The 143,634-nt window shown below is 44.2% G+C and overlaps 4 protein-coding genes across 4 annotated transcripts in view; all 4 read left to right on the top strand.

The window, feature by feature from the left end:
- RUNX1 (RUNX family transcription factor 1) overlaps nt 1–13,832 on the top strand; it is a 204,719-nt gene extending 190,887 nt beyond the window's left edge. The window contains exons 7-8 of the mRNA XM_059466285.1: nt 6,547–6,708; nt 11,198–13,832. Coding sequence (XP_059322268.1) covers nt 6,547–6,708; nt 11,198–11,691 — 656 coding nt within the window. The 3' untranslated portion in view covers nt 11,692–13,832. The remainder of the gene's footprint in view (nt 1–6,546; nt 6,709–11,197) is intronic.
- A 26,586-nt stretch (nt 13,833–40,418) lies between these two features.
- On the top strand, nt 40,419–102,799 carry DOP1B (DOP1 leucine zipper like protein B). The gene is made up of 37 exons (XM_059493517.1): nt 40,419–40,582; nt 44,036–44,202; nt 63,041–63,222; nt 63,356–63,526; nt 65,299–65,488; nt 67,402–67,500; nt 69,472–69,595; nt 70,082–70,182; nt 70,645–70,759; nt 72,600–72,720; nt 73,164–73,283; nt 73,831–73,936; nt 74,014–74,205; nt 76,623–77,322; nt 79,237–79,505; nt 79,677–79,829; nt 81,481–81,581; nt 83,654–83,844; nt 86,365–87,949; nt 88,775–88,886; nt 89,271–89,459; nt 89,726–89,851; nt 90,342–90,476; nt 90,575–90,630; nt 90,926–91,030; nt 91,110–91,176; nt 91,843–91,984; nt 92,193–92,275; nt 93,178–93,287; nt 93,914–94,060; nt 94,347–94,408; nt 96,299–96,427; nt 97,701–97,837; nt 98,194–98,249; nt 98,746–98,883; nt 99,352–99,481; nt 100,177–102,799. Exons 2-37 carry the CDS (start codon nt 44,065–44,067, stop codon nt 100,426–100,428), a joined length of 6,834 nt encoding a protein of 2,277 aa, XP_059349500.1. The 5' UTR covers nt 40,419–40,582; nt 44,036–44,064; the 3' UTR covers nt 100,429–102,799.
- A 5,581-nt stretch (nt 102,800–108,380) lies between these two features.
- MORC3 (MORC family CW-type zinc finger 3) lies at nt 108,381–140,629 on the top strand. The gene is made up of 17 exons (XM_059466023.1): nt 108,381–108,448; nt 114,457–114,529; nt 116,854–116,986; nt 120,688–120,902; nt 124,715–124,862; nt 128,828–128,975; nt 129,061–129,192; nt 129,461–129,580; nt 129,998–130,095; nt 132,045–132,149; nt 132,255–132,377; nt 132,473–132,547; nt 133,581–133,623; nt 134,563–134,747; nt 135,278–136,112; nt 136,236–136,399; nt 139,020–140,629. The coding sequence occupies exons 1-17, from the start codon at nt 108,410–108,412 to the stop codon at nt 139,171–139,173; spliced, it is 2,790 nt and encodes a 929-aa protein (XP_059322006.1). The 5' UTR covers nt 108,381–108,409; the 3' UTR covers nt 139,174–140,629.
- A 2,988-nt stretch (nt 140,630–143,617) lies between these two features.
- CHAF1B (chromatin assembly factor 1 subunit B) overlaps nt 143,618–143,634 on the top strand; it is a 13,190-nt gene continuing 13,173 nt past the window's right edge. The window contains exon 1 of the mRNA XM_059466091.1: nt 143,618–143,634. This exon is cut by the window's right edge and continues 11 nt beyond it. The gene's annotated coding sequence lies outside the window, so the exon portion shown is untranslated.

Genomic DNA, 143,634 nt, shown 5'->3' with positions numbered 1-143,634 from the left:
CTGGGACCCCCACAGTGCCCTGAGCAGCAGGGATGCGTTTTTGGCCAATTCCCAGTTGGGGACAAACAGGAGCCGTTCCCAGAGCGCTGTGACGGCTCGGGGGAGCTGCAGCTCAGGGGTTTGGGGGGTTCAGGGGGGTCTGAAGCTCAGGAGGGGCTCGGGGGGGAGGGTTTAGGGGGGGTTGAGGGAGCTCAGGGGAGTCCGGAGGGGTTCCGGAGGATCTGGAGGGTCTCAGGGGGGACTCAGGAGGGTCCGAGGGAGCTCAGGTGGCTCAGAAGGGTCTGGGGGGGCTCAGGAGGGTCCACGGGAGCTCAGGGGGGTCCGGGGAGGGCTCAGGAGGAGCTCAGGGGGGTCCAGGGGAGCTCACGGGTTCAGGGGGTTCTGAGGGTGTCCGGGAACTCAGGGGGTCCTGGGGGTTTAGGGGGGTTTTGGAGGGCTTAGGGGTGTCCAGGGGAGCTCAGGGGGTTTTGGGGAGCTCAAAGGGGTTTTGGGGGGTTCAGAGGGATCCGGGGGGTCCAGGGGAGCTCAGGGGGATTTTGGGGGACTCAGGGGGGCTCAGAGGCTTCAGGGGGTTTTTGGTAGGTTCAGGGGGGTCCGGGGGGGGCTTTGGGGGGGCTCAAGGGGGTCCGGGGGAGGTCAGGGGGTTTTGGGTTTTTGGGGGGCTCAGGAGGGTCCGGGGGCTCCGCGGGGCCGGCGCTGCCCGGAGCGCCAGCGCCACCCAGCGGCCACAGCGCGTAACTGCACCCGCGGGCACAGCTGGGCCAGAGAACATCTGGGGAAACATCTGGGGAAACAGCTGGGAAACAACCGGGAAACAGCCGGGAAAGCAGCCCGAGCACCCCGCCAAGGGGAGCCCCGCTCTCCTCGGTAGTTTTTTTTCACCCCAGTCCCTCCCCCCGGAGCGCGCTTGGTTAAATCGTTAAAGGTTGCGCAACATCTGCACGGGTTAATTACAGCTGTTAATTACAGCTGCTGAGCGCCCGCCCGCAGAACGCGGCGATTTCGGGGCAATAAAACAAGACGAGACACGAAAGATGATGGTTCAATAGTCGGTGCTTAATGGGGTGTGAGGCGGAGGGAAGGGGACCGGAGAGCTCGTGATTGTGGGGAGGTGTGAATTATTGCACCATAATTCTGGCCCTGCAGGGGCTGCCTGCCATTAATAACTGTTTGCATGTTTGAAATGCGTTTTCTCACACCATCAAAAGCAGAAATGGAAAGCAATCGCTAGTAGGAGGACTGGGCAGCAGCTTCCCTTGTTTTGTGTTGGTTTGAGCTGCTTTTCAGTGATTTGGGGGATCCTGTTTGGCTTGAAAACTGTGCGGACCCAAAACTCTTCGGGTTATTTGTGTTGAAGTAGCTCTGCCTGGAAATCTCTTCACAGATATTCCCAGTTGGGAAGCAACTCCCGTTTATTTGCAGCAGATTTTCACCAGATTAACTTCAACCACTTCAGTTCCCCATGCCAAGCTACCAGCTCCTGAGCCCTCTTTATTTGGAAAGCAGGAAAGACTTTGTTGCTTTTTTTATGGGTTCAATTCCAACCCATTCCAGTTTAATTTTGGGAAACCTGAAAACTGAAGGAAAGCAGATATCCTCAAAATAAAATATTGTTTGAGGCCCTTGATCCAGCAGCTGGAAATGAAAACTGTGCTGGGAGCTGGGTTTGCCTCTTGGTACTGAAATTGGGCCATAAAAATGCAATTCCAGGGATGCTTTTCTCCACTTTTTATTAAAAAGAACTGGGAGGGTGGTGCCTGAGGTTATCAGCACAACCTGCTTTCATGTGTGTACATCTATAATTCACTGTATTTCCATCCCTCAGTAGAGTGCAGGCCCTTAACCAGGCTGATGGCAAAAAGGGAATCTTTAAGAGCGAGTTCAGGGATTGGGAATGCAGGTACCAAGACAGAAAATTGATTGGTTGCTTGAACCTTCACTTAAGAGAGACTTAATGGGATGAGGAGATTAATAAAGGGGGTCTCTGGGGCTGCTGGCATTGCTTTAGGAACCCCAGAGGTGAAGGTAACAGGAAATGGATGGGGCAGGGACTTCCAGGATTTTTGTGGACATTCTCACATAGATTTCGGTTCCTGATTTGATTTTTAGTCAAGATGCAGCTTTTGTGCACTGCTCCTCAGCACAGCAGGGCCAGGAGATCCTGGAGCTGAGCAAGGGCCTGGAGCAGCTCCGTGCCCAGGAAAGGCTGAGGGAGCTGGGGCTGCTCAGCCTGGAGAGGAGCCCCAGGGAGAGAGAGGGGCTGAGCCCTGCCTGGGCCTGCCTGTCCCTGTGTCTGTCCCTGTGTCTGTCCCTGTGTCTGTCCCTGTGTCTGTCCCTGGTGTCCCTGTGTCTGTCCCTGTGTCTGTCCCTGGCTGTCCCTGTGTCTGTCCCTGTGTCTGTCCCTGTGTCTGTCCCTGTGGCTGTCCCTGTGTCTGTCCCTGTGTCTGTCCCTGTGTCTGTCCCTGTGGCTGTCCCTGGCTGTCCCTGTGTCTGTCCCTGTGTCTGTCCCTGTGTCTGTCCCTGTGGCTGTCCCTGGCTGTCCCTGTGTCTGTCCCTGTGTCTGTCCCTGGCTGTCCCAGGAGCAGGGAGCTCATTCTGTCCCTGCTCTGGGCACTGCTGAGGGCACACCTGGAGTCTGTGCCCAGCTCTGGCCCCTCAGTTTGGGAAGGGCCTTGGGACACTGAGCATATCCAGAGGGGACAACGAGGCTGGAGAGGGAACACAAACCCTGTGAGGAAGCCCTGAGGGAGCTGGGGGTGCTCAGCCTGCAGAAAAGGAGACTCAGGGCTGCCCCCATCACTCTGCACAGCTCCTGAAAGGTGCCTGTGCTCACCTGGGGCTGGGCTCTTGCTGCAGCAGCACTGACACACCCAGAGCACACAGCCTCGAGCTGCACCAGGGGAAATACAGGCTGGAGAGCAGGGAAAAGGTTTTTGCAGCAAGGGTGAGAAGGTTCTGGAATGGCTGCCCGGGGAGGTGGTGGAGTCCCCGTGCCTGGGTGTGTTTAACAAAGCCTGGATGTGGCACTGGGGGCCAGGGCTCAGTTGGGGCTGGGCTGGACTCGATGGTCTTGGAGGTCTCTTCCAGCCCAGGGATTCTGTGAATTCTGGGAATTCTGTCTGTCCCTGTGTCTGTCCCTGTGTCTGTCCCTGTGTCTGTCCCTGGCTGCCCCCGTGTCTGTCCCTGTGTCTGTCCCTGGCTGTCCCTGTGTCTGTCCCTGTGTCTGTCCCTGTGTGCAGAGCTCAGAGCAGGCCCAGGCTCTGCTCCAGGCCCAGCAATGGCCCCAGAGCCACGGGCAGGGCCTGAGCCCAGCAATTCCCCTCACACGAGGCACAACTTCTGCCCTGGGCAGTGCCCAGCCCTGAGCAGAGCCCAGAGAGGGGCTCTGGGGGCTCCTCCTGGAACATTCCAGAATATAATCCCACAATCCCTGGGCTCTGGGGTGACGCAGAGGTGGCCCCGGTGACCCCAGGGTCCCTCCAACCTCACCCACCCTGGGGTGCTCATTTCAGTGGCACTGAAAGAAAGAAACCAGGTTTCAATCCACTCTTCTCGCAGTGTTCTGTAAATGTGTGACAAGATCCTGCTTCCTCCGTCTTGTCCTGCACCTCCTTCCTGGTGTCCATGGGATTCTGGGACTCTGGGGTACTGGGGTTGTGGAATTCTGGGATTCTGGATTTTGGGGATTCTGGGGTACACAGAGTCTGAGAATCCAAGATTCTGGGATTGTGCAATTCTGGGATTCTGAGATTCCAGGATTCCGGAATACTGGGATTCTGAGAGTCCAGAATTCTGGGATTCCAGGATTCTGGGATTCTGAGATTCTCGGCTTCCAGGATTCCGGGGTTCTGGAATTCTGGGCTTCTAAGATTGTGGGATTCTGAAATTCTGGGATTCTGAAATTCTGGGATTCCATGATTCTGGAATTCTGGGATTCCAAGATTCCAGGATTCTAGAATTCCAGAATTCAGGGATTCTGAGACTCCAGGTTTCAGGGATTCTGGAATTCTGGGATCCCAGGATTCTGAGATTCCCTGGATTCTGGAATTCTGGTATTTGGGATTCTGAGATTCCAGGATTCTGAGATTCCAGGATTCTGGAACTGTGGTGTTCTGGGATTCCAGGATTCTGGAACTCTGGAACTCTGGGATTCTGGGGTGCAGCTGAGCAGAGCCCTCGAAAAGGAGCTGACAGGGGGACCCGTGGCAGAGCACAGCCAGGGCTCCTGGGCTGTGCAAAGCACTTTCCATGTCCTGCCTGGGATTCCCTATTGGAATTCTGCTCCTGGGAGTCCAGCACTTGGGAGAGATCCTGAAATCCATGGAGTGCCTGCTGAAATTCAGGAGCTGCGGCTGCATGAGCCCCATTGCAGAGCCCCAAGCTGCAGTGTCACCCCAGGCCTGGCTCACTCTGGGGATGCTTTGGGTGGTTTGTGTTAATGCCACCCCCGGAGCTTGGATTCCCTCCTGTCCCTCCCTGTGCTCCTGAATCAACTCTGACTATAAATTAACAACCAGGTGATGCTGCAATCCAGAACACAACAGCTTTTGTGCTCTTCTTGTTCCTCCTAAAGCCCATTTGATGCAGCTGGATGTTGCTTTTTTTACCAACATGAGACAACTGATTTTTTTTTTGAAGGATGGCTGCCTGAAAAAAAAAATTAAATATTAATAATATCTGAATTTGAACTTGTTACTCAGCAGAAAAATCCAACTTCAATCTGCAGCTTCAGCAGTGGCTTTTGAGAAGCTGGGTGTTTTGGATAAATCCTGCCTTGTAAACAGATGGAACAAACAAAATGTAAAACTCATCTCCTTAAAGAACAACAAAAGAATATTTTCCAGATGGGCTTTCTGATGGGAGATCAAAGTCTTCATCTCAGACTTGGGAAATTTCCCTTCCTTGCTGGTATCAGTTTTATCTGCATGCAGATCATCCAGCATTTGGTTTTCTTTCAACAAAGGCAATTGTCTTAAAGGAGCTGCAGGAAGATGCTCTTAAAGCTGAAGAAAATAGAAAAGATTTTACTAAAAATAGGAGGGGGAATTTGGGTGGGTAGAGGGGAGAGGAAACTGTTTGATTCCTTTCATTTATGCAAAAATGAGATCTTTCAAAATCTCAGCTTCACCTGCAAAATGAAACAAGCAGGGAAGAGTTGAGGCAACTGATTTGGACCAACTCCTTTTTGGGCTCCTCTGATTCCAAACCTCATCCCAAGGGTACCTGTGGGCAGAAAAGAATCCCTTGGTGGCTTTGTGGAGTCTGTGTCCCCCAGGAACTGCAGTGACAAGGGGGGGAATGGTCCCAGTGCCAGAGGGCAGGGCTGGGTGGGATCCTGGCAATGAGGAATTGTTCCCTGGCAGGGCTGGCATGGAATTCCACCCCTGCATCCCTGGCAGTGCCCAAGGCCAGGCTGGGCACTGGGGACAGTGGGAGGTGGCCCTGCCATGGCAGGGGTGGCACTGGGTGGGATCTGAGCTCTCCTTGATGCCCTGCATGACAATTTTTGGCTAAAAGAGCTGTGGACACACAGCCCCAAAGACTGAGGAGGAGTTTTCCCCTTGGAAATTTTAATCTGCTTTTCCTTTTCTTCTTCTCTGGTGTTGGGGCGTGGGTTGGACTCGGTGACCTTAAAGGTCTGTTCCAACCCAGTGATTCTGTGTGTAATTTTGTGTATAATTTTTCCTGCCTGTTATTAATGGGAAACAGCGAAAAAGACTTCACAAGGAAAAAAAAAATTGACATGAAATGAAATGAAATAATAAAATAAAACAAGATAAAATAAAATAATAAAAATAATAACATTTAAAATAATTAAATATTGAATAAATTTAAATAAATTTAATGTTGAATTAAATATTTTAAATATTGAAATAATAATAAAAAGATAAAATGATAAAATAATGAAATGAAGGGAAGGGAAGGGAAGGGAAGGGAAGGGAAGGGAAGGGAAGGGAAGGGAAGGGAAGGGAAGGGAAGGGAAGGGAAGGGAAGGGAAGGGAAGGGAAGGGAAGGGAAGGGAAGGGAAGGGAAGGGAAGGGAAGGGAAGGGAAGGGAAGGGAAGGGAAGGGAAGGGAAGGGAAGGGAAGGGAAGGAAAGGAAAGGAAAGGAAAGGAAAGGAAAGGAAAGGAAAGGAAAGGAAAGGAAAGGAAAGGAAAGGAAAGGAAAGGAAAGGAAAGGAAAGGAAAGGAAAGGAAAAAGGAAAAAGGAAAGGAAAAAAGGAAAAAGGAAAGGAAAAAGGAAAAAGGAAAGGAAAAAGGAAAAAGGAAAAAGGAAAGGAAAAAGGAAAAAGGAAAGGAAAAAGGAAAAAGGAAAGGAAAAAGGAAAAAGGAAAGGAAAAAGGAAAAAGGAAAGGAAAAAGGAAAAAGGAAAGGAAAAAGGAAAAAGGAAAGGAAAAAGGAAAAAGGAAATAAAATAAAATAAAATAAAATAAAATAAAATAAAATAAAATAAAATAAAATAAAATAAAATAAAATAAAATAAAATAAAATAAAATAAAATAAAATAATGTTATAGAAGCACTCATGGGTGTGTTTGTGCTTGCAGACTCCCGGCAGGTGCAGCCCTCGCCGCCCTGGTCCTATGACCAGTCCTACCAGTACCTGGGCTCCATGGCCACGCCCGCCGTGCACCCGGCCACGCCCATCTCACCTGGCCGGGCCGGCGGCATCACCTCGCTCACGGCCGAGCTCTCCAGCCGCCTCTCGGGTAAGGACCAGCCCCGGGACACAGGGACACAGGGACACAGGGACACAGGGACACTCCCCGGGGGAAAAATGCTGGCCCTGTGCCCACACTGCTGCCCCCAAGCCAAGGGAGTGCTTCCCTGGTGACAAACTGCTGTCCCAACCCCTGGACTCTCCATGCCAAGGGGACCTTCCCTGGTGACAATCTGCTGTCCCAACCCCTGGACTCTCCATGCCAAGGGGACCTTCCCTGGTGACAATCTGCTGTCCCAACCCCTGGACTCTCCATGCCAAGGGAACCTTCCCTGGTGGCAAATTGGTGGCCCTGTCCCCAACCCTTGGGCTCTCCATGAGAAAGGGACACTTCCCTGGTGACAAACTGGTGGCCCTGTCCCCACCCCTGCTGCCCCCAAGCCAAGGGAATGCTTCCCTGGTGACAAACTGGTGGCCCTGTCTCCACCCTTGTGCCTTCCATGACAAAGGGACATTCTCCAGTGGCAAACTTGTGGCTTTGTCCCCACCCCTGGGCTCTCCATGCCAAGGGAACCTTCCCTGATGGCAAATTTGTGACCCTGTCCCCACCCTGGGACTTTCCATGACAAAGGGACAGTTCCCCAGTGGCAAACGGGTGGCCTGTCCCCATCCTGGCTGCCCCTAAGCCAAGAGAACCTTCCCTGGTGGAAAACTGGTGGCCCTGGTCCCCACCCCTAGGTTCTCCACACCAAGGGGACCTTTCCTGGTGGCAAATTTGTGACCCTGTCCCCACCCTGGGGCCTTCCATGACAAAGGGACAGTTCCCCATTGGCAAACGGGTGGCCCTGTCCCCAAGCCTGGGTTCTCCACACCAAGGGGACCTTCCCTGGTGGCAAACTGGTGTCCCTGTCCCCATCCCTGCTGCCCCCAAGCCAAGGGACACTTCCCTGGTGACAAACTGGTGGCCCAGGTGCTGCCCCAGCCCTTCAGGGGCTGTCTGGCAAAGCTCGTTCCGAGGGTCTGGGGGATTTGTGGGAAGAGCAGAGAAACGGAGAATTTTAATAAACAGAGAATTTCCACAAATGAGCTGTGTTGTGATAAACCAATCCCAGACTGGGCTGGGAAAGATCTCAAAGGTCATCAAATCCCAGCTGTGCCCCGTCCCCACCTTGTCCCCAGCCCAGAGCACCGAGTGCCACCTCCAGCCCCTCCCTGGGCAGCTCTTCCCAAGGCCTGAGCACCTTTCCAGGAGGAAATTCCATCTGGTGTCCAACCTGAATCCCAAAATGGGATTTGGGGTTTGGGGTGGGAGGAATCTTAAAGCCCATCCCGTTCCCTGCCAGGGACAGGGACCCTTCCCACCATCCCAGGGTTGCTCCTGGGGTTGGGAGCCCAACAGAGCACTGTCAAAAAAGAAGGAAAAGGAGGAAAAGCAACACTTTGAAGGTGTAGGGAGTGATTAAAGCTATTCAGATTGCCAAGGAATGGATGGCATTCCAAGGTACTCCAAGATCTTGCAGCTCTGTTTCCTTCCCTCCCCCTAAATCCAGAGCAGAGCACGGCAGGTTTTGGGTGGACATTTGCTGCAGGATGGTGGCGTTGGACATTTTAGATGTTGCACTGGATTTTCTTGTTTCCCATGTGTTGCAGACCTCTTTTCATTAAAATCTTTTCTGAGAAGTTTCAGCAACAAATGTAAACAATTGTTATCTGCTGCTGTGGAATGCAACAGGTCCACCTGTGATTGGCCCGTGTTGGATGTTTAAAATTAATGGCCAATCAAAGACTGAGCTATCTCGGACAGAGTCAGGGAGAGCTGCTTAGTTATCATTCTTTCTATTCTATTCTTAGCTTAGCTACCCTTCTGAGAACTTTTCTTCCCATTTCTTTTTAGTATAGTTATAATGTAATATATATATCATAAAACAATAAATCAAGACTTCTGATCGTGGGGTCAACATTCTCATCTCTCTGTCATCCTGAAAACCCCTGGGAACACAGTCACACCCATGTCCATCAAATCGTCCTGCAGAGCTTTAGAAGCCACCAGGAAAACGGGAGTGAATTCCACCCCAATCCCACCCTGACCTGCACATCTTGAAGCAGTCTGTGCGTGCAGCAGCAGGAATTTTCTAGAAATGAGTGAGAGCCGTATCATTCTAATTTGCATACAGCTTTTGCAAAAGTCCCTCCTTTAACTCCACATCTTGCTCTCGTTTGAAGACTCAGGGTTTCTCCTGAGATCAGAGGGAACCACTTGAACGTGCTCCAGCCTGCTCTGCTGCTGTCCTGTAGAGCTTGCTTTGAAAGCCTCACACCAAATCTAAATTATTTGCTAGGTCTGGGTGATAAGTGCATTGTAAAGAGGACTGAAAACACAGAAAACTTTTCAGAAAAAGCCATTTCTTTTTTTTTAAAGCCTGTAAAATTTCTCATTCTTTATTTATACAGAATTAGAAATCAAAAATTTAAAAAAAAATAATTTAGAATTCCCCTTAGTTTTCCACCAGGTCCTTCTCCACAGAGCTGCTTTTTCTGCCCACGGCCACAGGGATTTTCCTTGGAGCTGGCAGAGTTTCTCCATGCCTTGTGAAGAAACCTGGAAAGGTTTTGTTCCCACATCAGCCTCCTTCTTTTCCTGTTCTAATTCCTTACATTAAATGTCATTCAGCATTCCTGGGAGAATCCGTCACAACCTTTTCTGTCACCCACACTTGACAAAAATCTTCTCTTTGGCAGAGCAAAGAGCAAATCTGAGGAGGATTTTAGGCCCTCCCAACTGAAGACGTGGTGTCTCCAAGGAAAAACAACAATGTGGGAGATATTTGAACCATCTTGACATAAAATGTCATTACTCTGCCTTTTGCCAGGGCAGAAGGAACCCTCCTCTGATGAACAATGTATCCAGACAGTTTTAGGAAGTTTCTTGAGGTGTGGAAGCAGCATTTAAAATTTGGCAGATGCCACCTTCCCCTTGCCTCCTGCAGAGCTCCTGCTGCTCCATTCCATCCTTTGTTTGCCCACGTTAGACCTAAAGGTGATGGGGTTTAGGGGAACGAAATGGGTTCCCATTAATTTTCCAGGGGAAAACAAAGGATGGTAAATTCTGAAGGAAGCAAAGAGCAAGTTCAGAGCTCTTCTGAGAAATTCAGGCTCCTCAAGGCAGGCTGATGTGTCCTGCTGAGCTTTCAGAGCTTGGCTCTGGAGTGTGTCTGCTCCAAGAATCCCAGACTCCGTCTGCTCCAGCTTGGAATCTGGGGAGCGCCAAGAGCTTTGTTTTCCCTCTGCTCCTCCTCAGGAGTATTTCCTTCAGCACACGGCTCCTCGGCTGCAGACTCCACGCCTTGGCTGCTGGGAGAAGTTGTCTTTCTTCTGGAAATAATTTTTTTCCGTAATTATTGTTGTTATCTTAACGAGGCAGAGCTGCCAGCTCTGGAGATGAGACCTTCCATTCACCTGAGTCACGATGAGGATCCTTCCTAAAGAGGATCTGCTGCTCTTGTTTAATCTGGGCATGGAAAGAGAGGATGGGACTGGACATAATTCCATGGATGTCAGAGAAAGCAGAGCAGGATTTGACTCTCCTGTGGAAAGAGTGAGAGGAAAGGAGCTGTGCCAGAGGAAGCTCAGCTTGGACCCCAGGAGCAATTTGCCCATGGAAAGGGAGCTCAGGCCTTGGCAGGGGCTGCCCAGGGAGCTTTGCAGTGCCCATCCCTGCAGGTGTGCCCTGGAGGTGGCACTGAGTGCTCTGGGCTGGGCACAAGGTGCCCATGGGGCACAGATGGCACTGCATGGGCTGGCAGGGCTGTGCCAGCCCTTCCAGGGATTCTGTAAGGAGCTGGGAAGGGGCTGGAGCCCCAGGAGGGGCTGAGGGGCTGGAAGGGGCTGCAGAATCCCTGAGGAGCTGGAAGGGGCTGCAGAATCCCTGAGGAGCTGGAAGGGGCTGAGGCTGGAGCAAAGGAGGCTCAGGGGCCCTTGTGGCTCTGCACAAGTCCCTGCCAGGAGGGCACAGCCGGGGGGGTCGGGCTCTGCTCCAGGGAACAGGGACAGGAGCAGAGGAAGAAACACAGAATCACAGAATAATGAGGTTGGAAGAGACCTCTAAGATCATCCAGTCCAAGCTATGCCCAAACACCTCAAGTAGACTACAGCACCAAGTTCCATGTTCAGTCTTTTAAACACATCCAGAGATGGTGATTCTACCACCTCCCTGGGAAGAGCATTCCAGTACTTTATTATTCTTTCGGTGAAATTTTTTTCCTAATATCCAACCTATACCTTCCTTGACGTAGCTTCAGACAGCCTCAGGCTGGGCCAGGGCAGGCCCAGCTTGGACAGCAGCAGGAATTTGCCTATGGAAAGGGTGCTCAGGCCTTGGCAGTGCCCATCCCTAGCGGTGCCCAAGGCCTGGACATGGCACTCAGTTCAACAAGCTGGGCACAGGGCACAGCTGGGCCTGGATGATCTCCGAGGTTCCTCCTTTCCTCATTCATTCTGGCGATCCCATAACATTCCTCTCCCTCCGTTCCCTTGCCCAGGAGCGTCCGAGCTGACGGCGTTCAGCGACCCCCGGGTGGGCATCGAGCGCTCCTTCCCGGCGCTGCCGTCCATCTCCGACCCGCGCATGCACTACCCGGGCGCCTTCACCTACACGCCCACGCCCGTCAGCTCCGCCATCGGCATCGGCATGTCGGCCATGTCCACGGCCTCCAGGTACCACACGTACCTCCCGCCGCCCTACCCCGGCTCCTCGCAGGCCCAGGGCGGCCCCTTCCAGACCGGCTCCCCCTCGTACCACCTGTACTACGGCACCTCGGCCGGCTCCTACCAGTTCTCCATGATCTCGGGTGGGGAGCGCTCGCCGCCGCGCATCCACCCGCCCTGCACCAACGCCTCCACGGGCTCCGCGCTGCTCAACCCCAGCCTGCCCAACCAGAGCGACGTGGTGGAGGCCGAAGGCAGCCACAGCAACTCGCCCACCAACATGGCCAGCACGGCCAGGCTGGAGGAGGCCGTGTGGAGGCCCTACTGAGGATGAGGAGGTCAGGAAGGAGCTCGAGGGTCAGGACTTCACGCGCTTCCCGTTGCCCGGCGCCCGGAGGGATCCCAGAAACTTCCCCGCGGGCCCTGCCGCGTTCATCCACGAGTTTCAGGAGCAAACCCTTGGGAAGTCAGCGCTCCCAGGGGTGGTGGCTCTCGTTGCCAGGCCCTGGCAAAGGATTCCCGGCAGGAGAACGAGCTCCTGGGAAGGAGGAGGCCCCAGTTGGTGGTGCAGAGGTAGCGAGGGTGGATAGAAGGGTATCCAGCCTGATTCCAGGCCTGTGGCTTCCCAACGTGCCTGGGCTTGAAGGTCTCCACAGCCCTAAAAGAGAATTTTGGTTCACTTCTATTTTTAAGACTTAAAACCTTAAAAAAAAAATCCAAAAAACAAAGATAAATCTTAGTGAGTTTACTGCATCTTAGGGACATCTTAAGTGTAAGGACGTATAGGAAGATTCCCAGAGGGAAACTGTGAACGCTTCTGTTTTCGCAATGCTGTGAATGAGAGGTTTTATATGTTGGACTTCATTCTTTCTTTTCTTTGTTTTGTTTGTATATTCCAAAGAATATGGAGGTTTTTTATTGCTGTTTTTTTTTTTGTTTGTTTTATTTTGTTTTGGGTTTAGGTTTTTTGGTGTTTTTTGGTTTTGTTTTGTTTTCTTTTTTTAGGATGCAGCTCATCCTGCTTTGCATCTGATTTGTTTTATTTCTCTTGGCACCTTATAAATTGCAAAAAAAAAAAAGATTTTGCTCTTTTTTTGTTTTAATCATGCTTGCTTCTTTCTTGCTTTGTCAACTGAAAGAATCAGCCCCTTTTTCAATTAGTTAATTTAACTTTTTATCTCTTGGACTTTTTTTTTTTAACACAATGGCTACAGCCTTGGGTCATTTTCAACTACTGTATTTCTTTGATGAGTTGATTGATATTTATGCCTGATATTTAGATTTTTCTTATTTGTTGATACTATTATTATTTAAATATGCCTATATTAAAAAAAATATCAGCAATTGCCTTTTTTTGGTAGCAGCCAAAGTCAAATTTCTCACATTGAAAAACGCTGGAATAACGATGGGCAAAAGTGACCTCTGAATTCCCTAAAAATATTGTTTACAATTACCTTGCTCTCATTTTACTCAGCTTAGGTCCTCGAAGGCATTGAGGTGTCCAGTTCCTGCTGGAAGGCACCAAAATCCCTGGGAATTTCTGTCCCTTTCCAAGTGGTGGAGTCATCTCTCCCTCCTCCTCCTTTGTCACCAGTGGTGACCCTCAGGATCAAGAATCAGGACATAGATACTTCCTAAGGCAAATTCAATATTCCCTAATTAAATACCTGCCCACTGCAGGGCCAGGACACAGGGAATGGCTCCCAGTGCCAGAGGGCAGGGCTGGATGGGAACTGGGAATTAGGAATTGTTCCCTGGCAGGGTAGGAGGCCCTGGAATAGAATTCCCAGAGCAGCCGTGGCCGCCCCTGGATCCTGGCAGTGTCCAAGGCCAGGTTGGAGCACTCTGGGACAGTGGAAGGGGTCCCTGTCCATGGCAATTTTGGTGGATGAGCTTTAAGATCCCTCCCAAGCCAAAGCATTCCCTGGTTCTGGGATTCCCAGGGCAAGGGGGAAGTCCTGGCTCTGATGGAATCGGGGTGAGATTTGCTGCCAGGATTTCTGTGCGGCACGAAAGCCACGTTCCGCTCTGCTGGCAAACACGTCCCTTCCTGGAAAGCTCCAGAAAAGCCAGGGCCAGGACAACCCTCCCATTTGCATCTTCTGGGAGAAGAGCAGGGGTATTTAAAGCTGGTGTAGCCAATGTTGTGCCCTGTAGTAAATCTACAAGGGTTTTACTAGGAGCAGGTTCAGGAGCCGTCACGGCCGCCCATCGCCCCAGCACAAACATATCAGATGTCACTGTAACGTTTTTGGCACTATTTTATTGAGGGTTTGCTCTGAATGCAGCTCTTGTACTACTCCTGAACTCCAAACTGCTGATGTTGACACGTGTGAGTCCCAAATGAGCTGATTATTATTTAATGTACCTCTCAAACCAGAGAAACAATTGCAGGTCAACTCAAGAGAGTATTTGAAAGCAGGACTTCAGATCAGTGTTTGATGTTTAAAAAAAAAAAAAAAGTTAAAAGGATTCAAATTAAAAAGATCCTTGGCTGCAGGCAGCAAAACAGCTGGACTTATTTAAAACCATTTGTTTTTCAAGTTTTCTCTTTTTTTATATATATATATGATTTTGCTTCTTTGTTTGAGTTGGATGCAGTAGCACTTTGGTACTGAAAAGAATCGAAGAATTTTCACTGTCCATGAGGTTGTTTTTGTGCAGAAAATAGGGAGTGTTTCAAGAGATCTCAGCAAAAGCCCAGAATGTTTCTGTTAAAAACATGGTCTTGTGCTTTTAATGAAATATCCTTTCTATTTCCAGAGTTTGCTCTGAAAAAAAGACAGAAAACATCCAAATTTTATCAGAAATAAATATTGAAAGTTTGGAAACCCTGCTGAATACAGAAATACAGAGACCCCCACAGCTGTAGCATTTCTATAGTTGGACTCTCACCTCTTCAGTACCCTAAAAAAAAGTCCCCCAGCACTGAGCAGTAGCTCTGTTGCAGAATCCATTCGGCACATTCTGTGCAATTCAAACCCTAATTTCTTACAGCTCTCAATTAAAATGGTAATTGATTACAGCTCTCACATCTGCCTTGTGACTGGACCACCAAAGTTCACAGAGCTGGGAGTGAAACACAGCAGGGAGGGAGAGGAGAGGAGCTTGGAGGAGCCAGGAAGGGCCAGGTGACCTGGAGAGGGAATTTTAACAAAAGCAGGGAGTGACAGGAGGAGGGGGATGGTACTAAGATGAAGGAGGGCAGGGTTAGATGGGATATGTGGAATAAATTAATTCCTGTGAAATTTTTGAGGCCCTGTCACAGAGTGCCCAGAGAGGTTGTGGCTTCTCCATCCCTGGCAGTGCCCAAGGCCAGGTTGGACACTGGGGCTTGGAGCACCTGGGACAGTGGGAGGTGTCCCTGCCATGGCAGGGGTGGCGCTGGGTGGCTTTAAGGTCCCTTCCAACCCAAACCATTCCATGATTTGATGATTCCATGAGTTCAGCCCAGTGGTAGAAGTGAGGTTAGTGTGGCCACCAAGGTGAGCCCAATGTGGCCACCAAGGTGAGCTCAATGTGGTCACCAAGGTGAGCCCAATGTGGCCACCAAGGTGAGCCCAATGTGGCCACCAAGGTGAGCTCAGTGTGGCCACCAAGGTGAGCCCAATGTGGCCACCAAGGTGAGCTCAATGTGGCCACCAAGGTGAGGTTGTTGTGGCCACCAAGGTGAGGTTGTTGTGGCCACCAAGGTGAGCTCAATGTGGCCACCAAGGTGAGCCCAATGTGGCCACCAAGGTGAGCTCAATGTGGTCACCAAGGTGAGCTCAATGTGGTCACCAAGGTGAGGTTGTTGTGGCCACCAAGGTGAGGTTGTTGTGGCCACCAAGGTGAGCTCAATGTGGCCACCAAGGTGAGCTCAATGTGGTCACCAAGGTGAGGTTGTTGTGGCCACCAAGGTGAGCTCAATGTGGCCACCAAGGTGAGCTCAATGTGGCCACCAAGGTGAGGTTGTTGTGGCCACCAAGGTGAGGTTGTTGTGGTCACCACATTGCCAGGCCTGTGGGACACCACAACCTCCTTTCTGCCCCAGCCCTTTCAGCCCCCAGGACTGAAACCCACCCACCCTGGAAGCTCAAAAACCAGGGATTCACAGGAACAGGGAGCTGGCAACTCTGAGACCCTAAATCAAACATTTCTTATGTCTGTGCCTCTCCTTTGTCTCCACTCATGCTAAAGGTGAGAATTTGGCTCTCCCTGGTGTGAACAGGATGAGGAAATGCAGAACTGGCCACCACCACTTTTCCCTGTGTCCTTACTGACACTTTTCTGGAATTTCTCAGTGTTTCCCATGTTTTTATTGCCAGCAACCAAATTTTGGAGTCCAACCTCTCTGGATATGTCCAGCACTGCAAAGGAAAGGAAAAGCCAAGTTCGTTATCCCTGGCAATTAATCTGTTTAATTAATCACTGTGGGTTTCAGTGTATTCACTCACCAGAAACCACACTTTACTCAAATATTTGGTTTTGTAGCCATCACTAAGGATGGCAAAGTTTTTCAAGGCTGTGAAAATGCTCTCATGTCTTTCCTCTTATATTTTAAGAGCACATAGCAGGCAGAAAAAAAGATATTTGGATAAAACATTTCCCCCATGCCCATCTCCAAATTAGAGTGCAAAAATATCTATTTTTATATGGCTATAATATATACATTTATAAAATTTTGTCATCCTGGGTGCTGTATGGAATCAGAAAATTAGAATTCTTGTGCTTCTGCTCTGGAGCTGCAGTAAGCAGAGTGCTTTAGGTACCTCACCCTCCCAAAATTCAGCTCCTGGCTGTCCTTACTCTCAGCTTGGGTGCTCCTTTCACAAGACACAGCTCAAACATCTTCAACATAAATTTTGCTGGCTCTGAGGACAAATATTTCCCTCTCCAACAACATTTAAAGTCATTTAAGAGTTCCTGCTGGCTCCCAGGGCATTGAGAGGAGCTGTAATGCAGGGAGAAGAGGGTGCAGAGAGCATCCCTGCTGGGAAGGGTTTGATTTGTACAAATTCTCCACCGGGAATGGAGAGAAATCCTCTCCTCCAAACAGCCTTTGCCAAAACATCCCCAATTTCCTGAGCTCTTCAGACATTCGCTGCTGCTTCCTGGGTGCCCTTTTCCGTGGCTGTGGCTGAAATTCAGGGAGGAGTGGATCCGTTTTCTGTCCTCAGAGCAAATCTCTGCCCTGTTTTCCTGCCTTGTTCCATTTCCCGTTGGGTTTTTGTTCTCCTCACTGGGTCAGTCCCAACCACTGGGCTTTTTTCTCCTTGTCCTTCCAGGGTTGCATCCCCACAGTTACTTGTATTTATGTCTGTAAATAGATTTCCAAAGCTTCCTAGCCAAAATATTTAGTGCTTGTAATTACTCTGCATTTTTCTGGTTTTTGTTTTTTTTTTTCTGTGTTTTTAATGAACTTACCTTTGTGTTTGCTGAAATACTGTAGTGAGACTTATTTCTTTTCCAAATTAGTTATTTTTAGGCTTCAAGAGGAACTACATTTTATTCACTTTTGTAAACAGTTATAGCATGGTCTCTATCCAACATCCTTCACTTTTTTGTGGTAGGGGAGAAACAAACGTGCAAAAAAAAAAAAAATCTGTGGGTTATTTGTGGTATTTGGGGTTGGACAATCCCGGCTCTTTTTAAAACCAAAATTTCAGTGTGAGGTGGTGAGGCTGAGGGGGGACACAGCCCCACCAGAGTGGCACCAAAGGGAATTTATTCAGCATTTTCTGGCCATGTTTACAAAACATTTTCCCTTTCACACTGAACTTTTCCTGAAGGGGAAACCATCAGCTTGGGGATTTTTCAGAGGGATTGATTACCAGGGACTTTTCTTCCTGGGGAGGGAGGGAGGGAGGGCAGGGGGTGGCTGCTGATTTTTGGAACCAGATAGGAAAAGAGAATAGAGTAGGTTTTATTTTTCCCCCACTCCAGGAATCTCTAGAGAGCACCCCAGGGTAAATTCTTGCTGTCCACAGGGATGGCTGTGTCCAGCACCACAGGAGAATTCATTACAACTACCCAGGGCAGCTGGACTGCTGCAGTAGTTCTAATGAACACTTTTCTTCCTTTTCTTTCTTTTCCTTCTTTATTTCTTTCTTTGTACCACAGTTTCCTCTGTAAATTCAATATTATAATTAGTGTGAATGACAAATAAAATGTTTGACAAGTATGCACGTGGGCCTGGTGCATTTTTTTTATCTGGGAGGAAAAAAAACATCTCGGGGAAAAAGGAGCCATCAGGAGGAGGGTGCTGAGCACGTGGCACTCACAACATCAAAATTAGTTTTCCTTACTTTTAATTCTTTTAAAATTCTTTCTTTTTTTCTCAAAATAGTATTTTCCTGCTGTGGATTAAGCTGGTGAAAGGCCTGAAATCCAACAGGACACCAAACCAGGAGGGAAACTTTACAGAGAGGTTGTGGATTCCCCATCCCTGGCAGTGCCCAAGGCCAGGCTGGGCACTGGCACAGTGGGAGGTGTCCCTGCCATGGCAGGGCTGGCACTGGGTGGGCTCTGAGGTCCCTCCCAATCCAAAGCATTGCAGGATTCCATGAAATGAGATTTTGCATCTATACAAGTCCAATAACTGCATTTTATCCCTGGCTTCTCAATTAAATTTCAGTATTTCAGATTCATCCACAGCTCTCATTTTTCTTCATCTTTTCCTTCTTGGATTGGATCTTTTCCACTGCTGATGGTTTGACGCTTCCTTGAGGAGCACCAAAACAGATTTTAAGGTCATGTTACTTAAAAGATTTGTGCTTTTTTCTCTTTAAATAAATAATGAAACAAAAGTGGTAATGAAACATTACCATGGGTGTACCAAGCTTTCAAAATCAGCAAAATATATTGAAAGTTCATTTTTAAAGACTCTGTATCCAGGCATCTGTAAATATAGCCAAAATACCTTCTAATATTGGCCCTGCACAACATATGGCATGATATCAAAGAAGTTTTCAGTAATATCCTTCTCCACAATAATCAGGGAGTCACAGAATGGTTTGGGATTGCAAGGGACATTAAAGATCACCCAGTTCTAAGTCCCCTGCTGTGGGCAGGGACACCTTCCAAACCAGGTTGTTATATATGTTATCTATATTATTTATATATATATATATATATAAAATTTATATATTTTAATATAATTTATATATTTTTTAATATATACAATGACTGTTTTTCAGCTGCTCCTCTCAGTGAAGTGAAAAACCAGCTACAAAGCAAAGTATCAAAGGTGCATTTTTCTCCTGCCAGCTCTAGAGCAACCCCCATCTCTCAAACCATAATCCACATTGTCTATTTAAAATTAAGGCAAAAACACTGAGAGAAAACAGTGACTGGATCCCAGGTGCCTCTTTAGAGGTAGAAATTCGGGACCCCCATCTATGATGTGGATTTTGTTTTTCCTGCTCAGCGTGGGCCCTCACATTTCTTTCCAGCATGACCCTAAAATACTGCATTTGTATTTTGAAGAGCCTCCCCTGCAGATTCCTGCCCTGACCCCGTGAAACCCAAGAGCCTTTCCCTCGAGGTGCACGGGAGGCAGAGCACGTGTTTTATTTTGTCACTGGTTTTGACACGCAGGAAAAGAAGCCACAAATAGCAATAGTCAAAACAAACCCAAAAATATGACAGCCAAGGGCATCTCAGCAGGAATATTTGCTGCTGGGTTTTGAAGGCTGCTCAAAAGAGCTTTCTGCTCTTTTGATCAGAGCAGGCTGCTGGAATTGAGAGATTTTGTAGAGAACAGAGCAGCAGAGCTCTGGTTGTGGAGAGGAAGGGAAGGCAGATCCATGGATCCAACTCTGAGCAGATTCACAAATCCCACTCTGAGCTGATCCATGGATCCAACTCTGAGCTGATCCATGGATCCCACTCTGAGCAGATCCATGGATCCCACTCTGAGCAGCTCCATGGATCCCACTCTGAGCTGATCCATGGATCCCCCTCTGAGCTGATCCATGGATCCCCCTCTGAGCAGATCCATGGATCCAACTCTGAGCAGCTCCATGGATCCCACTCTCAGCAGATCCACAAATCCCACATTGAGCAGATCCATGGATCCCACTCTGAGCAGATCCATGGATCCCACTCTGAGCAGACCCATGGAACCCCACTAGCAAATCCATGGATCCCACTCTCAGCAGATCCACAAATCCCACATTGAGCAGATCCATGGATCCCACTCTGAGCAGATCCATGGATCCCACTCTGAGCAGACCCATGGAACCCCACTAGCAAATCCATGGATCCCACTCTGAGCAGATCCATAGATCCCACTCTGAGCAGATCCATGGATCCCACCCCGAACAGATCCATGGATCCCACTCCCTGTCCTTGTGGAAAGGCCATGTCCTCCTCCTTGCCAGGCAGCTGGACTGAGGAGAATCCCTCCTATGCCCAAATTCCCCAGTTTCCAGCGTGGTTGTGCCACTCCAGAGCAGTGGCACTGCTGGATGCTGGCTGAGGGGAGGCAGCAGGAGCAGTTCCCTCTCCTGCCCTCTGCCTTCCTCCCTGCCCAGGAAAACAGGGAGCTCACAGCCCACGGGAAGCCAGGGCAGCCCTTGGGACCAGAGGTGACCCCAGCACACCAGTTTGGACAACTGGGAACGTCCAGCTCAACCCCTCCTCCCTGTGAGAGGGGGGAGGAGGAGGAGGAAAGGGCAGGGAAGGTGATGAAGATCAAGGCTGGAGGCTGCAGGTGGTGAGAGGAGGGGCTGCCAAGGGTGAATGCAAACGTTGTTGACTTCTTGTGGCACTTCACACCCAGCTTTTAATGAGCTGTAATTACAGAGCCTCCCACACCCGGCCTGCCTGCGAGGGCTCATTCAGCACCATCAGCCTTCAAGGCACCGTCCAGCTCCACACAGGAGTCCTGGAAAACTGACCCAGGTGAGTGTCCAGCCCCACAGGGATGTCCTGGAAAAATAACCCAGCTGTGTGTCCACCTCCATAGGGATTTTTTGGATCAATAACCCAGCTGTGTGTCCAGTCCCAGAGGGATTTTCTGGATCAATAACCCAGCTGTGTGTCCACCTCCACAGGGATTTTCTGGATCAATAACCCAGCTGTGTGTCCAGTCCAAGAGGGATTTTCTGGGTCAATAAATCAGGTGTGTGTCCAGTCCCAGAGGGATTTTCTGGATCAATAACCCAGCTGTGTGTCCACCTCCACAGGGATTTTCTGGGTCAATAAATCAGGTGTGTGTCCAATCCCACAGGGATTTTCTGGATAAATAAATCAGGTGTGTGTCCAGTCCCAGAGGGATTTTCTGGGTCAATAAATCAGGTGTGTGTCCAGCCCCTCAGGGATTTTCTGGACCAATAACCGGCTGTGTTCCCTTGGGTGCACACAGCTGCTCCCCTTCCCAGTGGCTCCAGGACCGTCCTGGGCTGTGGGGCAGGAGTGGGATCCCTTTCCCTGGAATGCTGCTGCCTGGCTCAGCGTGTGTGGCCACAGAGCAGACAATAAACTGCATTATCTGCTCCCAGACAGAGCCTGTTCACAACCTCCCGAGCTCAGAAACCTGTCACTGCTGCCACTGTAATGGCCCTGTGCCTTCCAGACATGACTAAAACCTGACTCAGCCCAGCTCTGTAAAAGGGCCAAAAATAGGATTTTTCCCTGTCCCCACATCTTTTTGCAACACTGAGTTTCTTCCAGGGCTGTGGGATAATTTGGGAATATCTCAATTATTACTCCACGTGATGCCTCAGGTTTGAGCTTTTATATTTTCAGATTCTGTGCTGCTTTAGTCTGTATTTCTAAGCTTCATATTATGGGGTGGTGAGCTCTGTGCACAGAGCAGGGAGACAAAACAATTCCTTCTCTAGCTGGACACCAAGGAAAAATTATCCAAATCTCAGCCCAGGAGCACAAACCCCGTGGGCTGCAGAGAGAAAAACAAGCAGGGTGGGACTGCAGGGCTAAAGCTGGAATGGGACAATGAACTGCAAGGTGCAAATGTGGAAAATGAATTTGTAGAGAATTTTTCAAGTTTGACAGGAGGCTCACACAGTTTGTGCATCTGTGTGCAAACCTTGAGACAAGAAATGCTGACTGAGAAATGCCCTGGAACGGGACAGACATTGCTGAGAGAGAAATGGAGCTGGAAACAAGTTTCAAAGGATGGTTTTGTAAAAAAGACTGGACAGCTTGGGGAAATAGAACTGTGAAAGGTGAATTGTGGGACCCATGAAGGGTAATTTTAGATGTTTGGTTTTAAGGCATTTACAGCAAGGTGTGGCAAAAGCTGACAGGCCCAGAAACACTTCTAGTGCATTGTAATTAGGAAATAATTAGCTTCTGATTGTGAATTATAACATCTGTATTGTCTCACCCTTCACATGAGACTGGAAATAGAATAAAAGTTTTTAAAACCCTCTCAGTTGCCCCATCTGTGGGTCAGGAAAGGGCCTAATCCAACAAACCAGAACTGATCCCAGGGACAGAGCCCGTGCCCGGCCGTGCATTTTGGGGCCATTTTGGTTCATCCTGGGTGCAGCCCTGGCTGGGCTCTGGTGCTGCCCAAGGTGCATCCATGGAGGAGATGCTGTGAATAAATCCCTGCTTTATTCTGTAAATAAATACAGAATTTATTCTGTAACTCTGCCCTGGGTCAGCCTCTGCTCTGGGTCAGCCTTCCCAAGGCACCACAGGCACCCCCTGTTCTCCTGGCACAGCCCCACCTGTTTTCCCCTTGTGGAGCACTCCCAATAACTCTGCACCCCATATTCTCCTGGCACAGCCCCACCTGTTTTCCCTTTTGGAGCACTCCCAATAACTCTGTACCCCATATTCTCTGGCACAGCCCCACCTCTGCTCCCTGTTTTCTCTTGTGGAGCATTCCCAATAACTCTGCACCCCATATTCTCCTGGCACAGCCCCACCTGTTTTCCCTTGTGGAGCACTCCCAATAACTCTGTACCCCACATTCTCCTGGCACAGCCCCACCTCTGCTCCCTGTTTTCCCCTTGAGGAGCACTCCCAATAACTCTGCACCCCATATTCTCCTGGCACAGCCCCATCTCTGCTCCCTGTTTTCCCTTTTGGAGCACTCCCAATAACTCTGCACCCCATATTCTCCTGGCACAGCCCCATCTCTGCTCCCTGTTTTCCCTTTTGGAGCACTCCCAATAACTCTGCCACAGGGATGCCCTGTGGAGCAGCACTTTGAAGTGTAGGCAGGAAAGGAATGTCCAAATTCCAGCTCATCCCAAGTCCTGCCTGCCGGGGGAGGGAGGCACAGCTCAGATAAAAGCGTGTTTAACCCTGAGGAGAAGGAAAATAAAAGGCCAGAAGCTCCAGGTCCCCATTGGAATGTCTAGCTCCTGAATTAGGAAGCTTGTTTGCTGGTTTTAGGTTACAGGGACACCTCGAAGTCTCCCAGACTGGATTAGTCAGCACGAGTCACTGTCTGGGAATTGTTTGGGTTTTTTCGACAGGAGGATAAAACAATTTAAGGAGAAAATCTAATCCACAGATTTCAAACCCAGCCTGCTTGCAGAGCAGGGAGGGGGCAATGCTGCGCTGAGGGCTTTGGAAAAACCTCCTTTTCCTGAGGAAGTGTGAAAAATGGAGTAGAAGATAAAGAATTTTTGTAAAGTTTCATAGGGATAAAATAAGAGACCAAAAACAAAAATTTAAAAAATAATCTAGAGCTGGGGTGCTCCTGGCCAACAGTGAGAGAGGGAAGCTGCTCCCTGCTGATCCAGAATTGTTTCTTGGAGCACCAAAAAGTGCCTCAAACACAAACACAACACATCAGTACAGCTCCACAGCAACTCTAAATTAGCAGTGCCTGCATTTGCATTAATCTGAACTTGTTAGAGTAACAACTGCCCACCATCTATCACAAATTCTTAAAAAAAGATAATAAGGAAAAAAAAAACCTCACACAAACTTTGATGAGCTTGCTTTGATGAGGATTAATAATGCATAAACAAAACAAGAAAACATGGAGCCACCTGATAAGGAAAAGGTAACCCATCCTGTAAAATATTTCTTCCACACAGATGTGTTTGAAGCCATCATTTCAGCAGGAATTTACTAGAAAAGCTAAATTTACTAAAGAATTTCCTGTAGCTTTCCTGGGGAAGGTTTAGTGGCAGATTTCCACTGGACACATCCCCTGAGCAGAGGAGACCCAGGCGTGGCTCCTGAGGAGCTCTGACCACTGAAACTGCTTCTCAACACCACCAGGTTTATCCCTGCTGCAGTTTGTTTCCCTGTTTCCTCACACCAGAATCCCTCAGGACTGAGACCTCCCAGTTCACAGAATCACAGAATGGTTTGGGTTGGAAGGGACCTGAAATTCCTTGAAAATCAGTGTATTTTCACTGAAACAGCAAAATCCCTACATGAATCCCTCTATGGCAAACTTCACCCTTCCCCTCTGAAATGAGTTGTTCTGAGTCAAGGTTATTTCACACAGGAATGTTTCCAGTTTCATTTTTGCCCCATAAAACTGTGGTTAAATCTGAATTCTAATCCCTTGTCTCTGATATTTCCCCAGCTTCCTGCAGGCCAGGCCAGAGGTGTCAGCCCAGCACAGGTGATTTTGAGGGATGTGTGACCCCAGCCAGTGTTTCCATCCCATGGGAATTATGATTTTGGGGCTGGATGAGTGGAAGTTGTTCTATTTTAGAACAGAAAATCAAAACTTTCTGCACCAAAACTCAAAACATTCTGCAGATGGCAAAAATCTGTCAGTGTGGTCCTGAAAAATGGTTCAGTGGCATCCTTTAGAAAATGATGAAATGATTTTTGTTGCCAAAGGCTGGAGCCTGCCTGCCCTGGGAATGCTGGCCCTTCCAGGACTGTCCCTTTGTGGGAAGCAGGGCTGGTTCAGCAGCTTGTACCACAGCCCAGCCCAAATATTGCCAAGGTGTGAGAGGCCAAAATCCAGGGATTCTGGTGGATTTTCAGTGCTGTCCAGACCGTGGTTGTGACCCCACATGGTTACCTGGATGATTTTGCATCTCAAAGGTGTTAAAGGTGCTGTTTTACCTCTTAGTCCTGCCTTTCCCAATGTGATCCCATTAATCTGAGCTGATTTTTAGGATCCCTTTTTGTACTGCCCAACTTTCTGGGTCTTCAGCCATATCACCTGCTGGAAAATATCCATCTCCTTTCACAGTGTCCCATGGCCAAGCTGGACATTTTCAACTTCCTAAAATCTTCCATGCTGTCGCAGACATTTCTCCACAGAAATCCTTTCTTTCAGATTTCTGTGTCTTCTGGAAGGCAGAGGCCTCAGAAGGGAAGGTAAACAATTGTTATCAGCTGCTGTGGAATGCAATAGGATTCACCTTGATTGGCTCATTTTCTATGTTTATAATTAAGGGCCAATCATCAGTGCAAGCCAGGGGACTGAGTCCCTGGACACAACTTTGTTGTAGATTCTTTTCTATCTATTCTTAGCTTAGCTAGCAGCTCTGCAAAACCTCTCTCTGTATTCTATTAGTATAGTCATAATGTATTATATATAATATCTTAATAAATATGCCTTCTGATCAAGATACAAGATTCACCGTCTCTCTCTCACCAGCTGCGACCCACTCAGGCGCAGTAATACCATGCACCTTAATTCTCATTAAGGCACCACATAAAACATTCCAGAAGTTTCCAAGTGTGGTTCCATTAGACATGAAAAATGGGTGTCCCACGGAGTCCCCCCTTTGTGGGTGGTGAATTTTGCCACTTCTCAAGGCTTTTAGGACACAGAACACTCAGAGAAGAGTGGGGGAAGAGAGAAACCCCTCCAGACACTTCTGTGAGGGATATTTTTGTGCCTGTTTGCAGTAATATCAACAGGGATATTGAGAGGTGCCTCCCACACAAAGACAGTTTTGGTGGCACAGGAGGGAAGAGGGAGTTGGGAGACAAGAGGTCAAATTTATTTCAAATCTTTAAATAAGCAAAATTCTATTTCCAATGTCTTATCCCTCCCAGGTGGATATTGCAATTAGGAAACAGAAAAAAGCTCTAGGAGTCAAACCCCAGCTCTGTTAAGAGAATGAGGATTTTCATTGTCTGTTTCTCCAGTTGTAAGAAGCTGGGAGGGGGAAACAAACCAAACCAAAACCTCCTGAATGTTTTTTTTTTTTTTCTATCCTTGATAAAACAAATATGTCATAGCTGACCCACCCTAGGAATTAGGTTCTCTTCTGTGCTGCTGATGAAGGCAAATACCCCAAGGAGGAGAACAACCTCATTTCCCCCCAGTGTGATTTTCCCCCTCATTTTCCCCCAAACCTCATTTTCCCTGAGTGATGCATCTCAGCACAGACTGTGCCTAACTCAGGGTTTATCCCTGCCTTCACCTCTGGCTGGAGCAAAATCCCTCCCTCCCCGTGCCTCAGTTTCCTCCTTGCACAAGTGACACAGATCTTTGAGAAGCCCTTTGAGCTCCCTGGATGAAAAGGGTCACAGTTGTTGTTGTTGTTGTCTCCACTAGAAAAACACGTCCATAAATCATCTTTCAGGGATAGTGAAGCAGGTTTCATTGGCTCCAGAGCTGAGTGACTGAACAGAGAAGAATTTCCTTCTTTGGCATTTTTCCCCTAGTTTTAATAACTTTGAACTCTTGCTTTAGATCTTGTTTACATTAGGCTGGTTCAGTAACTGTGTGTCTCCCTCCAGCAATTGTCTCCCTCTTCCCCACCTTCCTCAGGTATTTGGTTTAGGTACCAAACATCTGACTCAGGTCTTCCTGCAGAATGGCTGAGCTGGGGTGGATGGAAGAAGAAATCATTTTTCCCTGTCAGAGAGGAGAGGAACTTAACAGGGGAAACAGGGAGAGGCCACAACTGTCATGGACACAGGCCCTGGGGACAAAACCCCCTTGGCTGTTTCCACACCCCCTGGAAGTGTTAAACACAAACTGTACAGGTGGAATTGCTGAGACCACCTGGGTCAGAGGATGGCAGTGGGTCCCTCTAAGCTGAACAAGCTCTGGGGCTGCAAAGGTCACAGCTGTGCTCTGGGATGGGGTGGCCTCACCTCGAGTCCCGGGAGCAGCTTTGGGCAGCACAAGGTGAAAAGGACATTAATGCTCTCAGAGAGTGTCCAGAGCAGGGTTACAGAGGGGGTGAAGGGGCTGGAGGGGCCACAGGAGGAGCAGCTGAAGGATCTCAGCTTGTCCAGCTGGAGAAAAGGAGACTGAGAGGGGATTCATTGGGGTCTACAGCTCCTACCAAGGGACAGCTCTGAACTCTGCTCCCTGTGACCTGACAGGACCCAGGGAGCAGCTGGAGCTGGGTCAGGAGGGATTTAGGTTGGGTTTCAGGGCAAGGTTCTTGCCCAGAGGGTGCTGGCACTGCCCAGGCTGCCCAGGGAATGGGCACGGCCCCGAGGCTGCCACAGCTCCAGGAGCCTTTGGCCAGCGCTGCCAGGGATGCCCAGGCTGGGCTTGGTGGGCTCTGGGCAGGGCAGGGCTGGCACTGGGGGATCCTGGTGGGTGCCCAACTCAGGGAATTCTCAGGATCCTTTAACTTGGGATATTGTCTCCCTCTGCACATTCCACCTGTGCAATTCTGCAGCACAGAAATAGAACCCCAGACACAAGGTTGTGGAAACCCAGGGCACACAGGGAATATTTCTGTGTCTGCTCTGGGGTGCCCTGCTCCCCAGGGCAGCACTGACTCTGACCCTCATCCATGGAGAAAGTTTCCCAGACTTCAACATAGACTGGAATCCACCAAACTATGAAATAGATTATAGAGAGCAGTGTAGGTGTATCACTCGGTGAGAAATTGAGGTTTTGGGGTTTTTAGTGTGTTGTGGATGGAAGCAAGATGGAGGGCACAGGGTGTTGTCCTGGGTTTCTTCTTCATGCTGATTCTTCCTTCTCCTTCTCCACGGGTTTGGGTGGCATTTTGTAACTGGGCAGAAAAGTCCCCATTGCAGCTCTTCGGGATCAGTTATTGGGTTAAAAGGGAAAATAATCCAGGTGTCAGTTCTTCATTGGATAGTTTAGCCTTAAAAGCCCTTGGAACCAGAGATTGTTTGGCCATTTTGTGCCTTCTGATGAAAAGCTGCAGAACTCACAGCAGTGAGACTGTTTTACTGATAACAAATAATAAACACCTGAGTGTGAACATGAAACACCATCTCAAGTGCCTTCAATCCAGACCCAGAAAAACCAACAACTGGCACTGCCACACCGTGTGGCCGCTCCTGCTTCACTTTGGCTCTGCCAGGCTGTGCCAGGGGAGGGATGAGGCCGCTCAGAGCCCGGCCTGGCCAGTCCTGCCTGCTCAGAGCTGGCCAGTTCTGCTCTGCCCCATGGAACCGAGGGCAGCATCCCCTGCGGAGCTGAGGCAGGAGGGGACAGGGCACGGCGGCCGGGAAGGCGCTCCCGGTGTGCCGTGGCCGCTGCGGCTCGCTGGAACTCTCGGCAGATGGAGCTCGACTCCAGGCGATGCTGCCTCAGCCGGCCTCGCTCTGCGCGCTGGGGAAACAACTCCATCATACCCTGCACTGGGGAAACAGCTCCATCATACCCTGCACTGGGGAAACAGCTCCATCATACCCTGCACTGGGGAAACAGCTCCGTCAAACTGGGGAAACAGCTCCGTCAAACTGGGGAAACAGCTCCATCAAACCCTGCACTGGGGAAACAGCTCCATCAAACTGGGGAAACAGCTCCATCATACCCTGCACTGGAGAAACAGCTCCATCAAACTGGGGAAACAGCTCCATCATACCCTGCACTGGGGAAACAGCTCCGTCAAACTGGGGAAACAGCTCCGTCAAACTGGGGAAACAGCTCCATCAAACTGGGGAAACAGCTCCGTCAAACCCTGCACTGGGGAAACAGCTCCGTCAAACTGGGGAAACAGCTCCATCATACCCAGCACTGGGGAAACAACTCAGTCAAACCCAGTGCTGGGGAAACAGCTCCATCATACCCAGCACTGGGGAAACAACTCAGTCAAACCCAGTGCTGGGGAAACAGCTCCATCATACCCAGCACTGGGGAAACAACTCAGTCAAACCCAGTGCTGGGGAAACAGCTCCATCAAGACCAGGCTGGTGCTCAAGTGCCACAGCAGTCACAGAATCACTGAACTAGCAGGGTTGGAAGAGACCTTTGTGAAAACCACGTTCATTCTCCTGTGAAAACGTAAAAAGTTTAATAAAAGATGTTTAGACAAGGAGCACAGAGCAAAGGCTGTTACAGCCAATGCACAGGCACTTCAGCCAGCACCACCCTGTTATCTTTGGGGATAGCTCTTAAATATCTTTTCATTCCACCATCCCTTTGCATATTTATAGACCCTTATGCACAGAAAACCTTTCCCCAAACCAATTTACATATTCCAAGAACTATTTAGCATATCTTCTTCTTGGGTCGACTTTTTTAGAGCATGCACATTCTTGGGTTGTGCTTTTACTCCCTTTTGTAGCATCATCTTCAGTTTTGGCCTTGGCCCACACTGCCTTCAGAGGGTGAGCGCTGATAGCTGGCAGATGTGTACAGGTGTGCTCATCCTGTGTGCATTGGGTGTTATCCCACCCAAGCAAGGAGTTTAACACAAGCACGCTGGTATCAGCTATTTCACTGAGTTTAATTAACAACAGAAATAAAAACTCTATAACAAAGTTACTTTAACATTACCCACATAAAATCCATTTCAATAAGTGCAAAAAGCTAATGATATAATATCTATCTATAAAATCTTCAAGGTCATCCTGTAGCACCTCCAGCATCACCCCAATCCCTGTCCCCAAGGCCACATCCAGACTCCTCCTGAGCACTCCCACACACAGGGACTCCAAACCTCCCTGGGCAGCTCAGCCCAAGGCCTGACCACTCTGTGAGAGCAATTTTTTTCAAATCTCCAATCTGGATCTCCTGTGGAACAACTTGAGGCCATTTCCTCTCCTCCTTTCCCTTGGGACACGGCAGCAGAGCCCCATCCTCCTTCACCATCAGGGAGTTGTGCAGAGCAATGAGGCCTCCTCTGAGCCTCTTCCAGGCTGAACAACCAAATTGGTGGAGAATTTCCCTGGTAACCACTCACTTCCCTGATATTTCCCTCACTCTCAGTTGGGCTGGAAGAAACAGGTATTTATTCTCAGGCTGCCCTTTCAAAGGGTTATCACTCTCCATGCAGAGTGACGGCCCCTCAGATCAACAAAAAACTGGTATTAAATAGAAAAAATTATCATAACAATGCTAAAATCAAACTTTGGCCTAGAACACATCCCATAACCCATTCTACAAGCTCAATCACAGAGGCTGGGTTGTAATTCTTAAGAAAAAAGGTAAAGACACAGTGATATATAAAAAAATATATATTATTCCTGAGGAGCATTCCTAAATGAAGAGCAGATTATCTGGCTCTGCTGTTTCTCTGAACAACAAAAATCACAACAAATAAATAAACGTCATGAAAAGCCCAAAAACCATCTTATGCCAAGATGGGGCCTTTGTTTCCAAGCCCAGTTCTCATTCCTGGGATGAATCTGCGAGGGTGGCACAGGAGGGCCACCAAGGCCACGTGTCCCCAAGCTACTGGGGGTCCCCTCAGTGGCTTCTGCTGGGAACGGGGACACAGCAACCAGCGCGGCCACCAGCAAACCCCGGCAGCGAGTGCCCAGAGCTCAGGGCCCTGCGGGGCTGCAGGGACACGGCCCCGAGCCCAGGGACAGAGCAGGGCCCTGCAGGGACACGGCCCCGAGCCCAGGGACAGAGCAGGGCCCTGCAGGGACACGGCCCCGAGCCCAGGGACAGAGCAGGGCCCTGCAGGGACACGGCCCCGAGCCCAGGGACAGAGCAGGGCCCGGCAGCGCCGCGGGGCCGCTCCGAGCGCGGCCTCACCGGGACGGCAGCGGCGCCACCCGGGGCTGGGCAGGACCCGGCCCTGCTGTCCCACACGGAGCTGCTGCAGGGGCTGAGCAGGAGCTCCCGGCCCTGGAGCTGTGATCCTGGGACTCTGTGAAAGTTATTGTCAACCAAGGAAAAACGGGGATGGGGCTGGGAGCCACCTGGGATAGTGGAAGGTGTCCCTGCCCACGTGTCACCATGCGATGAGGGGGAGATGGCTCTGCCCCAAGGAAGGGGCAAATGGGACCATAGGAGCGCAACTAAGGGATTTTATTCAACAGGACGGATTTGACTGCACAAGAAGTGTGAGGAAGGGAGAGAAAAAGAAAGAGAAAATTCCTGTTAGATAGACAGACCCATAACAGGAGATAAACAGCTGGAAGTCCATGAGCTGTAAGGTCCCTGCCAGCCCCAAGCGCTGCATCCTGTAGGAGCTGTACGGACTCCAGAAGTGACTCCACAGCTGCTTTCTGCTGAGCAGGCCCTGGGCAGGGACATGGGAGCAGAGGGGGCAAAGCTTCAGCCACAGGCTCAGCCGCAAGTTCCTTCTGCTGCGTGTTCTGGGTGCAAACTAGAAGGGAAAATGGGGAGAAGAGCCTTTGCAGCACCTTCTCAGGCACAGCAAGCCCGGCCAGGAGCAGCCCTTGCTCCTGGCCCACGCCCAACCGGCGCTGCCCTTCTGAGGCAGCCGGGCTGCCGGGCCACGGGCAGCGTCCCAGCGGGGCTGTGCTGGCTCCGCTCTGGCGGCTGCACAGCCCCGCTGCCAAGGGCTCTCTCCCAGCACAGCTCTCTCTCAGCCGGCCCCAACGGGCGCCTTCAGTTCAGCTGCAGAGAGCAGCGCCAGCCCTGCCCTGCCCGCCCGGCCGGCAACTCTCCCGCTGCGCTGGGGCTGAGCACTCCCTGCTCACAGGGGACTCCGTGCCACTGCCTGGGAAAATGCATCGGCACCGCCGAGAGACAGAAATGAAACCTGGGCACTCTGTTCTTGTGCCTTTTCGAAACTTTATTACAAAACACACAAATTCATCAAGAACGGGAACAGTGTTGGGACATTAGAATATATGGTAATTTGATTATATGTTCTATTACTTTTTTTATATCCTAGACTATAATATAAATATACAATATTAAATAAAATGATAATTTTTCTAGTTTTATTTATTCATTCTTTTTTCTATTCTTATCCTTCTTAATATTATTCTTCGTCTTCATACTGCTCTATCTTATAGTCTTCTTCTTTACTACTTCTTTGTATTTTTAAACTTGTACTCCTATTCCTATTCCTATCCCTATTCCTATTCCTATTCTTCTTTTTCTTCTTCTTCTACATATTTTAAATTCTTATTCCTATTCCTAGTACTCTTCTTTTTCTAAGGATTTCTAAGTTCTTATTCCTATTCTTCTTCTAAGGATCCTTAAATAAGCCTTCTCCGTCTTTGTCTTCTTCCTCTTTGTCGTCTTCATCTTCTTGGTCTTCTTTGAGTTTGTCTTCTTTGCCGTTGTCTTGCAGTGGTTTGTGCTGAGAGTCCGTTCCAGGAGCCTCTGCTTTGTGCCCCAGAAATGGTTGCTGCACCTTCCAGGCCGGGGCCGGGTGTGCGTGGGGCGGGCAAGGGGGGAGCTTTGGGCTCTTTGGCTGCCCATTTTCCAAGCCTCACTGCCCAGCTGTTCCTGGCTCTGCCTGCTGCAGTTTTGCTTGGCTTGCTTGGCTTTGCCGGCCCATACAAAAGCTTTTCCCTTGCCTGCCTTGGAGGAGCTGCAGCAGCAATCTTTCAGCCCCTCCAGCTGAACCCAACAGCTGCTGCTCCCACACCAGAGCAGCGGCAGCGGCGGCAGCGGGGCCGTCCCGTTCCGGCCCCAAGCATCAAGGAGCCCCAGCGGGCACAGAAAGCACAGCCAGAGACTCCGGCCCAGCTGCTTTGGCTGCCCTGGACAGGAGGTGCAGGAGCCCAGAGAGCCGCCAGGGCTGTGCCTGCTGCTGCATGGAACTCCTCTGGGGCAGCTCCACTGCCCTCAGCGGGAAAGCCGCTGCCACTCGCACCCCAAGCTGGGAAGGGGAAATTCTCCAACGTTTGCCCCATTTTCGAGGAATTTTGGGTCTTTGTTCCTGTGCCTGTGTGGGCCAGGGGAGAGAGTTCTGTGAGCATTCTGTTGGAATTAACTGTCGCGTCTGGGTTTTCCCACTTTCCTCTCTTGGTATGCATTTTCAGCATGCGGAGGGCAATTTCTGAAAGCCTTGAGAGGAGATATTGCATTAGGGACTATACTCTCTTCAATTTGTCTCAAAACTGAGACAGTCGTCTTCTTCTTCAAAATCTTTTTCCACTTGGTCTTCATGGTCTTGTTGGTCTCCATCATCTTCATGTTCACTTCATTGTCTTCTTTTCTCCTCTTTTTCTTCTTTGTCTTCTTTGTCTTCATCTTCATCTTCTTCATCTTCTTCTTCATCTTCTAATAATTTGTTTTACTCCTCGGGCCGTGGCCTCAGGCAGGGACAGCGGAACAGCCCCCGCAGCGCCCGCAGCGCCCGCCTGAAGCGGGAGGGACGTTTCCTGGCCTTGGCTACACCAGGCAACACCTCCTGAGCAGCCCCGCACGGGGCAGCAGCTGCCGGCTCGGCCTCCGTGGGACAGCCCGGGGCAGGAGAGGCGCTGGCCAGGGCAGGGGCTGCCAGCTGGGACACCTCTTCCAGAGAAGAGTCTGCCCAGAGCAGTGACGGCAGGGACTTCACTTCACCTTCCTCCTCCTCTCTCTCGCTGTAGGCGTCCCTCTCACTGCAGGGCTCACTGGAAAAAGGCGATGTCTCCTGGCTGCCCTCCAGGAACAGCCGTGGCCCCGTCAGCTCTGACCCTGCCACTGCCCACTCCTCTTCCCAACCCACACTGTAGATGTCCCACTCAGGGCAGGGCTCACTGTCCCAAGCCGAGGTCTCCTGGCTGCCTTCCAGGGACAGCTCTGACCCTGCCAGCTCTGACTCTGCCCCTGCCCACTGCGGCTGCTCCCCGGGGGCCGGGAATGCCAGCGGGGCAGGGCAGGGCCCGGGGGGGCTGTGCGGGGCAGGCGCCGCCCCCGCTGCCGCCTCCTCAGCAGCTCCGCCCCGGGCAGCGGCTGCCGGCTCGGCCTCCGTGGCACGGCCCGGGGCAGGAGAGGAGCTGGGCAGGGCAGGGGCTGCCTCTGCTGCCACCTCTGTGCCCACGGGGCTGCCACAGCGGGGCCCCTCTGCGGGACAAGCCTGGCTGCCCTCCTCCTTCACTGGGCCCACACTGGCTCGCAAGAAGTCCCAAGAGCTGGAGCTCGCATCATCCTCCAGCTCGGACACTTCTTCCAGAGAAGAGTCTGTCCCTTGGGACAGCTCTGACTCTGTTTCCCCTTCCTCACTGGAGGCGTCCCAGTCACTGTCCCAATGCAAGGTCTCCTGGCTGCCTTCCTGTGCCAGCTCTGACTCTGCCCCTGCCCACTGCGGCTGCTCCCCGGGGGCCGGGAATGCCAGCGGGGCAGGGCAGGGCCCGGGGGCGCTGTGCGGGGCAGGCGCCGGCCCTTGGCTGCACGGCTCCTGTGCTGGGCCCTCAGCCCAGGCCTCCTGAGGGAAAGGCACTGGGAGCCCGTCTGCCCCGAAAACTTTCCCTTTTAGGTCTTCATCCTCTTCTGGGGGCAGCTCCATGACGCTCACCTCGTCCCACTCATCCTCCTCTGGGGCCAAGGGCTTGGTCCCGGTGCCATGCTTGATGTGGGGCAGATCTTCCCCCATGCATCGTTCACAGTCACACACCTCCTGGGACAGCTCTGGGTCTCCAACGAGGAAAGGCTCCAGGTCATCCAAGAACTGCCAAAATTTCATTTCCTCATTGGAGTCGTTCATCCTCTGGGGCACTGCCAGCACTGACCCCACTGCCGCCTCCTCAGCAGCTCCACACCAGGCAGCAGCTGCCAGCTCGGCCTCCGTGGCACGGGCCAGGGCAGGAGAGGAGCTGGGCAGGGCAGGGGCTGCCTCTGCTGCCTCCTCTGTGCCCACGGGGCTGGCAGAGCTGGGCCTCTCTGGGGGAAGAGCCGTGCTGTCCTCTGGACCAAGCTCAATGGCCTCTTCCACTTTGGGCAGCTCCTCATCAGTCGGGTTGTCCCTTGATACCACCACAATGTTCTCTTCCAGAGGGGACAGCTTCTCCTCACGTGTTCTGTCCCCTGGAGAGACCTCGATGTCCTCCTCCACTGAGGACAGCTCCTGGTCACTCATGCTGTCCTCTGGAATATCCTCGAGGTCCTCCTCCACTGAGGACAGCTCCTGGTCACTCATGCTGTCCTCTGGAGTGTCCTCAATGTCCTCTTCCACAGAGGACAGCTCCTGGTCACTGACGCTGTCCTCTGGAGTGTCCTCAATGTCCTCCTCCACTGAGGACAGCTCCTGGTCACTGATGCTGTCCTCTGGAGTGTCCTCAAAGTCCTCCTCCACTGAGGACAGCTCCTGGTCACCGGTGCTGTCCTCTGGAGTGTCCTCAATGTCCTTTTCCACAGAGGACAGCTCCTGGTCACTCATGCTGTCCTCTGGAATGTCCACAAGGTCCTCTTTCACTGAGGACAGCTCCTGGTCACTCATGCTGTCCTCTGGAATGTCGTCGATGTCCTCTTCCAATGAGGACAGCTCCTCGTCACTCGTGTTGTCCCCTGGAACAACCTCGATGACCGCATCCACTTCAGAATGTTCCTGGTCACTCACACTGTCCTCTGGAATGACCTCGATGTCCTCTTCCAATGAGGACAGCTCCTGGTCACTTGTGCTGTCCTCTGGGATGTCCTTGATTGCCTCTTCCTCTTTGGACAGCTCTGACTCGGTGTTGCTCTCACCTGGAGAGAGCTCCATGGCCTCTTCTACCTGGGACAGCTCCTCATCACAGGATGAAGGACACAGCTGGGAGTCCTCCTCATCCTTCCATGAGCCCACAGGCTCCTCCCCAGAGCAGGAGCTCACATCATCCTCCCCCGGCAGCAGCTCTTGGTCTCCCAAATCTTCCCCTTGGGACAGGAGAAGCTCGAGGGGCTCCTCCTGCTCAGCAGCTCCCGCTGGGGCAGCAGCTGCCGGCTCGGCCTCCGTGGGGCTCTGTAGGGAAGGAGAGGCGCTGGTTGGGGCAGGCACTGCCTCTGCTGCCACCTCTGTGCCCACGGGGCTGCCACAGCTGGGCCCCCTGCGGGACAAGGCTCAGGCTCCTCCTCACTCACTGCGAGCAAGGATCTGTCCCACATCTCAGAGCTGATGGCATTTCTCCACTGGGACAGCTCCTGCCTGCTCACATCTCCCTCCCACAGGGACAGCTTTCCCTCACTGCCATCGTCCCACCAGGGCAGCTCTGGGGCTGTAGCATCTGCTCCTTGGCACAGCTCCTTGTCACTGCTGGCTCTCACCTGGGACAATTCCAGCTCTCTCCTGTCTTCCCATTGGGACATGTGACAGTGCACATCCTGTCCCCATGGTCAGAGGTGTTGGTACCTTTCCCCTTCCCTCTGGGAAAGCTCTTGGGCATTGTCCCATTGGGAATCCTCTGGGACACTCACATCTCTCTGCAGGGACAGCTCGTGGGATCTTTTGTCTTTTCCCCATCCCAACTCCTGCTGCCCTCTCATGTCTATTTCCCACTGGGTTACCTCTTGGGTTGTGAAACATTTTTCCCCCTCTCACACCTCTTGGTCCATCTCACTGAGGACTCTCCCCACTGCTACAGCTCCCACACTGTGACAGTTTCTTTCCCTTCCTAGAGCTCTTGGTGTGTCCCACCTCTGCACTGGGAAACTTCCCCAGCTCTCACATGTACCTGGCATTGGTACAGCTCTTGGCTGCTCCTGGATCTCTGCTGGGACATTTTTTGGACTCTCAGCACTTCTCTCTTGCACACCTTCCCACAGGGAAAGCTCCTCTTCAGTGTCACCTTCCCACTGGGAAAGCTCGCGGTCCGCTCGGGCAAAGGGCCTCTCCTCCTCCTCAGTCTGTGACAGGGGCAGCACTGACCTGCCCACTGCCCCCGACCACTGCCCACTGGGGGCCTCCAGCCAGCTGGGCAAGGGGCTGGCGACCGGGAGTTGGAGTTGCCTTTGTCCTCCTCGCTGTCCTCGTCTGTCGCTGTCGGCCTCTGTCGCTGTGGGCGTCCAGCGCAGACAGACACAGGGAGCTGCTTCCTGCACAGAGAGCGGCTCTCCTGCGACTGGGCACCGCAGGGCTCTGCGCCCCTTAGACACCCTCAGCCAGGCCGGGGCTCCCTGATGTCACAAGGCTCTCTGGCCACCACCACGTCCCACATCACAAAGGGCCCCGACACCGTGTGCCTGTGTCACCAAGGGCCACCCGGGGCAGCCCAACATCAGTGCAGCAGCCAGGAAGTGGCTGGAGCAGACCCGCACTTGTGGCCTTTGGCCCTGCTGTGCCCAGAGCCCTGAGAGGCTTTGGCCACGCTGCCCCAGGACAGCCCCAGCCCCACAGTGCAGAGCCCTGGCTTTGCCGCCTGCGCTGCCCAGGGCACCAGGAATTGGCCGCACGGACGGGCCGGGCACTCGTGGGCAGCGGCTCCAGGAGCCGTGGGAGCCCGGGCAGCAGGGGCGTCCCTCAGGGCTCTGCCGGGCACCGGGGCTCGGCCCTGCCTTCAGCAGCGACAGCCGGGGGCACCGAGCGCGGCCTGGGCGCCTTTGCCGGGCACGGGAAGCCGAGCGGGGCAGGGGCAGCGCGCAAGGCCACTCTGCCCACATGGGCCAAACAAACACAGAGCGTGTGAGAAAATTTACATAGCTAAACCCAATTTCATTTTTAGATCTTTATTTGTAAAGAAAGCAAGCAAGCAGCACTGCGTGTCCATGGAGTCACTGCTCTACTCACAGCACACACCACTTACAGCTTCGGCAAAGTATATCTGCTGGTTTTAGGCCTACCAAGCATTTTCCACTGGGGTTATTTAGTCCCAATCTGCAAATATCCATAAGATGAGATCAGCAATTTCATCATCTTTCCCAGTGCTCCTTGGCTTCCTCTCCTCTATGAACCATACAGTACCTCCTTAAGCTGATGGATATGACATGATATTATATTTACAATCACCTAAAAAAAGTTATAATTTATACCACATCTAAATACTTCTGATCAATAACAACATGCAAAAGCTAATACATAATTGCATAAGTTATTTATGGGTTTTTTCTTTATTATTTATGACCATTATCTGGTAATTTATACCAACTTCCAATGGGATGAAGAAAAGGAAGGACAGGACAGATGTTTTTCAGATATGGAGGGGGATTCAGGGAAGGAGGAGCAGCAGTTGCTGCCCCTGGAAGAGGGAATGTGCTCTGAGAAGGGGCACAGTGCCAGGGCAGGGCTCTGCACAGAATTTGCAATGTCCAACTGAAATTTATCAATTCTTTATGTCCTGTCTCTCTCTTGTTTTTCTTTTCTTTTTTTTTTTTTATTAACTGCCTCCCCTACTTCTCTCCCAGGTCTGTTGTGTGGGGATTGTTTTGTGGCTCTCAGATTGTAGTGCCCTTGCTCTGTGTGAAGTTTAAGGGTTAATAATAACAATAATGAAATAATCATTAAACAATCATGGGCTGTTGTCCTGTACAACACTTCTAGATGTGATTTACTGGTCTTTCCATGGCATGTCACTACCACAGAATCACAGAATCTCTGGCTTGGAAGGAAGCTTAAAAACCATCCAGCTCTCCCTCCTGAGAAAGAAATTGGAAAACATAATAAGAAATACACCATATTTTAGGAGATAAATGTTATGTCTTAAGGAAATCATAAAAAATACAAATTCTTTGCTCAGTTAAGCACCTGCTTAGAAGCTCTGAGCAGCATTTCCAAGAAGAATTCTAAAATTTAGAAATTGAAATTTGAATTGGTGGCATTGCAATTTGGAATGGTTAAATTCCTAAATTCTAGCAAGGAAGGGGAGAGGCAGGTGGTGCCAAGAAAGGAAAACAGTACATTAATGTAACACTAAATATATTTATTTTATTTAATGTAATGTAACTTAATGTTTAATGTGTTACTTAATACTTAATGTAACTTATCAGGGGTCATTAGTGAAACAGCATCATGCAAATCTGAACAGTTTCTCTTCTCTCACCTTGAAAAAGTGAATTCATGCATTTCCCTTGATTTTTAATTTTTTTTCCAGCTGCTTTGAGCAACCAGGATTTTCTGTCTGCATGTTTCAAAACAAAAACAAACAAACAAACAAAACCACAAAAAAACCAAAAACCAAACAAAAAAAAAAAAGAAAAAAAACCCAAGAAAAACAAAAATAAAGAGAGAAGTGAAAGAGGGAAGAACAAAAGGAGGAAGAGGGGAAGAAGAGGGGAAGGGATGGCAAAGGGAAAAACAAGAAGGAAAGGGGAATATATCAATATTCCGCAATATATCAATATAATAATATGTCAGTAATATATATCAATATTTGAATCCATTTCAGGCACAACCCTGTATTTTACTTCCCATGGGTATTTTGATTTTCTTTGGTTGGTTTGTTCCTTTGGTTTGCTGTCACTGGACTAAAATTCCTCCAGCACAATCACCTTTTTCCAAGCAAACTGACAGCTCCTTACATGGAACTCAAACTCTATAAATGTGACATCCAGTCTCTCATAAAAACCAAAAAAGTTTCCAAAAACTTGGAAATCCAAATTCCAAAATCCCTAAATCCACATAGTAGTGTAATATCTCTATATTGTAATAATGTAATATCTGTATATCTAATATACTGTCTTAGACTGTATCATAATTGAGATTGTAAGATGTTGAAATGCTTTTACATGTCACTAACTCAGTGTAATAATATATTATTTTATATAATATATATAATATATATAAATAATTATATAATTAGATATATTTTATGTATATATAAATAAAATATTTAGGCGACTTCTCAGACAGATTTGGGAATGATCTTACCTGAAAGACAAGATAACAGAAACAGAGACCAAAGCACTGAAAAAATAAGAATTTATTGATCCCCGTTATCAGGGAGCGAAAATACAACAGGACGGAAGAAGAAATAAAATATATTAGTTTAATCTATGAGATGGCATGAAGACAAGTCAAAGGTTAAAACCAAGCAAAAGAACATCTAAACTCACAGGGATGTTTGAATATGTATGAACTCTTATGAATATGCATGTAATGTAACAGTAAATATAATATAATATATATATAATATATAAAAATATAAATATATATAAATATATTAAAATATAAATATATATACAATAAAATATATAAAAATATAAAATATATGAAAATGAAAATATTTTAAAAATAAAACATAGTTTAAGTTAACCGTGTGCTTTTGGCAAATAGCCAAGTACCTAGCGCTGGATTTTATCCCTTTTATCCCTTAAGAAACTTTGATAAAAATTTAAAACAGTGAGCCGTAAGTTTCTCACATCCCCGTGCATCCCGGGGCTCTCCCGGTGCATTCCGGGTTCTCCCGATGTTTCCCGGACCTCTCCCCGTTCATCCCGAGGCTCTCCCTGTGTTTCCCGGGGCTCTCCCGGTACATCCTCGAGCTCTCCCGGTGCTTCCTGGAGCTCTCCCGGTGTTTCCCGGGGCTGTCCCGGTGCATCCTGAGGTTCTCCCGGTGCTTCCCGGGGCGCTCTCGGAGCTCTCCTGGTACATCCTGGGGCTCTCCCGGTGCATGCCGGAGCTCTCCCGGTGTTTCCCGGGGCTCTCCCAGGGTTTTCCGGGGCTCCCCTGGTGTTTCCTAGAGCTGTCCCGGTTCATCCCGGGTTCTCCCGGTGCTTTCCGGAGCTGTCCCGGTTCATCCCGGGTTCTCCCTGAGCATCCCGGGGCTCTCCCGATGCGGAGCCGCCGTCCCCGCCCGCGCCGCCAGAGGGCGCAGAGCGCCCCTGGCTGCCCGCCGGGCTGTACCATCTTCCTCCGGGGGGGGAAAAGCAGGTGACGCGCTGCGGGCTGTGGCACGACACGACAGAGGATGACACCGGGAGAAAGGTGACAGCGACAGCGCGTGACAACGACACAGGGTGACAAAGCCAGAGCCCTCGGCGTATCGGCACAGCTGGAGCCCTCCCGCACCGCGATGGCGCTCCCTGCGCGGCGCTCGGTGGTGCGGCCCCGCTGCGGGCCTGGCGGCGCGGGCGGGGGCGGCGGCGTTCCATAGGGCCGGGCTTCCATAGGGCGCATTTCCATAGGGCCGGGCTTCCATAGGCCGGGCTCCCATAGCGTCGGCTCTCCATAGGGCACATTTCCATAGGGCCGGGCTTCCATAGGGCGCATTTCCATAGGGCCGGCTCTCCATAGGGCGCGTTTCCATAGGGACTGCGGAGCCGCTCCCGCCGCGCCGCCGCCCGGTTCCCCTCTCGTCGCCGCCGGCCCCGGGAGGAGCGGGGCCCTGCGCAGGTAGGCGACGGTGGCGGGGAGGGGACGGGAAGGGACGGGAGGGGACCCGGCTGAGGGGGCAGCGCTGGCCAGGCCGGAGTGCCGGGATCGCGGAACGGGCGGGGCTGGAAGGGGATCGCCGTCCCCACCCGGCCGTGCCACGGCGCTCACCTGGAGCCGGTGACACGGGCGGGCTCGGAACGGCCCCAGCCAGGGACACCCGCGGCATTCCCGGGAACGGGCACGGGCCGAGAGCCCCGGGAGCCTCTGGCCAGCGCTGCCCGGGGTGCCCGGCGTGGGATTTGGGGCTCTGGGTGATCCTGATGGAGCTCCCCCAGCTCGGCACGTTCCATGGTTCTCCGCCGCCTCCATGGAAGGAGCTCTTCCTCAGGCTGGGGTGGGATTTCCTGGGTTAATTTCTGGCCGTCGCTCCTCGCCCTGACCGCTGAAAAGAGCCTGGCAGCATCAGTGGGGGAGGTGATAAATGATTATTTACATCGGAGTTTGCTGGGGAAGTTTGTGACCTGGGTTTGGGTTGTGCGCCTAAAGGTCACTAACCAAAAAGCAAGTGGGTTTTGTATGGGTTTTTAATTATTTTATGTTATTACTTACTTTCCTGCCTTTGTGTCCAAGCACAAACATGATCTATTTACCTTATTTCAATTCCTGGCTTTTATCCAACCTTGCTGACATCTGGCAGCTGAGGTGCAGGAATACCAACCCGCACTAAATCATCCCTGCTGTCCTGTGTGGAAATCAACCCTTCACCTGTCTTTTCACTGCAGAAATCCTGATTAAATAAATACCTTGAGAGCTGTTGTGTCCTGTCAGCAGAGCAGCTGCCTGATTGTGAGTGACCCACACAAATCTCCTCTCCATGGAAGTGGCAGCAGCCCTGACTTGGCAGAGAGCTGCTGGAAAAACTTCCCACTCCTGCTTTGTCCTCAGCCGTGGAAACAATCCGCGATTAAGATCCTTAGATGAGATGAGGCAAATAGAGTTCCATTTCTTGCCCAGTGTTTGTATCAAATTACTCCTAATTTTTGCTGACAGTATCTTGCAGCTTTTCCACTTTGTTGGGTTTTATGGGAGGATTGACTTTAATTTCTTTTTTTTTTTTTTTTTTGGAACAAGCAGAGCTGCATCCCAGATAAATGAAATGTTATTCCCTGATTTCACTCTCTCTGCTGTGAGCAGCACTGCAAACATCCTGATAAAGACAAAATTAAATCCTCTTTGTAGCCAAACAAACCAAGCCAATCTGGCCCCGATGACATCGTGTGTGATAATTTTATTTTTCCATGGAGGTGGGTCTGGCTTGGCTGGCACAGAGTGGTTTTATTGGCAATGCCTCAATCCTGCTCAGGGGAGTGCAAAAGTGCCTTAAACCTGCACTTAAAATCCTTTCTGGTTTTTAATTTCATCCAGCACTTTTCTGCTTTTGAGGGTTTCTTACCAAACCTTTTCTATTGATGGAGTTAAAGTTGTTTATTACAACAAATCTAATGCTCTAAAGGACATGGAGGATGGCTTGGGTTTGTTTTTGTGTCCTAACAGCAGGAGACTGAATGCAGATGTCCTTCAGAAATATAAAATATTTTATTGCAGAGCTGTGGTTTCATTTCTGTATCAGTGATGCAGCAGGGATTGACCTAAACCTAAACCTCAACCTAATCATATTTAAACTATTCTAGAAAAATATTTTGATGCTTTCTAACACAACTGGGGTCAGAGGCAGCAAAGGAGAGAAGGAAGGATTTTTGAAGTAGGGAAGGAAGATTTTTAAGTAGGGAAAATCCAACCATGCTTGGATTCCATTGTTCTAAACCAGGCATATTTTAATTTTTAACCTAAATACTTTGCAAAACACAGGAAAATCAGGTCTGAACAGCTGATCTTTAAATATAAAAATATTTTTAATTGTTTATTGAACTAGAGGTAGATTATAATGCATGGCTTGGCATTTTGGCACAACACCTTGGACTTGCCCTTGAGCATCTGCTGCTGCCAAGTGGAGCTGCAGAGCTCTGAGAGCTCCTTGTGCTGAGGGCTGAGAGCCCTTGAGCAGGGTTTGTCTGGGGAGTTGTGTTTGCCCAGGGAATATTCCCCATTCCAACCACAGGGGATGAGTTCTGAAGGCAATTCCCAGCTCCTTGGAGGGAAACTTTGGGATCCTCCCTTTTGTTACTGTGTGTGGAATGGGAAAACACCTTCCAGAAATAGGAAAAAGTGACTGAAAATCTTTTGGGAGAGGCAGTGGGAAGTCAAAATTAATTTGGGAATTATTTTTAAATTTTTGTTGAAATTTTGACCTGTTACTGACCTGTTTACTGTGCTCTGAGAGCTCCTTGAGCAGGATTCCCCATGGAAATTGTGTTTGCACAGGGAATATTCCCCATTCCATGTTCCAGGAATATTCCCCATTCCAGGCTCCCCATTCCAACCACAGGGGATGAGTTCTGAAGGCAATTCCCAAGTCCTTGGAGGGAGATTTTGGAATCCCCCCCTTTGTTATTGTGTGTGGAATGAGAAAACACCTTCCCAAAAGGAAAGAGGAAAAAGTGACTGAAAAAATTCCAGATTTTCTCTTGGAAAAGTCAGTGGGGAGTCAAAATTAATTTGAGAATTATTTTTAACTTTGTGTTGAAATTTTGACCTGGAGCTCCTTGTGCTGAGGGCTGAGAGCCCTTGAGCAGGATTCCCATGGAAATTGTGTTTGCACAGGGAATATTCCCCATTCCAGGCTCCAGGAATATTCCCCATTCCAGAGCTCAGGGGATGAGTTCTCAATTCTCAATTTACAACTTGAGAATTGGCAATTCCCAAGTCCTTGGAGGGAGATTTTGGAATCCCCCCTTTGTTATTGTGTGTGGAATGAGAAAACACCTTCCCAAAAGGAAATAGGAAAAAGTGACTGAAAAAATTCCAAATTTTCACTTGGAAAAGTCAGTGGGGAGTCAAAATAATTTGGGAATTATTTTTAACTTTGTGTTGAAATTTTGACCTGGAGCTCCTTGTGCTGAGGGCTGAGAGCCCTTGAGCAGGAATCCCCATGGAAATTGTGTTTGCACAGGGAATATTCCCCAATTCCATGTTCCAGGAATATTCCCCGTTCCAGGCTCCCCATTCCCGAGCACAAGGGATGAGTTCTAAATTCTCAATTTACAACTTGAGAATTGGCAATTCCCAACTCCTTGGAGGGAGATTTTGGAATCCTCCCCTTTGTTATCGTGTGTGGAATGAGAAAACACCTTCCCAAAAGGAAAGAGGAAAAAGTGACTGAAAATATTCCAGTTTTTCTCTTGAAAAAATCAGTGGGGAATCAAAATTATTTTGAGAATTATTTTCAACTTTGTATTGAAATTTTACCTTGTTTATTGTGCTGCCAGTGCTTGTCCATATTTATGATTTCAGCTGTGGCAGAGCTGAAATTTGGGTGATTTTTGTAACTCTTTGCCTGTCTGAGTTTTCCAGGAGGCTCCAGCTTGCTATGAGCAGCCAGGATGGATCCAGAAGAGCAGGATTTGCTTGGGGATTACAGATACAGGAATTATTCTTCAGCAATTGAGAAAGCTTTGAGGAACTTTGAATCATCCAGTGAATGGGCAGACCTGATCTCTTCCCTTGGCAAGCTCAACAAGGTACAGTGTGAGGGGAATTTTTATCATTTATTTGTGATATTTGTATTGCTATGAACTTTTCTGGCACTTCCAGCACTTGAAAAAACTAAAAATTCACTCAAGAAAAATAATGGAAGGAGCTAAGTCAGTATTTCTTCATATAAATGTGAGAAATTCTGGTGAATTGCTCACATTTATATAAAAATAAATGTGAGCAATTTATATTTAAAAAGTGAGCAAATCTGGTGAAAGAGCTTTCCTGCAAATGGTATTTGCTGTCTTCATGCTGCTAAGTTAATTTAATTTAATTAATTTAATTTTAATTAATTCAATTTTTGCATCAAAGAAACCCTCACTCTAGAGCAGCTAAAAAGCTTTTCTAGAAAAGAGTTAATGCCAAGTTTTAGAATATTTTCTGAGTCAAAGCTTTTATTTCAAGGTCACATTTCCCTTGGATTTGGGGAAATTTGGTGCTTTTTGTATGACCATGGAGAGACACAGAAATGTTGTTTTGGAACACATTTCCACATTTCTGCCTTCAGTTTTTCACCATGATTCTGGCTCTCATCAAGAGCCAGATGCCTTCAAAAAGCTTTTCTCCAAAGGGAAAATACGAAATAATTAATGAGAGGAAAGCTTTGATCTTTTGTTTGGACCCAGATGAGCACTGAGCACCCACCTGAGCTTTTACCCAGGGTCAGAACTGCCCAAATCTGTGGCAGCAGAGCAGAAACCAAGGAAAAGCTCTCAGCTGATCCAGGGCCCATCTGCTGGGGGGTTTTAGGGATTTCATCTTTTTAGGAGCTTAAAAATTCCTGCAGCAAATCCTCCCCAGTGCTCATCCCTGGGCGTTGTCTGAAAACCAGGAGGGATGTGGAGGAGAAGGGAAATAAGATGTCAGTGGCTCTGGGGGTTTCTGGAGGATTTATGGGGATTTTTGGAGGAGTTTTGAATGATCAGAGATGGGAGTTTTTGAGTTGGTTTGGATGATGAGGTTTATTTCTTTATTTTCTATATAGGTGAGCTTGGCTCACATTGTTCAGTGTGGTTTAGAAGGTCACAAGACCCTTAATTTTTAAGATTTTTAAGGAGTTATTGACTAATAAAACACTGTTAATGAGGATATTTATATTTTTGACTCAAATATTTAAATATTTTGTCTGATGGACTTGTGCTACAGTGTAAGCTGTAGCTAATTATTCTTTGCTAATTATGTTCTGACACAAACCTGCAGTGCTGCATTCTAATTTCTCTGTTTACCTTTGTAGTTACTTTTAATTTTTTCATATCTTAAACTTTAAAACTTCAAACTTTCTTTTACTTAGCTTAACTTTTCTCTGCTTGAAATATAAATTCACATTTTTGCTTCCAGCACCTCAGTTTGGGAGACTTTCCAAAGGTCTCAGATCAAATCCTGAGTTTAATTCTGAGCTTTGGCTTCCAGACCCAAAATTCTGAGTTTTTTATATTTGGGATTCCAACAATTCCCTGAACTCCTGGTGGTCTCTGACAGCCTCAAATAGAAATATTATTATAAATATTACTATAAACATTATTATAAATATTATTATAAATATTATTATAAATATTATTATAAATATTATTATAAATATTACTGTAAATATTATTGTTGATTTTTATCAGGGAGGAGGTGTTACTGCCAGGAAAACCTCAGTGCTGGAGGTGCATGAGCAGGAAGGAGATGAGTTTATAAAATAAAATTATTTTTACAATTTCCACGTGGTTTTATTAAAGATCCTGGGGGTCACTTGTGTGCAGGGATAACTGAGATTCATCCCCATGAAAATGCTGAGAAAGGCAAGGACAAAACACCAGAAATGAAGAAGTTCAGAAGTTCTTTTCCAGAGCAGTGAGAAATCAGCATTACACCACAATTTTGTCATATTTTCTGAGACTTTTTCTCCTGCAGGCACCGTTGAGACACAAACATTGTTTTATTTCCATAAAGCTCCGGGGTAAAAGCTCAGGATTACCTCCAGCTAATCCAGGGGCTGGGAAAAGCAAAATGCAGATGTGCTTCAGAAATGTAAAATATTTTATTGCAGAGCTGTGCTTTCCTTTCTGTATCAGTGATGCAGCAGGGATTGACCTAAACCTAAACCAAAAACATTTTTAAACTGTTCTGGAAGAATATTTTGGTGTTTTCCAACAGAACTGGGGTCAGAGGCAGCAAAGGAGAGAAGGAAGGATTTCTTAAGTAGGGAAAATCCAACCAAGCTTGGATTCCATTGTTCTAAACCAGGTAGATTTGAATTTTTAACCTAAATTCTTTGCAAATCACAGGGAAATCAGGTCTGAACAGCTGATCTTTAAATATAAATATTAAATATAATATTTTTAAACTGGTTTGTTGAAATAGAGGAAGATTATAATGTATGGCTTGGCATCCAACACCTTGGATTTGAATAGCAAGGATTGACCTAAACCTATACCCAAAACATTTTTAAACTGTTCTAGAAGAATATTTTGGTGTTTTCCAACAGAACTGGGGTCAGAGGTAGAAAAGGAGAGAGGAAAGGATTTTGTAAGTAGGGAAAATCCAACCCAGCTTGGATTCCATTGTTCTAAACCAGGTATATTTGAATTTTTAACCTAAATACTTTGCAAATCACAGGGAAATCAGGTCTGAACAGCTGACCTTTAAATATAGTTTTATATAAAAGTGGTTTGTTGAACTAGAGGGAAATTATAATGCATGGCTTGGCATTTTGGCACAACACCTTGGACTTGAGCAGCAGGGATTGACCTAAACCTAAGCATATTTAAACAATTCTAGAAGAATATAAGAATATTTTGATGTTTTCTAACAGAAATGGGGTCAGAGGTGGCAAAGGAAAGAATGAATGATCCCTTAAAATATCTTATCCCTTAAAAATGAGGTAAAAGATTGAGTTTGGTGAAGAGAAACAACTCTGCTGCCTCTCTGTTGTTCCTTCATGATCTTAAAATTTATTCCAACCTTAATGATTTTACTGAGGATAAACTGGAGTTTGATTTGGAGTTCCTCTGTTGCTTCTACAGCTCAAAATAATATTTTCTGGTGATGTGTAGAACCAGGAAAGCAACATCTGAATGCTCAGTTGGCAGATCTGCAGAGATTAATTTTATATATTATATATTATGTATTATGTATTATATATTATATATTAGATATTATATATCATATATTATATATTATACATTATATATTAGATATTAGATATTATATATCATATATTATATATTATACATTATGTATTACGTATTATATATTATGTATTACATATTATATATTATGTATTATATATTATATATTATATATTACATATTATATATTATGTATTGTATATTATATATTACATGTTATATATTATACATTATATATTATGTATGATATATGATATATTACATATTATATATTACATATTATGTATTATATATTATATATTACATATTATATATTATGTATTGTATATTGTATGTTATATATTACATGTTATATATTATACATTATATATTATGTATGATATATGATATATAACATATTATATATTATATTATATATTATATTATATTATATATATTATATTATATATTATATTATATATTATTTTTATTTTATATAATTATTTTATTTTATTTTATTTTATTTTATTTTATTTTATTTTATTTTATTTTATTTTATTTTATTTTATTTTATTTTATTTTATTTTATTTTATTTTATTTTATTTTATTTTATTTTATCCTTGAAGGCAGGTGAGCTTTATGTGACATGACATTTCATTTCACCTGGCATTGCTTTGAGGCAGGCAGAGGAATATTTGGTTTATTTTGGTTTATTTTTTGTTCTGTGACTCATCCCTTGCCCAAAGTAGGTCAGAGGAATGTTGTCCTAAGTCTGTTTGTTCCTTGTTGGTGTTATGGGGAGCCTGAGCAGTGGCTGCAGTTTCACCCCTTTTTTACCCCTTTTTTTGGGCTGATTTTGGGGTTTCTGAGGTCAGGAGAGATGAATTTCCCCTTCAGAGTTAAAACCTGCAGGTGTGAGCATGAGAGAATTGACAGAATTTGCTCAATTATTTCAAACCCCAAACTTAGAAGGGAAGGATTTTGGGGGTTATTTTGAATAATGTGAGTAATAGATCATGATGGGAAATGATAAACAGTGGAAAATAATATTTCTAATAAGAATGTAAATGGGCAAGTGCAAAAATAGAAATATTATAGAAATCTAAAGAATTAAAATATTATAATATAAATATTATTTATATATTTGTGGCTAATATTTATACAAATATTATATTCTACTATTACAATATGGATATTATATTATAATAATAATACAAATGGGCAGATGTAAATATAGAAATATTATATAAATTGGAAGAATCAAAATATATAAATATTATATTTTACTATTTATAAAATTAACATTTATATTTAACATTTATATAAAGATATTATACTATTAGACTATAAATATTATATTCTAATAAGAATATAAATGGGCAGATGCAAATATAAAGATATTATATCAATATAAAGAATTAAAATATTACTATATCAATATTATTTAGATAATATTTATTAAAATATTATTTATAGCTAATATTTACATAAATATTATATTCTACTATTAGAATATAAATATTATATTCTAATAAGAATATAAATGTGCAGATGTAAACATATAAATATTATATAAATATAAAGAATTACAATAATACAATATACATATTATTCCTATAATATGCATTTAAATAATATTTATAGCTAATATTTATATAAATATTCTATATTAGAATATAAATATAATTTAACAGACATATAAATGGGCAGATGCAAATATAAAATATTATATAAACATAAAGAATTAAAATATTATAAATATGTTCTAATATTTATAGAATTAATATTTATATCTAACATTTATATGAATATTATATTCTACTATTAGAATATAGATACTATATTCCAGTAAGAATATAAACGGGCAGATGTGAATATAGAAACGTTATATAGATATGAATGATTAAAATATGAAATATAAATATTCTGTTTTAATATATATAATTAATGTTTATATGTGCCATTTATATAAATATTATATTCTACTATTAAAATAAAAATATTCTAAATGAATATAAATGTGCAGATGCAAATATATAGATATTATATAAATATAAATAATTAAAATAATATAAATATTCTAATGTTTATACAATGTTTATAGCAAATATCTAAACAAATATTATATTCTACTATTAGAATATAAATATTATATTCTAATAAGAATATAAATGGGCAGGTGGATGAAACAGGCGGTAAATATGGATGTCAGTGTTTTAAAGATGTTTCAGCTTCATTTTTTAGTAAGAAATAATTTCAGACTTTGCTAAAAAAGCTGCTGGGGTGGAGGGTTATTTAAATTTTAAAATTAAGTTAAAACTTTTAAACTTAAAAATAACTGCTGATTCAGTACAGGTGGGTTTGTCAATGCAATAGCTGCTTTTAACATTATTTTTATATCCAAATATTATTATTTTTATATCCAAAATGCCTGGCACTGTATTCAGAGTATAAACAAATAGTAAATCTATATAAAATGTTCAGGGCTGGGGAATTTCAGGCAGTTGGAGGATAAAAATGTGTGAGTTTGGATAAAAACCCAAATGCTCAGTTTGGGGATGTGTGCTCCAGAAATATCAACTGTGGGTGGGGGCAGCAAGTGGGGAAATGGCTCCGTTGGCAACGTGAAGAACTAAAATTAGATATACTGGAATATAGTAGATATATTGGATATAATATTAGATATATAATATTAGATATATAATATAATACATAATATATATAACATATAATATATAGCATAATATATACTATATACTATATATACTATATACTATATACTATATACTATATACCATATACTATATAATATATAATGTGTAATGTATAATAGATAATATATAATACATTATATATTATATAGTATATATTATATATATTATTTATAATATATTATACATTATATATATTAGAATATATATTATATAATAGATAATATATATTATGTTAGTATTGTATATTGTATATTATATATTATATATAACATTACATATTTTCTATATTATATATTACATATTATTAGATATCTTGGATATAATATTAGATACAATATAGAAAATAACTATATATAATAATATATAATATATAATATATAAATATATAATATATAATATATAATATATAATATATAATATATTGGAGTAAAAAATACTGGATTTTGGTTCTGTAAGGATATATATATATATATTATATTATTATATATAGTAATAATATTATTACTATATATAATAATATATTATATTTAATATAATTAATACTATATTATATATTATTATATATAGTATATATATAGTATATATAATATATAATATATTAATATATAATATATAATATATAATATATTGGAGTAAAAAATACTGGATTTTGGTTCTGTGAGGAAACAAGGAAAGGGGTGGTTTTTGAAAATCCCTGAAATTTGGGGCGCTGAGGATTCCCAGGGAATTCCCAGAGCAGCTGGGGCTGCCCCTGGATCCCTGGCAGTGCCCAAGGCCAGCTGGGGACAGTGGGAGGTGTCCCTGCCATGGCAAAGGCTGATCTGTAATAAATAAATAAATAAATTAGCAAATAAAGAAATAATTTTAACCTAAAAATAAACTTATAAATAAGTGAAATATAAAAATAGAATAAATAAAATAAAAAAATAAATTAAATGTATAAATGAAAAATATTTAAAATAAATAAAATAAAAATACAAAAATTTAAAATAAATAAATAAATTTTAAAAATTATTTTAATGTCCCTTCCAAGCCAATCCATTCAGGCATTTCAGTATTATTTGGTCTAAAACTGTGCTTCCAAACTGCTTTGTATCTTTGGATAAAAATTTCTAAATTTATGATATATATATATATAATTTAAATTTTAATATATATAAATTATTTAACATTAATTATAAATTATTTTTAGATATTCATTATATAAATTTCACATTTTTCAAACTTTTTATCCTTGCATTAAAATTTCTATATTTGATATAAATTTTTATATATATATATAAAAATTATTTAAACTTTCTAAATGTAAATTATTTAATATTCAATTATAAGTTATTTTTTAATTTATTATATAAATTTCAAACTTTCAAACAGCTTTTTATGCTTGGATTAAAACAATATACTTATATAAATGTATTACATATTATAAATATATATATTAGAAATGTTTAAAATTTAATAAACAAATTACTTAATATTAAACTACAATTTATTTTTATTTATTATATAAATGAAAAACTTTCAAAGTGCTTTTTATCCTTGGATAAAAATTTTATATTTATTACATAGATTTTTATATATTATAAATAAATTTTTATCCAGTTCCTACTTTCCTTACAACCAAATTTAAAATTCATTCTCCTATTTTAAAATTAATTCTATTTATGGTATTTCTATAGAAGGTGGAGTTATGTTTGGAATTTTGGAATTTTTGGATGTTTGGAATTTTTTTTAACTTGGAAAATGAATCAGTGGAAAAAAGGATCACAGTTCCTTCTTCTCCCCCTCTCCTCACAGCCACTGTTGTTTAAACAAGAATTATTTATTATATTATTATATTAATTACTATATTTTAGCAAGAATTATGAATTCTATTATCAGGTATTTCCTATTTGAAGATAATCTTAGAAATTGATGCTGCCTTTTCCTGGAACTCTAGTGATGGAAATAAAAATATTGCCTTGATTTGATGGAGTTTTTATCATTATTTTTAACAGATTTCTAGTGCAGAAGGAAGTAAACCAGGAACTGAAGAAATGCAAATGTTCCTCTCTGCTTGTGGTTTAATTTTAGGGCACAGGTGCAAAAAATAGCAAGTTTTCCTTTTGTAGATAATTCTGTATTTTTGTAGCCCAATTTCAGAGAAATTCTGAGCATCTTTGGGTGTTAATGTTGGAGAAAAAGGTGTGGGATGGGATCTGGAGTTTATTCACCTCTGCCAGCCAAAGCTGTAATCCCAGCATTCCTGGGTCCTGATGCTTTGTTCTTTTCTGTCTTGTGGAAGCTCAGGATATTTAAAAATCCAACTTCTCCTGTCAGGTGGAGGAGTTTAATTATAATTGAAAATCTCTCTATTATCACCTCACTCTTATCTCAGTGAACATTTGAGATCCCTCTGCCAATGAATGTTTTTAAAACCTCTTAAAATCCTGTGAGCTGCAGTTCTGGGCAGGCTGGGAAGAACCCAGCCAAAGTTAAAATTCCAGCATTCCTGAGACCTAATTCTTAATTCTTTTTCCTCTTGTGGAAGCTCAGGATATTTAAAAATCCAATTTCTCAACTTTGCCTAATCCAACTTTTCCACTTTGCCTGTCAGCTGGAGGAGCTTAATTATCATTTAAAACTCTCTCTATTATCACCTCACTCTTATCTCAGTGAACATTTGAGATCCCTCTGCCAATGAATTCCTTTCAAACCTCTTAAAATCCTGTGAGCTGCAGTTCTGGGCAGGCTGGGAAGAACCCAGCCAAAGTTAAAATTCCACCATTCCTGGGTCCTGCTTTTTCCTTTTTCCTCTTGTGGAAGCTCAGGATACTTAAAAATCCAACTGCTCAACTTTGCCTGTCAGCTGGAGGAGATTAATTATAATTTAAAACTCTGTCCGTCATCACCTCACTCTTATCTCAGTGAACATCTGAGATCCCTCTGCCAATGAATGTCTTTAAAACCTTCTAAAATCCTGGGAGCTGCAGTTCTGGGCAGGCTGGGAAGAACCCAGCCAAAGTTAAAATTCCACCATTCTTGATTCTTTGTTCTTTTTCCTCTTGTGGAAGCTCAGGATATTTAAAAATCCAATTTCTCAACCTTGCTAATCCAACTTTTCCACTTTGCCTGTCAGCTGGAGGAGCTTAATTATCATTTAAAACTCTGTCTGTTATCACCTCACTCTTATCTCAGTGAACATTTGAGATCCCTCTGCCAATGAATTCCTTTCAAAACTTTTAAAATCATTGGAGCTGCAATTCTGGGCAGGCTGGGAAGAACCTGAACCTTCCAGCAAAGCAGCAGGGAGGGTTCTTGGGACAACCACAGCCTTTAAAAATGTTGGAATGGGGTTTCAAATCCCTGAACCTGCTGGAGATAGGTGTAGTGGGGTTTGGGTATAAAACCTTCTGTGATTTTCTCAGAATCTGCAAATGAGGTCAATTCCTTCAGCAGCCACATCAACTCAGGTGTTTTCATTTCTGTGTTACATAAAGAGAACCTGAAAGGCCAGGAACTGGCAACAGGAGGAAAACTCTCCTAAAACCAGGCCCACTAAAGAAAAGCTGCTCTTTGGTTTGCTCTTCCCTTCGAGGCAGCAAATCCAGCATCCCATTCCTGCCCATGCCATTCCTGCCCATGCCATTCCTGCCCATGCCATTCCCGCCCATGCCATTCCTGCCCATGCCATGGCACACTCCAAATAAAGGGAATGTGTGGGAGCACAGAGCCCTCAGCAGAAATAGGAGCCTCCTCAAGCCAGGTCCCATCAGCTCTTAGAGGTCTATTTCACACCCAAGGTAGCTCAGCTACCTTTGGAGGCATAAAATCACCAGGATGGCTTCTGTGGCAGTGTTGGAAGCAGAAAAGTTTTAATAAAAGGCAAAATAACAAAACTCTTTGCAGAGAAAAACCCATCCAGGTGCAAGAGGCCCTCCTGCCCCTGGTAAGACGCCTCACAAAAGCCATTGGTTTCTTTGTTCTCTTCTTTTTCTAGCAAATTGCTCAGGTGGGACTGTTTGGTTCCTGTCCTTAAGTTTGAGGTGAAGTCCCCCAGGCCTATGAGATGCCTTTTTCACCTAATCAAAATGAGAAACTTCTGGGCTTATTTCCTTTTTAAGGGGACAAAAATTAGTTTTGTCACTCCCTCAACAACGAGCACATTCCTACCCTCAGCCTGTGGTGTTGTCCTGCTCAGGCCACAAAATCCTTTTCCTTTTCCATTTCCCTTTCTTTTCACAACATCCAAGGGATTATTTTGGGAGGAGATGACCCCTGCTGCAAGAAAGATGGAGAGACACCATTTCCAGGGGCTGGAGGGACACTCTGTTGGGTTTTAGTTTGAAGTTTTTGCTGCTGCTGTGGTTTTAGGTGTAGCAGCGCCACACCACACTCCCCATGGCAGAATGGGTTTTTGTTTAGATAAATATTTAGATAAATGAAGGTTTATTCCAGCAATCCCAAGGGAAATCAGGGACAAAACACAAACCATGGGGTGTGCACAAGGTTAAGAATGGGGTGGCACAAAGGGCACTACCCTACAGCGAAGATGGGGTGGCCACCAGGGATACCACAAACAATGAGGGAACAGGGAAAAGAGAAACCAGGAGAATTTGGGACATTTGGGGACAGGAACTGGGGGGGAGGATGGTGTTGAGAGGCTCCATGGGGAACTCTTCTCTCTCAGCCCAGGTGGAGACTGTGGTTTATTCTTCCAAGGCAAAGTCCTGGGGGTTTCTCTGAGGGTTCCAAAGGATTCCACAACTCCCCTGTTTTTTCTTACTATGAAGACTTCAATGAGGGAACAGGGAAAGGAGAAACCAGGAGAATTTGGGACATTTGGGGACAGGAACTGGGGAGGATGATGGTGTTGTGAGGCTCCATGGGGAACTCTTCTCTTTCAGCCCAGGTGGAGACTCTGTGGTTTGTCCTGAAGGTTCCAAAGGATTCCACAACTCCCCAGTTTTTTCTTCCTATGAAGCCTTCCCCAATGGACCTCTGCAGACACTTTAACTAAACAGGGAAACATGAGCAAAACAATAAAAACAATGATTACAACCAAAAAAAATTCCTTTAACAAAAGGTGAAACCCATCCTGTAAACCCCCATTGTCCAAAAATTCATTGATCCAATTTGAATTCTCAACTTTTATTCTTCTACTTGCTCCCTCAAGTAGAGGGAGCAAGTAGAAGTTCCTCTACTTGATCCCAGCTTGTGATGCTTGTGGGGATGATTCTGAATGTGAGGAAAGGTTGAGGCAGCACATTCCTTCAAAGTCTTGGCAGCCATGTGTGGGAAATGGATTTGTAGGGAATTTTTCAAGTTTGACAGGAGGCTCACACAGTTTGTGCATCTGTGTGCAAACCCTGAGACAAGAAATGCTGACTGAGAAATGCCCTGGAACGGGACAGACATTGCTGAGAGAGAAATGGAGCTGGAAACAAGTTTCAAAGGATGGTTTTGTAAAAAAGACTGGACAGTTTGGGGAAATAGAACTGTGAAAGGTGAATTGTGGGACCCATGAGGGGAAATTTTAGATGTTTGGTTTTAAGGCATTTACAGCAAGGTGTGGCTAAAGCTGATAGGCCAAGAAACACTTCTAGTGCATTGTAATTAGGAAATAATTAGCTTCTGATTGTGAATTATAACATCTGTATTGTCTCACCCTTCTCATGAGACAGAAAATGGAATAAAGGTTTTTAACACCCTCTCAGTTGCCCCATCTGTGGGTCAGGAAAGGGGCATTGCCCAACACCAATGCCATGGGCAAGCAATAAAAAGTTACAGCAATAAAAAATCTGTGGCTCCTCAGTTTTGCAATGTTGTGTGCCTGGCAGTCCCAGTGTCACCAAGCAGGGCCCTGGGTCAGAGCAGGTGACATTTGCCAGTGCCACCAAGCAGGGCCCTCAGTCAGAGCAGGTGACATTTGCCAGTGTCACCAGGCAGGTCTCTGGGTCAGAGCAGGTGACATTTGCCAGTGTCACCAAGCAGGTCTCTGGGTCAGAGCAGGTGACATTTGCCAGTGTCACCAAGCAGGGCCCTCAGTCAGAGCAGGTGACATTTGCCAGTGTCACCAAGTAGGTCTCTGGGTCACAGCAGGTGACATTTGCCAGTGTCACCAAGCAGGTCCCTGGGTCAGAGCAGGTGACATTTGCCAGTGCCACCAAGCAGGGCCCTCAGTCAGAGCAGGTGACATTTGTCAGTGTCACCAAGCAGGGCCCTGGGTCAGAGCAGGTGACATTTGCCAGTGTCACCAAGCAGGCCCCTCGGTCAGAGCAGGTGACATTTGCCAGTGTCACCAGGCAGGCCCCTCAGTCAGAGCAGGTGACATTTGCCAGTGTCACCAGGCAGGCCCCTCAGTCAGAGCAGGTGACATTTGCCAGTGTCACCAAGCAGGGCCCTGGGTCAGAGCAGGTGACATTTGCCCTCGTGCTAAGCCAACATTCCAAGTGACACAGCTCGCCCAGACCCTCAGCTCTGCCAGCCAAGGTAAAATAGTGAGACCACAACTCTCTCTTCTTTGTTCTAATTTTGAAAGTATTCCTGTGCCCCCATGATTAGTTAATTAATTAATTAATTAAGACAACTGGTTTTTTTTTCCTCTTGTGGAGAAGTCTCCATAACATTAACAAGAAAAACTTCCCTTCCTTAATAAACTAAATAAAGACTATTTTAAAAGTGGTAAACTAACTGAAAATTTTAAATTTTGTTTCTTTATGTTAGCAGTGAAAAAAAGAAAGATTGCAGGCGAAAAAGAAGTGTTCTAAAAGGTTTATTTTAATTCTTACTACTTTTTTATTCCTTTAGCTACTATTAATAAAATTTTCTTTATACCCGTTTAAAGTTTTAAACCTACTTTACCTTTCTCCTAATCCTATCTTCCTACCTCACAACAAAAAATAAGAACTAATTGTTAATTACTATAAGAACTAATTGCTAATTATATAATAAGAATAATGGCTAATTAACCAACACCAAAACACACCACACTCTTTAATACCTTAAACCAAAAAATCTTAAAATTAAAGAAATCTTAAATTAACAAACCAAAACCACTATGCAAAATTATTTCCACCCAGTTTCAAACTAAAACCACCACATTGGCTGTCACAATTTCCCTCAGATTCAGTGTATGATCTCTTTTGGTGTGCCAGTTATCAGGGATAAGTGGAAATTTTTAATAGGATGGGATTGGGAAGGAATTCCTGGCTGGGAGGGTGCCCAGAGAATCTGGGGATCCCTGGAAGTGCCCAAGGGGATTTGGGATGGGATTTCGAGCACCCTGGGATAGGGGAAGGTTCCCTTCCAAATAATTCCCTGATTCTAAATATTCAGTTTGTCATTAAATATCGTTATCCCTGATGTTTGGAGAAGGGAGTTCTTATTTCCTTCAAATCCTTAGGAAATGTTGGAGCCAAAGCTGAGGTGCCATTATTGCTGATGCTCTGTGGAATAAGCAGTGAATATTTCCATTTTCTGCCTGGTTGATATTTCAGTATTGGAATATTAAGATGGTATTTGTTCAGTCTGAACACTGAGAGGGCAAAATATTTACTGTTAGAATCCAGAATAAAAAAAAACTTTCAGAATTTTGAGCCTGTAAACCAAAACTTAGAATTAAACACAAGATTTAATCTGAAACCTTGGAAAAGGCTTCCAAACTTAGGTGCTAAAAGTGAAAATGTAAATTTATAATTTAGAACAAAAACATGTTAAACTAAGTAAAAAAAAGTTTAGAGTTTTAAAGTTTAAAATGTAGAAAAAATAACTACAAAAGTAGATACAGAATTTGAAATACAATACTATGAGTTGATGTGTTATAGATAACTAAGAAAACTTATACTGTAGCATAAGTCCATAAAGCAAAATATTTCAAAATTAGGTCAAAAACATAAATATCCTTGTTAACAGTGTTTTAACTCCTAAAAAGTCTTATAACTAAAAGTCTAAACCATAAACTAACTAAACCTTCTAAACCATACTATAACAATCTTAAACCAAACTCACTCTTCCTACCTATGTAAAAAATAAAAAAACCCAAACACATCATCAAAAACAATTTTAAAATCCCATCTTAAATTCCTTCCAAAACTCCCCACAAATAAATGATCACAATTTACCACTGGCCTGCTTTTTTGTAATTATCTCCTTTTCTATCTCTAAATATGCAGAGAGGGTGTGGGCAAATAGAAGCCAAGCAATATAAATAGAAAGTTTCAAAGTCCAGCTTTCCAGAAATCTTCACAGTTAAGGAAGGAATCCTTAACTCTTAAGGATTTCAATGTTGAAATAATATTCTTCATGTGCCACATGAGTAAAAGCCCCAAATATAAATATAAATATACAAATATAAAAGGTATCAAAAAAGTAACTCCAGAAATATGTGAAGTAATGGTTTATTGTTGGATTCTGGTTTTTATCATCCATTAAATGCAGCTGTGCTGTGGGGAGAGGAGGAGGGGATGGAGTGGCTCTGAGTGACATCTGTGTGTCTGCCAGGATTTTCTGTTTGCTGTTGTTGTAAATTCCCGACCTTTTTTTCTTTTTGGGTAAATTTCCTGCCAGCTGCTCTCTCCAAAAGGGTTTTATCTCCTCCCCTTCCTGCTGAGGAGTGCTCAGGGTAAAGTCACCTGCTGTAGGTTCATGCCAGGAATGGTTATTCCACTTCCTGCTGCTTTTCCAAGCAAAACAGAACCACCTCAAGTTGAAAAGGATTCCATAGGATAAAACCATGGGATTCCATAGGATAAAACCATGATTTCATTTGGGAAGAGACAAGAATTTGCCTGATCCTGAAAATATCCCAGATGTCCACAGGCTCTGGAACATCAGTGCTGGTTTTCAGCTTCCTTTTTCTGCCTCTGTCGAGGTCAGGGTTGAAGGAACTTCAGACCACAGGTCATATTCAGGCTCAAATGTTTATTTCTTATTTATGTTACAGTCTCACAGCAGTGAGTTCTGCAATATGTCCTTAGCAAGGCGCAAAATGGCTCACTATCTTTCTCTCCAAGGCCTTTTAAAGATAAACTGTCCAATTAAGAAATGACACCTCAATTATTTTTACTTTTAATTCAATACCCAACCACCGTGCCCGCAATGGGGACTTTTTTATCCAATGACACAAAACCACCCAAACCCACGGAGAAGGAGGGGAAGGAGGAGGAGAAGGAGAAGGAGAAGGAGAAGGAGAAGGAGAAGGAGAAGGAGAAGGAGAAGGAGAAGGAGAAGGAGAAGGAGAAGGAGAAGGAGAAGGAGGAGGAGGAGGAGGAGGAGGAGGAGGAGGAGGAGGAGGAGGAGGAGGAGGAGGAGAAGGAGAAGGAGAAGGAGGAGGAGGAGGAGAAGGAGAAGGAGGAGGAGGAGGAGGAGGAGGAGGAGGAGGAGGAGGAGAAGGAGAAGGAGAAGGAGAAGGAGAAGGAGAAGGAGAAGGAGAAGGAGGAGAAGGAGAAGAAGGAGAAGGAGCAGCCTCCACCCTAAAACCTCCATCTTGCTTTCTGTCTATCCCTGTATTCTAAACCCTTGAACTCTGAGTTTCCCACCCTGTGATATCACACACTTCTGTTCAAACTCCACACTCACAATCCCAGCTCTGTCATTCCATTCTGGAAGCTTCTCCAGGCCCTCAGGTCAGGGCAGTGTTCTCCGGGGGTCAGTGCCTGGCAGCACAGAAAGTCTGGAATTCTCAGCACCCAGAACTCCAACAGATCTGTTTGTGTTTGCCCGTTGAGCAAAGCCTGCCGTGCCCTTGACTTCCAAATTTTCTTTTTGATTGTCTGTGACTTGAAGAGAAAACTGATTTATTTCTCTGCTGAAACGCTCTGGTGGCTCAAGGAAAGGAATTCCCTTTCCCAATAAGGGCTTTTTCCTAAAACCTCTCCCAGCATCAAAACTTATTTAAATATTTCCTGTCCTAAACATCTTTTACTTGCATATGAATGCAGTGAGTTATCCAGCCCGGTGAATGCAGCCACAGAGAATTCCAGAGCAGAGGCTTTTATCCCATTTCATCATCTCTGCTTTGGTTGGAAAGTTCGTTATTTTTTGTTTCAGATATTGTTTACTAGAAAAATTTATTGGAAAAAAATTATTAAAGAATTATTTATTGGCAAAATTTATTCCCTGTGAGGGAGGGGAGGCCCTGGCCCAGGTTTCCCAGGGAAGCTGTGAGCTCCTCATCCCTGGAAGTGCCCAAGGCCAGGTTGGCCAGGGCTGGGAGCAGCCTGGGAACGTGGAAGGTGCTGGAACAAGATGATCTTTGAGGTCCCTTCCAACCCGTTCCACGATTCCATCCATGAATGGAGAACTTAGGAGGAAAGAGAAATCTTAAATTCTTTCTTTATTCCCTAAAAGCTGAGGTGCTCTTGTCACTTCCCTTTTCCCATGGAGAGGGAATCATGTGGGATGATGGGACACCCTGTCCCAATCCTGGTTCTTTCCCTCCTCTAAGCAGACTCGCACCAGGCATTTCCAATTTTCCCATGGCTGATCCCAAATAAAAACTCAGCTTCAGAGTTCTGCTGTAACAAAATGCAATTAGGAGTTCAAACTCTTCCCAATATTCTCCTCAAGCTTTAATAAACAGCCATTAGATATTTTATATTCCACATTATAACTATTTGTTCTCCTTTCTCCTCACCTTTAATAAACAACTATTAGATATTTTATATTTCACTTTATAACTCTTCTCCTTTCTCCTCAAGCTTTAATAAACAGCCATTTGATATTTTATATTGCATATTATAACTATTTGTTCTCCTTTCTCCTCAAGCTTCAATAAACAGCCATTAGATATTTTATATTTCATTTTTTCAATTTTTTTTTTCACTTTTTTCCCCACTCTTTCTTCTCCTCTCCTTTCTCCTAAACCTTTAATAAACAGCCATTAGACATTTTATATTTCTCATTACAACTCTTCTCCTCTCCTTTCTCCTCAGCTTTTAATAAACAGCCATTAGATATTTTATATTTCTCATTATAACTCTTTCTTCTCTTCTCTTCTCCTTTCTCCTCAAGCTTTAATAAACAGCCATTAGATATTTTATATTTCACTTTATAACTCTTTCTTCTCCTCTCCTTTTTTCTCAACACTTAATAAACAGCTATTAGATATTTTATATTTCACTTTTTCACTCTATTTTCCACTTTTTTTTTTACTCTTTTCTTTTCCTCTCCTTTCTCCTCAACAGTTAATAAACAGCCATTTGATATTTTATATTTCACTTTATAACTTCTCCTCTCCTTTCTCCTCAGCCTTTAATAAACAGCCATTAGATATTTTATATTTAATTTACAATTATTTCTTCTTCTCTCATTTCTCCTCAACCTTTAATAAAAAGCTATTAGATATTTTATATTTCACATTATAACTATTTCTTCTCCTCAAGCTTTATTAAATAGCCATTAGATATTTTATATTTCATTTTTTCAAAATTTTTTCACTTTTTTTTCACTCTTTCTTCTCCTCTCCTTTCTCCTCAACCTTTAATAAACAGCTCCTAGACATTTTATATTTCACTTTATAACTCTTTCTTCTCCTCTCCCTTCTCTTTAACCTTTAATAAACAGCCATTAGATATTTTATATTTCACTTTATAACCCTTCTCTTCTCTTTTCTCCCCAAGCTGTAATAAACAGCCATTTGATATTTTATATTTTACTTTATAACTCTTCTCTTCCCCTTTCTCTTCAACATTTAATAAAAAGCTATTAGATAGTTTATATTTCACATTATAACTTTCTTTTCCTCAGCCTTTAATAAACAACCATTAGATATTTTATATTCCACATTATAACTATTTGTTCTCCTTTCTCCTCAACCTATAATAAACAGCCATTTGATATTTTATTTTTTCTTTATAACTCTTTCTTCTCCTCTCTCAAGCTTTAATAAACATCCATTAGATATTTTATATTTCACCTTTTCACTTTTTTTCGCTTTTTTTTCACTCTTTCTTCTCCTTTCTCCTCAACCTTTAATAAAAAGCTATTAGATATTTTATATTTCACAATATAACTATTTCTTCTCCTCAAGCTTTAATAAACAACCATTAGATATTTTATATTTCACTTTCTAACTTTTTCTTCTCCTTTCTCCTCAGGCTTTAATAAACAGCCATTTGATATTTTATATTTCACTTTTTCACTCTTTTTTCCACTTTTTTTCACTCTTTCTTCTCCTTTCTCCTCAACATTTAATAAAAAGCTATTAGATATTTTATATTTCACAATATAACTATTTCTTCTCCTCAGGCTTTAATAAACAGCCATTTGATATTTTATATTTCACTTTTTCACTCTTTTTCCCACTTTTTTTCACTCTTTCTTCTCCTTTCTCCTCAGCTTTTAATACACAGCCATTAGATATTTTATATTTCTCATTATAACTCTTTCTTCTCTTCTCCTTTCTCCTCAAGCTTTAATAAACAGCCATTAGGTATTTTATATTTCACTTTTTCACTCAATTTTTCACTTTGTTTTTACTCTTTCTTTTCCTCTCCTTTCTCCTCAACCTTTAATAAACAGCTACTAGGCATTTTATATTTCACTTTATAACTCTTTCTTCTCCTCTCCTTTTTTCTCAACATTTAATAAACAACCATTTGATATTTTATATTTCTCATTATAACTCTTTGTTCTCCTTTCTCCTCAAGCTTTAATAAACAGCCATTTGATATTTTATTTTTTACTTTATAACTCTTTCTTCTCCTCTCTCAAGTTGTAATAAACATCCATTAGATATTTTATATTTCACTTTTTCACTTTTTTTTTAACTTTTTTTCCCACTTTTTCTTCTCCTCTCCTTTCTCCTCAGCCTTTAATAAACAGCCATTAGACATTTTATATTTCACTTTATAACTATTTCTTCTCCTCAGGCTTTAATAAACAGCCATTTGATATTTTATATTTCACTTTTTCACTCTTTTTTCCCTTTTTTTTTTTTCACTTTTTCCTCTCCTATCTCCTCAACATTTAATAAACAGCCATTGGATATTTTCTATTTCACTTTATAACTCTTTCTCCTCCTCTCCTCTCTCCCCAGGCTCTGCAGAGTAACCTGAAGTATTCTCTGCTGCCCAGAAGATTGATCATCAGTAAAAGATTGTCCCAGTGCTTGCACCCAGCCCTGCCCAGTGGGGTGCACTTAAAGGCTTTAGAAACCTATGAAATAATCTTTAAAATCATTGGCACAAAATGGCTTGCCAAGGATTTATTCCTGTACAGGTAATTTGAATTTTTTTTTCCTACGGCACAAAAGGGCTCACTGAGAATCCTTTTTGTACATGTCATTTTAATTTATTTTTTTTAAGGTATAACCACCAATTAACTCTCATTTTGTCTTTTTTTTTAATTAAAGCTCTGGTCTGTTCCCTCTGCTGGCAAATGCAGCCATGTCAGTGAGACCTGTTCTCCTGGGCTTGTATGAGAAATATTTTCTCCCTCTCCAAAAATCCCTCCTGCCTGGTCTCCAGGCCTTTGTCATTGGGCTGCTGCCTGGCCTGGAAGAAGGATCAGAAATTTATGACAGGTAATATTAATTATTCCATATTCATTGAAGCAATATCCACTGTTTGATTTTCTAGGGAGTTCTCAAAAAAATTCTATCAGATTTCTATACACAAAAGAGCTTCTAAAAGGGGATGAAGGGTGGGACCTGGAAAAATGCTGAAATAAAAAATCCCTTTCCTCTCTGTTTTCATCCCAGGAGGAGGAGAAAAGAGGAAAAGGAGGGTTAAAAATAGAAATGCTCAGAAAAAAATAAAAAAATTCTTAAAGCTCCTCTGACTCCTAAATAATTCACCTGTCTCCCAAACCACTGCTCTGGAGATAAATTCTGTTTGAATTCTGTAACATGAGGGAGCAGCTGAATTCTGTCCAATATTTCTGTATAATCTGGCAAAAATATGGAGCAGGGAATTAATGGGAATTAAAAATTAAATTCCAAGATCTGACCTCTGGTTTTACACCTTTCCCCCCATTTTTCATGGCATTATTTTCCTCTTTGAACAAACAGGATCTGACATGTATTTCATAAATCTTGGAATATATTTATGTTAAAATTAATTTAATGGGGTTTTTTTGTGAAATACCAATTTACATGAGGGACTTTTGTTTACTCATTGCAATGATTCTGTGCAAGAATATCTTGTCAGAAGCTGTGTTAGGTTAATTTTCAATTCTTTTTCATGAGAGGTTCTCCGCTGAGTGTTTTCAGAACATTCAATATTGAGAACTAAAATTAATCCATCTCCTGCTGTTCCTGAAAGAGAACAAAGTGCTGAGGTTGTGCTTCAGCCCAGACACCATTTCCAGCTCCAAATTTCCCTGACTTTGTGCACTCACACAGAAAATGGCAGAGGAAAACTGCTTTGAGGGATTTTTTATAAAGAAATGGGAAAAAATCCATCACACTGGGAGGTGTTTCCTCTTCTGAGCTGGGATTTTCCTCTTTTGTCAACCTTGCATTCCTCATGTGAGGTTTTAATTCCTCCTTTATGGTAAAATACCAAAGTGCTCCAGAGCAGGGACTGTGCTGCAGCCCCAGGATTTTCTGTGGGATGGTCTGGAATTCATTCCAGGGTGTCCTGTGTGCAATTTGTTGTTTTATCTCATGGAACCCTGGAATGGTTTGGGTTGGAGGGACCTCAAATCCCATCCAGTGCCACCCCTGCCATGGCAGGGACACCTCCCACTGTCCCAGGCTGCTCCAGGTCCTCTCCAGCCTGGCCTTGGGCACTGCCAGGGATCCAGGGAATTTCACATCTCTTGTTTTTCTTCATCCAGTGCCTTAAAAATTGACCCTGTTGGTTTCAAAGTAGGAATTTTTAGGATTTTTTAGGATAACCTCCAGCTCCCAGACTGATAAAATTGCCTTTCAGATTTTAATACCTGCTTAAATGACTTCCAATTTAGCTTTTCACACCTCTGGCAATCAAAATTCTGCAATCACAGGTGCTGCAGTTGTTTGGTCAGAGCTGAATATTTGCAGATATTTCCTGGAGAACTTTCCAGTGTGTGAACAGCGACTTTGTTTTAATGATAAAGAATTCAGTGGGTTTGATTTTTTTGTACAATGAGATTCATCCATCACCACCTGGGATAGGGGAAGGTTCCCTGCCTGTGATAGGGGGTGGAATGAGATAATTTTTGGGTCCCTTCCAACCCAAAGATTCTGCGATAAAGGGAAATATTGACAACACAAAGCTGCAAAACATCAAATAAATGATATAAACTCTATATAATTCCATTTCTGTGTATAAAATCAGCTAACAAAGGGGTTTTTTCTCTGCCTGGGTACAGAACAGATGCTCTGCTGGTGAAGCTGTCCCTGCTGATGGGCCAGGAGGTGTTTTATGGGGCCCTCTGGGGCAGTGTCCTGGGCAGCCCCTCCATCAGGCTCCCTGCTTCCCTCTTCATTGTCAGCCACATCAACAGGGAGCTCTCTGGCAAACAGCAGAAATTCATGCTTGGCACTGATTATAAACTCACTGTAAGTTCATTTTACACCCTTGTGTGGGTTTGGAAAGCCAGGGGTCTGCTAAGGAAGGCAGGAGTCTCATTTGAAATGGAAAATGTAAACCCTCTCCTCCAAATTATTGTAATTTTGAAATTAAGGGGCTCTCAGGTAAAGATATGGGAATAGGAATAACAGTTTTTTATTAGGGAAAAAATTAAAAGAAAACAGAAAAATGCAGTAATGCAAAGCAGCAATGCCAGAGTGAGAACAGGCCCTGACGCGCTGTGGGTCAGGGTGGTGGCAGCAGTGCCATTAAATTATTATAATTTTGAAATTAAGGGGCTCTCAGGCAAAAATATGGGAATGGGAATAACAGTTCTTTACTAGGAATAAAAAAACAAATAAAGATAAAAATAAGAATGCAGCAATACACAACAAACCACTGCCAGAGGGAGAGCAGTCCCTGCCCCCTGTGTGCCAGGGCGGTGTCCCAGCCCCATGCCAGGGGGGCTCAGCCCTCCTGCAGTGCCAGCTGTGGCTCTGCTGCAGCAGGGATCCTGCACAAGGGGGGAGTTTTCCTCTGCAGCTCCAGGGGAAGAGGCAGCTGCTCCTCTGGCAATGCAGGGGGCAAAGGCTGCTCTGCTGTCCCAGCACCTCAGATTGGATCCAGGCAGGAATGCTTGGCTCCTCCCCTGGGCGGAGCATCTCCCCATGGGATGCTGGGATTGGATCAGCCCTGCAGGGACACTCAGTGGCCGTGGACAGCAGAGATCTCCTGCAGGGAGGGTTGGCTGTGGGAGGGAGAAAGGAAAAACTGCCCCAGGAACAGCAGAGAACTGCCCCAGCTCTGACAGATGGGGACAGAGCACACACCTCCAGCCACATCTTGTAACCTAAGACAACCCCATAACCCCAGCCTTGTCTGGATTAAATTAGGATGCCATGCAATTAAAAATACTTTGAGACTGAAAGGTCCATGCTCTGAAATTGCTCCATCCATTTCATTTGAAGAGCAGCTTTTCTGGTTTTCAGTGTTTAATGTGCAGTTCTCAAAGTGTTTGCTGTTCTGAGGTTTTCTCTTTTTATTTTTCCAGTGAAATGGAAATCTTCTGTAGGGAGTAATTTGTGTTGAGTGATGGAATAAGTGTAAGGCTAATTAGAGTAATATCTGCATTTTGGGAGGTTTCGCATCTTGTAACTTTGGGACATTCTGTACTCTTACAAACCCAATATTAACAATTCTCTTAAAAGCCACAAAAATTTGTTTTAACTCACTTTGGGTGCAGGAGTTAAATTGTAATTATCCTCTGACTTAAACAAGATATTGTTCATAGGTAGCCAAATTTCCTTCCTTCCTTCCTTCCTTCCTTCCTTCCTTCCTTCCTTCCTTCCTTCCGCCACTTCCGCCACTTCCGCCACTTCCGCCACTTCCGCCACTTCCTTCCGCCACTTCCTTCCGCCACTTCCTTCCTTCCTTCCTTCCTTCCTTCCTTCCTTCCTTCCTTCCTTCCTTCCTTCCTTCCGCCACTTCCTTCCTTCCGCCACTTCCTTCCTTCCGCCACTTCCTTCCTTCCGCCACTTCCTTCCTTCCTTCCGCCACTTCCTTCCTTCCTTCCTTCCTTCCGCCACTTCCTTCCGCCACTTCCTTCCTTCCGCCACTTCCTTCCTTCCGCCACTTCCTTCCTTCCTTCCTTCCTTCCTTCCGCCACTTCCTTCCTTCCTTCCGCCACTTCCTTCCGCCACTTCCTTCCTTCCGCCACTTCCTTCCTTCCGCCACTTCCTTCCGCCACTTCCTTCCGCCACTTCCTTTCTTCCGCCACTTCCTTTCTTCCGCCACTTCCTTCCTTCCTTCCGCCACTTCCTTCCTTCCTTCCTTCCCTCCTTCCTTTGAAATTTCCTTAATTTGATGGTAAAATCAAATTAAACGTTGTGTTTTCCTTTTCCAGATAAAGTCTTTGTGTGTGTCAGTGCTGGATTCCAATGTCCTGGTGCAGAGGAACACTCTGGAAGCAATCCTCTTCTTTTTCCCATTTTATACAGCTTTGGTAAGGGATTTTGGGATTTTTGGGATTTTCCCATGGAAGGCGTGTTCTGTGCAAGCAGCCCAGGTCCCACCTCTGCTATTGCCAAATGGCTGAATTTTGAACCTTCAAAATCCCTGAATTTTGAGATTTCTAGTGCCCCATCAATTTAAGGAGTGGAGGAGCCTCTGCTGCTTCTCAGAGTCTTCCAGGTTCCAAGGCTGAAGCAATGATTTCACAGGGGCTTTTGGGGGATGTTTAGGATGTGCTTGAACTATTCAGGCCTGAATGGTTCATGTGGAAAACATTTGGAGTTTATTCAAGTAGGATTTTAGAATTTAGAATTGTCCACATTAAGTTATTTCTGGTAAAGATCAGGAGAGAAAATCTTACTTAAAACCAAAGTTATTCCCACTGTTTCCTCACCTCGCTGTAGGACAGGCAGTGTTTGGGATGGAGAGGAGAAGCTTTGGGCTGAGCTCAGGGTGGCCTTGCAGGGCCTGGAGGAGCCCCAGGAAAGCTGGAGAGAGACAATTGCCAGGGGATGCAGGGACAGCACACAGGGAATGGCTTCAAACTGAAAGATTGTAGGGTTAGGTGGGATATTGGGGGAAAAAATTCATCTCTGAGAGGGTGGGGAGAGGCTGGGATGGAATTCCCAGAGCAGCTGTGGCTGCCCCTGGATCCCTGGCAGTGCCAAGGCCAGGCTGGACACTGGGGCTGGAGCAGCCTGGGACAGTGGGAGGTGTCCCTGCCATGGCAGGGGTGGCGCTGGGTGGGATTTAAGGTCCCTCTCATTCTGTGACTCCATGAACCCACTTTGAGATTGTGTCACATTTCTTTATTGATGACAAGGACGAGGGTGTTGAGCCTTTCATTAGTAAATCTGCTGACCACACTAAGCTGGGAGCTGTGTCCATCTGTTGGAGGGTAGGAGGGCTCTGCAGAGAGACCTGGAATGGTTGGATGGATAGACAGAATCAAACAGGATGAAGTTTAATAAGTCCAAGTGTTGAGTCCTGCATTCTGGCCACAAGAACCCCCTGCAATGCCAGAGTCTGGGGATGGTGTGGCTGGGCAGTGCCCGGGCATAAAGGGACCTGGGGGCACTGACTGACCATGAGCCAGCAGTGAGCCCTGGGGGCCAAGGAGGGATGGCTCCTGGCCTGGATCAGGAATGGAGTGGCAGCAGGAGCAGGGAGGCCATTCTGTCCCTGGCTGTCCCTGTGTCTGTCCCTGTGTCTGTCCCTGTGTCTGTCCCTGCCTGTCCCTGTGTCTGTCCCTGTGTCTGTCTCTGGCTGTCCCAGGAGCAGGGAGCTCATTCTGCCCCTGCACTGCTGAGGGCACACCTGGAGTCTGTGCCCAGCTCTGGCCCCTCAGTTTGGGAAGGACCTTGGGACACTGAGCACATCCAGAGGGGCCAACGAGGCTGGAGAGGGGCTGGGAACACAAACGCTGTGAGGAAGCCCTGAGGGAGCTGGGGGTGCTCAGCCTGCAGAAAAGGAGACTCAGGGCTGCCCCCATCACTCTGCACAGCTCCTGAAAGGTGCCTGTGCTCACCTGGGGCTGGGCTCTTGCTCCAGCAGCACTGACACACCCAGAGCACACAGCCTCGAGCTGCACCAGGGGAAATACAGGGTGGAGAGCAGGGAAAAGGTTTTTGCAGCCAGGGTGAGAAGGTTCTGGAATGGCTGCCCGGGGAGGTGGTGGAGTCCCCGTGCCTGGGTGTGTTTAACAAAGCCTGGATGTGGCACTGGGGGCCAGGGTTCAGTTGGGGCTGGGCTGGACTCGATGGTCTTGGAGGTCTCTTCCAACCTGGTCATTCTGTGATCCTGTGAATTCTTGATATTTTTAGCTCACAAACCATTTTTCTGTTGATGCTTTGTTCCCTTTTCCCCAAAACATTTTTATTCCCAGTTCAAAACCCAGCCCATCACCACTTTAACTCCTTTCAGTGCTCACCAACAGCTGAACAATCTTTCTTTTCCACCCCAGGACTGCAAGGAAAGCACCATCCTGCTCAGAAGGGCTGATCTGGTTTATATCCTGTCTGCAGCCACTCAGACCCTGCTGAGGAGAGACATGTCCCTCAACAGGAGATTGTATGCCTGGCTGCTAGGTACTGTGCCAAATCCAGAGATTTTCAATATTCTGCATACTTTGGAGCAAAAATAAATCAGTGTTTAAAATTTAAATACACTTCTTTAGCTGTTAATGAATTATGATAAAGTGGTGTTTATTTGCCATTTATTAAGTGCCTTAATACAATTAAATATTTGATGAACAGGGCTTTTCTTTAGGGGTGAATTTATTTCTCTCTGAATCTCAGGGCATCTGATAAATTCTGGTCCATCCTCAGCTTGTTCAGTGAACTAAAAGGACTAAAAGTTACTATTTTAACCTTTTTTTTCTGGAAGAAATAGTGATTCCCAGTCTATTTGGCCTTGGTTTTGATTTATGTGTTGTGTTCAACATCTGGATGCCCTCAAATTGGGACTGTGGGCTGTTGAAATGCCAAAGATTGAAAACACAGAGTAAATTCAATATAAACCCCTCAGTGCTCTGTGCTGCTTTCTGAGCTCCTCCTGCCTCTGTTTTCTTGTAGGTTCTGATATTAAAGGTGGCACTTTTGCTCCAGACTCCACCACTTCTGAAGACCATGCTGTTTATTTCTTTGGAAAATACTCTAAAGATCTTTTGGTTGAGGTTGGTGTTCATTTAATACAGATATATTCCAAATAAATTCATGATCCTTGCAATTTTAGCTCAAACTGTGTCCAGAATTATTCTCAATTTTTGGTTTGTCCTCCCCTCTCTGTCCCTGTGGTTACATTTCCATCTGTGCTGTTTTTATCCCAATATTGATTGGATTGCTTATGGAATTTAAGGAAACCAAAGGGAAGAATCTTGGCTGAATTACCTGAATTGTTTACAATAATTTTAAACTACCTGAATTATTTAAAAATGTTTCTCTGGCTAAGATCAGCCTTTGAGTAGAGATGATAGGAAGTTGGAATTGATTTGTTTACCCTGGATGGAAAATTAGAGTTCATTTGTAGTCAGTCCTAAACAAAATCAAATTTAGCAACACTTCAGCCCTTATTAAGATGACAATCTGTCTCTGATGGATAACATTGTGATAACATTGTGATGTTTTCCTTTTCCTAGAGTTTGATTGTGATTCTGCATCAGAAATTCCCAGAGGCTGACCCAGAGGAGCAGCACCAGGCTTATCTCAAACCCTTCCGGATCCTTATCAGCCTTCTGGACAAACCTGAAATAGGTGAAGTGTTCATCCCAAACCTGAGCAGGACTTAACAAAACCCTGCCCAACCCCAATCCTGTGGGTGTGGGAGTGTTCAGGAGGCTGTTCCTTGCCTTGGCCTTGCTCTGGAACAAATTCCCAGGTTTGGGAATTCCCACAGAGCCCTGCAGAGCATGGATGGGTCCCAGGGAGGGAAATGCAAATCTGTGCCCTCCTGTAGGGTCAGCACAGCCCAGGCTGAGGGTTCTGCCAAGCCCAACCCTACAGGCTGGGACAGAGAGTCCTGAGAGCTGCTCAGGCAGGAAAAGGCCCTGGGGGTGCTGTGACAGGGGCTGGACACGAGCCCAGGGGTGCCCAGGGGGGCAGGAAGCCCCTGGCAGCTGGGCTGGATGGGGAATTGTGTGTGCAGCAGGAGCAGGGCAGGGATTGTCCCTCTGTGCTGGGGTCCCTCCAGGGCTGGGCCCAGTTCTGCTCCTGCAGGAGAGCCCTGGAGGGGCTGGAGCGTGTCCAGGGCAGGGTTTGGAAAACTCCTGAGGGAGCTGGAAGGGGCTGCAGAATCCCTGAGGAGCTGGGCAGGGGCTGCAGAATCCCTGAGGAGCTGGAAGGGGCTGCAGAATCCCTGAGGAGCTGGGCAGGGGCTGGAGAATCCCTGAGGAGCTGGGAAGGGGCTGCAGAATCCCTGAGGAGCTGGAAGGGGCTGCAGAATCCCTGAGGGAGCTGGAAGGGGCTGCAGAATCCCTGAGGAGCTGGAAGGGGCTGCAGAATCCCTGAGGAGCTGGAAGGGGCTGGGGCTGGAGCAAAGGAGGCTCAGGGGCCCTTGTGGCTCTGCACAAGTCCCTGCCAGGAGGGCACAGCCAGGGGGGTCGGGCTCTGCTGCCTGTCCCAAGGGAAAGGAGGAGAGGAAATGGCCTCAGATGGCACCAGGGCAGGCTCAGGTTGGAGATTGGCACAGAAAATTTCCCTGGCAGAGTGGTCAGGCCTTGGGCTGAGCTGCCCAGGGAGGTTTGGAGTCACTGAATTGTCCCAGAGCAGTCTGGATGTGGCCCTGGGGACAGGGATTGGGGTGAGGGCACTGGGTGATCCTGAAGGGCTCCTCCAGCCTTGATAATTCTGGGGTTCTGAGCCTTGAGCTGGCATCTGAGGGCACTTTAAAGTAGCATTTCCACCCTTGTGTCAGTATTGAGCTCCATTTGTTCCTTGGCTGGATCTGCCCTTCCCTCTCTATGTCTGTCCATGCAGCACCAGCAGGATCAGACTCTGCCCTTCCTTATTTCAAGGGCAAATTCACTTTTCTGCGCTAAAGAATCAAACCAAAGTGACTTGACAAATTTTTTAAAATATTTTGGGTGGGGAGTGATGTCACCAAAGAGATTGTTTCTGTTAGAAATGTATTGATTAATCTAATTCAGAAAATAAATGAGGGACATTGCCCTGCTGGATGTGTTGCTTGGCTGCCTGACAATGTGCATTAATCCAAAGTACAAATAAAGGGATCATAAATCCCTTTTAAACCAGGGATATTCAGCTAAACTGCATTATCCTCTTTAATCTTCCCAGTCAGAACATAAAGTTTGACTTCTTGAGCCTTAAGCCATTAAGACTTCCACTCTCTTTAGAAATGGATTTAACAATGTAAAAATTATTTAAAGGTATCAAATCAAACATAACAAACTTTGACCTTTTCTGCTATTCTTAGTCACTTTAACTTTTATATTTTCATTTTTAAAAGCATTCATTGCAATGTTTTATGCACTACTTTTATTTTTTTTTTCATTATTCCAAGTTTAGGGCACTGAAATTATTATTTCTTCCCCTCCTCTGTGGACAATTCCTGGATTTTTTCCCCCTTTCCTTGCAGGGCCACAGGTTGTTGGGGATCTGTTCCTGGAAGTTCTTAGAGCTTTTTATTCCTACTGCAAAGACACCCTGGGTTCTGATCTCAAACTCAGCTACAACCAAAGTGGCAACACCCTGGCAAGGTATGACAAATTCCCAGCTCTGAGCTGAAACTGCATCATTTTGTTTAAGTTTAATGGTTAAAATGAAGGAGTTTAATGAAGTTTTGGGTTGTAACAAAGGGACTTTCTGGCCAGAGGATGAAATTTTTTCTCTGGCTTCCCCTTTTCTCTACACACAATGAATTTCTCTTGGATTAGCAGAGAAAAAATGAAGTTTGCTGCATGTGATGGGTGTGGAGTAACCACAGTGACATCAGGCTGCTGACAGAGCTCAGCTTTGTGACTCCCATCATCTGAAAGATGCTCCAGCTCCAGAATGATTTAGCCTTTGATTAAAAAAAAATTAAAAATCAACATCTTTTAGCTTGTAGAGAAAGGGGAAATGAGATTTTTGAGTCCATCAGCTCATGTGATGTGAATCCTCACTGACATCTCCTTTTCCTTTCCTTTTCTCTCCTTTTCAGTGCAATCAAAGAGAACAAAAATGCTTCAGAAATTGTCAAAACGGTGAATTTGTTGATCACATCCTTGAGCACTGATTTCCTCTGGGATTACCTGACCAAATGCTTTGAAGATTGTTTCAGGTGTTTATGTTGTGCTCTCAAAAATGCCATTTCAGAGCTGTCTGTACAGGATAATAATATTTACTGCAGCTTTTAAGGGCCATCACACATGGTAGAAGCAGCCAGGTCTGTAAGTTGTGTCCACAAATAATTCAGGAGTGCAGCCAGGTTAGATGGGAATTTCAATCTGGGAACAAAAAAAATTCCTTTCAAATCAACAGAAGAAGGAAAAAGGGTTGGGAGGGGAGATGGAGAGGTCTTTATAGAAGAAAAATTAAGATACTAAAGGGGCTTTAGGGTCTCTTCCAACCCTCTGATTAGATAATATCTCTCTTTTTGTCATTTTCTAACTCTAAGAAAAAAGATTCTGCAATCTGAAAATTAGCAGTTCATCATACCACAAAGAGCTGAGGTTGTTTTGACAGAATATTTTCCCCTGGCCTGTTAGAAACCCTTTGCCTCCGAGCTGTTCAGTATTTTGTGCTGACTTTAACAAAGCTTTTTGCTTGTAACCAGAATTTTACCACAATAAAAAAACCCTTCCATAAGAGTGTTTCTTTCACTCCAGAAACAAATCCACGGGGATGAGGTATCCTCTGGAAAATGTGAGCGCTCCTCCCACCATTTCAGAGCTGTGCACTCTGCTGGTGTTCCTGCTGGATGTGATTCCTCTGGTAAGGCTGGGTTTGACAATCCCTCCCAGTGATGGATGAGATGGGATAACTCTTTAAACATTCCTTTTTTATTGCAGGAGCTCTACTCAGAAGTGCAGACTCAGTACCTGCCCCAGATGCTCAGTTACATGGTGCAGTCTCTCCTGGAAAACATGGAGGTCTTGGGGCTGCCAGAACTCACTCATGCCTTAAAAACCTGTTTCAAGGTGCTCAGCAAGGTGCAAATGCCTCCTTCCTACCTGGACACTGAGACTGGCAGTGGCAATGGGGTAGGTGACTTTCAACCCCTCCGAGAGGGGTAAAACCCTTTAAAAGTCTTGGTTTCAATGATTTTGGGACAGAATTTAAAATAATAAATCTCCTTCAGCTTTAATTACAATTGCACACGAAGGGAGCCACAGGAAAGGTGGAGAGAGACAATTTCAAAAAAATCCAATTTCAGAATTGGATGGAGAGAGACAATTTCCAAAAGATGGAGGGACGGGACACAGGGAATGGCTTCAAACTAAAAAGGAGTAGGGTTGGATGGGATACTGGGAATTATTAATTGTTCCCTGGGAGGGTGGAGAGGGCTGGGATGGAATTCCCAGAGAAACTGTGGCTGCTCATCCCTGGAAGTGTCCAAAGCCAGCTTGGAGCAGCTTTGGAGCAGCCTGGGACAGTGGGAGGTGTCCCTGCCATGGCAGGGGTGCCACTGGATCATTTTTTCCAACCCAAACCTATAATTCTATCAAATTCTTAAGTACAACAATAAAGATTTTTTGAAACTTCCCTTCTTTGGCTCCTTCCAGAGCACTCTGCTGCCTTGTTTCTCTCACTGGATGTTCAGTCCTGGCCTGTTTGAATTATTTATGGCACTGAAGGAGTTTATTCTTGTCAGCCCCTGAGAAGGATGGATCTAAATGGTTTTGGAAGCAGAATGCAATAGCTAAAAACTGGAGTGAGCAAATGCAGCCCAGCTTCACGGCTGGTTGGGTCTGCAGGGCTGGCAGTGAACGTTTCAGTGGAGCACAAAGGGGCATTGTTGGTGTGCAAAGGAGCACGAGCAAAAAATGGGGTACAGCAAAGCCAGGAGCACGGCCTGCCAAATGTGTATATTTATAATAAATAAATAAATAAATAAATAAATAAATAAATAAATAAATAAAAATATAATATTTTATATAATACATTTATATATAATATAAAAATTACTTATATATATATAATATAAAAAAATACATTTTTATATAATACATTTATACAGATATTGGGTTTTAAAGGAAAATAATGGAGCTGCTCTGGGGGGAATGGGTTTAAGGGAGCACATCCCTCTGTTTCATCAGTTATACAGATATTTATATATAATAAATATATATATGTATATATATTATATTTTATATAATACATTTATATATAATATAAAAATTACATATATATATATATAATATAAAAATATACATTTTTATATAATACATTTATACAGATACTGGATTTTAAAGGAAAATAATGGAGCTGCTCTGGGGGAAATGGGTTTAAGGGAGCACATCCCTCTGATCAGTCAGTTATACAGATATTTATATATAATAAATATATATATAATATATTTTATATATTTATACAGATATTGGGTTTTAAAGGAAAATAATGGAGCTGCTCTGGGGGAAATGGGTTTAAGGGAGCACATCCCTCTGATCAGTCAGTTATACAGATATTTATATATAATAAATATGTATATAATATATTTTATATTTATACAGATACTGGATTTTAAAGGAAAATAATGGAGCTGCTCTGGGGAAATGGGTTTAAGGGAGCACATCCCTCTGATCAGTCAGTTATACAGATATTTATATATAATAAATATGTATATAATATATTTTATATTTATACAGATATTGGGTTTTAAAGGAAAATAATGGAGCTGCTCTGGGGGAAGTGGGTTTAAGGGAGCACATCCCTCTGTTTGATCAGTCAGTTATACAGATATTTATATATAATAAATATATATATTATATATTTTATATAATATATTTATACAGATATTGGGTTTTAAAGGAAAATAATGGAGCTGCTCTGGGGGAAATGGGTTTAAGGGAGCACATCCCTCTGTTTGATCAATCAGTTATACAAATATTTATATATAATAAATATATATATGTATTATATTTTATATGATATATTTATACAGATACTGGGTTTTAAAGGAAAATAATGGAGCTGCTCTGGGGGAAATGGGTTTAAGGGAGCACATCCCTCTGTTTGATCTGTCAGTTATACAGATATTTATATATAATAAATATATATATAATATATTTTATATAATATATTTATACATATACTGGGTTTTAAAGGAAAATAATGGAGCTGCTCTGGGGGAAATGGGTTTAAGGGAGCACATCCCTCTGTTTGATGAGTCAATCGTGAGCTTTATAGAGACATTTATATATGATAAATATATATAATAGAAAAAAAGAAATATATATAATATAATTATTTATAAATAATAAAATATATATAATTATATATAATATATTTATACAGACAGTTGGCTTTAAAAGGCAATGAATGGAGCTGTTTATAAACAGCCGTGATCCTGCAACTGGGAATCACAAATATCAGTTTTTCCTTTTTCTGTCCCTGCTGTTCCCCAAGCGAGTCCTCTGTTGGCAGTGCCCCATTAACCACGTCCCTGCTGCTGTTGCAGAGCCCGGTGCCAAAGGAAGAGGTGGGCACAGCCCTGGAGAGCAGAGCTGGGCTGCAGGAGGAGGAGGAGGAGCAGATACCAGCGGGGACATCGTCTCCCTTCGCCACGCTCAAGTCAGAGGACAGCGGCATCGGCCTGAGCGCCTCCTCCCCAGAGCTGTGCCAGCACCTGGGGCTGCCCGCGGTCACCCTGGACAGAGATGACGTCTGGAAAAAAGGAGGGAGCATCCAGAAAACTCTGCACTGCATCCAGGAGCTGGTGGCCAAGTTTGCCAGCAAATACATTTTTGGGATGCAGCTCCAAGAAATGAGTCCTGAAGGGATTGCAGCGATAAATCTGAGTGGGAAGGAGAAAAAGGAGAATGGCTACAGGTTACCCGAGAGTGGCAACAAGAAGAAGAGTCCCTGGGATGGCAAACAAATCACTGTGCCCCAGGTGAAGCAAATGCTCTCAGAGCTGTTCTCAGCCAGGGGCTCACCCTTCAGGAGCAAGAATTCCACTGCTCTCCTCTCTGAACACAAAAAGGAGAAGGAGGAGGAGGAGGAGTGGGACCTGGAGCTGGTGCTGGGGCCCCTCAGAGGGGACTGCAAGGAAGCTTTCTCTGCAGCTTGTCACCTGCTGCTGGACTGCACCACATTCCCAGTGTACCTGTCTGAGGACGAGATGGAACACTTGTACCTCTCTCTGTTCCAGGGGCCTGGTAAGAACTTTCCTCTCCTGAGCATTTTTAGGATGCAAACAGTGAGAGCTTGGCTATTTTCAAGACTAGATCCAGTAAAATACCCTTGGGCAAATTGGGAATTAAAGCCTCACCCACCTCAGCATCTGGGGTGTGTCTGGTAGCTGAGTTTTACCAAGCTTCTTCAATTCAAATACTTTTTGGAAAAATTCCACTAGAAAATTTGGAACTGAAGAGAGACAAAGACCTCCTGGCCTGTACAGCCCTGCATGGTTCAGGAATTTCAGGATATCCATCCCTGTTGTCCATGGGTTGTATCCCTTAAAAGGATGTTTTAGAGGAAGATGGGTGTAGGTGGAAAATTTGACCTCTAAACCATAACAGAGGCAAAATCATCTCTTATCCCAAACCCTCAGCATTCAAAGGAGTTCAGTGTAACAAATAAGAATAATTCTGTACAGCTGGAGGGACTGTTTGTTCTTGGATTTCCAGTTCATTCCTTGGCTTTAGCAGGAGCTGGTATTGACCTGAAGGTTAACTCACAAACAGGTTTGTGGGGAATGGAGAGGTGGGAAAGTGGAAAATTGGGGTCTGTTCCTCACCTCACTCCACATTCCTGCTGTCTGATGATATTCCCATATCTCCATGGCTGAGCATGGGAATTAAAGAAGAGTTAAAGAGAGTTAAAGAATAATTCCACTGCTCCCTCAGGAAAAGATGGCTTGGATTGATGTCAGCCACTCCAGTTATAATTTATAAATCCTGAAAGGAGGGGCCTCAGTGCTACTAGAGGAGCATCCATGGATCCTGAGCATTCTGGAGCTCTTTGTGACAATGGCAGCTGGAAAACAAACCAGCAGCTCTAAATAATCAACGTATTAATTGGGAATATTTATTGGGAATATTATATATTATTGAGTTGGGAATAAACATAAAGGGTAAAACAGAAATCCTGGAGGTTTTGGGGTCCTGCAAGAGCTTTCTGCTGGGAGAAGTAGGGAAAACATGGAGAGGTTGTGGCTGCCTTATCCCTGGAAGTGTTCCAGGCCAGACTCGGAACCCTCTGGAACAGTGGAAGGTGTCCCTGCTATCTCCAAGGTCCCTTCCAATCCAAACCTGCTGTGATTCCATGAGCTGTTGGTGACAGGATCTGGGCAGTCATTTTGGTCCTGTCACCTTGCTGAAAGGATTTTGGGAGTATGGCCACAACCCTGAGGTTGTTTCATGTGCATTCTTTTGCTTCTTTTTTCTGCCAGGGTCAAGATTAAATGTGTGGGAGGGTATTTCTTGTTGGGATTCAGATGTTTATCAGTTCTTATCTCTGTCACAGTCTCACAAACCCTGAGCCCTGCAGCGCTTCACTCCAACAAACTAAAAATGGAGCCCTGTCTCTCTCTCCAAGGCCTTTGAAGGATAAACTGTCCAATTGAGAAATGACACCTCAATTATTTTCACTTTTAACCCAATACCCAACCACCTGTGCCCACAATGGGGACTTTTTTATCCAATGACACAAAACCACCCAAGCTGCAGATGGTCACCCTTCCTCCCATTGCTCCTGTAGTCCTGAAGATGATCTCAAAGAAAACAGATTTCTACCAGGTGTCCATTTTCTTTTCCTTTTTTTTTCCATGGACAAGAAGGTGGAGAAGAAGGAGCAGCCTCCACCCCAAAACCTCCCTCTTGCTTTCTATCTATTCCTGTATTCTAAACCCTTCAACTCTGAGTTTCCCACCCTGTGATATCACACACTTCTGTTCAAACTCCACACCTTTAATCTCAGTTTTATTACTGAATTTTGGAAGCTTCTCCAGGGCCTCAGGTCAATGCAGTGTTCTCTTGGGCTCAGTGCCTGGCAGCACAGAAAATCTAAAATTCTCAGCATCCAGGGTTCTAATAGTTCCAAACCCTTTCTGTCCCTTCCCCTGTGAGCAGGAGGTGACCCCAGCTTCCCCCTGTGGCTGAAGTCCCTGATGACAATCTGCTGCTGTGTCAATGACTGCTACGTGCAGAACGTGTCCATCTTCACCCTCCTGGAGGTCATCAACCACTCCCAGTCCCTGGCCCTGGTGATTGAGGACAGGATGAAGAGGTACAAAGTGTCTGGCCACAACCCTTTCCTTGGCAAGCTGCAGATGGTCACCCTTCCTCCCATTGCTCCTGCAGTGCTGAAGATGATCTCAGAGAAAACAGATTTCTACCAGGTGTCCGTTTTCTTTTCCTTTTTTTTACTGCCCAGCTAATTCATTGAATCCTGGGATTCTGAGGCAGTTTGGGAATTCTTTCTGGTAACAGGAAGCCAGGAAGGAAATGGCTGTTTTTAGGAATACAATTATTAATATATTTATATTCAGTTGTTTGCTCTTTTTCCCTAGAGAGTTGCCTGTGTGCTGTGGAATCAGCTGAACAAGGAGACTCGGGAGCACCACATTGCCTGTGTGGAATTGTTCTACAGACTGCACTGCCTGGCTCCCTCAGCCAACATCTGTGAGGACATCATCTGCCAGGCCCTGCTGCACCGCGACAAAGTAGGTGCTGAGCAGCTGCAGCTCGTTCAGGGAGAGCAGGCACAACAGCCCTGGGGTGTTTCTGGGCAATGGCAGGGAGAGAAAGAGAAAGAGAAAAAAATGTTCTCAGAGAAAGAGAAAAAAAATTTTTAGAGAAAAATATAATATAATATAATATAATATAATATAATATAATATAATATAATATAATATAATATGATATGATATGATATGATATGATATGATATGATATGATATGATATGATATGATATGATATATTATATAATGTGATATAATATGGTATGATATAATATAATGTGATATAATGTAATATAATGTAATATAATGTAATATAATGTAATATAATATAATGCAATGTAATGTAATATAATGTAATATAATGTAATGTAATATAATATAATATAATATAATATAATATAACATAATATAACATAACATAACATAATATGATATATTATATAATGTGATATAATATGGTATGATATAATATAATGTGATATAATGGAATGTGATATAATATAATATAATGCAATGTAATGTAATGTAATATAATATAACGTAATATAATATAATATAATATAATATAATAATAATATAATATAAAACATTATATATATAACATAAGATAATATGATATGATATAATTAAAATAATATAATATGATATCATATCATATCACATAATATAATATAACATAACATAACATAACATAATATGTAACATAACATTATATGATATTATGTGCTATAATATAATATAATGTAATGTAATATGAGATAATGTGATATAATGTGATATGTGCTATAATATTATATAATATATAATAATATATAATATAATATAATACAATATAATATAATATACAATATTACATTTTAATTGCTTAAATATTTATATATTTATTTATATTATTATATTTATTTACTTTATATCTTTATTTTGTATTTATATTATAGATTTTTATAATATATGTTTATATTTTAAGTATAAAAATGTTGAATTTGATCTAAACATTTATTTTTATAGAGCTAAGGATTTTTTCATTTTTGGTGTTTAAAGGATGTTTAGGAAGGAATGTGGATTAAATGCTTTATTTATTCAAGGGATTTAGAATGAATTGTTAGCAATGTGGAGGAATGGTTTTTTATAGTTGTTATGTTTTCCAAGAGTCTGACAGGTTCTGTCCATGCTTTTACAATTCCCTGGGATTTGTTCAGCGTGGGATTAGTGCTGGGCTTAATCCCTGGATACAAAATCTAGCCCTAGATATTAGCTGGGGTTTTTAGTTCAAGCACAAATCCTGTAGTTTTTGTCACCATTTCCCACTGCCCCAGCTCTACCAATATCTGTAAAATCACTTTATTTTAGCTTGATTTTATAGTATTTGATCTCACAATAAGCTGTATTCTAAGTGAGCTAGTTATTAATTATTTTCCTTCCCTAATACAATGACAGCACATTTCTTTAACAGCTGACAGAACGTTTTGCACAATAAAACTTTAACCAGTCTTTGCTATTGTTCTCCTGTCCTTGCAATTTTGCAACATAGAAGTTTGCAAACATTTTTAAAGCTTCCCACCAATAACCAATGTATTCCAATTTTGTTTCAACTTGGAAACCTCCCTAAATCTCCTTTTTTTCCTTGCCAAGGGGACAAGGCTGGAAGCTCTGTTCAGATTCTCTGTCATGTGGCACCTGACCAGGGAGATCCAGGGCAGCAGAGTGACCTCCCACAATCGCTCCTTTGATAGGTATTTCCACTTCCATTTGCGTTTTTTATATTTATTTATATCATGCTTTATTCTCTTTTCTGAGGTGGGGAGGAGTTCTCTCTAGGGAGCATAAAAAAAATGAACAAAAAGAACATTTTCCACTTCCTTGGAGTTTATCTTTGCAGGACACTCTGCATATACTCTGTGGTTTTTCTGGGTGAAGGAAGTTGCTGTAAAAATAGAAAGAGCTTCATAAAGGAGAAGGAGCTTTTCTGGAGAGCACTTTTTTTTTAAATCTTGGAGTGAATTAAATTTGCCTTCCAAAGAAAATAACACCAGCTCCTTGTAAAAATAAAAATCTTAGTTTAGCTTTACTTCCTATGGGATAAAATGAGATAAAAGCAAATAAATATGGGAAAGAACTTGAAAAGTGGGAGGATTTGTGTGGCCTTGCTTGTACAATTCCTGAACTCAGTCCAGGAAAAGCTGCTTGGCCAAAGCTGTTGGAGCAGACCTCAGCCATTGAGCACGCTCTGGGTGTGTTCCCTGCCAGGATTTTATTGCTTGATTTAACTTATTTTAGGGATTTCAGCTGTCCTTGGTGCTGGTGATGCCTGGGAGTGGCTCCCTAGAGCAGAGGCTAGCCAAGATGAAGAGAATTAGAGCAGGTATTCATTAAAGGCTCCCCAGATACACCTGGGGCACTCAGAAGCCCCCAGAGGCCTCACCCAAGCTGGACAATGCTCACCAGAGTTTCACACAATTATCAGTTTGGTCATTTACATACCAGGGGTTAATTCTCCAGTTACAGCTTCAGGTAATGAAGTCCTTCACCCCCAGTTTGCTCCCCCCAATTCACTTTTGTTTGTATTTTCAGGGCCTGAGGCTGTGGGGTGTCCCTGGATCTCAGGCCTGGGGGGATTGTTTGGTCTGACCAAAATGTGGAGACAGTGATGCCTTAAAGGCTGCCTGGAACAGAGGCAGGGCAGTGTTAAAGGAATAAAGTAGGGATTTATTTAAAAGGCCTTTAAAAGATACACCTTGGGCAGTGCAAGAGCCCAGCTGAGGCTACACCCAAGATGGACCCAAGATGGGCCTGGGGTCAGGAGTTTTCTCACTTTTATAGGGTTTGGTCCATTTCCATGTTGGGGTTAATTGTCCAATTACAGCTCCAGGTTATGCAGTCCCACCCTTCCAGTTTGCTCTCCTCAATTTGCTGCTGTTTGTGTCTTTTTGGGCCTGGAAAAGGATTGTTTTGTGTGACTGAACTCTGAGGAGAACTTGCTAACACTTCATATGAAGTTCAGAGTTATATAAGCAGTACAAAATCTGAAATAAATGAAAGCTAAACCTTAAGGCATCAACAGTAACTAACACTTTATAAGGAGTTCAGAGTTATGCACTAATGTGTGAGAAATGGATTTGTAAGAATGCATTGTAAGATTTGTAAGAATGGATTTGTAAGAATCCACCCACTGATCTATAAAATAATGTGTAAGAATCCATGCACTAAAGTGTGAGAAATCCATTCCTCACATCAAGGCAGTATGGGATTTAAAAACCAGAACAGCTGCTGATGTGGGGAAACAAACAAACTCCACAACTTTTGTGAAAGTTGTAAAGCTGGTGTATTTATTACATGAATATTATTATTGTGTTTGTGTTTATGTTTATGTTTATTCTTCTTAATAGGACATGCTGCCTCTGGGAACTCCAGATCCTTTTTTATCTCCCTCTCAAATCCATATGCATGCAATTTCACAATAGGTTCATGCATATTCAATAGGTTCATGCATATTCATTCCACTGATTTCATGTGACATTTGCTAATAATTTTTTCGTATCAGAAAGAACTCGTGGGTGATCCTGCCCTGTTTCCCACAGCAGCCTCTGTCTGTTTCAGAGTTCAAGTGCCCTCCCTTATCTCTGTCCTCGGGCTGTAGCAGTTTCTCCGAGCGTAGGCTTTTTGTGAGAACAGGCAGTCAGACCAAACAGCAGCGTGTGCAAACTAGACACTTAACTCAAAGACGTCCGTTTCACCTAAATCAGAATTTCTGGGAGATTTCCGCAGCGGCTCCCAGCAGTGCTGAGGCATCCCCCCGTACCCACAGGTCCCTGTTCGTGGTGCTGGACAGCCTGACGTGCTCAGACGGGGCCATCGGGGCGGCGGCGCAGGGCTGGCTGCTGCGGGCGCTGTCCCTGAGCGACGTGGCGCGGATCCTGGAGCCCGTGCTGCTGCTGCTGCTGCACCCGCGCACCCAGCGCACCGCCCTGGGCTGCCTCGGCCGCGGCGCCTCCACAGGTACCAAAGCGGATCCCTGTGGAAGGGAGAGGTGATGAGGAGGACTCCATGGATACCAGAAGGCTAAGGATATACTTTATTATGCTACATTATTTATTATACTGTATTATAGTACTTGTGTAGAGAGAGTATAAATAGTATATAGCATATATATATTATATATATATAATATTATGCAATTTATTATACTATGTTATATTTATTATACTATATTCTTTATTATACTATAGACCTATATATACACTATATATACTATATAGTATATACTATATAGCATATATATACTGTATAGCACATATATAATATATATTATATATGTACTCTATATATACACACACACATATATATGCACACGCTATATACTATATAGTATATATACTCTATATATATACTTATACTATAGACCTATATATACACTATATATACTATATAGCATATATATACTGTATAGCATATATATAATTATATTATATATGTACTCTATATATACACACACTCACACATATATACATGCACACGCTATATACTATATAGTATATATACTCTATATATATACTTATACTATAGACCTATATATACACTATATATTCTATATAGCATATATATACTGTATAGCATATATATAATATATATTATATATGTACTCTATATATACACACACTCACACATATATATATGCACACGCTATATACTATATAGTATATATACTCTATATATATACTTATACTATAGACCTATATATACACTATATATTCTATATAGCATATATATACTGTATAGCATATATATAATATATATTATATATGTACTCTATATATACACACACACACTCACACATATATATATGCACACGCTATATACTATATTATATATATACTCTATATATATACATATATAATATACATATATATTACATATATATACATACATATATATATACATACATATATATATATACATACATATATTTATTTATTTATTTATTTATTTATTTATTTATATATAAATAAATAAAAAATACTATATTACTACATACCTCCCCAGGTCCTGCTGGGCCTGGTGGAAAAGTAGTCCAACCCCAGGGCAGGGAGAAATGATGAGGAGGACTCCATTGGTATCAGAAGGCTAATTAATTAGTTTATTATACTAGATTATATATTATATTATATTATATTATATTATATTATATTATATTATATTATATTATATTATATTATATTATATTATTACTATATAAATAGTATATGTAGTAGATAGTACATATAGTATAAATAGTATATAGTATATATATTATATAATACTATTTATTATACTATATTATTTATGCTACTATATACCTATATATACTATATACATAATATATAGTATATTATAATATGTATAAATTATTATATATATACACTATATACTATATAGTATATATATATACTATATACTATATATACTGTGTGTATATATATATATATATATATATATATATATATATATATATATATATACTATATATATATGTGTGTGCGTATATATATATATAAAATACTATATTACTGCATACCTCCTGAGGTTCCACTGGGCCTGTTGTAAAAGCAGGTGACCCCCATGGCAGGGAGAAATGATGAGGCAGACTCCATTGATATCAGAAGGCTAATTAATTACTTAATTATACTATATCTATATCTATATCTATCTATCTATCTATCTAGATATAGATATAATATATAAAATATAAAATATATAATATTTATATATATATATATATATAATACTATATTACTATATACGTCCCCAGGAACCACTGGGCCTGTTGGAAAAGCAGGCACTCCCGTGGCAGGGAGAAATGATGGGGAGGGCTCCATGGATATCAAAAGGCTAATTAATTTCTTTATTATACTATATTATTGTCACTCTTGCACTATCACTGTCACATTTTCTGTCTCCTGTCCCCCGTCCTGTGCCTGTCACCAGGCTGTGCTTTCAGCATCATTTCTTGGTGTCAGTTGACAAATAAATGTCACACAATTAAAGCATCCACAGGGCTGCTATAGAACCACAGACCTCATCTATTCCTTCCTTGTTCCACAGCATTTAATCAAGGAAAACATTAGCCCTTTAATTAATTAATTAATCAATCCCTCTGTTGCGATCCTTTTCATTGCCCTCCTGATCTCCTCAAATATTTAATATTCAGGAAGCATAAAAAAAGGCAACTGTTTCTCTTAGGGTGTCTCAGCCTAAAAGTGCTTAATGTTTTGATCCTGTTCTTTTTGCAGGAGGTTAGCACTGCTCTTAAACCACTTTAATATTGCCTTAAGTATAATTCTTGTCCATTTTTTTAGCCTCACTCATCACAATTAATACTGGAGTGGAGCAAAGTAGCTTTATAAACTTTTAAAAAAATTATTTATTGAATATAAAGCATGATGTGTTGACTAAATGACTCTTAAAGATAACTGCTAAGCCAAACTGTGATATAATTTTATGTGTGAAATAGAAATCAAATGAAAAAAATCTTTTTTTCAGACTATGTTCGTGATTGGCTTTGCAAGAAAAAGGCCCCTCTGAAAGAGTCTGGCATCTCTGAGAGCAATTCTGAGGAAAACCTTCCCTTGAGCCAGTTCACTGCTGTGGACAGAGAAGCGATTTGGGCAGAAGTGGAAACTGATCCAGAGAAAGCAGAGCTGAAAGCCGAGCAGCCTGACAACGATGGCTCTTCCCAGGACACCGAGGGCGACCAGGACAACAGCGAGCACACGGAGTCTGCAGACACCAGCACGGGCCACGACAGTGACAACACCTCCTCCTTGTCCCCTTCCCTGGAGCTGCAGGAGGTGAGCAGCGAGGACAGGGAGGCTGCAGCCGATGGCAGAGAGGCCCCAGGGCACGGGAACTCCCTCAGCGCCTCCGAGAGCTCCAGGTCCGGCGCGGGGCTCGACCTCGTCAGGGCCGACTCCGAGAGGACTCAGGCCTCGGAGTCTCTGTCCAGTGACGAGGAGATGGAGCTGGAGCTGCAGGAGATGGCCCAGAGCAGGCTGCTGAGGCAGCAGAAGGAGAAGCAGGAGATGGCAGAGGCCCTGTTCAAGCACACCCTGCTGTACCTGCAGCCCTACGACTCCCGGCGGGTGCTCTACGCCTTCTCCGTGCTGGAGGCCGTGCTCAAAACCAACCCCAAGGAGTTCATGGAGGCTGTGGCCACCACCAGCGTGGACACCAGCTCCACAGCACACCTGAACCTCATCTACAACCTCTTGGCTCGCCACCAGGAAGCTCTGGTAGGGCAGAGTTTCTACGGGAAGCTGCAGCCTCAGTCTCCCGCGGCGTGCCCGCACTCGCTGCTGATCGAGCTGCTCACCTCGCTGTGCCTGCGCTTCCTGCGCTCCTACTACCCCTGCTGCCTGCCCCTGAGCCACAGGGACCTGCTGGCCAACAGGGACGTGCAGGTCAAGAGCGTGGAGGTGCTCATCAGGATGATGGCCCAGCTGGCCAGCACGGCCAAGGCGGGCGAGCCCAGGAGCGTGGAGCTGATCCGGGAGCTGCTGGGCCGGTGCCAGGTGCAGGAGCTGGTGCTGCTCTCGCTCTCGGCCTCCATGTACGTCAGCCACAAGCGCTACCAGCTGCTGGCTGGTGGCACCAACCCCCAGGAGCAGGAGATCTTCCAGGAGAGCCTCATCAATTTTGGCCACGATCAGATCTGGAGCGAGCACCCTCTACAGATTGAGCTGCTGAAGCTGCTGCAGGTGTTGATTGTCCTGGAGCACCACCTTGGCCAGAGGCCTGAGGAGCAGGAGAACCAGCCAGACCTGTCCAAGGAGTGGCAGCAGGCTCTGAACTTCCAGCAGGCCATTGGGGCCATGCAGTACGTGTACCCACACCCCATCACCTCGCAGGGCTTGTTTGTCTCCGCCGTGGTGAGGGGGCTCCAGCCCGAGTACGGCCATGGGATGCACCCCACGTGGGTGGCCTTGGTCACCAGCTCCCTGCCCTACTTTGGGAAGTCCTTGGGCTGGACCGTGGCCCCATTTGTGGTGCAGATCTGTAAAAACCTGGATGAGCTTGTCAAGCAGTATGAGAATGAAGCTGTGAAGACTTCTGCCAAAACATCAGCCAGGTAAGAGCCACCAGGGGCTGTGACCGTGTTCACAGGGGTCTGAGGAAGAGGGAAGAGATGAGGATCTGACTCCATGTTTCAGAAAGCTTGATTTATTATGATATATATTTATCATATATATTTTTATTTATCATATATATTTATATTTATTTATATATTTATATATTTTTATGATATATATATTTATTATGATATATAAACTATACTAAAAGAATAGAAGAAAGGATTTCATCAGAAGGCTGGCTAAGAATAGAAAAAGAATGGAATCAGTAACAAAGGCTTGTGTTTCAGAGAGTCTGAGCCAGCTGGCTGTGATTGGCCATTAATCAGAAACAACCACGTGAGGCCAGTCCCAGATGCACCTGTTGCATTCCACAGCAGCAGATAATCATTGTTTACATTTTATTCCTGAGGCCTCCAGCTTCTCAGGAGGAAAAAATCCTAAGGAAAGGATTTTTCAAAAAATGTGTCTATGACAAGGGGGGATTTGTTATTCCTTTAATTCTCCTTTCCACGGAGCTGGGAATGTGTAGGAACTCCCTGGGTCAGCACTGTGGCTCCCAGAGTTTGATCCTTAATTCTTGCTGCACCTGGAGGAAGAGAGGAGAGAGGAGCAGCAGCAGCTCTGATATTTCCTGGCTCCCTCTGCCTTCCATCCAAGTATAAAAGCTCCCAGATTTATGGATCCCTTCATTTTCATATTCCTGACCTAATATTCCTAATACTCCCTCCAGTTTTAGCTGTGGAATAGAAACAGGAATTTTTAATCAAGAAAATGCCACTTGCCTTATGAACATGTTTGGGTTTTTTTCTTCCCTCCCAAAGCTTCACTTCTAAAAGAGAAAATGTGACTCCTGATTACCCCCTGACCCTTCTGGAAGGGCTGACAACCATCGGGCACTTCTGCCTTCTGGATCATCCCCATCCAACAAAAAAGGTACATGGGAACCCCCTGACAGCAGAGCCACATCCCCTTCCCTGCCAGGTGAACAGAAACGGGGAATTGTACGAGGAAATAACCTTGGAGAGGCCTCAGAGCACTCCCAAAGATCTGAACTGACTCAAAGGGAAAGGACTGAGCTCAGTTTTTCTGAATTTGCAGCCTGCAAAGTGAATTTTAAGTCATTGTTCTCAAAGATCTTGGTGATGCAAATATCAGTCCTCTATCCTTTACAAACTGGTTTATTTCCTTTTGGGTTTATAATGTTTTGTGTTTACAATGTTTGGGTTTATAATGTTTTGATGTTTTCCCTACAATTTTTAGGCTCTTGTGCATAGGACATTATTTTAAATTGATATTTTGGGGTTTTTTTCCTCCCAGTCATCCTGTTCAGCTGAACCTGCCAACCTGAGGAATGCCAGGAATGCCATCCTGGAGGAGCTGCCCAGGATTATGAACACCATGAGCCTGCTCTGGGGGGTCATCAAGAGGGAAGACTCCCAAAAAAGACCAACTGACTTCTTTGGGACAACTAAAGGCTCCTCTTCAGTCTACTTCAAAGCAACCAAGGCAGGAGCTCTTTTAAAATCCTGATTTTTTTTTTTTAGCTCCTCATCCCCCTCGGTGCATTTTACATTGAGTTCTTTTATTGTTCTCTTATTTTTACTGGTTTTAAACTTTTATTTTTACATGGGATTTGGTTTCACTGCAGCTCCTTATTTCCCTGGGAATTGAACATACCATATTTTCTGTATATCCTAGAAAAAGAAATAATATTTTATAAACCAGGAGCTGATCTTTGCCTGACATTAATAACTCTTTTCCTCCTTTTACAGACATTAAGAACAAAAATATTGGATTTCCTGAATCCCTTGACAGCACACCTTGGAATCCAGCTGATGGCAGCAACTGCAGCAGTGTGGAACAGCAAAAAACCTCACAGGAGTCACAGTAAAACCAAGGTGAAGCTAAAGAAAAGCACCTTTTTCTTTCCTATATAAGGGCAAATGTTACATTTATGTGGTCAGTTCTCAGCTCTGTTTGTAGATTCTTTGGGGTTTTTTAAATAGGACTGAAAAACCTGAAATCCTCTTAGTTAGAAAAAGCATCAGGACTGCAATTGAACCTCAATAAATAATCAAATAAAACCCACATTGTGGGTTTAAATCTGAGAGTAAAAGCCATTTTTTATTCAATACTGGATTGCAATTGGCCAATTATATTTTAAAGCATTAATCAGCTCAATTTCCAGAGAAAATGAGAGCTGTGTTCTCTGGAAATCATTATTTATTCTGGGGAGAACTTTTCCTTTCCTGCTCTCACTGGGGCAGAACCCAGTTTGTTTCATGAGGTGTTGGGAGATCTTTAATGGCAAGGGCTGGGTTTTATTTTCCTCTGTAATTTACATTTCATTGTGAAATGTGTGTGTTGTGCTTTGTTTTCTCTTGTCAGATTCTCCCCGTGGCCAGTGCATCCCAGCTCATTCTGGTGGATTTAATTTGTGCCCTGAGCACACTAAAAATCGACACCATCTTGTGTCTGGTCAAAGAGGTGGTGAAGAAACCAGCACAGATCAAGGGGGAGGAGGTATGACATGTTCTACATTTTTAAACAGCTCTTTTACACGACCAAAGGAAGAAGAAAAGAAGATAACAAATAAGTGTGAGTTTGCTTTTGTTTTTCAGAAACCCTCTCTGGTGGATATCCCAGTGCTGCAGTTCAGTTTTGCTTTCATTCAGAGGTAACTCAGTTCTTCTAAAAGAGAATTTTCTGTTTGACTGCAAGGAGGGAACAGCCAGCATTGCCATTTTCTGTCCTTTGATCTCCATGTCCCAGAACGTTTCTCTGCAGGAATTGTGTTGTCCCTTGGTTGTTGACACACACACAGAGTGCCAGGGCTGTCACACTGACACTCAGGAAGGGCACCACTGATCCTAAAGCTTTCAGGCCACCAAGTTCCTCTTATTTGTTGGTTTTTGTCCTTTCCTTAACTCCACCTTCACTCAGGTGTGCTTTGGTTTTATTTTTTTTGGCAGACTGCCCGTCCCAGCCCTGCAGGAGAATTTCCAGCCCTTGTTGGGGCTCCTCAGAGAGTCAGTGCAGCTGAACTTGGCTCCTCCTGGCCACTTCCTTCTCCTCAGGTACTGTGGGAGAGAGCAGAGGTTCCTCTGGGGCTTCACACTTGTAATTCCTAACTGAGGGTGCTCTGCTCTCCCCCAGCATCCTGAATGACTTTGTGACAAGGACACCCACCCTGGAGAACAAAAAGGACCAGAAAGACCTGCAGGTACAGAGGGTTCAAATTCTCCTTGTAGTTCTAAACAAGTGGAGATGATCTGATCTGTGCTTGGATCTGAATTCCTGTGTTTGGGGAGTGCCTGGATGTGCATCCACACATTTTGGCTGAGGCCTGGTGAACAGGGCAGACTCAAACACGAGAATCAAACAGAATTTTGTCCCAAATGCTTGAAATCTTTTCAAATCTGGATTGGTTTGTTTTTTTTTTTTTTTTTTTTTTTTTCTCAGAACTGAGCTGGTAACACAAGTGGGATGTCATGAGTTCAAGTTGTGTGTGTGGACATTGAAATCTCCAAGCTGTCTAGGAAAATTAATGAACCCTTGGAGCTCCCAGTTGGGCTTGGCAGTGGGAATGACTCTGAGCTCAGCTGTGTAAAGAAAGGAGCAGAGCAGGATCCTCCTCCTGTTCTGCCTTATTTCACCAGCACAGTTTGAACACTGGGTGGGTTTTACCTGGCTGGGTTTGGGTTTCATGTGCCAACAAAGAAATTCAATCTCCCCTTCTGCTTCAGAGTCTTCCCAACAAAATGACAGAAAATGTAATTTTACAGCCTCTGCCTTGCTTTGTTTGAATTTGGTTTCATTGCAGCTCCTCATTTCCCTGGGAATTAATCATGCCTATTAAATATCTGATGCCACTTTGGTTACATTACAGGAGGTGACCCAGAAGATCCTGGAGGCTGTGGGGACCATTGCTGGTTCTTCCCTGGAGCAGACCAGTTGGCTGAGCAGGAATTTGGAAGTGAAAGCTCAGCCTCAGATTTTACCAGATGAGTTCAACACGGAGGATGTCAATGGTGACTTGACTTTCCCTGACTCTGCTGCTCCCTGTCCTCTGCTGAAGGCAGTGAGGAGCATGAGGGGTTTGATGATGTGTGGTTTGCATGATTTCATATTTCATGTAACACCAATTTGCACATAAATGCTCTGTTTGGGCAGCAGATTAACAAACAGCAGCATTTAAACCTGTCTGAAGAGAAAACACGATTATTTTGCTTTTTTTAGATACATCAGTGGCACCATCTTCAATGGTTTCTGCCTCTGCTCCTTCAATCTACAGTGTCCAAGCCCTTTCTCTGCTGGCAGAGGTCAGTGGGGCCCTCTCATCTGTGGGGGTTTTAAGCTGAGGATTTTATCACTCTGCACAGCTCCTGAAAGGTGCCTTGACAAAGCCTGGATGTGGCACTGAGGGCCAGGGCTCAGTTGGGGCTGGGTGGGACTCGATGGTCTTGGAGGTCTCTCCCAACCTGGTCATTCTGGGATTCTGGGAAGTTTGTGAATTCTGGGAATTGCTCTGCACAACTCCCTGACATGAGGGCACTGAGGGGGGGTCGGGCTCTGCTGCCGTGTCCAAAGGAAAGGAGGAGAGGAAATGGCCTCAAATTTAGGAAGGACCTTGGGATGTTTGAGTGCATCCAGAGGGGCCAACGAGGCTGGAGAGGGGCTGGGAACACAAACGCTGTGAGGAAGCCCTGAGGGAGCTGGGGGTGCTCAGCCTGCAGAAAAGGAGACTCAGGGCTGCCCCCATCACTCTGCACAGCTCCTGAAAGGTGCCTGTGCTCACCTGGGGCTGGGCTCTTGCTCCAGCAGCACTGACACACCCAGAGCACACAGCCTCGAGCTGCACCAGGGGAAATACAGGGTGGAGAGCAGGGAAAAGGTTTTTGCAGCCAGGGTGAGAAAGTTCTGGAATGGCTGCCCGGGGAGGGGGTGGAGTCCCCGTGCCTGGGTGTGTTTAACAAAGCCTGGATGTGGCACTGGGGGCCAGGGCTCAGTTGGGGCTGGGCTGGACTCCATGGTCTGGAAGGTCGTTTCCAACTTGGTCATTCTGGGAATTCTGTGAGTTCTGTGAGTGGGATTTTCCTGATACATTAAACAGGAGTGCCAGTCTTTTGGGGACTGTTCCACTGCACAGATTTCCATCCTGAACGTGGCTGGAACACTTGCAGCAGTGGCAGCAGTGTGTGCAGAGCTCTGTGTCCCTGTGCAGGCGCTGGCCTCCCTGCTGGACGTGGTGTACCGCAGTGACGAGAAGGACAAGGCCGTGCCCCTCATCTCCCGCCTGCTCTACTTCGTGTTCCCCTACCTGAGGAACCACAGGCCAGTCTCTCCCTGCTCCTGCCATCTTCCCTCCCTCATCTTTTTGTTTCTCCATTCTCTGTTCCCATTCTAATGGGTTTGAGCAGTGTTTCCCCCGGGAGCTGAACCTGTTGTTGTTTGAGCTCTGGTTGACCCACCTGGGATTTTGGGTTTTACTCAGATCTCCCCTTTCTGTGCCTGTCAGGGGATGGGGATGGGCAGCAGAGCATGCACAGGTCCCAGGATCCAGCAGGAAGCAGAAAAACTTCATCTCCCCCTATCCCCTTCCTACTTTTCCTCACAAATGTGGGAGAGATGGATGTTATCCAGTGGGGACACAGGGCATGGAGTCCTGGAATGTTTTGGGTTGGAAGGGACCTCAAAGCCCACCCAGTGCCACCCCTACCATGGCAGGGACACCTCCCACTGTCCCAGGCTGTTCCCAGCCCCAGTCTCCAACCTGGCTTTCGACATTTCCAAGGATCCAGCAGCCCCAGCTGCTCTGGGAATTCCATCCCATCCCTGCCCACCCTCCCAGGGAACAATTCCTTCCTAAAGATCTCATTCAAACCAACCCTTTTGTGAGCTGGGATCTATTTTGGAACTTTAAAAAAGCCCATATTGATCATTTCTGTGCTCTCCCCCAGTGCCTACAACGTTCCCAGTTTCCGTGCTGGTGCTCAGCTGCTCAGCTCCCTGAGTGGATACGCCTACACCAAGAGAGCCTGGAAGAAAGAAGTGCTGGAATTGTACATGGATCCATCTTTCTTCCAGATGGACACTTCCTGCACTCAGTAAGAATGGAATTGCAGCACCCCAAGCTTGTATTCTGAATTTATAAGGAAAGGCTTTAAAGGAGAAGAGTAACATTGGGAAGAAAATTCCATTTAGTGCATTCTTATGGAATGGGATAATGTTAACAATGGGTCTCAGCACTAATTCTGCTCCAGACAAGAGTCTGCACACAAATCCTGCCTGGAAACTGTTTCCTTGTATGAAAAATTTAACCCAAATAATTTCTGAGGTGAATCCACACCTCAGCTTTCCCTGGATATCTAATCCCTTCTTTCTCTCCTGCAGCTGGAGATCCATCATTGATCATCTCCTCACACATGAGAAAACCATGTTCAAGGATTTGATGAGTAAGTATCAGCTGCTGATCATTTATTTCTACCTCAGTTTGAAATCTATTTGCATTTGAGCCATTTGGGTGCATTTTTATTACAGTCATTTATCCATAAAGTGCTGACTGTGCATAATTGACCATTTTGGGAACTTGATTCCCAGTTAAAGCTGAGTTAAATCTGAATTTTGGCCATGTCTAAAACACACCAGAGGAGGTTTTGCTGTAAAGGTGCTTCTGTTGGGTTCCCACATTCACATTTTGCTCTAGTTTTGAGGTGTCCAAGTGTGACCTTTCTGAGGAGGAGACTTTGGCAAACTCTGCAGGTGTCTGCCATGAGCAGCACAGCAAACCTTCCACTGCTGTGCCGTGACCTCTAATTCAGGCTTGAGGAGAGTGGGGAAAAACAAATCCTGGAGGAAAGGGTGGGATGGGACCCCTTAAATTGGCCTCAAGCACCTTTAGTCTCTTTTTCATCCTTTCTAGAAGAATAATTATGTTATAACACAAGACAAATTTTATTATGTGATGTGTGCTGGCAGTTTATGTACAGACACCAACAGGATGGGGCTGCTGTGACAAGTTTGGTTTAACTAAGTTACAACAGATTTGTGACTTTTGCTAGAGCTATTAGTGAAGAGAGTTACTGCATTTAAAGGTTCTTCACTTAATTTAGGTGGTTTTTTTTAAACTCAATTTTGCTTGTAATAATTTGTGAGCTGGGTAATGAACAGAACAAACACTTGGGAATTTCAACAATGCATACTGTAAATTATCAGAATTTTGCATTGCTCAATTGAGATAATTTTTTTTCAATGGTAAATAGATAGCTGCAAATTTTGGACTTGCTAAAGTTAGCAATGTGGTTCTGACTTTAATTACAATTTGTGCTATCATTTCTAAAACTGTGAAAACAGTCTTTGGAAACTTGTAGGGAAGAAAAACCTATTCTATTATTAATAAAGGATTTGTCTTAGAAGGGTCTTGCTGAAAAATGAGATCACAAAGTTGCATTTTTTCTTTTACAATTCTCGGTCAGTGACCCAGCAGAGTTTTTTTTTTTGGAAGATTTGAGGATGCAGGGGTGATGGGCAGCCACAAAGGCAGTTCCTGAGGGGTGGATAACTGACCCAGGAGAGATTTTTCTGGAAGATTTCAGTATCCAGGGATGATGGGCAGCCCCAAAGGCAGTTCCTGAGGGGTGGATAACTGACCCAGGAGAGTTTTTTTTTGGAAGATTTGAGGATGCAGGGCTGATGGGCAGCCCCAAAGGCAGCTCCTGAGGGATAACTGACCCAGGAGAGTTTTTTCTGGCAGATTTGAGGATGCAGGGATGATGGGCAGCCCCAAAGGCAGTTCCTGAGGGTGGTGGATAACTGACCCAGGAGAGTTTTTTCTGGAAGATTTCAGTATCCAGGGATGATGGGCAGCCCAAAGGAGGCAGTTCCTGAGGGGTGGATAACTGACCCAGGAGAGTTTTTTCTGGAAGATTTGAGGATCCAGGGGTGATGGCCAGCCCCAAAGGAGGCAGTTCCTGAGGGTGGTGGATAACTGACCCAGGAGAGTTTTTTTCTGGGAGATTTCAGTATCCAGGGTTGATGGGCAGCCCCAAAGGCGGTTCCTGAGGGGTGGATAACTGACCCAGGAGAGTTTTTTCTGGAAGATTTGAGGATGCAGGGCTGATGGGCAGCCCCAAAGGCAGTTCCTGAGGGGTGGATAACTGACCCAGGAGAGTTTTTTCTGAAAGATTTCAGTATCCAGGGATGATGGCCAGCCCCAAAGGAGGCAGTTCCTGAGGGGTGGATAACTGACCCAGGAGAGTTTTTTCTGGCAGATTTGAGGATGCAGGGCTGATGGGCAGCCCCAAAGGCAGCTCCTGAGGGGTGGCTAACCGTGCTGTGTGTTGCAGCCATGCAGAGCAGTGCCCTGAAGCTGTACCCCAGCTGTGAGCAGAAGGCCATGCTGCTGAAGCGCCAGGCGTTCGCCGTCTTCAGCGGGGAGATGGACCAGTACCACCTGTACCTGCCCCTGATCCAGGGTGAGCCTCCACCTGCCCTTTCCTGGGCTGCAGCTCAAATCCCACAGAAACCCCTGGCAGTGCCCAAGGCCAGGCTGGATGGGGCTGGGAGCAGCCTGGGCTGGATGAAGGTGTCCCTGCCCCTGGACCTGGCTGATCTTTGATGTCCCTCCCAACCCAAACCATTCCATGACAGAAATTCTGTAAGAAGGCAAAGTCACCTCTTTTCCAATGCATGCTTTGGGTTTGTTTTTTCTTTAATTTTGAACAAAATTTATAATCTCTGAGTTCCAACAGAAAAATGACCTGAGCAAGGAAAGACAGGAATCTTGGTTTCAAGGCCTTTGTGTCATATTCATATCCTCTGAAAAATCCCTTAATCCAGGATTTTTCTTCTGGGAAGCTGAGAGGCCTCAGAGAAAAAGGAAAACAATTTTTATCTCATTTGCTTCACCTGTATTTACTCCTTTGGAGATTGTTTACCACAGGTGATTGTTTCATTGGTTTCATGTGAGTTGTTTTCACTCTTTGGCCAACCAGGGCCAAGCTGTGTCAGGGCTCTGGAGAGAGTCAGGACGTTTCATTATTATCTTTTTAACATTGTATAAGTATCCTTTCTGTATTCTTTAGTACCATTAGTATAGCATTCTTTAATATAATATAGTGTCATAAAATAATAAATCAGCCTTCAGAGAGCATGGAGTCAGATCCATCATTCCTCCCTGCCACAGGAGTCCCTGCAAATACAATACCTTTGGTCTGGAACTGGGATTATTTCATGGCAATCTTCCAGCCACTCTTGACCTGCTGTTGTGCTCATTAAATGCCGGTTTTGATCCCATTTTGTGCACCATAAACCCACTCAGGCTTTGTATGAATTCCAACTCAGTTAATACAAGGCAAAGAGCTCAGCCCAAAGCTGATGATCCAATAACAATTGTGTTTTGCCACCTTCCACAAGGTGGAGAGGGACCTTTCACAAGGAGTGACAGGACAAGGGAGTGACCTTAAACTGCCAGAGGGCAGGGCTGGGTGGGATCCTGGCAATGAGGAATTGTTCCCTGGCAGGGTGGGCAGGGCTGGCATGGAATTCCATCCCTGCACCCCTGGCAGTGCCCAAGGCCAGGTTGGGCACTGGGGACAGTGGGAGGTGTCCCTGCCATGGCAGGGGATGATCTTTAATGTCCCTTCCAAACCAAACCATTCAATGATTCCACACCTGAATTCCCAAACAACGCAAATTCATTAAAATGCTGATTTTATTTTACTTTTCCCCCTTTTTATGCTTCTGCAGAACGCCTGACTGAGAACCTCCGTGTGGGCCAGACCTCTCTGGTGGCTGCCCAGATGTTTCTCTTCTTCAGAGTTCTCCTCTTGAGGATTTCCCCTCAGCATCTCACCTCATTGTGGCCAATCATGGTCACAGAACTGGTAAGAAAGAAGTTTTGAACATTTGAAAAAAAAAATCATATTTCAAAAAAACATTTGAAAAAAAAAAATTACATTTGAAAAAATTCAGCCTGTGGCTTTTCCCAGTTTAGCTCTTTCCTCTTCCCTGCTTGGAAATTTTTCCACAGTTTTACATCAATCTGATAATTTGGAGGAGGAAAGTTAAATTGTCATTAGGAAATTCCTTTTGGATTAATTTTGGTGTTGTTAATGGAATTCATGCCTGAATTATTCATTTGTTACATGTCATAAAGGCTCCTTTTCAATGTAAATCATCACTTTTAGTTGGGATTGAGTTGTGTGAACATTTCAGCTTCTCAATAATTATTTCTTTCAAGATCCAGACATTTCTACAGCTGGAGGAAGAATTAACTGAGGAAGAGGAACCAGCAAAGTAAGAGCTGCCATTTGAGAGACTTTTAAAAAAATAATTAATTTAATTAATTCCCTGGGGTAGGGAGAAGAGTTTGAGAGATTTCTTTAAAATTAATTCATTAATTCTCTGGGATAGGGAGGAGCCATCAGGACATTTTGATATTGCATTTTTATTTTTCTATTACTGCTAAATCATAATTTAGATTCTTTTTAGCAGCTAAAACAGTGGTATGCTTAAAAATATAATTACTAAGTATTACTTGTGTACAGAAATAAATGCTAAGTTGGCAGTTGAATATTTTTAAGATGCTGCCATTTTTTGGGCACATTTTAGATTATTTTGCTCCTGCAGAGCAAAAATAAAATAAAAATACTTGTAGAGGAGCCTCCTACAGAATAAAAATAATTGTCCAAGAGCTCCTTTGTGTAAATGTGGGCATTCCTCTTGTGCTGACTGAAAAACCTTGGGTGGATTGGAGTTTGAATGGGACTTTTTTTTTTTAATTTAAACACAGGTGCAACAGCAAAATGAGCAAAGCCAAAGGCTCAGGGGCTGAGATCCAGCCCAAGGAGCTGTGCCTGTACCTGGCAGCCTGCAAATTCCTGGACACTGCACTTTCCTTCCCCCCTGACAGGATGCAGCTCTTCCAAATGTGAGTCCCTCTTCTCTTCCTGCTCCTTTATCCTTAAAAAAAAAAAAAAAGTGTTTTCCTCAAGATTTCCTTTTGCCTTTCCTCAGTTCCTTTTAGGAGTGCTGATATTGGATATAGGGTGATGGATATTGAATTGAATATATGGTGGTATTGAATTTATGGTGATAAATGGGATTTGGGAGAAGAATTTGGTTGTGGTGTGGGAGGATTTCCCCATCCTCTTTAGGATTCCTGAACTTGGAAAATTGGGAGAGGAGAAAGTGGAGTTGTTTTCCATCTGCACACACTTGGGAATGTTTTGGAGCTGGTTGTATTTAAATATTGGCAAATTAGTAATGTAATAATTCATTAATAGCAAAGAAGAACATTTATGACAGATTTTTATGGAAACCACCAGTGCTGCACTAAAGAAGGCATGATCCAAACAAGGATTTTCACCTTTTTAAGGAATCAACCCATCTATTCCAGGTACAAATGGGCCTTTGTGCCAGAGGTGGACACAGAAGCATCTCCTGTCACCTCCCAGCTGGTGGAAAACCACCAGGAGTGCCAACCCCACATCGTGAGGATCATGGACCTGCTCAAGACGAAATATGGGGTAAAGAAACTTCTCCTTTTTATTTTTAATCCATTAATTGACTTTTCCAAACACAAGATTTTAAGTTATTTAGGGGATTTTTAGATATTTCCTGTGAGGAAGAGGAGGAGAAGCCGTGGCTGGATCCCTGGCAGTGCCCAAGGCCAGGCTGGGTGGGGTTTGGAGCAGCCTGGGCTGGATGAAGGTGTCCCTGCCCCTGGACCTGGCTGATCCTTGATGTCCCTCCCACCCCAAGCCATTCCATGACAGAAATTCTGTAAGGAAGCAAAGTATTTTTCAACAAATGCTTTGGGGTTTTTTTAAATTTTAAATAAAATTTCTGAATCTCTGAGTTCCAACAGATAAATGAGCTCAGCAAGGAAAGACAGGAGTCTTGGTTTCAAGGCCTTTGGTCTGGAAATGGGATTATTTCATGGCAATCTTCCAGCCACTCTTGGCCTGTTGTTGTTGTCCTTCAGTGCCAGTTTTTAAGTTATTGAAGGGATTTTTAGGTATTCCCTGTGAGGAAAAGGCTGCTCAGAGCAGCCGTGGCTGCCTTGAGATCCCTGGAATGTCCAAGGCCAGGTTGCTCAGAGCTTGGAGCAGCTGGGACAGCGGAAAACTCATGGATGAGCTGCTTGATCTTCAAGATCCTTTCCAACCTTTACCTTTAATAAATCCCTGATTTTTTTATTTATTTTTTTTTTCCCTTTCAGGACCCAAAGCACGCCGAGGGAGCTGCCAGGAATCCCAAATTCCCCCTGCTGAGCCTGCGCTCGGTGTCCAGCATCACCCAGCTGCTGCCTTTCTTCCAGACCCTGTGCTGGGCATTCACAGCCCCTGGCAGTGCCCCCCACAGCTGCCAGCCCTCTGCAGCTGCCCCCCTGCATTCCCCTGGCAGCAGCAGGCTCCTGCAGCAGCTGGAGGAAAGTGTGGAATTGGATTTCCTGGAAAATATGGAAAGCTGAGCACTGGGACACTCCTGAATTAACCACAGGGGGAAAGCTTGGCTGAAATTCTGGTTTTTTCCCCCCCCCAGATTTCCAGCTGCATTTTGGGATTTCCAGCTGCATTTTGGGATTTCTCTCAAATTATTCAGGTGGTTAAAAAGCAGGGATCTCCAGCTGCTGTGGAGATAAGGGAATAAGGGAAGTTTGGTGGGAATTTCTCAGAGTTTCTGTGGTTTATTTGTTTTCCATGGGAAGGATTAAAGATGTTTTGTAAATAGAGGAAGAATATTTTGGACTTGGTGGAAGTAGCAGCTGTCCTGGGAGTTCTCCAGGACTTTAAAGTGCTTTTGGAACTGAGTCCTGAAGGAAAATGGAAGGAAAATCCAATATTGCATGTCAGTGTACAGTCAGTTTGCAGCGAGTCATTTCCTGAGGTGAAAGCCCCTAATTTGACCTAAATTGATCAAATTCTAAAAAAATCCCCCAAATTCCCCACACATGGATTGTCTGAGGCTCAGCATTGTGCAAGGAGCTGCAGCTTTGCCCTGGCTGTCATTTCAGAGCAGCATCTTCAGGCTTAGCAATTCCTCACAAATCAGAAATGTGCATAAAACACAAACCTCTGCAGGAACATTTTGTAATTAGCATTACTTGAGGGGATTTTGATTTTAATTAATTGATTAAAATATTTAAATTCATATTTTTTTAAATGAAAAACTTTGGTTCTTTCAGTGACTCAGGTGGCTGCAGCTTCTAAAATGCAACTAAATGAAGATAATGCTGTAAAAACAGAAATTGCTTGACTAAAATGAAAATAATATTCTTTGTTTTTTGTTTTTGTAAGAACATTTTTGTACAAAAGAATGTATTTGGCTGTTCCTGGATGGTGAGAGAGGTAGGGGGATCATCCCAGTGCTTTTCCTAAGTTAAAAAGGACATGGGAAAAATTTAGTTGGGAGTCAAGGATTTCTCTTTCCCAAACTCCCACAACAACAAGGGAGGCTTCTCTGCAGTTTTAGGTACAGATGGATGAGATTTTCATCTTGGGTTTATAAACTAAAATAATGAAACATCCTTTCCTCTCACACTGGAATACTGGACAAAAATAACAGCTCAAGAGGCTTGTGCTAAACTTATTTAAATCTTTGCATTTTTACAGTGAAGGAAAGTGGTGCACTGAGGTGTGGTCATTAAGAATGTGAATTATTTCTATTAATATAATTTATTAATGGTCTCTAATGCTGTTGGAATGAGCACAAGTGAAAAGTTACCCTTTGAAAGCATCACTTGAATGTTGGAGCAGGACATTGTTAAAATGTTTGTGTTCATTTCCCACCCATCTTCAATAATTCCTATGGATAATCTGAATACTCAGGACGGTTTGGTATTTTCAGTTTCCTGCTGGTTGCATTCCATACTTGGATATTTCCCTTCAAATGCTGAGAAAGGAGAGCAGGGTTAGCTGAGATAGGTTGGGTGGGCAGGAATTCCTGGCTGGGATGGAATTCCCAGAGCAGCTGGGGCTGCCCCTGCATCCCTGGCAGTGCCCAGGGCCAGGCTGGACACTGGGGACAGTGGGAGGTGTCCCTGCCATGGCAGGGGTGGCACTGGGTGGGCTTTGAGGTCCCCTCCAACCCAAACCATTCCAGGATTCTGTTATTCCATGATTCTGTCAAATGGTGTTAAAATCTAGGAAAACTTTTTGCTTTCAGTGGCATCAGGCATTTAAGGGACTTGCAGAATCCTTCCACTTCAGAAGAAAAAGTTCTTTAAGATTTAGTATCCAAGCAGATCTTTTATAATTATAAATAAGATGTGAAAAAGGAGGAAAGGGCTTTCACTAAAAGTCCTGTTTGAGTGCTGGAGGAGCACAGTTCCACAGGCCCAAAGGGGAATATTTGATTCCTTTATTCCATGACTTTGTTACTGTTCCATGTGGGACTAACTGGTTTTCTCCCGCTGATAAATCCCCTGAGGAGCCACAGCAGAGCTCTCCTGCTCTGAGCTGCTCCCACCACAGCAGAACAGCCTCACTGGCATCTGGAATCTGGAAATGTTTTTGCCTGGAACTTCAGACATCCTCTGCTTTTCCAGGGCAGGAAATGCTTTTGCTTTGCTGTGATTTTGCTTTTCAGTCTAACCAAGCTCAGCTTTGTCCTTGGGACACTTCAGCTCCAATACAGCAGAGCCACAGTGCTCAAAGGGGGACCTGGAAATATTCCAAAGGATTTCATTGTCCTGAAAGAAAAAATCAAAATCAGGAGGTGCAACCAAGGTAAAACTGCTGAAGAGCAGCAGGACTTGAAGTGTAGAGCATTAAGTGATGGTTGTGTATCCCATGCCATACATGAATGTAATTCTTCTATGAATATTAAATGTTATTTTGCAATGCCTTTTCAAATGCAGTTCTTATTTTTCAACCTGCCTTCACTGCTCACTCACCAATTCTAATTTTTATCAGACTCTGGAAAAGCTCCCAGATTCAAGCACAGAAAAGATCTCCAAGATCATCAGGTCCCAGCTGTGCCCCGTGGGCGCCTGGTCCCCAGCCCAGAGCCCTCAGTGCCACCTCCAGGTGACACCTGCAGGGATGGGGACTCCAAATTCCCCTGAGCAGCTCTTCCCAACGTCTGAGCACCTTTCCAGGAGGAAATTCCTGCTGAAATTCCCATCTCAGGGGATGAGGCTGTGCATGCCAGCAGCAGGACCCTGGGAGAGGCTGTGCTGCTCCTCTCATCCCCCTCCTGCGTCCCTGGCCTGCACAGCCCTGGGATTGTCACCCTGACATCCCTGTCCTGCCCTTGGGGGCTGCGTCTGGCACAGGGAGCTCTGCAGGGATCGTGGACTGACCCTGCATGGAGGGAGAGACTGCCCAGGAATCAGGAGCTGCTGCTGCACAACTCCAGCTGAACGTTTCCACTCATCCAAGGGAACATTTCCACTCATCCAAGGGAAAACTTCCACACATCCAAGGGAACATTTCCACACATCCAAGGGAACATTTCCACACATCCAAGGGAACATTTCCACACATCCAAGGGAAAACTTCCACTCATCCAAGGGAAAACTTCCACACCTCCAAGAGAACATTTCCACTCATCCAAGGGAACATTTCCACACATCCAAGGGAAAACTTCCACACATCCAAGGGAACATTTCCACACATCCAAGGGAACATTTCCACACATCCAAGGGAACATTTCCACACATCCAAGGGAAAACTTCCACACATCCAAGGGAACATTTCCACACATCCAAGGGAACATTTCCACACATCCAAGGGAACATTTCCACACATCCAAGGGAAAACTTCCACACATCCAAGGGAACATTTCCACACATCTAAGGAAAACTTCCACACATCCAAGGGAACATTTCCACTCATCCAAGGGAAAACTTCCACACATCCAAGGGAACATTTCCACACATCTAAGGAAAACTTCCACACATCCAAGGGAACATTTCCACTCATCCAAGGGAAAACTTCCACTCATCCAAGGGAACATTTCCACTCATCCAAGGGAACATTTCCACACATCCAAGGGAACATTTCCACACATCCAAGAGAAAACTTCCACACATCCAAGGGAACATTTCCACACATCCAAGGGAAAACTTCCACACATCCAAGGGAACATTTCCACACATCCAAGAGAAAACTTCCACATCTCCAAGGGAACATTTCCACACATCCAAGGGAAAACTTCCACACATCCAAGGGAACATTTCCACACATCCAAGGGAAAACTTCCACTCATCCAAGGGAACATTTCCACATATCCAAGGGAACATTTCCACACATCCAAGGGAAAACTTCCACTCATCCAAGGGAACATTTCCACTCATCCAAGAGAACATTTCCACTCATCCAAGGGAAAACTTCCACTCATCCAAGAGAACATTTCCACTCATCCAAGGGAACATTTCCACACATCCAAGGGAACATTTCCACACATCCAAGAGAAAACTTCCACACATCCAAGGGAAAACTTCCACACATCCAAGGGAACATTTCGTCACATCCAAGGGAACACTTCCACATATCCAAGGGAATGTCTGGGAAGAAAACTCTTCTGTGCCATGAGCTTTAACACCTCAGGCTGGAGGAGTGTGGTTTAATAAATGTATGTGGTGGTTTTAGTTTGAAATTCGGTGGAAATACTTATTTTGGTTTATTAATTTGAGATTTTTTGGTGTGGTAGGTTCAATGTTTCTTAATTATTATTGTACTCACTAGAATGTATTTACTTATTTTTTGCTGTGATATAGGATTAGGAGAAAAGTAAAATAAGTTTAAAATTTTATAAGGGTGTAAAGAAAAATTTATTAACAGCAACTAAAAGAAAGAGTAATAATAATCAGAATAAAATCTTTAGGATACTTTTCTTTTTCTTATAACGTTTTTACTGACAATGTAGAGAAAAAGAACCTAAAATTTCAGTCAGTTTAGTACTTCTAAAATAATCTTTTTTTAGTTTACTTAGGGATAGAAGTCCCTCTTGTTAATGTTATGGAGATTTCTCTACAAGAAAACATTTTTGTTGTGGTTATCTTTATAGATAGCAGCCCAGGGAAATTTGTAATTGTGAAATCCTTCTCATTTTTTATAAGTTTTGTTATAGTTGTGTTTATGGGCCATGCTAACTTATGGGGTAGTGTTTTAAAGATGAGCTGTTTAAAGGTAAAGGTTCTCACTATCTATCTCTGAAATCATCTTCTTCTTGGGGGTACAGCATCTTTATCACTCTAATTTCTCTGTTTCAAGTTCTCACAGAATCACAGTTACTTTAATATGTTATTTTAACATGTTTAACATGTTACTTTACCATCTCTATTTTAGTGTGGAGGCTAGTTTATTTTTATTTATTTTTTAATTTAGTTTATTTTAGTGAGGAGGCCACACTGAGGGAAAGCTGCTGCTCCCATTTCACCCTTCCCTGCCCAACACTGGGTGAGGGATGGAAGTGGATGTGCCAAACACTGAGAGCTGAGGGGCCACCCAAGGATTGCTGTGAGGAACAGCAGGATGTGGCTGTGGCCATGAGGAGTGGGACAGCAATTTCTGGGACAAATGTCCTTGTTCTGGCACAGGGATGAGGGCAGGGAGTGTCACACAAAATTCCCAGAGGCTCCTCCAGGGTCATCCTGCTCTGCTCCAGGAGATGAGCTTGGGGTCAAAGAAGGAATCCCAGAATCACCAAGGCTGGAAAAGATCTTTAGGTTCTGTCAAGATCCAGTTATTAAAGTTATTAAAAATGCCTCTGCCTGAATTAAGGTGCAAACAAGACCATATGCCATGACAATAGTATGGGTTTGTCTGATAGTAAATAGAGAGAGAAAATAAAGAAATAGAAAAGTGGTGGGGGGGACAGAAAGAGAGTGACAAGGACAGAATAAAGAAAATATCATCACTCCACAGTTCCCAGTGATGTTCCAGTGCTCCTGGTGGTGATGGATCCACAAAAGCACAGAATCCCAAGGGTTAATGCAGCTCGGGCCAGGGGGGAATGCCCAGGGCTGTCTCTTGCAGCAGACAAGAGATCTGTAGCATCCCACGCAGTCTTGAGGTGCAAGATTTCAGGAATGACTCAGGGGGCACTCAGGGACGGACTGTGACACCCCCAAGGTGTCCCTGATGTCAGTGTCCCGTGGATGTGCCCCTGGGATGTGCCCTGTGGTGTTCAGTGCCTCTGGACTTTGGGCGAGCCTCTGAGGTGACACCCAAAGCTGCTCCCTCGTTGCAGGGGAGGCTGTGCAGAGCTGCCCACTGTGGTCCCCACACCCCACACCCTGCAGGGAAGGATCTCTGCTGGGCCTGGCCCTTGTTCTCCCTCTCCCTCAGCCCTGTTCGTTTGCCCCCAGGCTGGGAGGGCTGAACAATGGTGTGTGTAGGGCTTCAGCTTACAGGCCAGAGTCCCAGCCAGGTGGAGGCTTCTGTGGTTCCACAGTTTTTGTTTTAATGGGCAAAACTCCTTCATACCAATGCTCCAGGCATGAATCATTTCAGTCCCTGAAGGTTCCTCACACCCAGCCATGACCCCAGCACCACCACCGTGTTCACCATGAAACCTCGGCCTCAAGTGCCACATCCACAAGGTTTTTGAACATTTCCAGGGATGGGGACGCCACCACAACCCTGAGTGTCCTGTTCCAATGTCTGACCATCCTTTCCATGCAGAAATGTTTCCAAATATCCACCCTGAGCCTGCCCTGGCCCAGCTGGAGGCCGCTCCCTCTGCTCCTGTCCCTGTTCCCTGGAGCAGAGCCCGACCCCCCCGGCTGTGCCCTCCTGGCAGGGACTTGTGCAGAGCCACGAGGGCCCCTGAGCCTCCTTTGCTCCAGCCCCAGCCCCTTCCAGCTCCTCAGGGATTCTGCAGCCCCTTCCAGCTCCTCAGGGATTCTGCAGCCCCTTCCAGCTCCTCAGGGATTCTGCAGCCCCTTCCAGCTCCTCAGGGATTCTGCAGCCCCTGCCCAGCTCCGTTCCCTGCCCTGGACACGCTCCAGCCCCTCCAGGGCTCTCCTGCAGGAGCAGAACTGGACCCAGCTCTCGAGGGACCCCAGCAGAGAGGGACAATCCTATTGTGATAATGGTCCCCTGAATGGGGAATAATTAGTATTGGCTTTATGATTGCAGAAGGCTGATCAATTGTTTCATTAAGCTATATTATATTATTATACTATACTATACTATACTACACTATCTCACTAAGAAGTCTGTAACCCTTACTGACAGTCTGATACAGCTCTGACCTGACTGGCCAATCCCTCTAAACACCATCCAATGTCTAATTAAGAAATCACTCTTTGGTAAATAATCTCCATAGCACATTCTACATGTACACAACAACAGGTGTAGCAAATGGAGATAAGAATTGTTTTTCATTCTCTTCTCTGAACTTTCTCACAACTTCTCACAGCTTCCCAGGAAAATCCTGGCAGAGAGCTGTGTCTCTCTCTGTTCAGAGGATGTGATCACCACACAACCCCTGCCCTGCTCCTGCTGCACACACAATTCCCCATCCAGCCCAGCTGCCAGGGGCCTCCTGCCCCCCTGGGCACCCCTGGGCTCGTGCCCAGCCCCTGTCACAGCACCCCCAGGGCCTTTCCCACTGAGGCACAGCTGGGACTTTCCCACAGCGCTCCTGCCCTCCAGGCACTCCGAGTGTTCCCGTCTGGCTCCCCAGTCCAGTTTCTACTTCAGCATTTTTGCTGATTCCAGGTGTCCCTGTTCAGGGGACCATGATCACAATAGGATTGTCCCTCTGCGCTGGCTCTGAGAGGCCCCTCCAGGGCTGGGCCCAGTTCTGCTCCTGCAGGAGAGCCCTGGAGGGGCTGGAGCGTGTCCAGGGCAGGGAACAGACCTGGAAGGGGCTGCAGAATCCCTGAGGAGCTGGAAGGGGCTGCAGAATCCCTGAGGAGCTGGAAGGGGCTGCAGAATCCCTGAGGAGCTGGAAGGGGCTGCAGAATCCCTGAGGAGCTGGGAAGGGGCTGCAGAATCCCTGAGGAGCTGGAAGGGGCTGAGGCTGGAGCAAAGGAGGCTCAGGGGCCCTCGTGGCTCTGCACAAGTCCCTGCCAGGAGGGCACAGCCGGGGGGGTCGGGCTCTGCTCCAGGGAACAGGGACAGGAGCAGAGGGAGCGGCCTCAGGCTGGGCCAGGGCAGGCTCAGGGTGGATACTGGGAATTTTTTTTCCTGGAAAGGGTGCTCAGGGGGGTTTGGAGTGTCCATCCCTGGAGGTAGCACTGAGTGCTCTGGGCTGGGGACAAGGCGGTGATCGGGCACAGCTGTTCAGGATGACGTCCCAGCCCTGTCCCAACCCAACCCATCCCCTCACTCCGCCCCGCCGCCATCCCCTCACAGCGCCCTCAGCGCCCCGGCCCCGCCCACCGAGAGGAGGGGGCGTGGCCTCTCCCCGAGCCCCGCCCCGCGTGCGCGCGCCCGGGCCCGGAAGCGCGCAAGGCCGCGGGGAGGCGGAAGCGCGCGCGGGGCCGCGGCCTGAAGATGGCGGCGAAAACACAGGGCGGGATCCGCCTGAGCGCGGTGAGTGCGGGCGGGCGGCGGGGCCGCGGCCGGCCGGGACACGGCACCCGGAGGACCCGCTGGGGACCGGCTCCTTCCAGCCTGCTGTCATGGCCAGGGACACCTCCCGCCGTCCCAGGCTGCTCGGAGCCCGTCCGGGCTGGCCTTGGGCACCTCCGGGGTGCCTCCCCCGGCGAGGGCGGGGAGCGCTGAGTGTCTCTGTGGGGGCCGTGGGGCCGGGGGCTCCCCGCCCTCAGCCCCGCTCTGAACCGCCAAAATTCTCCTCTGTGGGGCCGGCCGGGCTGTCCGAGGGGACGCTGAGGGCTGGGGGTGGGCTCGGGGCTGGGGGCGGGATTTCCCCGCCTCTGGCGAGCGCCGTGACCTCTAATTGCCGACTTGGAACTCCAAATCTTAACTACTTTTATTGCGAGCGGCCTCATTAGAGTTTAACCCTAATTGCGGCTGAGAGCGAGGAGTGTTCGCGCAGTTCGGGGCTGCTGGGTTGGGTTTTCAGTCGCGGTGCTGTTGCTGAGCTGTTGTGGCGATCGGTTCGGTTGTTTGTGCTGATAGAAATGAAGTTAAAGCTGCTTTTTTAGGGGAAATAGGAGAGTTTTTCCCAAGTCAATGCCTGTAAATCTCACCTGTTCTCATCACCTTTAGGACAGTGCTCTGATGAGTAACTTGTGAAATATTTGAGTGACAAATAGTAAGTGTTAAGGAGTGCTGGAATTACAGAATCATTTAGGATGGAAAAGACCTCCCAGATCATTGATTCCAACCTCTGGCTGCAATTTTATCACCTAATATCGATTTATGATACCCTAACATCCATTTCTGTTATCTTAATGTGAATTTATATTACCCAAATAAAAGTTGCTAAAATGAATTATTCCAGAGATGAGCCCTAAACATCATCTCCTCAAAGTTCCAAAATTGCATTTAGATTTTGATGTCAGGCCTTTAATTCTTGCAAGTGTTTGAAACCCATGCTTTGTGTGATATTTTATTGCAGCAGGGTTGTTCTGGTTTTTTAGATAAAGATTTGTATTTATTATTACTTTTTGGATGTATTATTGGTTGTCTTGAGAGGAAAAATATCAAAAATCAGCCTTTGTATGTGGCAGTTCAGAGTTTAAAATAATTCTCAGGTTGAAATCACTTTGCCAGGCCGAACTCTCAGAGGTACAAACGAAACAAGATGCACTTGGGAACTTTCTGAATTATTTTTAGGCTGCTCTTTGGTTTTGCCTGTCGCAGGCACAGCTGAGAATTTGCATTCAGTGACTTTCCAGTGAAAGCTGTGGGTTTTGTAGGGTTTTTCTCTTTTTTTTTATTTATTTTTTGCTCAGGTGAAGCAGCTGATGCAGTTTTGTAAAAGGCTTTGTGATGCAGAGAATGGTGGGGAGAGCTGATAATCCCAGTTCTTTGGGAATATAAAATATTCCCATGGATTCAGAGGCACTGGGAGGGCCTGGGAACTCATTCCCAGCCTGGAATTTGTCTCCTGCTGCAGCTCTGGCAGTATTTCTGTCCAGCTGCACAATGAAGCAGCTCAGGGAAGCGATCCAGGTTAATATTTTAAGGGTGGTTTTTAATTTGGATCAGTCCTTGATGTGGTTCATTGAACAGGGCTGACCTGGGATTGCGCAGAAATTTCAGGAGGAATTTCTGGCTGGAAAGGTGCTCAGGGCTTGGGAGGAGATTCCCAGGGAGCTCTGCAGTGCCCATCCCTGCAGGTGTCCCCTGGAGGTGGCACTGAGTGCTCTGGGCTGGGCACAAGGTGCCCATGGGGCACAGCTGGCACTGCATGGGCTGGCAGGGCTGTGCCAGCCTAAACAATTCCATGGAAATGGCAGAGGAGTTGTTCCCAAGAAGTTGTTAAATAAGTGCAGGCTAAACCAAGCTGCATTTTTCACTCAAATGAATGAATTACTGTAGTGATCATAGGTGACACAACAAAAATTTATTATTTGCAAGCAGTGAGTTCCTGAGATGAGGCAAACTCCGCAGGGCTTTGGGATTTGTGCACACCTTGGGATCTGCAAGGGTGGGAACTGAAATTCCCAAAGCTGCCTGTCATTTTTGAGAGATAAACTGATTTATTCCCCAATATTTGCTGTTACACCTGCAGGGGATGCTGCTCTCAGGACAGGTTTCAGATATTCAGGTTTGAGCTGCACAGGAAAAATGAAATTACCAAACAAAACCCACTTAATAACGAAATATGTTTGGCTGAGTGACCAAAACAGCTGGATTGGCAAAGTGAGTGTTCAGCTCTTACTGAATCTCAATTAATTATGAGCTAATTAAAGCGGTGCATTGATGAATGAAGTGTAAGGACAAACGGACTGAAATATTTCCTGGTGAGTTCATCAGGAATTAGGGAGTGGTTGCTGACTGCTGGGTTGCTCTGCAGGAAACTACAAAAGTGATGGCCTGAAACCACTGTTCTGCTGCTCTTTAATCTGATTTTGTGCCCTTGTTTCCACGAGCAAGGCCAGGCTGGAGGGGCTCGGGGCACCCTGCCCTGCTGGGGTGTCCCTGCCTGGGCAGGTGGGCTCAGGGTGGGCTCAGGGTGGGCTCAGGGTGGGCTCAGGGTCCCTCCCAGCCCAGGGCAGTGTGGGTTCTGTGCTCGGGGGGTGCTGTGTGCTCTGTCCCATGAATTCCCTCAGCTCAGCTTTTGCTGAGGGGTGGGAGGTTGGCTCCAGTTCCCACCTTGCCCTTGCTGTAAATGTGACAGTTCCCAGCCCTGTGAGCCATTGCAGCCTTTCCCCTCCAGTTCCCACCTTGCCCCTCCTGTCCCTGGGACAGTTCCCAGCCCACTGCAGCCTTTCTCTTCCATTCCCACCTTGTCCCTCCTGTCCTTGTGACAGTTCCCAGCCCATTGCAGCCTTTCTCTTCCAGTTCCCACCTTGCCCCTCCTGTCCCTGGGACAGTTCCCAGCCCACTGCAGCCTTTCTCAGCCCTCCCCCAGGCACTGATCTGCAGAATGCCAGCAGGATTCCTGAGATGTTGTTTTCACAATTCCCACTGGTTCACAGCAGTGCAGCTGTTGTTGTGTTACACAGGCAAGCTTTGATTGCTGTGCACACAGAATGGTTTGGTTCACAGGCAAAAAAGGACATTTATTGGTGAGGGTGACACTGAGGTTCTTTCTGTCCTTCCTGAGTGTTGTCTGATGGCCAGGGGAGGTGCTGCTGCCTTTTCAGAAGGAATTTGCCCATGGAAAGGGAGCTCAGGCCTTGGAAGGAGATTCCCAGGGAGCTTTGCAGTGCCCATCCCTGCAGGTGTGCCCTGGAGGTGGCACTGAGTGCTCTGGGCTGGGGACAAGGTGCCCATGGGGCACAGCTGGCACTGCATGGGCTGGCAGGGCTTTGCCAACCTCAAGAATTCCATAAAATTCCCAAGTGTGAGTTGATGCCTCTGTCAAAACCACAGTCAGGGCTTCCTGCCAAGTCCCTCTTGCTGAGATTCCAGGGAGTCCAGCAGGGAATCCAGCCATGAATCCAGCAGGGAATCCAGGAATGAATCCATGAATCCAGCAGGGAATCCAGCCATGAATCCAGCAGGGAATCCAAGAATGAATCCATGAATCCAGCAGGGAATCCAGCCATGAATCCAGCAGGGAATCCAGGAATGAATCCAGCAGAGAATCCAGGAATGAATCCATGAATCCAGCAGGGAATCCAGGAATGAATCCATGAATCCAGCAGGGAATCCAGGAATGAATCCAGCAGGGAATCCAGGAATGAATCCATGAATCCAGCAGGGAATCCAGGAATGAATCCATGAATCCAGCAGGGAATCCAGGAATGAATCCAGCAGAGAATCCAGCCATGAATCCAGCAGGGAATCCAAGAATGAATCCATGAATCCAGCAGGGAATCCAGGAATGAATCCATTAATCCAGCAGGGAATCCAGCCATGAATCCATTAATCCAGCCATGAATCCAGCAGAGAATTCAGCCATGAATCCATGAATGCAGCAGGGAATCCAGCAGTGAATCCAGCAGAGAATTCAGCCATGAATCCATGAATCCAGCAGGGAATCCAGCCATGAATCCAGCAGAGAATTCAGCCATGAATCCAGCAGGGAATCCAGCAGGGAATCCAGGAATGAATCCATGAATCCAGCAGGGAATCCAGCAATGAATCCAGCAGAGAATTCAGCCATGAATCCAGCAGGGAATCCAGGAATGAATCCATGAATCCAGCAGGGAATCCAGCCATGAATCCAGCAGAGAATTCAGCCATGAATCCAGCAGGGAATCCAGGAATGAATCCAGGAATGAATCCATGAATCCAGCAGGGAATCCAGCACTTGCAGCCTCCTGTGTGCCTGGAGTTGTTCACTGTTCCAGCAGGGAGCTGAGCAGATGCCAAATCCCTGAATGTGCATCCCTGTGCTGGGTTGGGGTTTGTAAATGAGGTTTTGTTTTGCCAGGGAAGGATTTCAGGTGGGAAAAGCCCCACCAGTTGTTTCTGGTGGATTTTGATCCCAAAGCTTAGAAAACCCAGGAGCAGATGCTGCAGAATCACCCAGGGCTCTGAGGATCCCCTGAGCTCCTGCACAGCAGAGGGAGAAATCCCAAGATCCTTTTGCCCACATGTGAGGTTTCCATTAATACCCAGAGGAATTTTCTTTTGGATTCAGAATTTCTTGGAGGTGTTTGCTGGGAGCTCCCTGGCTTAGGCTGACTCCCTGCACCAGATTCTGCAAACCTGGAGCTCTGCAGCACAGATGGCAGTGAGGAAGGTGCTGTCTGCTCCCTCTGGTGCTCCATGGAGAAATCAGGGATTAGGTTGCACTAGGAATTGTGTCATGTGCTGCTGTGACCTGAGAATCGAGGTGACAGCTCTTGGCACCTTCTGTTGCTCTGAGCCGGGGCTGCTGCCTCTCCTTGTGGCATTTTCCTGTCTGTGCCTGCTTTGTGGCTCAGAGTTTGCTTTTAGCATCATTCCTTTTCACCTTGGGGCTTTGAGGTGGCTGCTTGCTTTTATTTGCACTTTTATTTACACTTGTGTTTTATTTACACTTCATCCCTTGCTAAAAGTGCTTGTGAACAAATAACTCTGTAAAAATGCAATGTGGGTATGCACACGGTATTTATAATCTCGCTCAGATTTTCTCTGTGCAGTAATGTGGATTTTGCTGTGGGTTTTGTGTAACTCAGTGGTACAAGGGCAGTTTTCAGTGGTTTGTGTTCATTTTGCTGCTTTTTGTGCCATCACCACGAGTCGGGCAGGGGGGCTTGGGCAGATCTGTGCAGGGGTTTGTGTTAAAGGCTTTGTGGGAGTGTAACCGTGGATTCCTCAGGGGTAATGCAAACACAACCAGCAGCTGCAGCACTTAAATTTTTTCCAAATGTTTCCTGGACAGGTCCTTAACTCACATGGATTTTTAGTTCTGCGTTTCCCAGTGTTGAAGTGAATGTGGGTGAGCCTGGGCTGGGGCTGCTTGGCAATTCCTTTGGCACTGACATCTCTGAGTTACATCCCATAAGGAGGTGCTGTATTTGCACATTTTCATCTAATTCTGTGCCTTTGGGTACATGAAATGTGTGAGATCCAAGTGCTGAAAGCATCAAGCACCCCCTGAGAGGGGATTTTGGTTGCTGTGGGCACAAGACCCCACAGAGGGTTTTGGGTGCTGCTCACTCTTCATGTGAGGTTTGAATCCTTCTGGTTTAAGATGGGAGTTTTTAACATCTGAGAGCTTCTCTTACTGGTTTGCACCATGGCTTTGATGTTTTCTGTAACCTTTGGCATCATTAGATAGCAATAGTTCCTTATATTTTTATAAAGATAAGGGTTGTTAGGATGACAGCCCATGCTCAGAACATGCTGAAACTGTGCTGAATTTCTCTTCAAGAGCTGTGTTAATGTTCCCTGCCAAAACCCAGAAATCAGTTCAGTTACAGCCTTTTGGTGGTGGTGTCCAAACCAGCCTCATGAAATTTCCTGTATTTAACAGCCTGGTTTCTGCCTTGGAGAGCCCAGACTAATGCCCTGCTTGTGCTTTATTGCAGCTGTGCCCAAAGTTCTTGCACACCAACTCCACCAGCCACACCTGGCCCTTCAGTGCAATTGCAGAGCTCATAGGTAGGTGATCAACAGCTTGGAACAATTCTTGTTTCTTGTTTCAAACCCTTTTCCTTCCTTTTGGGGAAAATCCTGGCTGAACATGCTCAGTGTTTTGCTTTTTGTTCTGCTCCTGTTACCTGCATTACCTGGGGCTTGTGCATCAGTTTGTTAGCTCCTGCTGATCATCCTGGCTGTGATTGTGAGCAGGAGTCACCTGGACATCCCCAGTGTTCCTCTTTTCCACAGGCAGGGAGTGAGGAGCTGCTTCCTCAAAATAAAGCTGTGGCCTGGGAGCCCAGCCAGGCTGACTGAGCACTCTGCTGCTGCCAGAGGGAGCAACCCTTGGTCACACATTTCCCTCCCCTTTTCCTTTCCTTCCTCTCCCCCCTTTTCCTTTCCTTCCTCTCCCCCCTTTTCCTTTTCCTTTCCCCCCTTTTCCTTTCCTTCCTTTCCCCCCTTTTCCTTTTCCTTCCTTTTCCCCCTTTTCCTTTTCCTTTCCCTCCTTTCCCCCCTTTTCCTTTTCCTTTCTCCCCTTTTCCTTTTCCTTCCTTTCCCCCCTTTTCCTTTTCCTTTCCCCCCTTTTCCTTTCCTTCCTTTCCCCCCTTTTCCTTTTCCTTTCCCCCCTTTTCCTTTCCCCCCTTTTCCTTTCCCTCCTTTCCCTCCTTTCCCCCCTTTTCCTTTTCCTTTCCCCCCTTTTCCTTTTCCTTTCCCCCCTTTTCCTTTCCTTCCTTTCCCCCCTTTTCCTTTCCTTCCTTTCCCCCCTTTTCCTTTCCCCCCTTTTCCTTTTCCTTTCTCCCTTTTCCTTTCCTTCCTTTCCCCCCTTTTCCTTTTCCTTCCTTTCCCCCCTTTTCCTTTTCCTTCCTTTCCCCCCTTTTCCTTTTCCTTCCTTTCCCCCTTTTCCTTTTCCTTTCCCCCCTTTTCCTTTCCCCCTTTTCCTTTCCTTCCTTTCCCCCTTTTCCTTTTCCTTTCCCCCCTTTTCCTTTTCCTTTCTCCCTTTTCCTTTCCTTCCTTTCCCCCCTTTTCCTTTTCCTTTCCCCACTTTTCCTTTTCCTTCCTTTCCCCCCTTTTCCTTTTCCTTCCTTTCCCCCCTTTTCCTTTTCCTTCCTTTCCCCCCTTTTCCTTTTCCTTTCCCCCCTTTTCCTTTTCCTTTCCCCCCTTTTCCTTTTCCTTTCCCCCCTTTTCCTTTTCCTTTCTTTCCCCCCTTTTCCTTTTCCTTCCTTTCCCCCCTTTTCCTTTTCCTTCCTTTCCCCCCTTTTCCTTTTCCTTCCTTTCCCCCCTTTTCCTTTTCCTTTCCCCCCTTTTCCTTTTCCTTTCCCCCCTTTTCCTTTCCCCCTTTTCCTTTCCTTCCTTTCCCCCTTTTCCTTTTCCTTTCCCCCTTTTCCTTTCCCTCCTTTCCCCCCTTTCCCTTTCCCCCCTTTCCCTTTCCCCCCTTTCCCCCTTTTCCCTTTCCCCCTTTTCCCTTTCCCCCCTTTCCATTTTTCCCTCACTCCAGACAATTACCCTAACAGAAGCAAGCAGGGATTTTTCAGCTGGATGAGGCCAAAGCTGTCCCAAAGGAGGAAACCTGAGCCCTGTGGCTGTGGAAAGGCCTGGCTGTTTTGGGAGTCCAATCTGTTCAATCATCTCAGCTCTTTTCACACTCCAAATACTCAAAACTTTCAGCTGTACCTGTCTGTATTTTGTCATGCTGAAATACATTTTATTAAATATTTCACCGTGATGCAATTTGGACATAAAGTTTATAGAAAGAAACCTGCCAAGGTTTCAGTCACCAAGCTGTGATTCTTTATTGGCTTGAGCTGTTTTCTGTCCCTGAGCTGGACCTGCAGAGCAGGCAGTGAGGCAGAGGTGCCACCACATCCCACCCCACCCTTCTCCCCCTGACAGATCCCTGGGGATGGGGTAAAAGATGGACACGAGTGGTGTTGGGGCAGCTGAGGTGGGCCTGGCTTTGCTGCCAGGAGGGCTCTGTGGAGCTCTGGTTTCTCTTTAGTCATGTTTGATTTTCACATCCTCTAAACACAAAGTTGAGTCTGAAGCATTTTGCAGTAAGGGCTGGGAGAAAGCAGACATTGCACCAGCTGCTCTGCAGGCAGGAAATGAAACTGGAACCTGGGCTTGCTTTCATTTTCTGTTCTGGTGTGAGCTGCTCACCTCCAGCTCCATCTTTGGTCTTTGTGTCACTGCCATTGATAATCTGGGATGTTTTGTGTTGGTTTGGGTCAGGTTCTCCTGGGTTGGATGCAGCTGTTCCATCCTAACACTCTGATTGGCTTTAAAATGTGTCTGCACTCAGTTAATTTTTGTTTTCTGGTGTCCCACCCTGCTCTCCTTGCCCTCAGACAACGCCTATGATCCAGATGTGAGCGCCAAACAGATCTGGATCGACAAGACCGTCATCAACGACAACATCTGCCTGACCTTCACCGACAACGGCAACGGCATGAACTCTGAGAAACTGCACAAAATGCTCAGGTGGGACCTCCTGACCCTGCCTGCTATAAATCCCACCTCTGCTTCTGCTATTGCTCACTGGATTCCTGCTTCTCATCCATAATTCACTGACTTTGCTGATAAATTCAGCATTTCTGAAGGTTCTAAAGGTCCACGTGAGACTCCAGGGCAGGCAGATGCTGCTGAAGCTTCCCTGTAACATTGTCAGGGAACTTTTACCTCATCATTTCTTTCACCTCATAATTTACTTTTACCTCATAATTTACTTTTACCTCATAATTTACCTTTTATCCTTTCTCTCAGCCTTCCCTTTATGCTGTGGAAACTCTCTGTAGTGGCTGCTAGTGGAGATAAGGAGAATTAAAATATTTTTATTACTATTATTATTATTATTATTATTATTATTATTATTAATACTATTACTATTACTATTACTATTGTTATTATTACTGTTATTATTACTACTACTACTACTACTGGAGATAAGCAGAATTCAAATATTTTATTTTTACTATCATCATAATCTTTATTATTATTATTATTGTTGTTATTGCTATTGTCGGAGATGAGAATTCAAATATTTTTACTATTATTATTTATTATTAAGAGTAATAATGATAATAATAATAATTTGATACATGAAATATGTGAGATCCAATTGCTAAAAGCACAAAGCACCAAGCACTCCCTGAGATGATGATGTTGATGATTATTATTATTATCTGAGATAAGGAGAATTCAACATATTATTATTATTATTATTATTATTATTATTATTAATAATAATAATAATAATAATAATAATAATAATAATAATAATAATAGTATGTACATTAAATATGTGAGATCCAAGTGCTAAAAGCACAAAGGCATCAAGCACCCCCTAAGATTATGATGGTGATGATTATTATTATAATTATTATCTGAGATAAGGAGAATTCAAATATAATAATAACAATAATAATAACAATAATATGCATTAAATATGTGAGATCCAAGTGCTAAAAGACAAAAAGCACTCCCTGAGAGGGTCTGAGAGGGGATTTTGGTCACTGTGGGCACAGACACACTTGTTTTTGTTTAAGTTAGTGAATGAGAGAAAAAGGGATATTCAGCTCAAACCCATTGGAATATTAATAATATAGAATGTATTGTAGAAAAATTTATGGATTTTCTATTTTTTAAATGGTTGTCTATTTATCTTTAGGGTTGGAACTGATTTTTCTCTTATTTCTACAGTAGCAAAAAGCTTCTGTGCAATTTCTCTCAGTGTAAAAATTGCTCTGCCTGTAGATTTAAATTTGAGCAAGCTTGAATTCAAACTGTTCTTTTTCCATTAGATACCATAATAAATCCTAAATTCCATGTGCAGTTTTACTGGAAGTGTGATACAGAAATGGAAAACTTGCGAATCAAACTTTATCTAGGAAGCAGAGAGAGGAAAAAGACAGGGTTAGGGGCTTTTATTAGTATTTATTGTGGAATTAAGGATAACTACCAGATTCTCATAAAAATGCTTTTTCATCTAATTCCAAATTTTTAATTCCATACTTATTTCTAAGTATGGATATTTCTGTTCCACACTTAAAAGCTGGAAGTAGATTTCCCCGAGTTTTTGCTGTGTGGTTTTAGCAGCATTGTCCAGGTGATTTTAGGATTTAATTGTTCAGGAATCCCTGACTTCTAAAACAAGAGGGTTGGGTTAAATAATTTGCCAGTCCTGCACTTGCATCTCTTGAACCCTCAAGTTTTGCAGGGATTTTTTCCCACCCTTGATGCCTTGAGAACCTGACCCAGAGCAGAGGCTGGACAGAGCTAAAGAATAAAGCAGGGATTTATTAGGAGAACTCAATGGATGCACCTCAGGCAGCACCAGAGCCCAGCCAGGGCTGCACCCAAGATGAACCAAAATGGCCCCAAAATGGACAACCAGTCACAAGGTCTCTCACTTTTATCAGTTCTGCTCTGTGGCAGTCATTTTCTGGAAAAAATCCCCTTGCCCAGGATTTCTCCTGGGAAGCTGAGAAGCCCCAGAGAAAAAAGGAAAAAAAATTCTTTTCTCATTCACTTCTCCTGTGCTGTGCTCACATGTGGAATGTGTTTGGAGATTGTTTACCCACAGGTGATTGTTTCATTGCTTTCATGTCAATTGTTTTCACTTATTGACCAATCATGGTCAATCTGTGTCAGGACTGGAGAGAGTCACGAGTTTTCATTATTATCTTTTTAGCCTTCTGTAAGTATATCCTTCCTGTGTTCTTTAGTGTAGTATTCTTTAATATAATCTAGTATCTTAAAATACTAAATTAGCCTTCTGAGAACATGGAGTCAGATTTATCATTCCTCCCTGCCATGGGGCACCCCACAAATCCAATACTGCTCCATTTGCACTTGCAGTTCATTGTCCAATTCCAGCTTTAGGTTATGCAGTCTGTCTCAGTTTGCAAAGCCAGGAGTCTGCTAAGGAAGGCAGGAGCCTCCCCTGAAATGGAGAATGCAAACCCTCCCCAGCCCTCCAAATTGCTATAAATTTTAAATTAAGGGGCTCTCAGGCAAAAATATGGGAGCAGGAAATAACAGTTCTTTAATAGGGGGAAAACAAAAGGATAAAATAACCAATGCAGTACAGCAAAACAACAGTGCCAGAGTCAGAACCCAACCTGACACCCTGTGGGTGTTGGCAGCCCCATTGGAATTGTGGCTCAGCCCTCCTGCAGTGTCAGGGGTGGTTCTGCTGGAGCAGGGGTCCTGTAGAGAAGGATGTTCTTCCTCTGAAGATCCAGGGGAAGGAGAGGCAGCTGCTGTTCCTCTGGGGAATCCAGTGCAGAAGCCGTGCTGGTGTCTCAAAAACCTCTGGATTATATCTGGGTAGCAATGCTTGGCTCCTCCCTCTGGGCTCCCATCTCCCAATGGGATGCTGCAGTTCTTATCAGCCATGCAGGGACATTCAATAGCTGTTATCAGCAGATGTCCCCTCCCGAGGGAGGAGTGATTGTGGATGAGATAAGGCAAACTGCCCACTTGACAAAAGACAGCTGCCATACAGATGGTGATAGAATCCATCTTGCCTTGCAGTCTGGAACACAGTCCCACCCTGCTTGTTTTTCTCTCTCCAGCCCACGGGGTTTGTGCTCTTGGGCTGAGATTTGGATCATTTGTCCTTGGTGCCCAGCTGGAGCAGACAACTTTTATGAAAAATCCTTTCCTTAGGATTTTGTCCTCCTGAGAAGCTGAGAGGCCTCAGGAACAAAATGTAAACAATGGTTATCTGCTGCTGTGGAATGCAACAGGTGCATCTGTGGTTGGCCCATCTTGGATGTTTATAATTAATGGCCAATCACAGCACAGCTAGCTCGGCTCTCTGTCCGAGCCACAAACCTTTGTTATCATTCTTTTCTATTCTTAGCTTAGCCAGCCTTCTGAGTGAGGAGAACTTTTTCTTCTATTCTTTTAGTATAGTTTTAATGTAATATATCTCATAAAATAATAAATCAAGCCTTGTGAAACATGGAGTCAGATCTCCATCTCTTCCCTCAACACATGACCCCTGTGAGCACCGTCACACCCAGCTGGAGCAGGAATTGTTTTGTGTCCCTGCTCTGTGCGCAGAGCTCACCACCCCATAATCTGAAGCTCAGACACACACCCTAAAGCAGCACAGAATGTGAAAACCATAAAAGCTCCAAGCTGAGGCCTCACCCTCCCGTGTTCTCCCATTGCAGCTTCGGTTTCAGCGAGAAGTCGGTGATGAACGGCCGCGTGCCCGTGGGGCTCTACGGCAACGGCTTCAAGTCGGGCTCCATGCGCCTGGGCAAGGACGCCATCGTCTTCACCAAGAACGGCGACACCATGAGCGTGGGGCTGCTGTCCCAGACCTTCCTGGAGGTCACCAAGGCCGAGCACGTCATGGTGCCCATCGTCACCTTCACCAACCAGCATATCCTTCCTGCGAGCCCGGGTGTTAGCGTTCACAAACACATAATCACGGGGGATTATATGCGGTGCTTTTTATTAAGAGCTCTGGGAATCGGGGTGTGTTCAACCCAAATCTGACTCCGACCATACATCCGAAATGATCGTGTTTTATACTGATGCCGAATTTTGCCCCAAAAGGCGAAAATAACTGCCTAAGAGACTCAGCTGAAGTCTAATAAGCAGGAGGTATTTTATTGCGACGCGTCGGGGAAATCACAAAGTGGATTTCCGAGTTTCCCGTAACAAAAGCAAGCTTTTATACAGTTTTGGATATAGGATTACATCAGATCATATACATAATCATATCTTTGCATGAATATTCATATGGGGCGTGGCGTAGGCGGAGCGTGGGCGGGGACACTTCTTTTGAGGATCTTCTTGGTGGTCATTGCGGTTGCCTTCACCATGGGCTGGGATCTCCTGATGAGTCTTCCTCTTTAAACTTTTGAACTTCTTTCCTAATTTGGTCAATTCCCGGTGTACTTGGCTTGGTCTCTATGGCTTGGCAAAGTTCTTAGGGTTGGTTCGACATTGTTGGCTCTGAACATCGTTATCCCATCGCTTTTTCTATCCCTCTTTCCTGTCATTGTGTTCCATGCTTTAGCTAATTAATTGCTCTGTGTGTTTCCTAATACTATACCTTCTTCAAATGCTTCACATTCTATGTTTTAACTCATCATTTCTTGAGGGCTATCTGTTTTGGGGCTTCAATACTCTATCGTTACATAACTTTCATGTTAATTATTAAACTTACATTGTTCTATTGTATACATAAATTTAGCCCCTCTCTGAATTTCCAGCATAGTTTCTCATTATTCTTCTTATGGTTATATAATAATAATATAATAATTACATTTATATATAATAATTACATTTATATATATACATTTATATAATAATAAATACATTTAATAATATATAATAATATAATAATTACATTTAATTACTAAACAACCATCACATAAAACAATTATATAATTTATCACACTGCTTACGCAGGTGCAGTTGATCAGGGAAAGCACAAAGCCCAACATTTTAGATTCTGTCTTTAACTTTTTCCAGGGCTCCACTATCATTGGCAAAGTTTTCTCTGAAGAGAGGAGATAAGCTTGGAAATTTATATTGAATTTTCAAATTTGACAGCCATCATATATAAAAAGTGAATTCATATCAAATTTTCAAGTTTATTTGGACAGGGATGATAATATCAAAATTTCAAGTTTTTATCAAAATTTCAAACTTAATTTATATCAAACATGAATTTATATGAAAATTAATATCAAATTATCATCAAATTTTCAAGTTTATTTGTACAGGGATGATAATATCAAAATTTCAAACTTAATTTATATCAAACATGAATTTATATGAAAATTCATATCAAATTATCCAATTTATACAAAATTATCAAATTTATATCAAATTTTCAAGTTTATTTGTACAGGGATGATAATATCAAAATGTCAAGTTTTTATCAACATTTCAAACTTAATTTATCTCAAACATGAATTTGTATGAAAATTCATATAAAATTATCCGATTTATACAAAATTATCAAATTTATATCAAATTTTCAAGTTTATTTGGACAGGGATGATAATATCAAAATTTCAAGTTTTTATCAAAATTTCAAACTTATGAATTTATATGAAAATTCATATCAAATTATCCAATTTATACAAAATTATCAAATTATCATCAAATTTTCAAATTTATTTGGACAGGGATGATCATATCAAAATTTCAAGTTTTTATCAAAATTTCAAACTTAATATAATTTATATCAAACATGTGTTTATATGAAAATTCATATCAAATTATCTAATTTATACAAAATTATCAAATTTATATCAAATTTTCAAATTTACTTGTACAGGGATGATAATATCAAAATTTCAAGTTTTTATCAAAATTTCAAACTTAATTTATATCAAACAAGAATTTATATGAAAATTCATATCAAATTATCCAATTTATACAAAATTATCAAATTTATATCAAATTTTCAAATTTAATATAATTTATATTAAACATGAATTTATATGAAAACTTACATCAATTTTCAAATTTATACATGGATGTTTATATCAATTTTCTCCTTGGAGATAAGAAAAATTTTGAAATTCATATCAAATTTTCAAACTTATATCAATTTTCAAATTTATATCAAATTTTCAAATTTGATATAATTTATATGAAAATGTATATCAATTTAAAAATTTATATATCAGTGTGTCTATGAAAATTTCAAATTTATATCAATATTTAATATAATTTTATATCAAATTTTCAAATTTATATATTGGTGTTTATACCAAAATTTCAAATTTATATAAAAAATTTAAACTTATATCAATTTTTAAATTTAATTTTATATCAAATTTAAAATTTGATATAATTTATAACAATTTCTGTGAATATTTATACGGATTTATATGAAAATTTGAATCAAATTTTCAAATTTATATATCAGTGTTTATATCAAAATTTTAAATTTATATAAAAAATTTAAATTTATATAAATTTTAAAATTTTATTTTATATCAATTTTTAAATTTTATTTTATATCCAATTTAAAATTTGATATAATTTATAACAATTTCTGTGAATATTTATACGGATTTATATGAAAATTTGAATCAAATTTTCAAATTTATATATCGGTGTTTATATTAAAATTCCAAATATAAATAATTTTTACTATAATATTTACATAAAATTTTTAATTTGATATAATTTGTATAAAAAATGAGTTTATACAAAAAATTCTATCAAAATTTTTCATTTTCAAACACGTATGGATATTTATATCAAAATTTTCTCCTTGGAGAGGAGTGACAAAGCAGAACATCCTGGGGTTGCTGTAATTGCTTCAAACTCGGAGCCTTGCGGGAGTTCTGAGGGGATTTGGGATTTGGGATTTGGGATTTGGGATTTGGGCACTGGGTGTGACATTTCCCTGGATGTGCAGTGGGATTTGGGATTTGGGATTTGGGATTTGGGCAGTGAGTGCTGACATTTCCCTGAATGTGCAGTGGGATTTGGGCACTGGGTGTGACATTTCCCTGGATGTGCAGTGGGATTTGGGATTTGGGCACTGGGTGTGACATTTCCCTGGGGTGTGCAGTGGGATTTGGGCACTGGGTGTGACATTTCCCTGGGATGTGCAGTGGGATTTGGGATTTGGGATTTGGGCACTGGGTGTGACATTGCCCTGGATGTGCAGTGGGATTTGGGATTTGGGCACTGGGTGTGACATTTCCCTGGGATGTGCAGTGGGATTTGGGCACTGGGTGTGACATTTCCCTGGGATGTGCAGTGGGATTTGGGCACTGGGTGCTGACATTTCCCTGGATGTGCAGTGGGATTTGGGCAGTGAGTGTGACATTTCCCTGGATGTGCAGTGGGATTTGGGCACTGAGTGTGACATTTCCCTGGATGTGCAGTGGGATTTGGGCAGTGAGTGTGACATTTCCCTGGATGTGCAGTGGGATTTGGGATTTGGGCACTGGGTGTGACATTTCCCTGGGGTGTGCAGTGGGATTTGGGCACTGGGTGTGACATTTCCCTGGATGTGCAGTGGGATTTGGGATTTGGGCACTGGGTGTGACATTTCCCTGGATGTGCAGTGGGATTTGGGATTTGGGCACTGGGTGTGACATTTCCCTGGGGTGTGCAGTGGGGTTTGGGCACTGGGTGTGACATTTCCCCATTTGCAGCAGTTCTGCCCCTGTCCCTGTCCTTGTCCCTGTCCCTGTCCTTGACTCAGCCCACGGCAGCTCAGTGACCCTGCAGAGTGCAGGAACAGCCTCAGGGCCATCCTCACCCATTCCCTGTTCTCCACTGAGGAGAAGCTGCTGGCAGAGCTCGATGCCATCATTGGCAAGAAGGGCACCAGGATCATCATCTGGAACCTCAGAAAGTAAGAGAAACCCAGTCCCTTACCTCTCTTTAATTTCACATTTTCTTTCAGTATTTGCAAGCATAGAAGGATTTGGAACGTTAGAAAGTAAGAGAAACCCAGTCTCTTACCTCTCACTTTTCACATTTTCTCTCAGTGTGTGCAAACACAGAAGGATTTGGAACCTCAGAAAGTAAGAGAAACACAGTCCTTTACATCTCTTTAATTTCACATTTTCTTTCAGTATTTGCAAGCATAGAAGGATTTGGAATCTTAGAAAGTAAGAGATAGCCAGTCTCTTACCTTTCATTAATCTCATATTTTCCTTCAGTCTATACAAATACAGAAGGATTTGGAACGTTAGAAAGTAAGAGAAACCCAGTCTCTTACCTCTCACTTTTCACATTTTCTCTCAGTGTGTGCAAACACAGAAGGATTTGGAACCTCAGAAAGTAAGAGAAATGCAGTCTTTTACATCTCTTTAATTTTATATTTTCTTTCAGTGTTTGCAAACATAGAAGCATCTGGAACGTTAGAAAGTAAGAGAAATCCAGTCCCTTACCTGTCAATAATTTCACTCTTTGCACACACTGAAAAAAACATAGAAGGATCTGGAATCTTACAAAACAAGAGAAACCCAGTCCCTTACCTCTCATTAATTTCACATTTTCTCTCAGTGTGTGCAAACACAGAAGGATTTTGAATCTTACAAAGTAAGAGAAATCCAGTCTCTTACATCTCACTAGTTTAATATTTTATTTCAGTGTGTGCAAACATGGAAGCATCTGGAACCTCAGTAGGAGAAATCCAGTCCCTTACCTCTCACTAATTTCATATTTTCTTTCAGTGTATACAACCAAAAAAGGATTGGGAATCTTAGAAAGTAAGAGAAATCCAGTCCCTTACCTCTCACTAATTTCACATTTTCTTTCAGTGTATGCAAACACAGAAGCATTTGGAACCTTAGAAAGTAAAAGAAATCCAGTCCCTTACCTCTCATTAATTTCACTCTTTGCATACACTGAAAAAAACAGAAGGATCTGGAATCTTAGAGAACAAGAGAAATCCAGTCTCTTACAACTCATTAATTTAATATTTTCTTTCAGTATTTGCAAGCATAGAAGGATTTGGAATCTTAGAAAGTAAAAGAAACCCTGTCTCTTACCTTTCATTAATCTCATATTTTCTTCCAGTGTGTGCAAACATAGAAGGATTTGGAACCTCAGAAAGTAAGAGAAACCCAGTCCCTTGCCTCTCTTTAATTTCACATTTTCTTTCAGTGTATGCAAACATAAAAGGCTTTGCAATCTTAGAAACTGAGAGTAATCCAGTCCCTTGCCTCGCACTAATTTCATATTTTCTTTCAGTGTATACAAACACAGAAGGATTTGGAATCTTACAAAGTAAGAGAAATCCAGTCTTTTATCTCTCACTAATTCCACATTTTCTTTCAGTGTTTGCAAACATAGAAGCATCTGGAACATCAGTAAGAGAAACCCAGTCCCTTTCCTCTCTTTAATTTCACATTTTCTTTCAGTGTGTGCAAACACAGAAGGATTTGGAATGTTAGAAAGTAAGAGAAAGCCAGTCTTTCACACCCCACTAAGTTCACATTTTCTTTCAGTGTGCAAACATAGAAGAATTTCGAATTTTAGAAAGATAAACTCAGTCTCTTACATCTCATCAAGTTCACATTTTCTTTCAGTGTGTGCAAACATAGAAGTGTCTGGAATCTTAGAAAGTAAGAGAAATCCAGTCCCTTACCTGTCAATAATTTCACTCTTTGCACACACTGAAAAAAACAGAAGGATCTGGAATCTTAGAGAACAAGAGAAATCCAGTCCCTTACCTCTCATTAATTTAATATTTTCTTTCAGTATTTGCAAGCATAGAAGGATTTGGAATCTTAGAAAGTAAAAGAAACCCTGTCTCTTACCTTTCATTAATCTCATATTTTCTTCCAGTGTGTGCAAACATAGAAGGATTTGGAACCTGAGAAAGTAAGAGAAACCCAGTCCCTTGCCTCTCTTTAATTTCACATTTTCTTTCAGTGTATGCAAACATAAAAGGCTTTGCAATCTTAGAAAGTAAGAGAAATCCAGTCCCTTGCCTGTCAATAATTTCACTCTTTGCACACACTGAAAAAAACATAGAAGGATCTGGAATCTTAGAAAACAAGAGAAATCCAGTCTCTTACCTCTCATTAATTTCATATTTTCTTTCAGTGTTTGCAAACACAGAAGCATCTGGAACCTCAGTAAGAGAAACCCAGTCCCTTTCCTCTCTTTAATTTCACATTTTCTTTCAGTGTGTGCAAACACAGAAGGATTTGGAATGTTAGAAAGTAAGAGAAAGCCAGTCTTTCACACCCCACTAATTTCACATTTTCTTTCAGTGTGCAAACATAGAAGAATTTCGAATTTTAGAAAGATAAACTCAGTCTCTTACATCTCATCAAGTTCACATTTTCTTTCAGTGTGTGCAAACATAGAAGCGTCTGGAATCTTAGAAAGTAAGAGAAATCCAGTCCCTTACCTGTCAATAATTTCACTCTTTGCACACACTGAAAAAAACATAGAAGGATCTGGAATCTTAAAACAAGAGAAACCCAGTCCCTTACCTCTCATTAATTTCACATTTTCTTTCAGTGTTTGCAAGCATAGAAGGATTTGGAATCTTAGAAAGTAAGAGATAGCCAGTCTCTTACCTTTCATTAATCTCATATTTTCCTTCAGTCTATACAAATACAGAAGGATTTGGAACATTAGAAAGTAAGAGAAACCCAGTCTCTTACCTCTCACTTTTCACATTTTCTCTCAGTGTGTGCAAACACAGAAGGATTTGGAACCTCAGAAAGTAAGAGAAATGCAGTCTTTTACATCTCTTTAATTTCATATTTTCTTTCAGTGTGTGCAAACATAGAAGCATCTGGAACGTTAGAAAGTAAGAGAAATCCAGTCCCTTACCTGTCACTAATTTCATATTTTCTTTCAGTGTATACAAACACAGAAGGATTTGGAATCTTACAAAGTAAGAGAAATCCAGTCTTTTACCTCTCACCAATTTCACATTTTCTTTCAGTGCATGCAAATATAGAAGGATTTGTAATGTTAGAAAGTAAGAGAAATCCAGTCTCTTACCACTCATTAATTTAATATTTTCTTTCAGTTTATACAACCAAAGAAGGATTTGGAATCTTACAAAGTAAGAGAAATCCAGTCTTTTATCTCTCATTAATTCCACATTTTCTTTCAGTGTGCAAACATGGAAGAATTTGGAATTTTGGAAAGATAAACCCAGTCTCTTACATCTCATTAATTTCACATTTTCTTCCAATGTGTGCAAACACAGAAGGATTTGGAATCTTACAAAGTACGAGAAATCCAGTCTCTTAATTTTCACTAATTTCATATTTTCTTTCAGTGTATACAAACAAAGAGGGATTTGGAATGTTAGAAAGTAAGAGAAATCCAGTCTCTTACCTCTCACCAATTTCACATTTTCTTTCAGTGTTTGCAAACACAGAAGTATTTGGAATCTTAGAAAGATAAACCCTGTCTCTTACCTGTCATTAATCTCACATTTTCTTCCAGTGTTTGCAAACACAGAAGCATCTGGAACCTCAGTAAGAGAAATCCAATCTCTTACCTCTCATTAATTTAATATTTTCTTTCAGTGTGTGCAAACATAGAAGGATTTGGAACCTTAGAAATTCAGGGAAATCCAGTCTCTTACCTCTCATTAATTTAATATTTTCTTTCATTGTATGCAAACACAGAAAGATTTTGAATTTCTTTGTGTGTGGAATAACTGGAACGAGCTGTGTGCAGTTTACACATTTGAGTCCAGCTTCCCATTTTTTATTTTAGCAAATCTCTGAGGAATTCCCCTTTTTTCCTTCTTTCCTGGCTCCACCACAACACCTCCTTTTGCATTTGCTTTTCCCCCCCCCTATAATTAATACATTTTCCCATCTTCATTCTTAGAGACAAAAATGACAAACCAGAATTTGACTTTGACAAGGACAAATATGACATCAGAATTCCAGAAGACTTGGATGAAACAGGCAAAAGAGGCTACAAAAAACAGGAGAGGATGGACCAGATTGTTCCAGAAAGTGATTACTCCCTAAGAGTACGTGTTGGGTCTTTAAAATTGGGATTATTTTTGGAAGCTGGAGGGTGTAAATGTTTTAATTTTAACAGAATCTGTTTTATAGGCTTACTGCAGTATTTTGTACCTGAAGCCAACCATGCAGATCATCCTGAGAGGGCAGAAAGTGAAAACACAGCTGGTTTCCAAAAGTTTGGCCTTCATTGAGAGGGATATTTACAGACCCAAATTTCTCAATGTATCCTTTAATATTTCCTTTGCAGAACTGAATTCTGTGACTGGATTTTGTTCAGTTCTGTTGATACATTTTGGGTTATTTTTTGTGGGGGTTTGGTGTTTGTTTGGTTTGGTTTTTTGTTGTTGTTGTTTTGTTCTGTTTTTTTTAAGTCCTACTGAAGGAATTATCTCAATATAAGAAAAGAAAGCTCTTAAGACCCACTCAGATTAACTCCTATTTTTTGTGTTCTCTGAAATTCACCCTATTTTTCCTTAATATCTGCCCAAAGGCCAAAACAGTCAGAATTACTTTTGGATTTAACTGCAGGAACAAAGATCATTATGGAATAATGATGTACCACAAAAACAGACTCATCAAAGCTTATGAGAGAGTTGGCTGTCAGTTAAAGGTAAGAGATTGAGGCTTCAGAGTATTTCAACATCGTGATAAATTCCATTCAAACACTGATTTAAAAAAATACGGATGGAAAGCAAGATATTGGTGTATACTTTATAAAATCACCTTTTTTTACTGTGTGCAGAAGTTAAAAATTGTATTAAGTTGTTTGGTTTTGAGGCTGTTTGATACAAAAATGAATTTGATACAAATATGAATCTGAGCACATCTTTCAGGACAAAAAGAGGGGTAAAGCAGAGGATTTGTTCTTTAGGGGTTTATATCAAGACTTTCTCCTTGCAGAGCAGTCACAAGCCAGAAAATCCTTTTTCCCCACTGTAGATACAGTTAATAATTACCTCCAGCAAACTCTTGCAATATTGGCATGGATTTTGTGTTGGTTTTCCTGATAAACTTTAATTCCTTGCAGGCAAACAACATGGGTGTGGGTGTTGTTGGGATTATTGAGTGCAACTTCCTAAAACCAACTCACAACAAACAGGATTTTGACTACACCAATGAATACAGGTATTTTTATCTGCATTTTCTAGCCCATATTATTATTTCCTGGGAAACACTTGATAAAGCTGCTTCTTTAAATAGGAAGAATAAAAGTTTCTGGTGTTGTGGCCAAACCTGGTTTAAATGCAAACAGTTCTTTTTAGATCCTTTTTTGTCTGCCCTCCTCTTTCCTTATAAATATTTTCCCACAATAGCCACAGCACCTTGTTCCCATGTTTTTCCTGGATATTCTTTAGTTGCTGTTCAGGAGGAGGCATTTTCCATGTGCCCAGCAGGGCTTTTAATGTGGATTTTAATGTGGAAATGTTGGGCATTGACTGCAAACATTGATTGAACCATTTCCTGTGTGTGGCACCAGCAGTTCCCTTGGCACAGGAGCTGGGAATGCCCTGGGCAGGCACAGGGAGCAGGGAATTTTTCCACTTTTTGGGGTGTTTTGAACACTTTACATGAAAAGGAGGTTTCCTCAATCCCTTGGGTTTGATTTGTGTGTCAGCACCCCAGGAAATCTGGAATTTGTGCCCAACCATGTCCAAAAACTGTAATTAAGTCAATATCCAGACAAGGGGGGAGAATCAGAGGATTATTAAAGCTGGAAAAGACCTCCAGACCTTCGAGTGCCTCATCCAGTTGTGCCTGGACACAACTTTGGGGTGGAGGTGTGAGTTCATCTTACAATTAAATTATAATGAGCCAAGTTCATCTGAGGAGAGGGAATTCACCCAGCTGCTGCTTCATTAACAAAACAGCTTCTCCTGTCCTGGCTGCTCTGTCAGCTCCTGGGGCCATGGAGTTCCCATTCCTGCAGGGATCCCAGCAGGACCTGGCTGTGGTGTCCCCAGGAGCATTCCCCATGGCAGCTGCATTCATTCCATGCAGCAGCAGCAGCTGCATTTCCCCTCTGCTTTCAGTGCTGTGAATGGCAATGGAACTCCCCAGCTTTGTCTGCTGTTACCCCCAGCCACCTCCCCTGCACTTGGGACGTGGGTGGGCACAGGGACACCGCACTTGAGACAGATCCTGGGAAGCTTTTTGTGCCAGGAGTGCTCCAGGATTTCACGAAATATTTTGTTTTGGGCTGGAAAGTTGTGAACCCGATGGAAAGGTGCCCTGCACTTCTCCCTCCCCACAAAGGGGACGTGGTCCCATCCATGGCTCGCTGCTCCTTTCTGCCCTTCTGTGTCCCCTGGCTCAGCAATTCCTGCAGAGCTGACCTGGATCCAAGCTCTGGTCACACTTGGAGTTCACTGCACAAACATTGGTGTTGGTTTGAGGCCCGGGGCTGGGCTGGTTACTCATGCACTGGATTGCTCAGAGCCGGATTCCAGGGGCTCCCCTCCCCTCCCCTGGGGCCTTTGTGCTTGTTGCTCACCTCTCCCTCCTGGGCGTGCCAGCTCTGGCAGTCCCTGAGCTGCACCAAACAAAAAACTCAGAAACAAAACTGAAAATTACCCTGAGTGAAACTGAGCTGCTCCTTTTATCAGAGTGCCGAGTTTGTATCAAATGTTTGCCAGCTCCTTGTTGTAAAGTTGGACATCAGCCTGAGAGTAGCCATGAACCTGCACTTGGGATGTGCAGGAACAGCCAGAACCAAGGTCAGGTGCTGGATTGGTTTTGTGCTTTTTTAAATTCCCAGGTTGAGGCTGAGCTGGTGAAGCCCCTCCAGGATTTGCTCTGTCCATCAGCAGCACTTTTGATTTCAGTCTTTGTGCTCTGACTTGTATTTCCAGGAGTTCCTTTGCTGACAAACATGACTTCAGACAATTCCTCACTTCTACAGGTTTCTAAATAAAAAGTTTTTATAAAAGAAAAAAGGAAAAGCTTTTTTCCCACTCTTATGCAATTAGGAATATTAAAGTGGTTCATGCACTTTTTCTGTCACTGGAGTTTATAAAGTTTTTTTCTGTGCTAGAATTGGATTGTTCAAGGTGATCTTTAAATTCTTTTCTTTGCAGACTCACAATAGCAGCACTGGGAGAGAAGCTCAACGATTACTGGAACGAGATGAAAACCAAGAAAAACGAGGAATATCCCTTGGCTCTGCCCGTCGAGGAGATCCAGTGAGTCCCATGTGTGACAGCAGGGAGCCGAGCACTCTGTCCCTGGTCTGTGTGACAGGAGAGCCCTCCCTGGCGTGCAGGTGCTGATTTATTTGGGTTTTTCAGGAAACAGCCTGACCAGACGTGGGTGCAGTGCGACGCCTGCCTCAAGTGGCGCAAGCTGCCGGACGGGATCGAGCACCTGCCCGAGAAGTGGTACTGCTCCCTGAACCCCGACCCCCAGTTCAGGTAAGGGACACCCCGTCCTCACACCCCCCTGGCAGCAGCAGGGCTGCTCAGCTCCTTCTCCTGTGGGGTTTTCTCTGTTCTCTTCCTTCCCTCAGGAATTGTAACGTGCCAGAAGAGCCGGAGGATGATGATTTAATACACCCCACGTACGAGAAAACCTACAAGAAAAAGTGAGTTCTGAGACTTCTACAGGGCTCTAAACACTACCAAGGACAGCTGGGCAGCATTTGGGGTGACAGCCCAGCTCCCAGAGAGATGTTCCAGAGGATTTGGCAGTGTGGGAACAATCAGTTTGGGATGTCCCATCAATAAATGAACAATCAGTTTGGGACATCCCATCAATAAATGAACAATCAGTTTGGGATGTCCTATAAATAAATGAACAATCAGTTTGGGATCCCATCAATAAATGAACAATCAGTTTGGGGTGTCCTATAAATAAATGAACAATCAGTTTGGGGTGTCCTATAAATAAATGAACAATCAGTTTGGGATGTCCTATAAATAAATGAACAATCAGTTTGGGGTGTCCTATAAATAAATGAACAATCAGTTTGGGACATCCCATAAATAAATGAACAATCAGTTTGGGACATCCCATCAATAAATAAACAATCAGTTTGGGATCCCATCAATAAATGAACAATCAGTTTGGGGTGTCTTGTAGATAAATGAACAATCAGTTTGGGACATCCCATAAATAAATGAACAATCAGTTGGGATGTCCCATAAATAAATGAACAGTCAGTTGGGATGTCCTGTAAATAAATGAACAATCAGTTGGGATGTCCCATAAACAAACTCTGAGGGCTCTTAGGAGACCTTGGCTGTGTAATTTTCAAAGGCCCACATTGAAGCATATTGAAAAGATCAATACATTTATTTAGGAATAAAAGGGTTCTTAGCTAAGGTGCATGACAAAAACTGATTTAGGTAATTGTGATGCTGCCTTATATTCCAGAAGTGGGAGTTTGGGGTTGTTGTAAATATTTTAATCAATAATCTAGAGGGAACTTGCTGGAAGTTAAGCTAACCTCAGATAAGCTTCCAGCTTTCTGAGGAAATTTTCATTCAATAAACAAAAATACTTGGATTATTGTACCTAGCTGAGATGAGGAGTATTGTTTGCTTTTAGATCTTAGATTTAGTTTTTATAATTGAATCTAAACATTTCATTCCTATTCTTTCCTTGCTGCTGTGCAGGGACAGGGAAAAACTGAAGAGGAGACTGGAGTACAGCCACCAGGTAACTGCTGGGGCTGCCAGGAGCCTGCCTGGGTCTGCTTCAGCATCCACTTGTACTTTGCAGGATTTGCTCAGCATGAGGAAACCCCAAATCCCCTTTCTTAGCTGGAAAATCCACCACCTTTCTCCTTAGGAAGGAGTTTGAGAGGGACAAAGGTCCCTGGGCAGAACTGGAGGGGATGGCAGTCACTGGTGGCTGTTCTTATGGCAGGACACCCAGTTCTTGAAAGAAGACATTAAAATCCCAACAAATCCCTTGAAAGGGGATTTGTTGGAGACAGATGTGATGAGAACATAAAAGTAAAGATGCCCCTAAAAGTGGGGATTTCAGTGGGGACAGACAGAGGTGGAACAGCTACACTTGTGCAGGGAGACACTCAAATTCAGGTTAAACCCAGATGCAGATCCAGGTGTTTGATGGGGAGGTCTGGATTCTAACTCAGAATCAAATTTTTTAAGTAGGATTTCATTTCAGTTGCATTCAAAGTCAATTTCTGACCTAAGATCATTTCTGGAGAAGAGATGCTGCATGTGCTGTTTTAACCTATTTATTTTATTTTACTGTTTCTCTGCCACTGAATCTCCCCCACTACAAAAGGAATTTCGAAAAGTGAAAAAATTGCTGATTTTGGGCCAATTGAGTGAACCCTGAGCAGCTTTCCCAGAGATGTATGTCCTGGTGGGCAAACTCCAGACAGAGACACAGCTTGGGAAAAGCTCTTGCCTGGGATTCTGCACAGCACTTTAAAATGAAAAAGTGGATTTGCAGTAGTCTAGTCAGCATTTATCATCCCAAAATCCTGAGCCAGGGTTCAAGGAGGTACTTGGATATAGAAATGTCAGAATTTTAGGTGTTGGTATATAAAGAATTGCTTAAATCTCTCCTGAAGAATCTACTAATATCTGTTTATTTCCATTCTTAACTTACATTGTCTTATAGATCAATAATGAAATATTTTTAAAAACATCTGTTTCTTCAAGTAAAGACTTCAAACCATTCTCATCTTCGAGTGCAAAGGAAGCTCTTCCAAGGTTACTTATACCAAAATCCTCAGATGCTTCTGTTAGAAGATCTCTGCCCATTTTAATTAAAGTATCTTCTCCTCATTTGGATGCTGATAGCAGGTGAGTGGACCTGTACAAAGGAGATTCCTGTTTATTTCTAAAATTAATAAATTATTGAAAATGATGGGGAGAAATTAATGAAAATGATGATTGGGGGAAGCTTCAGCTGCTGAAATTCCTGTGGGAATTCTGGGAGCATGGGAAGCTCCAGGAGACTTTGTCAAGTACAAAAGTGAATGTAAGAAAATGAGAAAGGAGCATTTTTAGTGATTTGTCTGCTAAGGAACAGAATTTGTGTTCTCCACACTCCACAGGCTTTCAGTTTTCCTGAAACTCTGTGGGGGTGTTCTGGGGATACTGGGTGTGTTTCAGAATAATGTGGGAGTGTGGATGGCAGGCACTCGTTTTTGCAGGAATTTATTCTGATTAAAATCCCATGCAGGTGATTTTTTTGAGTGGTAGTTTTTGAACAGTGCTCAGAGAAACACTGCACGTGCTTGGAAACAAATAATTTGGCAGAATTTAAGCAAATAAAGTGATGATTGTAATATTTTAATAAATAATGATTATTTGAATGTTTTCCTCCTCAGCCTCAAAAGGAGGACGCAGAGCTGTGCGACACCCGTGTCCCTAAAGACGCCTCGGCTCAGCGACAAAACATTCAACAACCACGAGGAGGAGGATGATGATGATGAAGATGTCATCATTTTAGAGGAGAGCAGCACTCCAAAGCCTTCAGCAGATCCTGATGTTCCTGTGGTAAAAACAGAATGCATCAATTTGGATCAGGAGGAGAAGCAGAAGGAAAACTCTGCCGTGGGGGAACCTTGCAGTGCCAGCACTTCAGAGGCAAGAAGCGAACAGCTGAGCTCAGCAACGCAGACAGAGCTGCCAAAGCTGGTGGTGAAAAAGGAGGAGGTGGAAGACATCCCAGTCCAGGTTCCTGGGCCAGGGATGGAAAAGGAGCAGCCCAAGGTCAATGGTGTTCCTGAGACATCTGTAGAGATGGAAAATGAACTGAAAAATCAGCTGCAATCATTGAACAGAGAAAAAGAAATGTACCAAAGCAAATGTGAAGCGTTAACCAAACAGGTGCAAACACTGGAGCAGCAGCTTTTGGAGATGAATAATAAATATGTGAAAAAGGAGATGTGCCATCAGGCCACGGAGACAGCTCCCTCCTGTGCAGAAGGGAACGCTGATGGGAGGAGCCTGGCAGAGGTGACAGCTCTCTATGAGCAGGCCCTGGGCGAGATAGCAACGCTCAGGGAGCAGTGCAGCACCCTGCAGAACCTAAAGACTGAGTGCAGCAAATGTGCTGATGGAGAGAGCAGGAGTGAGCTGGATGAGATGGCCGTGCAGCTGGATGATGTTTTCAGGCAGCTGGACAAGTGCACCACTGAGAGGGACGGCTACAAAAGCCAGGTAACCTGCTAAAACACTCCTAACACTGTGATTATCTCTATTTTTTACTCCCTGTTTCACAGCACTTCTACTACACAAGGTTTTGAATAGTTTTCACAGCTTTATTTTTCTTTTGATTGGCAGATTGAAGTCCTGGAAGTGGAGAAGAACCAAATGGCCTGTCAGTGTGAGGAGCTCAAGGCAGAGCTGGCTCAGTTAAAAGCTTCAATCCCCCAGGCTGTAGCACGTGCAAATGATTCTACCACCAGTAATGTAGAAGACTCTGTAAATTTTTCTGATGGAGAAAGGTATCAGTTTTGTTCTTTCTAGATGTTATTTCAAGATTTTTGCTTGTTGGTTGTATTTCAAATGTTTTGATGAAGGTTATGTTTGATAATTGTATAATAAAATGTGATGCTTGCAATTCTTTTCTACTGCCTTTTGTGACTCCTAACTAATGTTGTTGTTTTTTTCTTTTTTATCAAGTGATGTTTGTGATTTATGATTTGTGTGAGCAGGATTGGCCACAACAGAATAGCAAACAGATGCTTCTGAAAATATCCCAAATGTTGAATAATTTCTAAACACAACTTGCAAACCAAGGAGAGAAAAGGGAGGCAGGAAAGAGGAGGGTGATCATTATTTTCTGCTGTAATGAACTTCACTTTGAGAGTCTGTTTTTCCTCTCTTGAATCAACTGAAGAGTCTGGATTTGAAACTTTCCTGTAAGAACTCCTTGCTGCAGGCAAATCCTGTGGAATCAGGGTCTGGGGTGTGTCTTGGAATTCAACAAGGATTGAAACTTCCAGCTGGAGAGCTTGGAGCTCTTGGGAAGTGGGAACAGCTCACACAGAAAAAACCCAGAGCAGGGGGAAGCAGAGTGAGCTGAGGTCCCTGCTAGGGGAGAATCAAAGGGGGAGCATCAGCTGGGATAAAAGGGGACTCAATTAAGGGATCGATTCAGCAAATTGATCCATGGGACCAGATGAGAGGCATTTCAGAGGGAGCTGAGGGCCTTGTAGTATCTGCAGAAGTTAACATTCCTGGAAAAAGGCACTTGTTATGCTCATATTTAGGACAGCCAGAGCTCCATCCCGTCACTGCAGCCTCAATCCCAGGGAAAACATGGAATAAATCTGCCTGGAAGCCACCTGGAGCCCCATGTGAGTCAAAAGGGAGTAAGGACAAGCAGCATGGGGTGACTGAGGGCAGACTGGGGAGCAGCAGCAAGGCCAAGAATGGAAAAGGCTTTTGCACCTCAAGTCCTGTGTCCACTTCTGTGCCACTTTAAAAGGACATTGAGGGGCTGGAGCGCAGCCAGGGAGGGGCTGGAAAACATCCAGGGAGAAGCTGCTGGGGGGGCTCAGCCTGGAGAAAAGGGGGCACAGGGGGGACCTCATTGCTCTGCACAGCTCCTGACAGGAGGGGCAGGGAAAGGAGGAGAGGAAATGGTCGCAGATGGCACCAGGGCAGGCTCAGGTTGGAGATTGGCACAGAAAATTTCCCTGGCAGAGTGGTCAGGCCTTGGGCTGAGCTGCCCAGGGAGGTTTGGAGTCACTGTCTGTGGGAGTGTTCAGGAGAAGCCCTGGGGATGTCATTTTGGGGGATTGTTGGACTGGATAATCCCAAAGTTCTCTTCCAGCCCTGGGGATCCTGGGATTCATGGCCTGGGTGACAGAGCCAAATGAACTCAATACATTCCTGATGCCATCAAATTGGAGAGAGCACAGTAGGGCAGAGCTGCTGCTGAGGGACTTTGACCAATTGGACAGATGAGCTGGAAAAAATCCCCTGAAAATTCCACAGAGCACCTGTGAACTCCTGCCGGGGCAGAAGCTGGAGGAAGTCCCGGTGGTGCTGGGGTGGCAGGGCAGTGACAGCCAGCAGTGAGAGCCAGCACAGTGACAGCCAGCAGTGACAGCCAGCACAGTGACAGCCAGCAGTGACAGCCAGCACAGTGACAGCCAGCAGTGACAGCCAGCAGTGACAGCCAGCAGTGACAGCCAGCACTGCGCTCTGCTGGTGGCACCTCCCAGCTCCTGCTGGGCTGGGCCGGGCCGGTGACTCCTCCCTGCTGCCGGGCATTGGCAGCCCAGCCACGGAGTGCTGGATCCAGAGTGAAGAATAACCTGGATAATTTCCACAGACTCAGTCTTAAAAAAGAAATTGACCCACATTAAAAATTACCTGTCAGCATTTAATTTTATTTTTCATTACAGCTCCGATGTGTGTTTATCAAAAGAATTAGCAAATAAATGCAGGAGTTGGAAGTAACGTCCCCCACAAGTTGGTGGAGATATGGCAGCACTGGGAGAGCTGGAGAAAGGATCTGAGAGTAGAAGGAAATGGGCCACAGAAGGGATGGCTCATGGCAAAACAGTTTGATCAGGAAGAGGACACAGCAAAGACATCCAGGAAAGAAACCAAAAAAAGGGAGGCACAGCCTTTTCCCTGGGCTAGAACTCCCACTTCCTGTTTATATTTTAAAGCCTTTGGACCAACTCCTCTTTCTTGCCTTCTCCTCTCTTTTTCTCTCCTTTTGTTCCTGTGGGTTGTGGTAGTTTGGGTTTCCAAATGGATAAAAATCCCAGGCCTTAAAACTGCTTTGAGAAATACAGGTGGTGTGGGGGAAAGGATTGTACCAATGCTTATTGTGAAATATTTCTGACAAGAATTCAGTTTAGTATTGGTTTGAAACGTTGAGGGAAAATTTGAGGGAATATCCCCCTTCAAGCTGAAAACTGAAGAAGAGCTTGGAAAACCTGACGGATTTAGAAATAATCTTGATGCAGCTTGACCTGCATCCATTTTTTTGTTGTTTTATGGGAGTCATGGAGCACCCCCAGCAGGATTGTGAGTGCAGCTGTGCCAGGTGAGCTCTGAACCCAGAACCCATCCCCAGCTAATGCTGTGCTGCTCTCTCCCCAGCCTGAAGCTGCGCTCCCTGCGAGTGAACGTGGGACAGCTCCTGGCCACCATCATGCCCGACCTGGACCTGCAGCAAGTGAATTATGACATTGATGTGGTGGATGAAATCTTAGGGCAGGTGGTGGAACAAATGCATGAAATCAGCAGTACTTAAAATCTCGGTGTTTTAGCAGAGTTTTATTGCTCTTCCGTTATAACCTGTAGGTTCCAGACTGTAAATGGGGCTGCTTCACTTTATATATTTGACATAGTTGGATCTCTCAGTGTAAATATTCCACATTTAGCTGTTCACTTCCTCCTCAAGGAGCACTGTCAATACTGACCCTCCCTGATGTACTTAATTAAGGATTTTGCTTTGGAAATGTATTTGTAATTAAATTTGCAGATATTTTTACTATTAGGAATCTTAATACTTTTCTACAGACACCTTTTGGTTGACTTTGGATCTTATATAAGCATTAATACCTGTGAGTATTTCCTCTTTTAAAGTAGTGAAATATCTTAGAAATGCAAAGAAAAAGAACATCCTTGATTTCCTTCCCAGAGTTGTGTATCCCACAGTGTTGTTCCATTGCTCCCAGCAGTGTTCTGTGTTGCATTCATGGGATAGAAATGTGAGTAGTAGGTGAGAATTTGGGCCATATTTGGAGAATATTTGTGTGGTACTACCAAAAGAAGGGTTCTTAAGGCTTTTATCCTGAAAACTGGGGATGGACCAGTTGGATGGAAGCACTTGGAAAAGGTGGGATGTTTCTTTATCTGTGGTGTAAACAACAGGGTGAAAATGTTCAGCTTCAACAGCTTTAGACAGTTTTTACTTCAGGCAGGAAAAGGGAATTCCTCTTTTTCACATCCCCCCCTTTAGAGTTACGTGCTCTAAATCTTCCCACTTTTCCATTATCATGGAAAACCTGGAAGCAATGGTACCAAGAGAAATTCCCAGCCAGCTGCAGGGATTTCTTTCCCAGTCATTGGGAATGACAAACTGGGTGGCAAAGACAGCAAATCCATCTTTTCCTCTGTGGTGGGATTGGTCACCCAAAGAGCAATCCAGAAAAATCATTCTTGCTTTGAAATTCAATACATAATTTAATTAGTGTTCAGTATGTTAATTCTTAGGAAGTATCTTTTTTTTTTAATTTAAATAAAGCCAATATTGTGGCTTTTGCACTGCTACTGTCCTGAGTGAATCCCTTGGTGTCCCTTTGAGCTGCAGTTCAGTGGAATTCTTTCCATGGACAGTATTTCAGTGAAGATCTCTCTCTATGCCAATAACGGGAATGCACTACTGTTGTACTTTATCAAGAGAAATTGAATGTTTGATTTGGGAAGAGGTGGCTGTAATATAACTATGTATGACTTTTGCAAAGTTTATATTTCCCATTTCTTGGTGTGTAGCTTTTCCATTTCTTAATCATTATTTATTATGTTTCATCAGACTGTAGCTGAATTTCTTGTAGGCAACTGGCAAAATAGAGCACATGTCTATATTAAAAATGGCAAATTTGCAATGTACATTTACACTTTGGACAATGGTGGACTTATGGAAATGGTTTCTATTTACTTGTTAAAATGTATTTTTTGTAAAAAATAAAAAGATATGAATTGGAGTTTGCAGGATCCCCACTTGTGTTTGTTTCTAAATAAAGCCTGGGTCAGTCTGGTATTGGACTGGGATGGGAATGTCCTGGATATGGAAAAGCAGCACTGGTATAATCCAGAGGGTTTTAGTGGAATGGAGCTGAATTTCAGAGAGCTGAATTTCCACAATGCAGCTGAAATTTCCAAAATCAAATTTGGAAATTTTCAAATTTCCAAATTCAGATGAATTCCTGAGCTGAAATTCCAGAATTTCAGGAAGTTCTGGTGAGGATTCATGGATGAGCTTCCTCACCTTCAGAAATTCTCTGAGCACGTGGACTTGCACCATTCTAAGGCAGCTCCTACTGCTGTGGAACTCCTCAGGACTTTGGTAAAAATAATTTTAAAATCCCCTATTCCAGGCACATCCTTGTCCCTCTGCTGGAAAGAGATGGAGAGGGAAGGGGTTGGTTTGTGGCTCAGGGTTTGGGGGTCCCTGGGGTTAAGATTGATGGAGATGGATGAGGAGGGCACTGTTTTTTAAAGGCTTTCTGATAGAAATTATGCCATTTAACAGAGAAATTGTATGAAGGCAGAGATTCCTTGCCTGTGATAAAATATTTACTTGCCTCTGCCAATACAGTCATTACTATATTTATCCTTGCAGCATCCCTTTGAGGGAAGGAATACTAATATACAGATTGTTCACATGGAAAACAAGGACAAAGTGACCAACTTAATAACACACAGGAAGTATGTGTAAGACCAGGAATGTCTGAGCATGAGGCTAAATGTTTTACAGCAGATGTGTGACATATAAAGTAAATTACTTAAATGCCAGGCTTGGTGAGGCTGATCTGGGTGAGCTTTTGGGCAAAAAATCCCACCAGGCCCTCTGTGGGGACAGGCTGCCACTTCTGCCACGGCTGCTCTGCCCAGGGGACTCGAGGGACGTGGGGCCACAGCCCCACAGCCCATCCTGGGCTTCTCCTGCAGCCCAACACCCCTGGCTTGGGGTGTTACTGTTGTGAAAAATGCGTATTTTATGATTGGCTTTTCCAAATATTCAAATGAATACTATATGTGTTGTGTTAGAAAGTAATGCTGTGTTCATTTTCTTAAACAGTGTGTTAAATATAGTTTTAGGTTATAAAAAATGTTAAAATAGAAACTATGCTATGTAAGATACTTTTTTAAAGAAAGGACTGGCAGTGAGGTAGCAGCCACAGGACACCTGAATCCTTCAGAGAAAAAGAATTTATTGCTCCATTATCAGAAAAAACAAACTTCTTCCCGCCTCGAAGGTGCTGTCAGGATTCAGAGGAAGAAGCTGACACTGCCCAGACAGAATCCTGTGTTTGAATGGAATTTATGCATCATGTGTGAGGTGTATGAATATGCCACAGGCTGTTGTTTCTAAGGGTTAATCCTTTGTTAACGTGGGTCCTTTTATGGGCTTGTGCTGCTGTACCTGGACATCCATAACTCTTTGTTTCTCTTGTCTCATATTGTCCTAATCCAAATTGTCCAAATTATTATTACTCTAATTATATTGCTATTTTTATAACCATTTTATTACTATTAAACTTTTAACATTTTAAAAACAGGTGATTGGTGTTTTTCACACTGTCATTGTCCCCAGTGAGGGTGGCACAGGAGGGCACAGCCCCTGTGTCCCCAAGCCAGGTGGCTCCTGCCATGGAGCACTGGCACAGCACCAGGCTGGGAAGGATCTGAGCTCTTTGTTGGGCCCTGGCACAATGTGGAGCCAAAGGAGTCCCAAGGAGGAGACTCCAGAATTCAAGGGTTGTCCAGAGAGTAGGGGGACAATGACAGCTGTGCCACAGGGATGAGAGCAAAGAGTTCTCCCATGGGAATTTAAAGGCTGAGAGAATTGGGATTGTTCAGCCTGGAGAAAAGAAGCTTTGGTGTGATCTCAGTGTAGCCTTCCAGGACCTGAAGGGAAGTGACAAGAAAGATGGAGACAATTTTCAAAGGATGGAATGACAGGACAAGGGAGAATAGTTTCAAATTAATAGAGATGGTTTAGATTGAGTATTAGGATGAAATTGTTCCTTGGGAAGGTGAGGAAAGGCTGGGATGGAATTCCCAGAGCAGCTGTGGCTGCCCCTGGATCCCTGGCAGTGCCCAAGGCCAGGTTGGACACTGGGGCTGGGAGCAGCCTGGGACAGTGGGAGGTGTCCCTGCCATGGCAGGGGTGGCACTGGATGAGCTTTAAGGCTCGTTCCACCCCAACCATTCCATGATTTTGTGATGTAGAATTAATCTTCCTTTGTCCTCTGCTGCTCCTTCCCCTGCCTGTGAGGCCGTGTGGGGTCTGGGGAGCTCTCAGAGCCCCAGTTCGGGCTTCAACCTCCCCTGCCCAGAGGCTCTTCTTCCCTTGGGCAAGAAGTGAAAGCAGAAGCCGTTTTCTCACAATGCAACTTGTCATTATTATGATGGTTTTAAGGCAAAAGGTTTGCCTTTGAAACAGGGAAGTTTGGAGACACATTACCCATTAAGACATATATATTTACATCAGTCAAGCACAGCAATGCCTGTGAAATTAAAAAACAAAACAAAACAAAACAAAACAAACACTCTTTTAAGGAGGTGCAGGCATTGGGCTTTTTTAATGTTCCATGATTCTGCGATGTAGAATTAATCTTCCTTTGTCCCCTGCTGCTCCCTCCCCTGCCTGTGGGGCCGTGTGGGGTCTGGGGAGCTCTCAGAGCCCCATTTGGGAACACGTTACCCATTAGGACTTTCATATATTTACACCGACCAATGAGAGCAATGGCTGTGAAATTAAAAACACAAACAAATTAAAAAAAACAAACAAAAAAAAAAAAAAAAAACCAAGCAAACACTCTTTTGAGAAGGGGCCAGCACTCGGCATTTTCATTTTAGGTTTATTCCGATGTTTTTGCTGTTTTTTCCCCCCCGGCAGTCCCTGAGGGCTCCTGAGGCGGCGCGCGGGGTGGGCGCGCGCATGCGCGGGGCGGGCGAAGGCGGGAGCGCGCGGGAGCCGCGG

The sequence above is a fragment of the Ammospiza nelsoni genome, chromosome 2 (assembly GCF_027579445.1).
Source record: "Ammospiza nelsoni isolate bAmmNel1 chromosome 2, bAmmNel1.pri, whole genome shotgun sequence".
NCBI lineage: Eukaryota > Metazoa > Chordata > Aves > Passeriformes > Passerellidae > Ammospiza > Ammospiza nelsoni.
The sequence above is the reverse complement of the archived record's forward strand: the minus strand, read 5'-3'. Positions and strand labels throughout refer to the sequence as shown.

Coding starts and splice junctions, on each gene's coding strand:
- DOP1B (XM_059493517.1), top strand. CDS start 44,065: ATGGATCCAGAAGAGCAGGATTTGCTTGGGGATTACAGATACAGGAAT. Junction 65,489..67,401: donor GCACTGATTATAAACTCACT/GTAAGTTCATTT, acceptor TTCCTTTTCCAG/ATAAAGTCTTTGTGTGTGTC. Junction 89,460..89,725: donor TCTACTTCAAAGCAACCAAG/GCAGGAGCTCTT, acceptor CTCCTTTTACAG/ACATTAAGAACAAAAATATT.
- MORC3 (XM_059466023.1), top strand. CDS start 108,410: ATGGCGGCGAAAACACAGGGCGGGATCCGCCTGAGCGCG. Junction 108,449..114,456: donor GCGGGATCCGCCTGAGCGCG/GTGAGTGCGGGC, acceptor GCTTTATTGCAG/CTGTGCCCAAAGTTCTTGCA. Junction 136,113..136,235: donor GGGACGGCTACAAAAGCCAG/GTAACCTGCTAA, acceptor TTTGATTGGCAG/ATTGAAGTCCTGGAAGTGGA.